At 48.5% G+C, this 141,140-nt stretch overlaps 5 protein-coding genes across 14 annotated transcripts in view; 4 read left to right on the forward strand and 1 right to left on the reverse strand.

Moving 5' to 3' along the window:
* The first annotated feature begins 487 nt into the window (after positions 1-487).
* Positions 488-18,112, forward strand: GTSF1 (gametocyte specific factor 1). Its single transcript, XM_036302121.1, has 9 exons — positions 488-546; positions 2,358-2,402; positions 6,847-6,947; positions 8,731-8,857; positions 9,266-9,349; positions 9,806-9,869; positions 10,966-11,060; positions 13,045-13,077; positions 14,985-18,112. Exons 2-8 carry the CDS (start codon positions 2,387-2,389, stop codon positions 13,059-13,061), a joined length of 504 nt encoding a protein of 167 aa, XP_036158014.1. The 5' UTR covers positions 488-546; positions 2,358-2,386; the 3' UTR covers positions 13,062-13,077; positions 14,985-18,112.
* Positions 18,113-59,601: 41,489 nt separating this feature from the next.
* Positions 59,602-83,789, forward strand: ITGA5 (integrin subunit alpha 5). Of its 2 annotated transcripts, XM_036299591.1 has the most exons (30): positions 59,605-60,017; positions 67,578-67,708; positions 69,009-69,121; positions 69,255-69,375; positions 69,775-69,836; positions 69,928-69,973; positions 70,232-70,357; positions 70,588-70,632; positions 70,758-70,801; positions 73,151-73,207; positions 73,384-73,436; positions 74,196-74,404; positions 74,642-74,833; positions 75,060-75,105; positions 75,279-75,380; positions 75,574-75,629; positions 75,760-75,914; positions 76,202-76,339; positions 76,476-76,543; positions 76,896-77,046; positions 77,133-77,225; positions 77,371-77,450; positions 77,579-77,659; positions 77,766-77,871; positions 79,301-79,453; positions 80,365-80,448; positions 80,549-80,662; positions 81,279-81,380; positions 81,947-82,069; positions 82,712-83,789. In XM_036299591.1, exons 1-30 carry the CDS (start codon positions 59,641-59,643, stop codon positions 82,793-82,795), a joined length of 3,312 nt encoding a protein of 1,103 aa, XP_036155484.1. In that variant the 5' UTR covers positions 59,605-59,640; the 3' UTR covers positions 82,796-83,789. The 2 variants fall into 2 exon arrangements, with proteins under 2 accessions (XP_036155485.1, XP_036155484.1); XM_036299592.1 differs by lacking the exon at positions 74,642-74,833 and having other exon boundaries at positions 59,602-60,017.
* A 4,765-nt stretch (positions 83,790-88,554) lies between these two features.
* Positions 88,555-109,218, forward strand: ZNF385A (zinc finger protein 385A). 9 transcript variants are annotated; one of them, XM_036300098.1, is made up of 8 exons: positions 88,556-88,680; positions 94,830-94,966; positions 102,939-103,049; positions 104,621-104,783; positions 106,650-106,892; positions 107,289-107,458; positions 107,680-107,775; positions 107,916-109,218. In XM_036300098.1, exons 1-8 carry the CDS (start codon positions 88,671-88,673, stop codon positions 108,144-108,146), a joined length of 1,161 nt encoding a protein of 386 aa, XP_036155991.1. In that variant the 5' UTR covers positions 88,556-88,670; the 3' UTR covers positions 108,147-109,218. The 9 variants fall into 9 exon arrangements, with proteins under 9 accessions (XP_036155997.1, XP_036155991.1, XP_036155998.1 ...); XM_036300105.1 differs by having other exon boundaries at positions 88,594-88,680; positions 94,834-94,966; XM_036300097.1 differs by having other exon boundaries at positions 88,618-88,728.
* Positions 109,219-116,822: 7,604 nt separating this feature from the next.
* On the forward strand, positions 116,823-119,429 carry GPR84 (G protein-coupled receptor 84). The gene is made up of 2 exons (XM_036299153.1): positions 116,823-117,502; positions 118,000-119,429. The coding sequence occupies exon 2, from the start codon at positions 118,008-118,010 to the stop codon at positions 119,214-119,216; it is 1,209 nt and encodes a 402-aa protein (XP_036155046.1). The 5' UTR covers positions 116,823-117,502; positions 118,000-118,007; the 3' UTR covers positions 119,217-119,429.
* Positions 119,430-130,365: 10,936 nt separating this feature from the next.
* The window catches only part of COPZ1 (COPI coat complex subunit zeta 1), a 19,610-nt gene continuing 8,835 nt past the window's right edge, over positions 130,366-141,140 (reverse strand). The window contains 8 exon segments of the mRNA XM_036299154.1: positions 130,366-130,555; positions 131,337-131,375; positions 132,564-132,615; positions 132,808-132,885; positions 134,233-134,288; positions 135,905-135,996; positions 136,607-136,688; positions 138,205-138,273. Of these exon segments, the coding sequence (XP_036155047.1) occupies positions 130,508-130,555; positions 131,337-131,375; positions 132,564-132,615; positions 132,808-132,885; positions 134,233-134,288; positions 135,905-135,996; positions 136,607-136,688; positions 138,205-138,273 (516 nt within the window). The 3' untranslated portion in view covers positions 130,366-130,507.

The following is a 141,140-nucleotide window of genomic DNA, read 5'->3' on the forward strand; positions in this document are numbered from 1 at the left end:
TGGGCCTCATCCTCCGGAAATTCTGTTTCTTTGTTTTGGGGTGGGGCCACAACATTAGTAACAAACAGAATTTCTGGAGGATGAGTCCCAGAAATCAGGATTTTAAAAAGATTCCCAGGTGATTCTAACGTGCAGCCAAAGTTGAGAACCACTGATCTAGACAATTTCCATAAACAGGGCTTCTTTCCAACCAGCGCCCCACTTCTAACGGGCCCCATTCCTCCTGGAAGGCCCATTTCTAAGGCCTCGTTCTCTTCCCTAAGATGGCACCGCAAAGCCGGGGAAGGAGCGCGTCCCACCCACGCAAGGCCGCCATCCTCCCGGGCCCAACAGGACGGACCTGAAGGGAGGGGCTGATCTGCAGACGGGGAAGGAAAGGCCAGAGGAGGGCGCACCAAGGAACGCAATGGCTGCACCCGCAGCCCCAGCCAGAGCGGAGACCGACGTCACCGGAAGTGGGCCCCACCCCTAACGTCGGGCGCCGGAAGGGAGCGTTGCTAGGGCACGGGGTGGAGGCGACTGTGTGGAGAGCGCGTCTTGACTCAGGTAGGGGCGACATCGCGGCCCTGACTCAGGGCCCCCAAACAACGCACCTTCGGGGGCCGGAGTGCCCTCGCCAACTGTTGTCCCCCCTTCACGCGCCTGGTGGGCCTCCGCGCAGCTGTTCGGCTGCAGGCGGTTCCCCGCTTCGTCCCCTCGAGGGCCTTCCGAGCTCCTTTGTCTACAAACAAGTTATCCGCCTTCCCCGCTTCCCCTGTTCAGTCCCATCGCTTAAATCTACTCGGAATGTTCTGTTTAAAGAAAGAAAAACGATGTTACCGAGCCCCAGCTCTGTTGAGTGTAACCGGTTACCTCCGGCTACATTCACCCCCAAACTGGAACTACGTGGTGTCATTGGCCCGTTTCAGCGCGGCTCGTCCTCGGGGAAAAGATAGAAGATCCCGTTAACAGTTTGCTGGGGACGACACCTGAATGGACAAGGCTGACGAGGAGCCATGGGTCCCAGTGCCCTTGACCTGCCCTAATTAGTCCTTTTGCCCCTGAAAGGTCAGGATGGCGTCCTACAGGTTGTTGACTCCCATGCCGGTCATTCATTTAAATGCCTTAAAATCCAGGAAGATAATACTTGGCTCTTCCTTCCAGACCTCTTTTATTTTGATTTTAAAAGCATAGAGTGACCGTGTACAAGTAAAACATGTCGAAAGAAAGGTCAGAATTTCTTAATCCAGACATAACAAGTGTTTTTACGACAGTTTCACTAATGGTTGTAATTAACAGATGGGCTCTGCGGCCAATTACTAAACTAGGGTTCCAGCTGGTCACTGGTATTTCTTTTCGTGGATTCCAAGGCTGCTTATGTCATAGAATGGGGGGGAAGGGGTGTGGAATTGTAGGAGAGGCCAAAGGAGAGCTGGCTCCAGAGACAGTAACTGTAAATCGAGCCAATTTGCAGAAGGTTCTTACGGGGCGGTTTTATATAAATTTGGGTTGTTTTCCCCCATAATGATAAGTGTATTTAATCACAGTGCTCAGTAGGAGGGATCTCTAGGAGAAGAGAATTCAAACTACAAAACCAATTCTTGTCTTTTCATCTCCCGCATTTCCGTTGCAGACCTGTTCTTTTATGGGTCTGTTATGCATAAAATGGGAAGTTCTTTAGTCCTAACATTCAGAAGTTTTATCTCAAAGCATAGGGGGAATGACTGTTAACTGGATAGGTTAAATAACCACGTCTGCTCGTTTTAGCATAGGAGATGGGGGGACCGAGGGGAGGCAAAGCATCCGTGGAAAGCCTGTGGCACTTCCTGACCACGTTTAAGGAAAGTCATAGAAACAGTAAGCGAGAACATCGCTGGGCATATGGGAGGGATTGAGTGTAGACTGTCTGACGGCTTCCAGCATTCCCAAGTGTCAGAGGGGAGCAAGACTGGCAGCCTTTCCATCCTTTATTTTTTTAAAACAACAGTATTCTTGTGGTCTTGATTTGCCCTCTCTAATGTTAAATAGCATCAGACCCTAACAGATGGTAAACAGTGATTGGCTACTGTAATGGCACTTAACATAGACTGACATCCCCTGAATACATTTTAAGTTAGTAGTCAGGTGTGATTTTTCTTAACTATTTGGGAGCCCTATAATTTACTCCAAGAGTGTGAATTAAGCCATGATATTGAAATGCTTTAAAGTAACAAAGAATGCTTTAAAGGGGGGAAAATATGTGAGGAAGGAGGGCACTATAGGTTTCTCATAATGAACTTGGGTAGCTTCAATCCCAGTTTGACTCTACCTCTTAGGGCCACCTTTACGTACGTTTCATTTCTGATTCACTGAACCACTGCTTTTCCCCCCCTCCCCAGCACTTGGATTCGGCTCCTTCATTTCCAACATGGAAGAAACTTACAGTATGTATTTCTTATTGCTTTTAGAAAATAAGTTAACTTGCATACAATTTTATGTCTGACAGGACTTCTAATGTGTGGCAAAGATTCATATTTCTCCTAAACTGTTGAAGAGAAACGGTCTGTGTGATAGTAATATAGAGAAGTGCCCAAATTTGAAATAAGATATTTAAAATTTAAATAGTTAAAGAGGTATGAGAAGTCATCAAGCTTTGAAAAGGCTGGGACTGGGACACCTGTGTTTTCTTTCTATTTTCAGGAGTAATATGGTATACATAATGTTAATGTAGATTGAGTTTTTAGGATTAAAGAAATCCTAGGGAATATTCTTATTTCTCAAGTGACCTAGGATTCTTAGATGGCCAAGGAAATCAAAAGGGAGCCAGCACTAGAATCACACAAGTGTAGAACCAAAAAAGACCTGAAAATGACTTTATTTAACACTCAAATTTTGCACTGAGAAAACAAAACCTAGAATAATTTATTTGCCCAGGCATATACATCAATATTGCACTCTTAGGTATCCGCCAAACACAAATACTCATACAATGCACAAAGAAGTATATACTAGATTGTTAGTCACAGCATCTATACTAATAAAAGGGTAATATGCTAATTAGACCTGACATCTTCTGGACATCCTTCCAGACAAAGCCATGGTGGTGGGGGCTGAGGCAGTTAGGGGGCGATCAGGCCGGCAGGGGAGGGCCGTTAGGGGGTGATCGGACTGGCAGGGGAGCAGTTAGGGGCATCAGGCCAGCAGGCAGAGGTGGTTAGGGGCATTCAGGCAGGCAGGCAGGTGAGCGGTTAGGAGCCAGCAGTCCCAGATTGCAAGAGGGATGTCTGATTGCTGGTGTGTGATCGGGTCTAAACCGGCAGTCGGACATCACCCGAGGGGTCCTGGATTGGAGAGGGCACAGGCCAGGCTGAGGGACCCCCCCCTCCACCCCCGTGCACAAATTCCATTACATGACTATTTGTATATAAAAGTAAAAACTGTCCCTGACCGGTTTGGCTCAGTGGATAGAGCGTCGGCCTGCAGACTGAAGGGTCCCGGGTTCGATTTCCAGTAGGGGGTGTGCAGGAGGCAGCTGATCAATGTTTCTCTCTCATCAATGTTTCTAACTCTCTATCCCTCTTCCTCTCTGTAAAAAATCAATAAATATATTTTTTAAAAAAATAAAAGTAAAAACTGGAAACAACCTAAATGTCCATCTGTAAGGGAAATTATTAATCTATGAGCCGCCCTAACCGGTTTGGCTCAGTGGATGGAGCATCAGCCTGCGGACTCAAGGGTCCCAGGTTCGATTCCGGTCAACGGCATGTACCTTGGTTGCCGGCATGTCCCCAGTGGGGAGTGTGCAGGAGGCAACTGATCAATATTTCTCTTTCATCAATGTTTCTAACTCTCTATCCCTCTCCCTTCCTCTCTGTGAAAAATCAATAAAATATATTTAAAATATATTTTAAAAAAAAATAATAATCTATGAGCCCAGTCAGTTTTACTCAGTGGTTAGAGTGTCAGCCCTCAGACTTAAGGGTATGGGTTCGATTCCTAGTCAAGGGCATGTACCTCGGTTTCGGGTTCACTCCTAGCCCCTCCCCTAGTTGGGGTGTGTGCGCGGAAGGCCACCAGTAATGAAATATATGGACTCACGTAGAAGGAGCACAAAGATATGTTAAGTAAAAAGAAAAAAGGCAGCCCTAGCTGGGTGGCCCAGTTGATTAGAGTGTTGTTCCGTACACCAAAAGGTTACAGATTCAATTCCAGGTCAGGACACATACCTAGGTTGGGGGTTCCTGTGGGAGACAGCCAATGGATGTTTCTCTGTCTCTCGCTGCCTCTCTCATCCTCCCTCCCTTCCTCTCTTCCCCTTTTTTTCTCTCTAAAATAAATAAACATATTCTCTGGTGAGGATTAATTTTTTTTAATTTTTTAAGCAAATAGCAAAAATGGGTATAGGAAATCCCATCACACACCACAATATGGAGGAAACTTGGACATTATACTAAGTGAAATTAGTCTGTCACAAAAAGACAAATACTATGATGAAGTATCTAGGCTAGTCAAACTCAGAAACAGAAAGAAGAGTGTTTGCCATGATTGGGTGGAAGAGGGAATGGGGAGTTTAATGGATATAGAGTTTCAGTCTTGAAAGATGAAAAAAATTCTGGAGATTGGTTGCACAACAACATGAATATACTTAACTCTATTGACCTGTATATTTAAAAATGGTTAAGATGGCAAATTTTGTGTTGTATATATTTTATAGCCATTTAAAATTTTTTAATTAAAAAGAAAATAAAAATTTTAAATCTAAAACAGGTTAGAGCTAACCTAAATTACTAGAGACCAAAAAGTAAAGCATTTATGGTAGAAAACTGTCATTATCAAGTCTGACGTATGCCACTGTGTGGGCAATAAAGTGTGTATGAATCATAAGGTATGTCCAGTTCTGTCAGCTGCAGACATGGCTTAACATTTGCTAGTGATGGAATGGACTAAATGAAAGGATTTAATATGAATTTCATCTGTGAACTCTCCCTGGGAGTCCTGAAGCTTCAGAGGAAAAGATTGCTGGTCAGGATACGCCTGGTTGGCATAATAAGCCTGCCTGTCCTCTAAGATTTTTCCTTCCTATTCATTCTGTCCTTCACGTCACCTTTCTGGCTCATTTACATCATGGTCATGGTTCGCAATTTATTCCATGTTTACCACTCTTCAGTGAAACTGTCTGTTTCAATTCCCCACTAGCTTCTGATTTTCATAGCAGTCTCCTGGTTTATAAGCCTTTTATCAAATGTGAATTGTTTATCCTATTTCACTTTTATCATTGCCTTCAGTGGGGGCCAAAGCATTTTATTAGGTTGCTTCTCATCCTCATAATATACTGAGAATGTGCTTAACCATTTAATTTCCCTTCTTTAACCAGCCTATTAAAATTTGGGGCTCAGCCGGGGCATCTTGTAAAGCCTAAGGGTAGTTACATGTTCAGAGGAACTTCTCTGAGAGATATGTTCAGAGAAATTTCCACAATTCCAAACTATGGAAATAATCCCTGAAAGTATAGCCTTCTAAGGATAGTTTTAACTAGCATGATATAAGTTAGGGGCTTTCTTTCACATAGCAGCTTCATATGTCTGCAAGTGTCTTAACTTCAGGAGGCTCTGTGTTTGCAGATTATTCTGTTTTTTTTAATATGGCAAATTCGATAATCACTAAATTAAAGAATTCTGATTTTTTTTCATGTATTAGAATACAAAAGGTAAAACTACTTATCTAATAAAGGTATTGGTTTCATTTGAGAGGTAACTTGAGTAACCAAGATCAGGAACTACTTATAGTAGTAATGAATTAAAGCAGACAGGTGAAAAAGAAGTCATCTATCAATGAAAATTTCCCAATCTTCCATAGAACATATCACTGATATAGAGCAGTGCTTTTTTCGCGTCATGGCATACTAGCAAATAGACAGGGATGCTTTTAAGCAGGAGTAACTATCCTCAACTTGCCCTGGGACTGTTAAGGTATGGGAACACATGTGTGTGGACCCCTGCCTTGAAATATTGGCACCCCATCCATTCCAACCTTCAGCATACTAGTTGGGAAGCTCTGGTTGGCTAGCTAGACTATAAATGACCCTGAATTAGCACTTTTAGAAAAGGAAAAGATAATGTCATGTAACTTTTTGTTTAATAGTAAGGATAACCAACAATGAAAACAATATTTTTTTTCTTTTTTTATATTTTTATTTATTTCAGAGGGAAAGAGAAATTGAAACATCAGTGAGAGAGAATCATTGATTGGCTGCCTCCTGCATGCCCCACACTGGGGATTGAGCCCACAATCTGGGCATGTGTCCTGACCGGAATCGAACGATGACCTCCTGGTTCATAGGTTGATGCTCAACCACTGAGCCATGCCAGCTGGGTGAAAACAGCAATATTTAAGTACAACCAAATATGAGCTAAGACCTTATCCCTTGATCACTGGTTTTGCTGGTCTTAACACAATTTTATCAGAGTTAAATCTTCATTTTCAAATGTTTAATTACACTTTTATTTAAATTTCAAGTTGTTTTCAGACTGTCTTATTCTATTGTTCCAGATTCTGTTGGAAAATACATTGTGCTTTAAAAATGAAAATACATTGTGCCTGCCCTAGCCGGTTCAGCCTGTGGTCTGAAGGGTCCCAGGTTTGATTCCGGCCAAGGGCACATGAATGGGTTGCTGGCTCCATCCCCAGTAGGGGTCGTGCAGGAGGCAGCCAATCAATGATTCTCATCATTGCTGTTTCTATCTCCCTTTCCCTTCCTCTCTGAAATCAATAAAAATATTTTTAAAATAAAATGCTTTAAAAGAAAGAAAATACATTGCGCCTGTAATCCTGTAGTTTTCCAAAGACCTATTAAGCTTTATACTTATCCTATTTCTTTCTCTCTCTCAGTCGATTCCCTGGACCCTGAAAAGCTATTACAATGTCCCTATGATAAAAACCACCAGATCAGAGCCTGCAGGTTTCCTTATCATCTTATCAAGTGCAGAAAGGTAGGGTATTATTTTCATAATTTGCCATGTGATACCCTCTGAGTTGTTTTTAAAAAAACAAATTCTGTAAATATCAGATAATTTGAATGTGTTAAATTGAATTTCCAGAATTGTTTTGGGACTCTACCTTTGTATTAAATACCAACATTTATAGAAAGGAGTTTGTTTACTTCTTGGGTACATCAGTTTTTTCCTATTTTGTTCCCCCCCCCCCCCCAAACTAGTGATAAGCACCCATAGTGATAAACAGCTTCTCTGGAGTCGTTACTCCCTTTGTAAAAAGAGGAAACACTAATTTTTGCTAGCAATGAGAAAATCCCTTCCGCCTTGTGAAATTAATGCTGATAAGGATTGAGTCAATAATACACTGATTTCCGATATTTTTTATTATAAATTTTAGAGAAGTTGAACAGTTAGAGGTTAGCCCAAGAAAAACTTATTCCTAAAATTAACTCTTTTTCCAAATTTCAACAGCATCTTTGAGGGGGAAAATAAAAAACAACTTATTAGTGTTTCTTCTCTGGTCATTCTTTTGTAGACTTAGCTGATGTAAACTACTTTAATGCTGGTATAGTAACTGAGGCACTTTGAAAAGATTGTTAGAATGCTGATGTCAGATACAGAGGCCAAAGTTCTGCCAGGACTGATGCTTGGGAAACAGTTTTGGTACTTAATCCAAACTGCATGCGATTTATATATGTATTAACATCCTTTCATGACTATTTCTCTTGTAGTCCTGGAGATATGATTATAATGCCAATTTTTAGTTCTCCAGCTCTTTTTAATCTTTTGAACAAAGATCCCTTAAAGTTGAACATGGACAGTATGGATCTGAATATACCACCACAACGTCCTCTCCTAATGCACTTAATCTTTGGCCACAAAACCGTTGCATTGGAATACCTGATATCCCTTACAAAAACATGGAGACAAATGCCCTCACAATTTTCTCCGCCCTCTATTTTTTTTTTTCCAGCCTTCTCCCCATTTCACATTATTTTTACCTTTTTTTTAGTATTGTATGATATGTTTTTCTTATCCTATTAAGTAAATTTCTTAATTGCTGGTATATTACCATAAGATTTGAGTAACATTAAATACTTTGTTTTGTTTTAATAAGAAACTTGGTCAGCAGAGTAGACTCTATCATTTGGGCTTTTCCTTAGTGAAATAACTGAAATAAAGGTCAAATTATTCAGAGCCTCATTTCAGGCATCATTACTTTAAATAAGTGTTCCCAAGTTAATCTGAAAAATCACTGGTTTGCTTCTTCTGCAGCTCCCTTCTAACAATTATTTTCCAGCCTTATTGTATTGCAATAACAGGGACACTACTGCAATGCAGACTGGGAGTGTGTTTTAGCATTACTGTGTATCCTCAATATCAGCTTTCAAAGACATCCAAAGAGCTCTACCATTACATGCTGTGCCACTTGAATCTCATGACTCTGAAGAACAGGGAGAGAAGATGTGGTTCAAATACCCAATTCTAAATTTGCTCTTTACCTCCACATAAATCGTTTTAACCCTAAAATCTGTGTTGTCAGTCTCTATAGTCATAACAAAGAGGCTTACGTTTTGATGATTTTGAGAAATTATATGGTCTGTATGAATGATAAAAAAAAATTCCTCTTAATTTTCTACTATGAATTTATCTATCATAGCTAAGCTACAAGTTTATTGAGAGATTTTAGGGGAGCCATTTATAGATAAAGCTGAGCCATGCCCCTTGGACTTTTAAGAGGTCCAGAGAATTGATAGACTCCTTAATTTTTGTTCCACAGAATCATCCTGATGTCGCAAACAAATTGGCTACTTGTCCCTTCAATGCTCGCCATCAGGTTCCTCGGACCGAAATCAGTCACCATATTTCAAGCTGTGATGACAAAAGTTGTATAGAGCAAGACATTGGTAAGACTGACTAGCTGAAATGTTTTGGTACTAGAGGCTAGCCCCTTTAAATTTGTGTTATGCTACATTGTCACCTTGATTTTTGTCTTTCCATATTGAAGAACACTTTCAGCAGGAAAAGGTTGTCAGGTTATGTTTGTTAGAATGCTTTCTCTTCTAAACAACCTTATTCACTTTACCAGTAATTCATCTAACTAAAAAAATCCTTTTCTTGCCACAGATATGATAAATATCTTTGTTTCTGCTATTTCTTTCATGTCCTCTGTCAGCAAGGGGATAAGACCACTCTGTTTATCTTTGAGAAACAAAGACCCATTGAGCTACCCTGCAACCTCTTTAGCCACTAACCCCTTTAAACATAACTTAGCAATGTCCCGTTCTCATGTCAAAATCTCTATTGTCTTACAGTCAACCAAACCAGGAACCTTGGACAAGAGACTCTGGTTGAGAGCACATGGCAGTGCCCTCCTTGTGATGAAGACTGGGATAAAGGTAAGTGCTTCTGCATCTTTTTCTGCACAATATCTAAATCTCAAGTCACTTGCTTTAGACAGAAGGAAGATTTTCCTGTTTTATGGACATGCCATGTTTTGCAGAATGCTTTGTTATTTTTATTGGGCCCCAAAATGAGCACATTTGTATGACTGTGCAGACACGTGGAGCAGCCTCCTCTTCTTGATTGGAAAAAGCACTTCTTTACATCTGTCTTCTTCCATAAATTGTGCTATGCCATCTGTGTTTAGCTGTTTCTGGGCACGTTTATTATTATTTATGTCGTTTGTGTTTATATTCTTCAATTAAATTCCTGCTACTATGTCACTTAGGCGGGGTACTTGATCAATTTTTACTTCCTTCTCTAAACTTAGGTGTATTATTTCCCATCTTACAAATTCAACTAGCATAAACTGGTGTCTTATACCACAAACTATGTTTTGCTTTCTTTGGCAGATTTGTGGGAACAAACTAGCACCCCATTTGTCTGGGGCACAGCCAACTACTGTGGCAAGAACAGGTAAATGAAATTGTCTCATTCCCAGTACTGGCTCCCAAAATCAGGGCTTTGTTACCCAAAAAAGCCACCAAAGCATGAATTGATCTCTTTCCTTGATGACGTTACTTGGTAGTAACTTAGTCTAGATATTGTTTTGGTGGATTATTTTTCTTATTTCTTCCTTGATTCATAAAAAGGTCACATGCTTTGTGTAAATCACTGTGGGAACACAAAAATACTAGCTTAGAGTCTAGCAAAGGAGACAGTGGAGCCAGATATTCTTATGTCTTAGTTGAGTTTTTCACTAGGTTCATATTATTTTAATGCTTTAAAAAAAAATCCCCAGCTATACTACATGGATCATTTTTACTCTTGGTAACTAGTGTTTAAGGAAAAAATAATCTTAAAAGTTGTTTGTTTAAGAGTAGGGAATCCAAAATACCTGTTGGGTAGGGGAAAAAATGCATCTCTTCTTCCCACTGATTTTGCATATAATTTTGAAGTCTGTAAGATTTCTCATTATTATTTTATTTTTAAACCTTAGAAGATCACATTTCAAATCCAAATGAGAATATTTCTGGATTAGAAAATAAAGGACTGAGATGTTAGACTTCATTTTTCCCCCAATTGAATACTTACCCATTTTTATTTCTTAGCTCCTGAGGTCAGCTAGTAATTGTAACTGTACCTTATTTTGTGTATGCATTAAGATAGAAAAACTTAAAAATGAATTTCACTAGTACAATTTTAATTTTGCCTCAGTTCTTTGAGATTTGTTGCCTTTAGTTTGATTGTCTTGGCATTTTATTTTATCTCATGTTTATTGAGTGAATTGATGTGTTTGTCATACAACTGAACAGTAGATGGCATTACTGTTTATATAAATTTCTAAGAAATGAAAATACTTAGACCCATCTTAATGCCTGTACAGAACAGTGAGCTTTCCAGAGAAATGGTAATCATTCTGATTGCGAGAATGTTTTGATGGAAATGTGTTTACATTTCATAATGTAGTCTGTTTTGTTTTCCCCCAAATTACAAAAAACACATTTTGATTGTCTTGTGTGTGCCTGCCTGAAGAATGCTGGCATAGTCAGATTTATCTTTCTTTTTGCAGCCCTGCAAGCAACATAGTTATGGAACATAAGAGTAACCTGGCTTCAGGCATGCGCGTTCCCAAGTCTCTGCCGTATGTTCTGCCATGGAAAAACAGTAAGTGTAATGAGACAGAATGCTTTTATTATTTTCTTTGTGCTAATAAATGTAGTTAGTCTTTATATTCAAAAACATGTTTAGTCTGAATACCTTGCACTCTCACAACCCTGAGAATGAGCAGCTCTTAAATTTTATACCCTAAGGCAGCGGTTCTCAACCTGTGGGTCGCGACCCCTTTGGCGGTCGAACAACCCTTTCACAGGGGTCGCCTAAGACCATCCTGCATATCAGATATTTACATTACAATTCATAACAGTAGCAACATTACAGTTATGAAGTAGCAACGAAAATAATTTTATGGTTGGGTCACAACATGAGGAACTGTATTTAAAGGGCCAGAAGGTGGAGAACCACTGCCCTAAGGGCTTCACTCAGTTCACCCTAGTCCTGGTTCTGGTTAGTATCGGGAAAGTACAAGATCACAGAAACCAAAAGAATATTTTCAAGATAGGGTGACCACTGACGTCAAATACCATGAGTAAATTTGGGGAGCAATAAAAAGACTATTGCCCTGCCTGGCTACTGTGGCACAGTGGTTGAGTGTCAACCCACGCACCAATTCCTGGTCAGGACCCATGCCCAGGTTGTAGGCTCAGTCCCCAGCAGGGGGTGTGCGAGAAGCAGCTGATCAATATTGATGTTTCTCTCTCATCAGTGTTTCTATCTCTCCCTCTCCCTTTCTCTCTCTCTCTAAAATCAATAAAAACATTTTAAAAAATAAAATAAGTAAGAACATATTTTTTAGAAGACTATTGCCCTGACCAGTGTGTCAGTGGTTAGAGTGTCAGCCCGAGCACCAAAGGGTTGCAAGTTCATTTCCTGGTCAAGGGCATGTACCTGGGTTGCAGGTTCAATCCCTGGTCGTGATTGGAGTGCATGCAGAAGGTAACCAGATGATGTCTCACATCGATGTGAGGTGTCCTTTCTCTCTCTCTCTCTCTTTCTCTCTCTCTCTCTCCCCTCTCCCTCTCTCCCTCTCCCCCTCTCCTCCTCTCCTCCTCTCCTCCACACCTCCTTCCCCTCACTTCCTCCCTTCCACTCTCTCTAAAAAAATCAATGGAAAAAATATTCCCAGGTGAGGATTAACAACAACAAAAAAGACTATTGATTTTGGTTAGGAGGAAGTCATCCTTGATTTTTAAGACATAAGATCAATAGGGAATTGGGATTAAAAATTGGATTTCAGGGACCTAAAAGGAAATGTGTAGAGAAAACATGAAAGTTATGAGTCATAAGAATCAGCATAAAAATAGTATTTGAATGTCTTTCCTAGACATCAGAGACCATGCTGAGCAAACATACTAAATTTGTATCATACCACCCTGGTAAAGAAATTCCCACATATGGAACACCCAAGATAACCATCATATTTAATATAAACTTTATTTTTCTAATGTTGCCTACCAATTCAGATTCCCTTGGTTTTGGTCTTTGCCACAGTTTGAGTTAATTTTTAGGTGGCTAAAGGATTTCCTTTAAAAAAAAACTTCCCTTTGGATACTTGCCCAAAAAATGAGATCACCAAATCATATGTCAGAAGGCTTGATAGGTAAAGAACTATCTTCTTTTTTCATGCACTTGAGTAGAATGCAATCACTAATTTTAAATTCTTCTACTTTTAGCCCTGACCGGTGTGGCTCAATTGGCACATATCCAGGTTATAGGTCCAATCCCCAGTTCAGGCGCATATGGGAGGCAACCAACTGATGTCTCTCTCCCTCCCTCTCCCACTCCTTCTCCCTCTCCTCCCTCTCCTCTTCTCTCCCATCCCCCTCTTCCTTCCTCTCTCTCTATAATCAATAAAAGCACATGTCCTTGGGTAAGAATTTAAAAATAAATGAATGAATGAATGCATTCTTCTACTTTTATATTGTGATTCAATATACTTCAGAATAAATTGTTTGTGTTTAGTTAAGAGTAGAGGATGGAGTGAATTTCAATTGACATGGTGTATTTATTTTGAAATATTTCTACTCTATAGATGGAAATGCACAGTAACTGAATATCTCATCAAGTAAGTGTTTCAGTTTTATTTCACTACCTTCTCCGATGGTAGCAAGATTTAACTGGACATAAAGCAATTTGGGTCCAATTGTCTTTCAGATTATGGTACCAAATTAAAGCTTTGTGTGTGCCTATATTTTTTAAGTATATAGCTTCTGTTATGGCTTTACACACTAATGAAAAGGCATTTACTGATTAAATTAGAATTCGGTTAACACGCCAAGTTGCTTTCCCTAGAGTTACTACACATTGCCTTTTTCTTTTTCTATCAGCGTTGCATTCTAGATCTCTCATACCCCTTTAATGGGCTGAGATTAATCAGACAGCTGTGCTTCACTACTCTGCAGTTCTTTCTCTGTGCAGTACAGTTTAACACATCAAAATATTCAGACTCTTTTTAATGAGCACTTAAAAGTTTCGGGTTTCTAAGAGTCTTGCACTGTTGATCTTATCTGAATATTTGATTGAACAAAACTTCAAAATATCTATATGAAGAGAGCAAAAAGTTTACTTTCCACAGATGAAGCCTTTCCTCGAGGTTACTATGCCCATAGCAGAGCCAAGTTTGGTGCTTCAAATGCTGTCCTGGCTGCGTTTGCCCCTGGCAAAAGAAATGTTAAAAAAGGCTAGGGATGGGATTATATCCCCCACTGTCTTGAGCTAGTAAGTCCTCAGTGAATATTTAGTGAATGAATGAGTGAGTGGCCTCTTGCCTTTGAGTTCATTCACTTCCTCTGGACAGTGAATCAGATGGATCTTCTGTGAGTTAGGTCTCATTTTATATGAAAGCTGATGTTTCTTCTGGTGAGAAGTAGAAAGGAGATTCTAAAAGTAAACACTCCTTAGCTATAGACTATAACTATCAGTTGCTTCCAGTATCAGCCATTTTTCTTGATAGGTTCTGACATTAAATTGTTAAATATATCAGGAAGGCATAAAATTACATCTGGCCCCTGAAGGAAAAGAGACACAATAGCACTAGGGTGCGCCAGGAAAGTGCACACAGATCTGGATAAATCATGAACTTTAAATCCTCTTACACACTGTACAAAATACTTGGTGCTCTAGTATGGATAGTTACCTAGTAAAAAATGGCTACTCTTAAGGCAAAAGCCTAGGAGAAACTTCTATTCTATCACTTAAGAAAAGACACACCTCTCATTTGGAACTAAATTTATTTTTCTGTGTAACCCCTGAGGAATCAGGAAAAAAAAAAATTATCCTATGTTAGTTCAGACTCTTTAAACAGCCGCAGACCTTCTTATCATTTTTTAAATGCCTGTTGTTGCAGAATTCTCTAGCTTCTATGGAAGGGTACAAAAGAAATAGAAGACATGACTTATTCCCTTAAGGAATTAATTATGGGTGGAAAGGTTTTTTGAATGCACAGAAGTGAAAAGGATTTGTTTACCTTATAGTCAGTATGCTTTATCCCATTTGTGTGTGTATCAACCACTCCATTTTTTAATAGATAGGTGCCTCAAAAGCAAGTAATACTAATTTTTGTTCACCTGATGTACATTATAATAGCTCAGACAATACTGGTAAATTAATTAGTAGTAGAGTGAATAAAAAGAAAAAAGATCAATATAAGTTAATTAGAATTAATCCAGAATTGTCTGCAGGAGTCAATTGCCTAGATAGTCAATTCTGATTTTCTCCTGAGTCAAAAAACTGTTGACACAGGAGTGTACATTGATCTCTGCGTAGATTGCTTTTAAGTCAAGTTTCTCTGTGCTTAGTGGTACTAAAGAGCTCAAGGTCAGAAGGTACTTGGTGCTCTGCCATAAACAGCAGATTCCTCCAGCGACCAAGAGATTTTAATTGTGTTGTAGTTGTGTGGCCCATTGTCATATGCACTTGTTGCCTTTGTCACTGAAAGGAACTAAAAAAATTTTTTTTCTCATTTCCTTACAGATGACTGAACCTAGAAGACTCTTGCTTCTTCCTGCTATCAGTGGGTTCTTCATTTTTCTCCTAATCTAATTATAGAAAGATAAACTGTCTGTGACTTTCAAACTGACAAATGCCTTTTTTTCTCTCCCCTCTTTTGAGTCCTCATTTGATGCAAGAAAGACTCCGCATAGTTTTAAAACTATTTCAAATAAACCATTGGTGTAGATAGCTTGATAGTTTGGTCAAGTCCCTGAGCCCCAAGATCAGAAAGCACATCCCATTCCACATTAATGAAACATAATTATTTAAAGAATCTTAAAGAAGCCATCAAATGCAGGCAAGAAACTTGGGTTGGAAAAAGTAACTGAGTATTTGTGTTCTCTGACATATGTGGACCAAATTCTTTTTCCCATTAGTATGAATGGACCCATTTGATCAGTGCATCTGTTTATCCAGGGTCACCAGATACTGATAGCATTTATAGGGCAAAATGCCCCATTCTTGTTAGAAACTTGAGGACATCGTCTGTCTAAATATTTCCAACCTAGGGGAGGTTTCTTGTATTTATCTCTCCTACATTCCAGCTAGACGTACTAGTTGTCAGACTAGATATAGATTATATAGGAGTGAAGATTGGAATGGAGGGGAGGAACAAGTGTACATGTGGAGAAGAGAGAGAGGCTTTCCACCTGTGTGTGAAGTTTAAGTTTCAAAGTTGAAATGTGTGAGGGCCCTGCTGACTACCTGGGATGTATGTGTAATAAGTTAGATTTTGAAACATCCAAAGCTCTGGATATCTTAGCATCTTGTTGGCCCTTCCAAGGAGACTTCAAAGTCTCCCCAGAGATTGTTTGGATTGTTTTTGTGTGGTTGTTTTCAAGTTTGACTTGGTTTGGTTTTAAAACTGTCTGGCATGGGAGGGGTTTGTGATCTGGTATAGATAGGGACTTGGATGAAGCATACTGACAATCCCAAAAGGGATCTCTCTAGCAGAGTAACAGATAAGGGGAAGCAGGCCTTCTCCCACCAGTTTTACTCAAAATTCTTCCCTGATGAAGCAGAGCTGTCTGTTTCTTTAGTTCCAAACTCTAAAAACAGGTTCAAGATAAGCCCCAGTACAGTAGTAGTTCTGCTTAGCTGCATGATCTTAAGTGAATAACTAGGCCCTTTCTCCTGAGAGGGTAGTGAATATACTGAGGAGCGGGGGAAACACCCTTTATGCCCCAGTCCTGGTCACTTATGTTTGTGTATCAATCAATACCTTACAAACACTTTATTTAAAAATAGTCTTATTACTGGAAAATGCAAAACCCTTTTGATTTCAACTGTTCAGGTGATGACAGAACAAAACTATCATCTGCTATACTTGTAACCCAGAACTCCCACCTAGTTTAGGAGAAATAAGCAGGGACATGAGTCTCATTGCAAAGAATTAAACAGAAAATAGTTACTTTGTGTTTTTATTTAATATTTAAAGAGGTGATAGGCTAACATCTAACATTTATGAAAAGCAAATGAAAACCCTGATTTTGTTATTTTAGGAAAACAGCTCTTTGCTCATGACTACTAGAATTTAATCACAATACATCTGACTCTTTGGAGTATAACACTCACATGGGAGAATCACTGGCTGCCTGTGTTATTAGCTCACAAAATAGACAATCCTGTTGTTTCTTTGGTAAACTAATGATTAAAGCAACCAATTTGTCTGATCCAGGACCTTTCAGGGACTGCCTGGGATTCTTATTGGGCCTACGATTCACTAGTCTGGACTTTGTTTCCTGGAGATTTTTAGAGATTCTCAAAAACTAGAACAAAAGTGACTATTTACCACTTCTGCCAGATATTGGGAGGAGACGTTTACCAATCTTTGAGACTCTCTTTTGGGGATGATACCCTCCCTTTGGGATGTGAACAGTGGAAGATAAAGAATTGAATACTCTGCCTTAATTTCAGTTACAGTCAGGTGTTATGGTTAAATACAGAGGTGTTTTGAAACCTTAGTCCAGAGCCTCTGAGTCCTACATTTTGATCTTATGTAGGGCTTCCAGATTCTACCCCAAAGAGACGATTTGCTTTTTGAAAAATTGCCTTTCTCTATAGGGGTTCTAGAAGTGCCATTGTGATTTGCAAATGTTATTACCAGGAATAAACAAATGTAAGTAATAAAGGACCTTTAGCTCTCCTGGTAGTTATACCTGAGCTAAATGAGGAAAGTATGCAGATTTAATTTCGAATAATGCATCGCAGTACCCTTTCATTGGTGAGGGAGAACAGTAGCTGCTTGTGTTAGTCTCTTAGACAAAATGTGTGTATCTATATTGGCATTCTTAGACTTCTTTACTTGTACTTTTCACAATTCACATTAAGCTCAAACGTAGGCAGAAACCAAGGAGATAACATTATACTTATTACCTTTTTTAAAGATGCAGGATATAAAAATCAAGTTGATTTGTATACTATAATTTAAATGATCGAAGCAGGACTGGCCTTGCGAAGAAAAGACCTCTGAGAAAACATGCATTTCTTGTATCAGTACAAGGGGTAGAATAAGGAAAACTACCTAAATTCCAGGAGAAAAATACTGTAGTGGTGGCTCATTCCTTTGATCACTATCTTCCTGGTACTGTTAAGCTTTGGAACATATTCGTATCCTACCTTACAGTCATGGCCTTTTCAGAGGCCACTAGAGACATTAACCTGTTATAACAACAGTCTCAGCTGACTTTGTTCCAGCTATGGCAGTCTGAAGAATGCACACCTGTGTGTGAACAGGGGATTAGCCCTATACATAGCCATTCTACTGCCTGGTGCAGCTCAGTTTTATAAACTTGGTAACTGGTGAGACATATAAAATCTAAGATTGTATATAAAAAGGAAGAACAGCATCCTAGGCGAACAGTAACCGTAATAACAACCATATGGTCAGAAGGTTTGCTTTTGTGTTTACCTTAATTAAAGACTGTTTTATATGAAACTAAAATAATGTAAGAACCTTTGAGGAAATGTGAAGATAAGTTTAGTATTTTACTTTGTTATGCACACACACACACACATAAAGAAAGGAAATAAGTCCAGTTTATATGAAAAGCTGAGTATGAATCCAACCATGCCTCTTAATTGTTATTAAAATACTGAAATAAAGTGTGCTTTCCTGGTTTGTCTGTTTGGATTTTATTTCCTGAGGCTTGGAGTTCAGATTTTCAGTGGATGGGGTTATTTAGGTCTTTGTGTTGGTTTTCTCTGGAGTGGAACTTTGCAGCAGAGGTGCAAATTGAAAGTGATGGGAAGTCTTGATCTGGAGCTTAGAAGCTCCACTGAGATATCCTTTTGTTGAATTGGCAGTTTCAACAGAAGAATCAGTGTTTTAACTTTACAAAACCTTGAAAAATAAGCATTGATATGGTTCCACTAGGTATGTAACTCTGACATCCACCTATCATATCTCATATATTCTTAAAACTGGAGGGAGCTTAGAGAACCCCGAACCCAAAATTTCATCTTACATATGAAGAAACAGGCCCTGAGAAAATGTGCAACATGTCATCCTATATAATAAAGAGCTAATATGCAAATGGTCATCACATCCTCACACCTTAATGGCTCAGACACTCAACACTGGGGAGAGAGGAATGGGGACCAGCCAGGCACAAATGAGCTTGTGAGAGAGGAACGGGGACCAGCCAGGCTGTGGCCCTGGAGGGGGACAAGCCACCTACCCCGCAGTCCCGGGCACCTGTGGCTGCAGCCCAGGCAAAGCCGCCTGCCCACAGTCCCCTGCGGCTGCGGCTGGCCCCAGGGGAAGCCTGCTCGGGTCCTGGGTGCCTGCGACTGGCCAGAGGAGAGAATCCTGGGTCCTGGGTGCAGGGCGAGGTAGAGACAGGGCAATCAGGGGAGCAGTTAGGGGAGATCAGGCAGGCAGGCAAGCGGTTAGGAGCCAGCGGTGCCAGATTGCAAGAGGCGGTCAGACATCCCCCGAGGGGTCCCGGATTAGAGAGGGTGCAGGCCAGGCTGAGGGACACCCCCCCACCCATGCATGAATTTTGTACACCAGGCCTCTAGTCTTTTAATAAAGGAATGAGAATGATAAACAAAATTCAAGATAGTGGTTATCTCTGGGGGAGAAGTAGGGGGATGGGATGAGGAAAGAATACAGTGTATTAGTAGTATTCTGTTTATTAAGTTGGGTGATGAATTTCTCAGTGTTTATCTTATGCTGCTTATGTATGTATCAAATAATGTATAATTTTAAAACAGTCGAGTAATTGCTACTAGTAAAATTGTTATACAGTGTTTACTGTGGGTAAGCCACTGTTCTTAGTGTTTTAGAGTAGGGGGGGAAACAAGCCCTGAAAATTTTATCACAGCTTGTCAGTAGTGAGCTGTGACCATGACGTGGGACTTCTGGTTTCTAATTTACTGCTTTTGGCTTCTATAACCATCCTGCTTCCCTAAATGTTGATTTTGGGAACCTCTTATTCTTTCAGGCTAGAGTTTCTAGACTCATTTTCATGTCTACCAGCTTGGACTCCATGGTCAGTCATTTCAGTAGCCTAAATTATCACCCAGGGTTCCCTTGACCCCACTGTTGTCCACTGTCTCGCTTCACAAATTCCAAAGTCAAGTGAAACCCACTACCTCTTACTCTGTTTATTTTAAGAGTATTGTGCGTAGTGATAGAAAATCACATAAATATGCCAACTGACTCTGCTGCAGATGTATGATTTCTTAACCCAGGCACTCATTCCTATTTGGCTTATTCAGATTTGCCTGGTTACCCTTGCACCCTTTTTATTGTTCTCAACTTTATAGTCTCTACTTCCCACCACCACTTTCAGCCAATGGCTTTGCCTATTACACTCGAGAGAAAATACTGGTCATCAAACTTAGCTCCTCCTTTTTTCCATTTCTAGATCTAACTCTTACAGCACCCATCTTTTTCTTTATTTCAGAGGTATACTTCTTCTCCAAGCTAACTCACCCTTCTACCTGTACTGTATCCCAGCATATTATCTACTGATATGTAACAAACAAATTGCCCAGCTGGTGTGACTCAATAGTTAAGCATTGATCTGTGATTTTTAGAGAAGAAGGGAGAGAGAGAGAGATAGAAACTTCAATAAGAGAGAAACATCACTTGGCTGCCTCCTGCACAACACCTACTGGGGATCAAACCCACAACCCGGGCATGTGCACTGACCAGGAATCAAACCAGCAACTCTTGGTGAATGGGTCAGCACTCAACCACTGGGCCACACCAGCCAGGCTACATTCTTTTCTTTTTTTTTTTTTTTCTTTTTTTTTTTTTTTTTTTTTAAAGAAACACATACCCTGTCCCCTGTATCAATCAGAGTTCAGTTGCAGAAAACAGAATCCATTTGAGCTTGTCTCAGCAGGAAGGGAAATGTTACAGGGCATTAAATGAATCACAGAACTGTTGGGAAGGCTTGAAGAAACAAATCCTAGACTGAATTTCCAAAAATAACTCCCAAAGACTGCTCAGGGAGCTGCTACTTCTACAGTTAGGAAGCTGCCACTGAAGCTGCCAGTTCAAGAAGCACATCTCTGCGGTTATCAGCAGCCCCATATGGATGCCCTGCACCCTCTGTCTTAACCCCTGCTGGCTTCAAAATCCAAGTGATACACTAGTGCATCTGACTGGCAAAACTTAAATCACATCTGAACCCCAGCTACAAGGGAATGTGGGAAATGTAGTTTTTAGCTTTCCAGCTTGTGTACACTAAAGGACTGCAGGTGTTCAGTAAACCAATACACAGCACCCTCTACACTCCTTCTTGAGCTATTGCTTGCGTCTTCCCTTTAGAGCTGGCACTTCTTGAAAAAATTGTCTATACTTGATCTCCGGTTCCTGCTTATTCCTTAATCCATTGCAGTCTGCCTACTCTGTTTTCACCATCTCCACTCAATCTCCTAATTTGCAAGACCAGTGGTCTGTTTTAGTCCCACTTCCTGAAGCATTCAAAAAGCAGTAGACTGTTTCTTACAATGCTTGTGGGAGGAGCCACATCAGTGTTATGCACAAAATAATTAAGACCACTTGCCTCAAACAGGCTTTGTACTTGGAGGCATTTAGAGCCTTCAACTCCAGCTACCACCTAGAACTGCTCTTCTTCACAATGTCACTGTTCACTCAGTCTTTTCAGAATTCCCTCACATTCAATTAGCCACAAATCTTGGCATTTCAATACCAGAGATGACTTCTGAAACCAACTGGTTCTTTGTATCTCCACTGCCACAGTCTTATTTCAGATCTTCATCCCAACCTGGCCTGTTAGAGCAACCATAAGTCTTTTAGCCATTAGGTTTTCCGCACTTCAGTTTATCCTCCATCTGCCTTAACATAGCATTCAAGATATTTAGTAATCTGTTCCCAGGTTACCTAATAATAATAGCAAAGGCTTTTTGAGCACTTGGCATGTGCCAAGTACTTTATATGCATTGTCAGTTTAATTCCACATAGCCCCATGAAGTAGATATTATTAGGTCTCCATTTGGTAGGTAAGAAACTGAGGATCATAAACTACTAGTATACAAGGTTTGACCAGAGTTACTCAGTTACAATGTGGCAGAACCAGAATTGTAGTCAGTTCAGCTACCCCCAAATGCAGTATTCATAGTCCCACTGCATTTTATAATTGCTCCAACTTCATCTTTCCCCATCCTGTTCATAGTCTAGACTTGGTGAACTCACCCATCTCTGTCTAACACATTGTACTCTTTAATGACCATACCTTGGCACTCTTGTTTCCTAAAATGTATGTGTTCCCTCCCCTTCCCAACACTTTTCTGCTTAGTATATTCCATCTTCAAGTTCCAACTCAAATATTACCTCCTTGTCTAACTTTTCCAAGCTCTGGGGTCTACTATCCTCTATACTATTTTTTAAACTTTCAATTATAGTTGACATTCAATATCTATATATATAAAAGACTAATATGCTAAGTGTCTGTTCGACTGGTAGCTATTATGTGCACTGACCACCAGGGGTCAGACGCTCAACACAGGAGCAGCTGAGCTGCAGTGACTTGACAGCAGTGGTTCTCAGGTGACACATCCCAAAACCAGAGAGGAAGGAGCCCAATTCCTCACAGGGCCACACCATTCCACCTTCAGCCATGGGTTGTTGTTGCTGGGGCACTGTCGGCCCCAAATCTGGTTTACTGCACACTTGCATTTGCGTTCCACACCCTATAGGACAGCAACTTTGCAGAGTGCCCTCTTGCACTCCGGGACCCCTCGGGGAATATTAGAGAGCTGGTTTCAGCCAGGCCCACAGGCCAAGCTGACAGACGCCACCTGCCAGAGGGACCCCACTCACTCTGCAGACACCCTTCAAACCAAAGCACCACCCAAGGTGTGACTGGCTGGGGAGGGACCACAGGAGGTTGGCTCCAGGGCATGTCCGGCCTGTCTAGCCTAGTCCCACCCCACCAACCACCTTCTAATTAATTTCCTTTCAATGTGCACGAATTTTATATTAGTTTCAGATGTACAGCATAGTGGGAAGATATACATAATTTACAAGTGATCTACCTAGCACCACACATAGTTATTACAATATTACTGACAATATTTTTATGCTGCACTTTACATCCCTGTGACTATTTTGTAGCTACCAATTTGAACTTCTTAATCCCATCACTTTTTCCCCCCAGCACCCAACACCCCCCAATCTGACAACATCACTTTGTTCTCTGTATCTATGAATATGTTTCTGTGTTGTTTTTTCATTTATTTTGTTCTTTCGATTCCACATATAAGAGAAATCATATGGTATTTGTCTTTCTCTGATTAACTGATTTCACTCAGCATAATATCGTCTAGGTCCATCCACATTGTCGCAAATGGTAAAATTTTATTCTTTTTATGGCAGAGTAATATTCTATTTTATATATGTACCACCTCTTCTTTATCCAATTGTCTATTAATGGACACTTGGGTTGCTTCCATTATCTTAGCTATTGTAAATAACACTGCAGTGAACATAGGGGTGCATATGTCTTTTCAAATTAGTGTTCGGATACATACCTAGAAGTGGAATTGCTGCATTATAAGGTAGTTCTATTTTTAATTTTTTGAGGAACCTCCATACTGTTTTCCATAGTGGCTGCACCAATTTGCATTTCCACCAACAGTACACAAGAGTTCCTTTTTCCCCATATCCTCACTAACACTAGTGTTTTTTTATTAATTGATGATAGCCATTCTGACAGGTGTGAATTGATCTCATTGTGGTTTTCATTTGCATTTCTCTGATGATTAGTAACATTGAGCATCTTTTCATATGTCTGTTGGCCATTTGTGTGTCCTCTTTGGAGAAGTGTCTACTCAGGTCCTCTGCCCATCTTTTAATTGGATTGTTTGTTTTTTGATGTTTAGTTGTATGAATTCTTTATAAATTTAGCAGTGGTTTTCATGACACCTGTGTTTTGGTGGAAAACCCATTGCAAAAAAGATTGTTCCTTATCTTAAAGAAAATACTTTTAGCTTTTCCCTGTCGAATACAGTGTTAGCTGTGGGTTTATCTTCTATGGCCTTTATTATGTTGAGGTATGATCTCTCTATTCCTACTTTGCTGAAAGTTCTTATTAAAATGCTGGATTTTGTCAAATGCTTTTTCTGCCTCTATTGATATAATATTATTATTTTTATTCTTCATTTTGTTTATGTGATGTGTCACATTGATTTGCAGATATTGGATCAACCTGCATCCTAGGAATAAATCCCACTTGATCATAGTGTATGATCTTTTTAATGTATTGCTGAATTTGGTTTGCTAATATTTAAGGGTTTTTGCATTTATGTTTATCAGAGATATTGGCCTATAGTTTTCTTTTTTTGTAATATTTTTGTCTGGTTTTAGAATCAAGATAATGCTGGCCTCATAAACAAATTTGGCAGGCTTCCTCCTCTTGAATTTTTTTAGAATAGTTGTATAATAGGTGGTAATTGTTCTTTGAATGTTTGGTAAAATTCACCTGTGAAGCTATCTGGTCCAGGACATTTGTTAGTTGGGAGTTTTTTGAGTACTGATTTGATTTCATTGGTAGTAATTTGTCCATTCAGATTTCCTGTTTCTTCTTGATTTATGTTAAGCCCAGATTTCAGGATCCCCAAAAGACCACCAGGGAGCGCCGTGTCTGATGCAAAAGCAGATAGAGTCTTTATTCGAGCTAGCTCGGCTCCCCGACCACACTCGCCACCGCAGCAGCAAGCGGCAGAGAGAGCGCGAGAGCCCTGTGGGAAGAGGGGTTTTATAGGGGGGTTGGAGTAAGGGGAGGAGAGAGGACTGTGGGCCCTGCTGATTGGCCAGGTGCAAGTCGGGGTCTTGTTACACAGGATGTGGTTGTGTTTATGGCACGCACTTCCCTTGATCGTCATAGGTTAGTTTAAAGAGCAGAGGCTTGGGCTTCCGGGAAGAAGCTCCTTGCCTAGCACATGGCTGATGGCTGCTGCCTAAATATGGAGGATCTGGGGTAAGATGGAGGGCGTAGCCCTCGCCCTCTCAATTTAGTCTTGGAAGATTGTATATTTTTGGAATTTAACCATTTCTTCCAGATTGCCCAATTGGTTGGCATATAATTGTTCATAGTATTTTCTTATAAGCCTTTGTATTTCTGTGGTATTGAAAACGAAAATGGGGGGCCTTGCAACCTAGTTCAGTATCTGGTTAAAACTGTAGTCTTACTTCCCCAGTCTGACTTGGGCAGAGCTGCAGAGCCTAACCCCTGGGACCCACCACAGCTGACTTGGGTGGAGCTGCGGAGCATGCCCCCAAGGCCCCGCCAAGACTGACTTGGGCAGAGCTGCAGGGGACCCTCAGGGGCCACCACAGGAGGAGATATAGAGGCCAGAGCCTCCTCCACGAATTCAGTTCAGGCTTTGGATCCCATGCTTTTTCTACCAGATCTGCAGAAAAAAAGGTTAAACTTTCCTCCCTCAGAGTGCTGGCTGATTGTTCTCCCATGCATTCTGCCACAACAGTATCAGTTGTTATTTCTCTTTCATTTCTGACTTCATTTATTTATGTACTCTTTTTTCCTTGGTGAATCTTGTTAAAGGTTTATCAGTCTTGATTATCTTTTCTTTTTTTAATTTCATCTTTATTGTTGAAAGTAATCTTATTTATCTTTTCAAAGAACCAGCTCTTATATATCACTGATCTTTCGTATTATTTTTTACTTTTTCATTTTTTAACTTTTATTTATTTATTTTTCAATTACAGTTTACATTCAATACTATTTTGTACCAGTTTCAGGTGTACAGCTTAGTGATCAGACAATTCTATACCCTACAAAGTGCTTCCTCTGTTGTCACAAGCACCATACATAGTCACCACAATATCATTGACTATGTTCCCTATGCTGTATTTGTATTTTTTTTAATTAAATCTTTATTGTTCAGATTATTACATTTGTTCCTCTTTTTCCCCCCCATAACTCCCCTCCTCCCAGTTCCTGCCCCACCCTCCGCCCTCACTCCCCACCCACTGTCCTCATCCATAGGTGCACGATTTTTGTCCAGTCTCTTCCCGAATATCCCACACCCCTTTCCCCCCCAACAATAGTCAGTCCATTCCCTTTCTATGTCCCTGATTCTATTATAATCACCAGTTCATTCTGTTCATCAGATTATTTATTCACTTGATTCTTAGATTCACTTGTTGATAGATGCATATTTGTTGTTCATAATTTGTATCTTTACCTTTTTCTTCCTCTTCCTCTTCTTAAAGGATACCTTTCAGCATTTCATATAATCCTGGTTTGGTGGTGATAAACTCCTTTAGCTTTTCCTTATCTGTGAAGCTCTTTATCTGACCTTCAATTCTGAATGATAGCTTTGCTGGATAAAGTAATCTTGGTTGTAGGTTCTTGGTATTCATCACTTTGAATATTTCTTGCCACTCCCTTCTGGCCTGCAAAGTTTCTGTTGAGAAATCAGCTGACAGTCGTATGGGTATTCCCTTGTAGGTAACTGACTTTCTTTCTCTTGCTGTTTTTAAGATTCTCTCTTTATCTTTTGCTCTTGGCATTTTAATTATGATGTGTCTTGGTGTGGTCCTCTTTGAATTCCTTTTGTTTGGGGTTCTCCGCGCTTCTTGGACCTGTAAGTCCATTTCTTTCACCAGGTGGGGGAAGTTTTCTGTCATTATTTCTTCAAATAGGTTTTCAATATCTTGCTCTCTCTCATCTTCTGGCACCCCTATAATTCTGATGTTGGTACGCTTGAAGCTGTCCCAGAGGCTCCTTACACTATCCTCGCATTTTTGGATTCTTTTTTCATTTTGCTTTTCCGGTTGGGTGTTTTTTGCTTCCTCGCATTTCAAATCATTGACTTGATTCTTGCGCTCCTCTGGTCTGCTGTCGGGAGTCTGTATAATATTCGTTATTTCAGTCCATGTATGCTTAATTTCTAGTTGGTTCCCCAATATAACATCGAGGGTCTCATTAGTTTTCTTGTAGATCTCATTAAGTTTATCGGCGGCTTCTAAACAGTTCTTGAGAGACCTTAAAAGTGTGGTTCTGAACTCTATATCTTCCATTGACAATTTTGTCCTGTTTCTTTGTCTCCGCATTTTGTTATGCTTCCTTGGTGCACCCCCTAGTGGTCTTTGTTCGAAGTCTTATAGTTAAACCTTGATTGTTGTAGCTAATACCAGGGAGGGTTTGACCTCCAGGCCAAGTGGCTATGAGAATCAGCTGTGTCAGCAGTGAGAGAACTTCTGTCCTCTAGGGAGGTGCTAATCTAGCCTTTGCCTGAGGCTATCCGGCAAATGCCTCTGTGCAGGGCTTGGGCAGGGCGGGTTGCACAGGATCAACAGGGTGGGCCAGAGAGAGCAGTTATGGTGGCTCTCAGTCCTGTCCCCAGGGGCTCTGCCTCTCTGAGTCCCAGCACCCGCTGCAAAGCTCGGAGAGAAAGCTGCACTCGCTCTGACCAAAGCCAGACAGTCCCGCTTCTCCCGTTTGAGTCTGGGTCCCTAAAGACTCGCCTGTATCTGGAGCTCAGAGTCTGCGACTCCCTCCCGATTGAAAACGTCAACCGCGCCCTCCGCCACCAGCCCGCTCCACGAACTCCGCACCTCAGAATTTGACTTCAGCTCTGCGCCTCCTCTGAGTGTCCGTATACGTTTCTCTTTCTTCCTAGTTGTAGGACTTCCACTCAGCCAGAGTTTCTGTGGTTCTGGGTGATATCCGTTCCGTCTTTTAGTTTCACTTTTGAAGTAGTTGTTCAAAGCAGCAAACTCCGGCGTTAACCTATGCCGCCATCTTGGTTCTGTATTTTTTTTTTTTAGACTCTATGTCATTTGTTTCCACTCTGATCTTTATTATATTCTACCTTCTACTCACTTTGGGCTTTGTTTGTTGTTCTTTTTCTAGTTCCTTTAGGTGTAAGTTTAGATTGTTTATTTGAGGTTTTTTTTTTGTTTCTTGAAGTAGTCAGCTTATGTTGCTATGAATTTCTCTTTTAGGACTGCTTTCACTGTGTCCCATAGATTTGGGGTTGTTGTGTTTTCATTTTCATTTGTCTCAAGGTACCTTTTATTTATTCCTTGATCTTATTGTTAAACCCACTAATTGTTTAGTAACATTATTTAGCTCCCATGTATTTGTGTGTATTTCCATGTGTGTGTTTTTTCTTTTTATTTTTGGTAATTGATTTCTAGTTTTATACCATAGTGGTTGAGAAGATACTTGATATGATTTCAAGCTTCTTAAATTTGTTGAGACTTGTTTTGTGACCTATCATGTCATCTATCCTAGAAAATGTTCCTTGTGCACTTGAAAAGAATGTATATTCTTGCCCTAACCGGTTTGGCTCAGTGGATAGAGCGTCGGCCTGCGGACTGAAGGGTCCCAGGTTCGATTCCAGTCAAGGGCATGTACCTTGGTTGAGGGCATATCCCCAGTAGGAGGTGTGCAGGAGGCATGTGATCAATGTTTCTCTCTCATCGATGTTTCTAACTCTCTATCCTTCTCCCTTCCTCTCTATAAAAAATCAATAAAATATATTTTTTAAAAAAAAGAATGTATAGTCTTCTGCTTTGAGGTGAAATGCTCTGAAAATATCAATTAAATCCATCTGGTCTAATGTTCACTTATGACTGCTATTTCTGCCCCAACCGGTTTGGCTCAGTGGATAGAGCGTTGGCCTGTGGACTGAAAGGTCCCAGGTTCCATTCCGGTTAAGGGCATGTACCTTGGTTGCAGGCGCATCCCCAGTAGGAGGTGTGCAGTAGGCAGCTGATCGATGTTTCTAACTCTCTATCCTACTCCCTTCCTCTCTGTAAAATATCAATAAAATATATATTTTTTAAAAAGACTGTTATTTCCTTGTTTATTTTCTGTCTGAAAGATTGCTCCATTGGTGTCAATGGGATGTTTAAGTCTCCTACTATGACTATATTACTGTCAGTCTCTCTCTTTATGTTTATCAATATTTGCTTTATATATTTAGATGCTCCTATGCTGGTACATAAATGTTTACAAGAGTTATATCACCTTATTGGATTGATCCCTTTATCATTATGAAATGTTCTTTATCTCTTATTATTCTTTGTTTTAAAGTCTATTCTGTCTGATGTAAGTATTGCTACCCCAGCTTTTTTAAATTTTCATTTGCATGAAATATATCTTTTCATTCCTTTACTTTTAGTATATGTGTCTTTTTTTGTTGTTCACCCAAGGATTTTTTAAAATTGATTTTTAGAGAGAGTGGGAGAGAGGGAGGGGGGAGAAAGAGAGAAAGAAACATCAATGTGAGAGAGACACTTCTATTGGTTGTCTCCCACAATGTACCCCAACCAGGACCAGGGATCAAACCTGAAACCCAGCCCTGGCTGGGGCCTGGATAGAGCGTCGGCCTGCGGACTGAAGGGTCTCAGGTTCGATTCCGGCCAAGGGCACATGCCTGGGTTGCGGGCTTGGTCCCCGGTGGGGGGCATGCAGGAGGCAACCAATCAATGATTCTCTCTCATCATTGATGTTTCTAACTCTCCTTCTCCCTTGCTCTCTGAAATGAATAAAAATATATTTTAAAAAAAATTGAAACCCAGATACGTGCCCTTGACTAGAAATCAAACTCGCAACCCTTCAGTGCACAGGCCAGTGCTCTAACCACTGGGAAATACTGGCCAGGGCTGTGTGTGTCATTCTATCTGAAGTGTGTCTCTTATAAACAGCAATATATATGGGTCTTGCTTTCGTAGAAGGTCTTTATCTCTCCTTCAATTTTAACTAATAGCCTTGCTGGGCAAAGTAGTCTTGGTTGTAGGTACTTGCTTTTCCATCACTTTGAATATTTTGTGCCAGTCTCTTCTGGCCTGAGAAGTTTCTGTTGAGAAATCAGCTGGAAATTTTATGAGTGCTCTCTTGTAGGTAACTAACTTTCTTTCTTGTGATGCTTTTAAAATTCTCTCTTTGGCCCTAGCCGATTTGGCTCAGTGAATAGAGCATTGGCCTGTGGACTAAAAGGTCCTGGTTCTATTCTGGTCAGGCTCAATCCCCAGGAGACAGCCGATCAATGATTCTCTTTCATCATTGATGTTTCTATCTCTCCCTCTCCCTTCCTCTCTGAAATCAATAAAAAAAATTTTTTCAATCTATCTTTAAAAAAAATTCTTTGTCTTTAACCTTTTGCATTTTAATTATGATGTGTCTTGGTGTGGGCCTCTTTAGGTTCATCTTGTTTAGGACTCTGTGTGCTTCTTTTTTTATTTTCCTGTGTGCTTCTTGCATTTGTATCTTTTCCTTTGCCAGATTAGGGAAGTTTTCAGTCATTATATTTTTCAAATAGGTTTGCAATCCCTTGCTCTAGCTTTTCTCTTTCTGGTACCCTTATGATGTGAATGCTATGCTTGATGTTTTCCCAGAGGTCCCTTACATTATGCTCTTTTTTTGTTTGTTTGTTTGTTTTTGCTTGCTTGTTTAAGTTTTTTATGCTCATTTTTTTATTTTCTTTTTTTATTTTTGCTGTTCTGATTAGGTGTTTTCTGTTACTTGGTCTTCCAAATCACTGATTCTATCCTCTGTTCATCTAACCTGTTATTGATATCTTCTAGTGTATTCTTCCTTTCAGATATTGTATTCTCAGTTTTTGACTTGTTTTTGGGTTTTGGGGTTTTTTTTTTTATTAAATCTTTATTGTTCAGATTATTACAGTTGTTCCTCTTTTTTCCCCCATAGCTCCCCTCCATCCGGTTCCCACCCCACCCTCTGCCCTTACCCCCACCACTGTCCTCATCCATAGGTGCACGATTTTTGTCCAGTCTCTTCCCGCATTCCCCACACCCCTTTCCCCCGCAAGAATAGTCAGTCCACTTCCTTTCTATGCCCCTGATTCTATTATAATCACCAGTTCATTCTGTTCATCAGATTATTTATTCACTTGATTTTTAGATTCACTTGTTGATAGATGTGTATTTGTTGTTCATAATTTGTATCTTTACCTTTTTCTTCTTCTTCCTCTTCTTAAAGGATACCTTTCAGCATTTCATAGAATACTGGTTTAGTGGTGATGAACCCCTTTAGCTTTTCCTTATCTGTGAAGCTCTTTATCTGACCTTCAATTCTGAATGATAGCTTTGCTGGATAAAGTAATCTTGGTTGTAGGTTCTTGGCATTCATCACTTTGAATATTTCTTGCCACTCCCTTCTGGCCTGCAAAGTTTCTGTTGAGAAATCAGCTGACAGTCGTATGGGTATTCCCTTGTAGGTAACTGACTTTCTTTCTCTTGCTGCTTTTAAGATTCTCTCTTTATCTTTTGCTCTTGGCATTTTAATTATGATGTGTCTTGGTGTGGTCCTCTTTGAATTCCTTTTGTGTGGGGTTCTCTGCGCTTCCTGACTTGTAAGTCTATTTCTTTCACCAGGTAGGGGAAGTTTTCTGTCATTATTTCTTCAAATAGGTTTTCAATATCTTGCTCTCTCTCTCCTTCTGGCACCCCTATAATTAGGATGTTGGTACGCTTGAAGCTGTCCCAGAGGCTCCTTACACTGTCTTCGTATTTTTGGATTCTTTTTTCATTTGCTTTTCCAGTTGGGTGTTTTTTGCTTCTTTGTATTTCAAATCTTTGGCTTGATTCTTGCTATCGTCTGGTCTGCTGTTGGGATTCTGTATAATTTTCTTTATTTCAGTCAGTGTATACTTAATTTCTAGTTGGTCCTTTATCACAACATCGAGGGTCTCACTAGATTTCTTGAGGGTCTCATTAAGTTTATTGGCGGTTTCTAGAAAATTCTTGAAAAACCTTAAAAGTGTGGTTTTGAACTCTATATCCAGTAGTTTGCTTTCCTCCATTTCTGTCATTTGTGTCCTGTTTCTTTGTCTCGGCATTTTTTTATGCTTCGCTGTGTCGATAGAGTGACTTTCTGTGCTAAGTGTCCTATAGGGCCCAGTGGCTCAGCCTCCCCGATTACCTGAGGTAGACACTCTTGGTGCACCCCCTTGTGGGCTTTGTGCACGGTCTTGTTGTAGTTAAGCCTTGATTGTTGTAAGTATCACTGGGAGGAATTGACCTCTAGGCCAATTGGCTGTGAGAATCAGCTGTGTCTACGGTGGGAGAACTTCTGTGCTGAAGACACCCTTATGGGGCAAGACTTGCTTTAGTGGGGCTTTGGTGCTCACTGAGTCTGCCCCCTGAGTGTGTCCCTTATGGATCTGAGGAGTTGTAATCTGGATGGTCCCACTCTGACCACTGGGTACACTGGCTCTTGGATCTAAGGAGGTGCTAATCTAGCCTCTGCCTGAGGCTCCCCAGCAGAAGCCAGCTGTGATGCAATGCAAGTTGCCCTGGGGCCTTGGGGCAGCTGCAGTTTGTTAAGTAATTTTCAGATTACAAAGGGCCGGGCCTTTCATATGCAAAAGCCTCTGTGCACGTCTTGGGTGGGGCGGGGTCCCAGGGGATCAACAGGGCCGGTGGAGAGCAGTATGGCTGCTCTCAGTCCTGCCCTCAGACACCAGCAATTGCTGCAAGCGCCTCCGAAAGAAAGCTGCCCTCGAGTTCCAACTGATGCCAGACAGTCCAGTTTCTCCCTGTATGAGTCTGGGTCCCCAGAGACTTGCCCGGAACTGGAGCTCAGAGCTTGAGACTCCCTCCCTATTGAAAAAGACAGTCGTGCCCTAACCAGTTTGGCTCAGTGGATAGAGCGTTGGCCTGCAGACTGAAGGGTCCCAGGTTCGATTCCAGTCAAGGGCATGTACCTTGTGATGTTTCTCTCTCATTGATGTTTCTATCTCTCTATCCCTCTCCCTTCCTCTCTGTAAAAAAATCAATAAAATATATTTAAAAAAAAAAAAGACAGTCGTGTCCTCAGCCGCCAGCCCTCTCCGCATGCACCTCCACACCTTTGTATTTTACTTCGGCACCGCACCTCCTCTGAGTCTCGGTATGTTTTTCTCTTTCCTTCTAGTTGTAGAATTTCCACTCAGCCAGCCTTCCTGTGGTTCTGGATGATGTCCGTTCTGTCTTTTAGTTGTATTTTTGAAGTGGTTGTGTGAGGCAGCAATCTCCAGTGTTTACCTATGCCGCCATCTTGGTTTCTCCCCCTCAATAAATAAATCGACTTGTTCTTTTTTTTTAAATATATTTTCGCCGAAACCGGTTTGGCTCAGTGGATAGAGCATCGGCCTGCGGACTGAAAGGTCCCAGGTTCGATTCCGGTCAAGGGCATGTACCGGGGTTGCGGGCACATCCCCAGTAGGAGATGTGCAGGAAGCAGCTGATCGATGTTTCTCTCTCATCGATGTTTCTAACTCTCTATCTCTCTCCCTTCCTCTCTGTAAAAAGTCAAAATATATTTTAAAAAAATAAATAAATAAATAAATAAATAAATATATTTTCTTGATTTCAGAGAGGAAAGGAGAGGGAGAAAGAGATAGAAACATCAATGATGAGAGAATCATTGATTGGCTGCCTCCTGCACACCCCCTACTGGGGATCAAGCCTGCAACCCAGGCATGTGCCCTTGGCCAGAATCAAACTTGGGACCCTTCAGTCCAAAGGCTGACACTCTATCCATTGAGCCAAACCAGCTAGGACCTGACTTGTTCTTTTTTATGGTTTCTGTGTCCTTTTTATGCTTACTCTTTGTTGAAGTTCTCACTCATTTTATCTACTCTTCCTCCTAAGTTCTTTAAGCATCTTTATAATCAGTGTTTTGAACTCTGTTTCTGATAGATTGCATACCTCTATTTCATTTAGTTCTTTTTCTGGAGCTTTCTCCTGTTCTTTCATTTGGGATATGTTTGTCTCCCTATTTTGGCTGCCTTTCTGTGTTTTTACTCAGTAGATCTGCTACGTCTCCCAGTCTTGGCACGGTTGCCTTAATGTACTAGGTGTCGTACAGGGCCCAGTGGTGGAGTCTCCATGATCACCTGAGCCTGGTGCTCCAGCAGTATCCCTTGTTTGGGTTGTGTGTATTCTCCTATTGTAGTTGAGCCTTGATTGCTGTTAGCATGTCAGTGGATGGGATTGCTCCACAGGCTGGCTGGCTGGCTGGCTGTGAGGATTGGCCATGATCACAGTGTATAAGCTACTTTGTGGGAGCTGACCACATGGAATGGGATTCAACCCAGCAGGGTCTGATGCCTGCCAAAACCTCCCTTTGGGTGTGCCACTTGTGGAGCTAATCGGGTGGGGCTCTATTGTGGTCTGAAGCCAACTACCAGGTGTGTTGGTTTTGGGCCCACAGAAGTCAGACCAGCCCAGGGCTACCTATTTGGAGCTACAAAGTGATCCGTGGTTGGTAGTTGCCTGTCTTGCACTTGGATGCACATGGGAGGGCCCACACTATGAACCAAAGCCAGCTGGCACCAGTCTTGGGCTTGGGGGAGGTCATCAAGAGGCCCAAGGGAGCCTGAGACCTGCTGCCACTGAAAGAGCATCAGTCAGTTCAGTATGGGAGCTGAGTGAGGCGGGTCTCAGGGAGTCACAAGGGTGGGCAAGTGCTGTTTGCCAGGTTAATACAGATTCAAATTTTGCACCAGTGCTTGGCCCTGAGACCACTCAGCAAAAGTCTCAGGGTACACCAAGGCCAGCTGACACTGCCTGGGGCCTGCAGACCTTTGTGGTGGGGCAGGGTTTTAGAGAGTCATCAGGGTGGAGCTAGTGGAGCCAGGCTAAGGCAGATTCAGATTTGGTCATGTGGTGGGAGGGCTCACAGGGACAATGCAGCTGACCCTCCAGCCCTTGCCCTAAAGCCACACAACTCAGTCTCTCCTTGCATATCTCTTGCACACCCCCAACCTGAACCTGACCAAAATTGCTCAATGGTTTTTTAAAAAGTATTTTGATACAGACCCAGGCTGGTGGCCACCAAAAGAGCCTCAGGCCATGCACTTGGGATAAGACTGGGTCTCAGAATCATCAGGATGGAGCTAGTGGAGTTCACCAGGCTAATGTAGATTCAAATTTAGTCTTGTGGACAGAGGGCTCACCCACAGGGACAATGGCAGCCATCCCTCACCCTGGAGCCACACAACTCAGTTTCTCTCTGTATTTTTACGATGGCCCCTAAGCCACTGTCACTCCACCCAAGGTGAGTGCCTACAAGTGCAAGTTTGTGTGTTGATCCTTTAAGAGGACTCCTGGGTTTCCAGCAGCCTTCCATCTTACCTGGACAGACAGAATCCCCACTGGTTATCACAGCCAGATGTTATATGAGCTCCTCTTCCCAGCACTGGTGTTCTGGGCTGGAGAGCCTGGCCTGGGGCCGAGACCCCTTGCCCCTCAGAGGGGACCACTGCAGCTGCAATATCCCTCCAGATTCTCAACTGCTACACGTGGATGCAGGGCCATTCCATTTTGCATCTTCACTTCACATCTCCATATGGCTGCTTCTTCATATCCTTAGTTACAGGACTTCTGTTTAGCTAGTCTTCAGATGGTTATCCAGGTTGATTCTTCTATAATCTGGTTGTAATTTTGATGTAATCATGGGAGGAGGTGAGTTCAGCATCCATCTTCCCCACCATCTTGACTGGAACTGTTCATGAGTTATGTTGTAATTATTTTCTAAATGCCTGTATAGCAAGCTTGTCAAACTCTCGGTCCCACAATGAGTATTTTTGCGGCCCAGCCAATATAACAGTATGTAAGAAACATTTTAATAAAAATTTTGTAACTTAATTTTTACAATATCCTGTTATACATAATTATTAATAACGAATTATAACTTTTGCTAATGACTGATTACTATAATTTTGTCGTATTCATTTCCCTTACAAGGCTTACGTGCAGGCGCCCCATTTCTCTCCACTAATACTAGCAGCGAATATTTTAGCAGCTGATTGCCACATCATTAGTCTTAAACTGACTTGTTTGGTGTGCGCAACAGGAAATATTTCACTTTAGGAAAACAAGAAAAATAGGTTTATTTGCATTACGCTTATTAATCTGTGCAGTTTTGAGTGTCTGGTAAGTTAATGTTCAAAAAATATATTAATTATTATTAAAATGTTCTATTATTTTATGTTAACGATTACTCATTTATTTCAGCCCTTTGTATTCAGCATGTCTCTATCGAAATAAACCTACGTTTCTATGAAAATGGAAGCTTTTGTTTTTTTGCGGCCCACAGAACCTTAAACCTTGTTTATTTGGCCCATGTTAGCCTTTGAGTTTGACATGCTTGCTGTATAGGATTTAGAATAGGAAACAGAAGCCACTCTCAAAATCTCAATATTTTTAAGCATAAAGGCAATTTAAGACAGAATTATTAAGTGCTTACAAAACCATTTGAGTAGCTGGAGGAGCAGGTATATAGGAATGACTCTCTAGTACACTACCGAATGAATCCACCAAGGGAGCGCCAGCCTCTGGAACACTGAGTTTAACATGGCGCCATAGCTACAGTCAGAGATCAGGAAGCTGCCACAAACAATCCCACAACATATATTATATCAGACTTTTTGCAGAGCTACTGCATGGTCTGCAGAGAAAGGGAAAAGGAAACTGGATAATCAGTACCTGGAGCATTGAGAGTTTGCTCTAGTGTGTTGTGGTTTTTGAATATTTGTTTTTGTGACAAGATTGAGGTCAGCCTTTTTTTTTAAGGAAATAAGTTGCTTTCAAAGTTCACAGAAAAAGGTACCATTGCCAACCACCCCACGTGCCTCCCAAAAAGCCAAAAATGTGTTGCTATAGTACCTGCGTACTAAGTAGTCATGGGCAGGCAAAAACTACTTGAGAAAAGTGGTTATGAAAGCAGTTAAGAGAGGTAACATTAACTAGGAGTTTGACAGGCTTATCTTGATTCTAAGAACAGTCCTGTGACATTGGGTACGTCAGTTAAGCTTTCTGTACTTCATTCCTCTCTTCTATAAAGTGAGATTGAACTAGATGGCCTCCGTGGTTTGGTCCAACTGGAAAATTTTGTTTTTCTAGTTATTCAATTGAAAAAAAAATGCATTTTTAAAGAGGATGAGGATTATGCAATCATTTCTAGGGCTTGCTTTGCTTTTGATCATTCTGTAAAATTTTCCTATCAGCCTGAAACTATTCTCAGAGACCATCCAGCTGAGGTGAGAGAAGCAGTGGGGGAAGAAAGTAACCTAGAAAGGAAAGGGGTTTTAGCCTTCACCATATTGAATCGAATACAGTCTTTTAAAACACAGAGAGCAACTTTGGAAGCTTCCTAGTTTCCCATTTTGGGGTTTTGGTTAATTTGTCCCCAGGAGTTAAGGGAGAAGAAAAATTTTCAAAGAACCATCACTGATTCTAGGAGCTAGAAGGCTCTTCACAACCTCAGAAGCCAGGCTTGTTATAAAAAGTGCATTAAAGGCGCCTCTAGGCTGTTAGCAAGGCCGGGGATTAAATAGTTTTCCACCGGGTCCCTGCAGCCTCCTTCGGGCTATTTGAGGTGCTTGCTGTATTTTTTGGCCCAATTTTTTTTTCCTTTCTTAAGATTTCTCCTTCATTGTCTTCTCTGATGTAAACTGCTTTTCAAAACATCAATTCCAAACAAACCCAGGGTCGCTTTGCCAATACTGTTTTTTGTTATTTCCTTCAGAATAGGAAACAGCCAGCAGTGACTGGTGCTGTCTTCAGAGAATGCTGTGGTGCAGGAGCTGCATGCAGCCATTCATTTCTCCCCACGAAAATGCTCTCTTCGTTTGCTTCCAAGCTTGTTTACCAACTCTAGCTTAGCCCCTGACTCTCCTCCCTTTACCCTGCCCCCTGCATTGTGCATGTCAAAAGGCAGAGAAAAATAATATTATTTTCTGCCCTCTTCAGTGAAGACTGAAGAATCACTAAAGCCAACATGTGAAAACTGTACAGCCTTCATCAAATCTTTACACAGAGATAATTCAAATTTTAAAAAAACCACTTATAACATATAACATAGCCTCTTTTCTAAGGGCCTCTAATAGATAGGGCTGCCTCTCCTGGGTGAAAAATATATCAGAGTGACTGAGCAGTGTTTAGTTCTTAGCCAAGGATGATACAAACCCCAGTGTTACATCTATTGCTACATGCAGCCAAGTTAAATGGGATGTACACATGAAGATTTGTTATAGTTATAGTCCTACTTTCAGGCCATTTATATTCAAAGACAGTGTTTTTCAAAACATAATCTATGAAACGGCCCCGGTGAGGTTGGGACGGCCCCGGTGAGGTTGAAACGACCCCGGTGAGGTTGGGACGGCCCCGGTGAGGTTGGGACGGCCCCGGTGAGGTTGGGACGGCTCCAGTGAGGTTGGGACAGATAATGGGGACCAGTATAGACTGATGAACAGGGGTAGATGCAGAGGCAGAGCAGCATTGAACAGACTGTCAAACTACAGTGGGAAGCCTGAGGAGGGTTTGGCGGGGGGGGGGGGGGGGGGGCGTATTAAGAGATCAACCAAAGGACTTATATGCATGCATATAAGAATAACCAATGGACACAAGACACTAGGGGGTAGGGGCTGGGGGAATGTCAAAGGGGGGAAAAAAGGAGACATATGTAATACTCTTTGTAATACTTCAAGCAATAAAAATTATTTTAAAAGAATATTTAAAAAAAAAACATAATCCAAATATCACCTACATCACAATTACTTAGGGGCTTTTTTTTATGACTTATTTACAAAAGTTTACCACATAGCTATCTTTAAGAAGGGAAGGGAAGGGGAAGGGAGGGGAGGGGAGGGGAGGGGAGGGAGGGAGGGGAGGGAAAAAGAAGGAAGGAAGGAAGGAAGGAAGGAAGGAAGGAAGGAAGGAAGGAAGGAAGGGAGGAAGGAAGGGAGGAAGGAAGGAAGGGAAAAAATAAAAGAAAAAAGAAAAAAGACAAGACAGCATTGGACCTATAAAAGGCCATTAGGATAAACTGTTAAGCTTACAAAAGTTGCCTTAGTACCGCTGTTCTCGGGCATATTATTGTTAAAGAAAATCTAATTCCAAAGCCCACATGTAGTTTCTAATTCTGATTATACGCAGTCATTTTGAAGCACAACCAAATTAGATTAACAGGGGACAGTGGAGGGCCCACACAGTCCTATCAACCTCTATAAGAGGTACTTGGGTGCTAATTTTAAAATGCAGATTCCTGGGCTTTGGTCCAGATTTCCTGAATCGGATTATCTACAAGTAGCACATTGGAATCTATTTTTAGCAATACACCTTATATAATTCTGATGCATCAAGTTTCTACAATCACATATCACTTTGAATAAAGGCTTTTTTAAAGGCATTTACAAGGAAGATAATTACACTGAGTTTTTAAAGACCCAAATAGGTCCTTTAAAAATCTACACACTAATCACAAAGCAAAGGGTATAGCATAGTAGTGATTAAGAGCAGGAGGATAATAAAGGTACAGTACCTCAATCATACGATGATTTAAAGGTATAAGTGGGGGAAATGCGTTAAAATTTTTAAGAGGATTAACACTAAGCACTCAATACACATCAGCTCTAATGAATAAACTGAGGGTACCTAACACCGAAATGACATGAAATACATGCAGCATAAGATTACCCCCGTATACTGTCTTAACTCCTTGACATCTTCCTTTTAAGACAAAACTTGAGACATTTAAAGGGTATTTTCAATCAAGGTTAGGCATCCAAAAAAATTTTTTAAATGACTGCTTTTTACTCAACGTGGATAAGTCAGAATGGAGAGTAAATTTCTGGATCTGATTTGTTTTCCTAGCCCTGTAACCTCCATGGATTGATGTTGGACATCCTGATCAATTTTAAGGGTGTTCATTGACATTGTCCCATTTCACCAAAAAAAAAAAAAAAAAAAAAAAAAAAGTATTAATTTGAGAGCTTTCCCTGCCAAAGATGACCTTCACTTCTGAAGCTGTAGCCCCAGGGAGTCTCAGGATTCCTGGCCCATGGTTTCAGCATGGACTGAACTACTGCTAATGGTTCTAAAGGAATGGGAAGAGGAGAAGCGTAAGTATGAAAAAAATGTAGGCTCTCCCATATCGGAAACAGATAGAGACAGAGATAATAAAAGTAATTGCTTCTCCTTCCCATAAGGCTAACAAGAATCCTGTGATCTATGTCCAAGTAAAACATCACTACCTGCTGCTTCTCTCTGTGGGCGTAGTTAACCAGGATGTGGAGGGGCATAGATTTCAACCCCCCTACACCTAAAGCAACGGAAGCAAGGAGGTGAAGCGCTAGCCTCAGAGATGTTTTGAAAGGGAAAGGACCCCTGGAAGTTATAGCCAGGTCTCCCTACATTCAGTCCCCTGAAAGGCAGTTTCCCAAAAGAGAAAACTGTAACCTCAACAGATTCTGAGAAGGAAGAATTTAACCTTGAAATGAAGGTGGAGTAGTTTTTTCGTCTGTTAAAGAAAGAGCTGAGACAGAGCTGTTGGTCTCTTGGTGACCAGCAGGTGGAGTTATAGTCTAAGGCTGCCTGGGACTGCAGTGGAAATGGCTACTTTCTTTTTTTTTTTTTCTTTTTTTTTTTTTATTAGTTAAGGTATTACAAATGTGTCCTCATCCCCCCCATTAACCCCCAACCTCCCCCCGGAAATGGCTACTCCCGTAGTCTACTGAAGCCTGTGGGAGAGTAAGCAGGGTACTTGGCTGCTTCCTAGTCCCCATGCATCCTAACCCACGTATGCCCATTTCTCTTCCTTCACTTTCTTAGAAACTTTGGCCTGAGACTGTCACCTGTCAGCTTCTGGTTTCAGGCTAGGAAGGGGGATACAAAGAACTCTATGGTGGAGGAAAGATGAGAAGAGGAGGGGCACTGCTGAGACATTTGAAGCACTTCCCTGAAGTCCAGGGGGTCCTGTGCTGTTTATCAGAGATTCTAGGTTGGCAGTGCCAATCAAGAAATGCCAGTGTCTCAAATCCATGGAGGGACCACCCTCCTAAACACAAACAAATCTAAAAGTGACACAAACCAGGCCCAGCCAACCGGGCAAAATGCAGCATAGGTATCCAGCCAGTCAGCCGTCTGGCACCCACAGATGCCAGGCATCAAGTTAAAGCATGGATGGGAATCCGCCCTGCCAATGGGCACTAGGCCATGACCACCAGTTGGGTACAATAAGCCTGCCAACATGGAGGGCATCCCAAGGCATTGTGCCCATCAGCTTCTCCGCCACAACTGAATGGAGCCCAGAACTTCTGAGAATCCTCCTGTGTATGGAGAAATAGACTCAGTTCCTCATTGAGAACAACAGGAGAAAGGGAGACAGGGAAAAGGAGTAATACTCTACTTTACCTAAAAACAAAACAGAAGCTCTTTACCCTTCCAATGGGGGGGTGGGGGGTAGTCTGGAAATGGACCTTCCTGAATGTGACCCAGAATAAAGTTGGTAGTTAATGGGATAAAATGGAATATATAATGAAAGTAAAGTGAAGGTAGCCCTGGCCGGTTTGGCTCAGTGGATAGGGCATCAGCCTGCAGACTGAGGGGTCCCAGGTTCGATTCCAGCCAAGGGCACATGCCTGGGTTGCGCGCTTGATCCCCAGTGGGGGGGCATGCGGGAGGCAGCCAATCAATGATTCTCATCATTGATGTTTCTATCTCTCTATCCCTCTCCCTTCCTCTCTAAAATAAATAAAAATATTTTTTTAAAAAAAGCAAGTAAAGTGAAGGTAAATGTGGATGGTGGAAAGAGCTAACTGGGAATAAGGACACCTGGATTATATCCCACATTAGCTGTATGACCTTGGGCAAGGCATTTCTTTCCCCTGAGCCTCAGTTTCCTTGTCTATAAGATAAGGACATTGGGCTATCCATAATATCTTCCTTCTCTAACATCTGCTATTCAATTTTAAGAAGTGACTGACTTTCTCTTGTTGAGGGTTACCAGTATAGCACTCATAGAACCCCCTGTGACCCAGTCATAAGCTATGTCCCAGATAAGGGAACCATGTACTAGAGGAGGGGGGAAGTGAAAGGTTCTGAGTTCACAATGTCCCTACTCCCACTGTCTCCATTCCCACACGAGGCACCCACCACCACCGGGATTTGAAGGTCAGAGGTCCAAATCTCTTAATCTTCTATACACTGAAAGGCTGGAGGCTCTAGTCAACCTTGTAACTAAAAGAATCTAAAGCTACCATGTCAGAAAGGAAATGATGCTCATTTGGGTAACATCCATTTATTGCCCAGTAGAGTTTGGGTTTAACGTGGTTCTGCCTCTCATCTCCTCTTCATTGTCCCCAGAGCTGTCCTTCCTTACTCAGGTCCCTTCCTGCACATTCATATCCACAGTGGATGACTCTGTTGGTTCGGGGTGCCAGAGCGGTGTTTACCTGATCCCTAAGAAAGGACTGGTGCCTGAATTATCCTGTGAAGAGAGACATCCCTTTACTTTCCCTCCAGGCATTGTCGCACTCCCTTTGCCTAGGTGAGTTTCCGTAGGCTATTGAAGGTTCCCCATTTACCAAAGCTTCCCTATACCCAGGCTTAAGAGAATATTCCACTTAATAACAGAACAGAGAGTTTTAGGAAACTCCAAAATGACAAATAACAATACTCACCTGAGTTCTATTCCCTTTTCCTCACCTCCACCCTGGGGGATCTTAAAAACCCTCAGGGAAGAAAACAATGGTCAGAATATTCTGACTGATTAACATCTTCTGTTTTTTCATTCTAGTTGTATTACGCTGAATTTCAAGGGCAATGTCATTTCACCTCTCATATTCCACCAGATGTTTAAATATGCTTTAATCTCCAATACAGGGCCAGGGAGATGGTTGATGCAATAACTTGAAGTAAAGTAAGTATAAAACAAATGCTATTTTCAAGGAATTTATAGTCTATATTAGTTATCTATTGACGCATAACCAATTATTCCCAAAATTTAGTGACTTAAAACAACAATAAATTTATTCTCTCACAGTTTCTGTGGGTCAGGAATTCAGAAGCAGCTTAGGTAGGTGGCTCTGGCTTGATGTCTCTCATGAGGTTGTGGTCAAGGTATCATCTTGGGCTACACTTATCTGAAACTTGATGGGTTGGCCACCTTGTCCTGCAAGATGACTCATATAAGTGAACTCAAATTTGGCAAGTTGGTATGGCTTTTGGTGAAAGAAAAGGCCTCAGTTCCTCTCCACTCAGGCCACTCCATAGGGCTACTTCAGTGCCATGGCATGGCAGCTGCCTCCCTCAGAGCAAGTGAACCAAGGGAAAGACCAAGATGGAAACAGCAGTATCTTTTCTGACTTAGCCTGGGATGTTACCCTGATGAGCATCGTTTCCTTTTTGTCGTGGGAGCTTTAGATTCTCTTCCACAGTATTGTGTTGCTCACACAGGCCAGCCATGATTCAAGGTAGTAAGGGAACATAGAAAAGGCATGAATACCAGGAGATGAAAATCACTGGGCCGTCTTGGAGATTGGATACTACATCATCCATCTTGGATTTCAAAGTTATCATATATAAAAGATTAGGCTAGCCGAAACCGGTTTGGCTCAGTGGATAGAGCATCGGCCTGCGGACTGAAAGGTCCCAGGTTCGATTCCGGTCAAGGGCATGTACCTGGGTTGCGGGCATATCCCCAGTAGGAGATGTGCAGGAGGCAGCTAATCAATGTTTCTCTCTCATCGATGTTTCTAACTCTCTATCTCTCTCCCTTCCTCTCTGTAAAAAATCAATAAAATATATTAAAAAATAAATAAATAAATAAATAAAAGATTAGGCTAAATAGAAGAGATAGGATGTTTGTGAACCTCAAGAAATTTGAATATGCTCATGCTAGAACAAATTTCAGTTTTCACTAGACTTTAGCAGATTCTATTTTCATTGAAACTTGGTTCGGTGTTGTTTTTGTAAGACTTTTCTTTGATTTTTAGAGAGGAAGGGAGAGAGAGAGGGAGAGAGGGAGAGAGAGAGAAACATCAATGTGAGCAAAACATTGATCAGCTGCCTCCTGCACACTGCCCTCCCCCCCACCCCCCACCTTACTGGAGATGGAGCCCACAACCCAGGCATGTGCCCTGACCAGGAATCGAACTGGCAATCTTTTGGTGCACAGAACGATGCCCAGCCAACTGAGCCATACCCGCCAGGGCTCATTTTATTTTTGAGCTCCTTGAAAACATTCTTCAGAGTAGGCTAACAGATACATGGTGATCTTAATCTTTATTCAAAGAATGTAGTCCATATCGCTATAACAAAGAGCTCCACAAATAGAGGGTGGTTCAAATAAAGTGATAGTTCAGAAGTAGATGGTCCTTGGCTAAGAGAGAAGGCTTGCATCTCTTGGTTTAAGGTGGTTTGCTTAATTTGTCATTGTGCCCAGCAAGCAAAAGGAAGAAAGAGGAAGTAGGGGCAATCAACTTTCCCTTTTAAGAACTTGACCCAGAAGTTACACACACAACTTCACTCACATCCCATTGACCAGAACTTAGTTATTTGGCCACCCCGTACTGCAAGAGAGGCTGCGCAGACTAGTATCTAGCTGGCAGCCATATATCCTAGTAAAACTCAGTGTGTGGGAGATAGGGTGAAGGGGTCATATTTACTAAACAGAAGAAGAGGAGACGATGCTGGAACATGGGTCTCTGCCACACCTATAAAATATAGTTCTATAGGGACTGGTCAGGTTAACAAGTAATTGGATCACATTTCCAGATACATTTCAAGCATTGCATGGACATTAAAAGCATGATAGCAAGAGATGCTATCTTGCTAGAAGACTCTCTTGCTAAATAAAAAACTAAAATTCTTCGTCATACACTTCAGAAATCACTGTGCTATGTTTACATTTCTTTTTTAAGGCTCAATTTATTCAAATAATATTTACTGATGTAGGCAATGTGCTAGGCAATGGAAAAACAGGAGGAAACAAGATCCTTAGCTCACAGAACTTAGTCTAGTCGAGAGATACATTAAACAAGGAGATACAATGCAGTGGGATAAATGCTATGACTAGTGAAATCTGGGTACTGGGAGGAGATTAGGAAGGCTTTTAATGTCTGTGCTCAGAACTGACCTATAAAATACATTCCATTCCATTTGAATAGATTTCAGATTTATCAGACAGATTGAATGAGGCTGTAGTATTTGCAATCAAGCACTGTGGTAGGTAATTGTACATTTAGTACATTAGTTTAATTCTCCCAACAAATCTGTGAGGAAGGTATTATCTCCATTTTACAGATTAAAATACTGAGACCCAGGGAGGTTAAGTAACTTGCCAAGGTCACATACCTATCAAATGAGAGAGGCAGCATTCAAGCCCAGGTCTTTCCAGTATAACACATACTCTTCCTGTGCAAGTTAAAAGCACATTAACAAAAAGCAAACGTTAGCATTAAAAATTTTATGGGCTATGCTTTCATAAAATATTTATAGTTGCTCCTATCATATGCACATCCAAATGTATTCAGTTTCTAAGTTGCACAAGGACTTTATAAATACCCTGTTATAATTAAGTGTTAGACTGTCTAGTCCAGACTATGAATGCAGGAATTTAGAAGAGTGGGACATTACGGAGAGTTAGAATGAGCTGGAGAAACGTATACAGGGCTTGGGTGGGCCTTGATGAATGAAGACAGTGCATTCTGGATGCTGGATTCTCAGGAACCAAGTGAGACTGGGCATATCAGTGAGACAGTACTCAAACACTGAGACTCAAGTGACTGCAATAGAGGGTGTATTTAAAAGAAGCCTTTTCTGGTTTGGCTCAGTGGATAAAGCATCAGCCCGCGGACTAAAGGGTCCCAGGTTCAATTCTGGTCAAGGGCACACACCTCTGTTGCAGGCTTAATCCCCCAGTGGATATGTCTCTGTCACATTGGTGTTTCTCTCTGTCTCTCCCCCTCCCTTCCACTCTCTCTAAAATTCAATGGAAAAAGATCCTCAGATGAGGATTATTAACCAAAAAGAAGAAGAAGCTTTTTCAGGTTCTCAGAGGTGGGAGAGCAGGGAGGCCTTGGTGTCAGTTTACCTCCATTTCAGTGGCCCACCCCCTCCCCCCTCCCCTTTTCTTGGAAAAAATATTTGAGCATTCCCAAGATCTTTCCTCCTCCAGTATTATTACATTGTCTCTTTGCATATCAAGAAACGTGTACAGCCCTAGCTGGTTTGGCTCAGTAGCTAGAGCATCCACCTGTGGACTGAAGAGTCTCGGGTTCGATTCTAGTCAAGGGCACATGCCTGGGTTGCAGGTTCGATCCCCAGTAGGGGGCGTACAGGAGGCAGCTGATCAATGATTCTCATCATTGATGTTTCTATCTCTCCCTCTTCCTTCCTCTCTGAAATAAAAAATATATATATATTTTTTAAAAAGTGTATAAGTGAGGCAAAAGTAGGTTTACAGTTGTGACTATAGGAGACAGTTTATTCCTGTATTATTATTTATTAACTAGAGGCCCAGTGCCTGAATTCGTGCACAGGTGGGGTCCAGCCAGCCCCAATCAGTGGATCAAGCTGGGCCTGTTGGGAGGAGGGCTGATTAGGGCCAGCCTGCTGGGGGAAGGGGCCGCGGGTGATTGGCCAGCCGCCCTGCCCCTGAATTGGTGTGGGGGGGTGCCGATGGGGGGCAGAACTGGCTTGGGGGAGGGGCCTCAGGCCGATCAGGGTGGTGAGGGCTGATCTGGGGTGGGGCCAGCCATGGGGAGGGGCTGTGGGTAGTGGGCCAGCTGACCTTGCCCCCAAATGGGGTGGGGGCTCTGATCAGGGACCAGCAGCCTGGAGGAGGGACCATCCATGGGTGGTTGGCCAGCAGGCCCTGCCCTTGATCAGAGTGGGGGAGCCAATTGGGGGCGGAGCTGACTGGGGGGAGCGTCTGCAGGAAGTTGGCCAGCAAACCCCGCTCCCTATTGGGGTGGGGGGCGGGGGGGACGATCAGGGGCGTGGCGGGCCAAGAGGAAGGGCTTCGGGCTGATGGGGTAGGGTGGCTAATTGGGCCATTCGCTGGCCACTGTGGGCATCATAGTGACTGGTCGTTAAGGTCGCTGGCTTTTTATATAGAGAGATTATTGTATTATTTTCCATAGGAACAACTGTAAACCTACTTTTGCCCCTCCCTGTATTACTTTCCTAATGCTAGTCTGGGGCTGGGCCAACTGACACACACACACAATTCTTGTTCCACTAAAGCTTCCAGTCTGATGGGGATGTAAGCAGACAATTCAGAGAACAGAATGGGTCAAACTTAGCCAAAATAAAAGCATCATGGTTCCTATTAGATGTCAAATGCTTATAGTTATACCATGATGGGGCCATGACAAACTCCCTTCCATGGAAGAGAACACTAGGCCTGGGCGGATGGTCCCAGGCTGGATGAAGTTACTCAGGCCCGCAAGTCCCTGTAGTCAATCCAGAACCGTCACCTGGAAAAGTGCTGACAGAAAGGGTGCCTTCCCTCCAGAGGAACCCTTTCTCTCCTGTCTTACCCCCAAAATGAGCACTGAGTGTGAAGCTGACCAAAGAAGGAAGTAGGAGGGACTATTAGGGTCAGACAAGACCCAGCAGCCTGGACCCAAGCCAATGGAAAATATCATGGAGTAGCTTTTTCAACTTTCTGCCCTCAGTGCCCCACCCAACATGCATATTCCATCTCAAGCCTCCTGCTCCTCCTCCTCCATCCCTGTGGTTCAGATGTACTGCACACCAGGAGGACAATAGACCGCTTTCTCCTGAAGTGCAAGGGAAGGTCATCCAGACCTGTCCCCAGGGGGGAAGGGCAAAAGAGATGATATAGTACAGGCCGATTAGATCACTAGAGCAGTATGTTTCTGGTTTTGTTTGTTTGTTTGTTTGTTTTTGTTAATCTTCAACCAAGAATATTTTTCCATTGATTTTTAGAGAGAGTGGCAGGTAGGAGGAGAGAGACAGAGAGAAACATCCATGTGAGAGAGACACATTGATTGGTTGCCTCCCACTTGCAACCTGCAACCAAGGTATATGCCCTTTACCTGGATCAAATCCAGGACCTGTCCACTGAGCCAACCTGGCTAGGAGGAGGAGGAGGATGTTTCTTAATGAAAATCCAGGATACCTATCCCTTTCAACTCCCACTCCTTTTTCCTAGTGCAGATTGCTACTCCAGAAGATATGGGGGTTTCTGGCAAAAGTGAGCAGCAGTTGGATGAGGGAAGAGTAGGAAGTGTGTCTATGTAGTTGTGCCTCTAGGCATGTCTCAGCGGTTTTGTTTGTAGGAGAGAATTCAGCAGACTGGGTGTGGCTGTGGGTGTGTCCCAAGGGGATGAGGAGCCTACAACCAGGCTCCTCGTCCTACCAGCCCTGGCCCTGAGCCCATTTCATGACACCAATGAGACCAGATTTGTAGTCCCAGCTAATTCCTACTAATTCTAGTTTCCAACCACCGGCTTCCAGCATCTTGGTCCCTCCCCCATATCCACACACTCCTCTGGCAGGATAGCTGGGCTTTTGGCTGGGAACTGAGCTCAAAGAGGAAATGGGCAGTTGGGAGGCATGATTTATGTCTCTGACTTCACCCCTGGCTGGAGCCCAAACACATGGACCCTCCCCCCAAGTGCCCTTTTGGCAAATTTCCTCAGAAATCTCAGGCTCTTCTAACTGGTCAGAGGTCAACCAGGGAAACCATCTCCACTACCATCCCCTTCTCCACCATCACTAGCACTCACACCTCCACCTCCCGCTGAAGAATGCCTTTACTTGACAATCACTGAAGGACTCAAAATCCTCCCATCAGCCCCAAACAATAGGGAAGCCCCACTACGTATTTAATTTCCTTATCTCCTTTGTTGGTGGAAACAAAGGTAGCTAGTTGAATCAGAATTCTGCCTCTGGCCTTTCAAGATCCTTTTGCTGATTTAAGGTTCCTATCCAAGGACTTCTCAGAAACAATCTCAAAGATATCAGATTGCCATTTTCTTCTGACTTGAAGCAGTCAGTGACGTTAGTCTACATCTTCATCTCCCAGCTGTCAAGAGCTGGAAAACCAGCACACCAACCCTCCCTTCAGCTCAGCCGATTCTGAACCCAGAGTCAGAAAAGATCTTCCCCTTATTAACTTTAGAGGGTTGTTGTGAAGACCAAATAGGTAAATTGGTGTGAAAGATATGTAAAATGCTGCCTCATAGGATTATTTCAAGGTTAAATGAGGTAATATATGTAAAATGCTTAGATCTGTAACTGGTACTTGTCAGGTGACATTGGTGCATATCTTTACATGCTAATTTTTCTCATAAAACTTCAAAAATTAGAGAAGGGACCTGAGAGTTTGCCTTTCCTAGACATCTAGAGCTCATACTCTCATTAGTCCCTGAATGGGAAGTTCAGGTTCCTAGATTTTAATTTCTGGAGGAAGAGTTGAATGAATGAAAGAGTTTTGTCCATTTACTTTTCTGGGGTTGGCCCTGCCTGGCCTGGCTTCTTTCCCATCACCCCCTTCAGAGCCTTTCCCCAGGAGCCCTGAGCTCATCCTAGTTACCAAGTGTTTGTTTAGTCCTGGCCCCACACAAGGACTCCAGCCCCCACTTGGTTTTCCCCACGGTGATCCTATGTAGGAAGCTAAATGTGTTGGAGATGGAACCTCAGGGGTCGTCTAGTTCAATTCCTTCAGTTTAGGAAAGACAAAATTGAGGGTCAGAAAAGGGCAGAGTCTTGCTTAAGCTGGAACTTCCAAGTCAAGTACCTAGATCCACCCCAGGGAGTCCCTGTCTGCCTCAGGACTAGGAGAATTCTCAACCCCTTCTTCCTTTCTCCCCCTCGCTGGGAAGAATAAATCACCATTTTTAACCGCCTGGAACATAAGAAAGGCTGGAAAAGGGCCCACGAAACTCCCTCCACACACTCCTGTAGTTTTTTCTTCATTCTCCCAGCTCGTCCCTAACTCTTATTTTGGCCTCTTCTTGCATCCCTCCCACCCGGCTCACTTATTTGGCTTCTGTGTTAGCCTGCATATCGTTTGCATGTCACTCAACAACAGATTTGTTTTTGTTTTTTTAAACATGGGTCAATGGCTCTCTGGGAGTGTTTAGTCTAAATCCATGCAAACACCCAAGGGTCCATAGTGGGTCACATTTGAATGGCAGCTTCTGTGAGCATCACCACCTTATAAGCCACTTGGGCATTCCTTATGCCTCCAACAGTGAGGATCAAGTACTCCATAGACAAAGCATGTGGGTTGATTTCTCCTAAAGTGAAGCCAAATTGCTTGGATTTGAATCCAGCTTTTCCACCTGTCCTGAGCAAGTTTCTTAACTGAATCGCTGTGCCTCAGTTTCCTCATCTTACCAGATAGGTCAATAGCACCTCCCACATAGAGTGGCAGTGCCAATTAAATGAGTTAATACACATGTAAAGCTCTTAGAATACATAGCATGTATTATAATCTGTGTAATAACATGTATATCCTATATAATAAAGAGGTAATATGCAAATTGACCATCACACCCTGGCACAAGATGGCCGCCCCCATGTGGTCACAAGATGCCTGCCACTAGATGCCCGGCAGGGGAGGGCAGTTGGGGGCAATTGGGCTGGCAGGGGAGCAGTTAGGCGTCGATCAGGCTGGCAGGGGAGCAGTTAGGCGTCGATCAGGCTGGCAGGGGAGCAGTTAGGCGTCGATCAGGCTGGCAGGGGAGCAGTTAGGGGGTGATCAGGCAGACAGGCGAGCGGTTGGGAACCAGCAGTCCCAGATTGTGAGAGGGATGTTCAATTCCCTGTGAGATCGAGCCTAAACCAGCAGTGAGACATCCCCCGAGGGGTCCCAGATTGGAGAGGGTGCAGGCTGGACTGAGGGACACCGCCCCCCCCTTCCCGCACAAATTTTGTGCACCGGGCCTCTAGTGTATAATATGTATAATAGTGTATATATATATATATATATATATATATATATATATCATATATCATATAGTATGTATAATAATAGCATAAGCTATTATTATTATTATTCAAAAAATCATAACTCCAAGAAGCTGTGTCTCCATCCCCACCCCTATATACCTACATGTGGCCTTATTCCCCTCTCTTCCTGAGATCCCATTACCCTTCTCTAAGCCTTCCCATATGGCCCCTGTGTAGTCTTACCCTCACCCAGCCCCTTCTCTCCCCTGGGGCCCAAACCTAGGTGTGGGGGATGAAAGAAGAAAGGGAAGAAGGAAAATGTGGCCATTTTAGGGCAGAGGAGCCGTTACAGGGGAGAGGGAGTGGGGGCAGCAGGGGACTAGACCCAGAGTTGGGAGGCTCCTTATTGGGAAAGGCCCCTGTCTGACTCTGTGAGACAGAGGCCAGGCCTGGGCACTCAGCCAAGTCCAAAGAGCAGGCCCTAGGCCCTCATTCTGGCCCCAGAGCCAGCACCGGTGAAGAGACTAGATGCTCCGTTGTTTTGGGTCCTTCTCCACACACTCCTCTACTTCAACCCCAGCCCTTTTGCCTAAACCTCTGTGGCCATTCAAGTAGCTACAGCCAGGAGTATGACCTCCTTGTGCATGTGTATTGGGGAGCGGGAAGGGCTGCTGCTTTGGCTCTCTCTAAGACACTGTCCACCACCCACACCCCCCACTACTCCCACCCACGTCCAACTCTGTGAGCTCCTCCTACAGGAATTCAGCCAGTTCTGGGGAGACGACTGCTGGTGAGGGGGGGGCCCAAGGGTGAGTAACGGTTCCCTTGGGGATCGGGGTGCCCATGACTAATCAATGAGAGAGTGAGAGAGGAAACTTACATTCCTTGACTTGTAGGGCAGTGGATGGAGGTGGGAGGTGGGGCAGGGGCAGACTGAGGCAAGGACAGCCAAGTAGGGACACAGAGAGGGGAGTGAGGCCAGGGTGAGAGAGGGTGTCTCCCCAGCCTGTTCTCTCTACATCCAGGCTGAAGGAGAGGAGTCCCCAGGTGACCAAACACCTGGGTCCCTGCGTTGCTCAGAGCACCTCCCATCAGCTGAGCCACTCCATAGCTCGTTCAGGCCTGGGCTGCTGACCTTGAATGGGATGGGAGGGCAGACTGGCCTCTCATTTGCTTCCTCAGCCCCTATTCCCACTCATCCAGGGCTCTCCTTTCCCAGAAGAGCCAGCTTGGAAAAACTCCTCCATGCCAGACTAGGAGCTGTGCTAAGGGGCAAAGAGTGGAAATGAGCTGGGAGCCAAGGTACCACAGGGAGGAAGGAAGCCAGTCTGCCGCCACAAAGGAGTCAGGAAAGAGAGGGAACAAACAGCCAACGCTTCCTGCCCACCCCTCCCCTGCCTCCCGCCTAACACTCCTTACCAAGCTCCTCCTCTGTCCCAAGATCTCAGGGTCTGGGGGAGAGGGGAAAAGGGGTGCAGAGACCCATGCTGGACACCCTCTAATGCTTCCAGTTCAGTGGCCTTCGTGACAGGGGCCACAGGCTACTCTCACCGCAGCCCCTGCATCCATTCCTGAGGGTGAGGGGGACTCCTCTCATCTCAGCTGGTCCAACTAGCCCCTTGCCCCAATTTCTTCTGGAGAGGATAGAGACCCCTTCCTCTCTGTTCTGTGGCATTTTCTCTGGCCCTCCTGTTATCTGTGGTTGAGAGAAGGCCATGGGTTAAAGAAGTGATGGAGTGGTGGGGAGAGCAGGCAGCTGTCTCACCTCCCCTGCACTGGGAAGAGAGCAAGGCAATCACACACACACACACACATACACACACACACACACACACACACACAACTTTGACCTATTGACCACTCTGAACATAGATGCCCCCACCCATGCATGCATGCACACCGTCAGAAGCATGTTCAGATGTTCGGACCACACACAAACACATGTGTTTTTACCTTACATAAACATTCACATCACACAGTATCTTTTCCCAGCCCAGCCAGCACAATGTTGAACATTCATGTGCAGGGATAGAGAAACCTGTGCCAACTGGGGCCCAAAAGCCATCCCAGCTTTGGCTCTTCTCCAGCCCTGAGTCTCCTCTGTGCAGGCCTTCCCTGCAGAGCACAGCAGAGGTGCGTGACAGCACCTGAGGGCTCCTTCCCGAGCCTCAGACTCCTTGTGAAACTGGTCAGCTCTGTCTGAGTTCCTGGAGCCCAGCCCTCCCTGAGGTGATCACATGGAAAATGTCCAGCTGTGGTTGCTTGGAGAGATGAGCTCAGCCAGTCTGACAGGGGCTGGGGGCCTGGACTCAGCGTCAGACTTTCCACCTCGGACCTTACCCCTCCTCCCACCCTCAAATACCACCCCAGGGATTCAGGAGCAGGAAAGAGGCCAAAGGGACTTCAGACACAAACATCTCAGCCCTGGACCAGTGTGGTGGAGGAAGAGGGACTCTGAGTTGAGAGCAAACCAGAGCTGGAAACACCTCCACTCTGTTTCATCCCCAAGCTCCCAATACAGGGAAAGAAACCTAGAGAAGAGGGACAAGGGAGACTGGCCTGCAATGTGATGAGCGAGGAGGAAGTTGCCTTCAGAAATCTGTACATAAGAGGTAAAGCCAGGGAGGGCAGGGAACCAGAGAAGGAAGAGAGGCAATTCAAGGACCCAAAAATGGCAAAGGGCACAGAAAGCTGGATCCTAAATGGGAAGGGGGTGGGGAGCAGAACCAGTGGCCTGCAGGCTTCCTGCCCACTTCAAACTGCCTCTCACTGGCCAGCAAAGAGTTTCCAACCCAGCAGGATGAAAGGATTGCTCCCCCCCAAATTCCTATCCATCTCCCACACTCCATGACCCCATACTCCATGACCTCACACCCCTGCCTGCCTCTCTCTCTCCACACCCCCGCCTCTATCCCCCACTGAATTGGGTCAATGGCACTGCTATGTGCCTTGGTGCCGTTCTGGGCACTTAGGAGTAGACAGAACTTTATTGGTTAAAAAGGATGGAGCCATGGAAGGTTTTGAGCTGAGAACATCATCAGAGCCTTGGTTTAAGATTAATTTGCCTGCACTGAGTAGGTGAATTACAGAGAAAACAAACCCTCTTTTTTATTTCTTCTTGCCCTCTCCAACTGTGTGGGGTTTCTAAAAAAAAATACATTTTTTATTGATTTCAGAGAGAGGAAGGGAGAGGGAGAGGGAGATAGAAATATCAACGATGAGAGAGAATCATTGATCAGCTGCCTCCTGCACGCCCTGTACTGGGGATTGAGTCCAAAACTTGGGCATGTGACCTGACCGAGAATGGAACCATGACTTCCTGATTCATAGGTCCACGCTCCTCAGCTGGGCCACACCAGCTGGGCATTCCTCTCCAACTGTTTATCTCCCACTCTTCATCTTCACAGACTTGCCAACCTGACCACCCTTCCATGAATCTCCCCCTCCTTCCTTCAGGTTTTCTTCCCTGTACCCCCTATCTTCCCTTTCTCCTTTCAAACCCCACCCCTTTCCTCAGAACATCTGTAAACAATCGGCCTGGGGGATAGGGTTGAGAGCTCTTCCCAATGCAGGCTGGGTGTGAGGATGTGGTCTAAAGAAAGCGCTGAGCTGGTAGTAAGGGTTTAGAGCTCCATCCTACCTTTCCCTCCCCCAGCCACTCAGCTCTCTACCCAAACCCCAAACTTCCCAGGCCAATCTCTATCACACATTTCTCCTCTATCTTAGAGACCTGAAGGCCCCAGCCCTACAATTGTGTCAACTGGGACCCTCTAGCCAAACCTATATCAGAGACTGGGACAGAGAGGCCTCTGGCCTCTGAGCTGCTGGACAGCTATTGAAAAGGCTCTAAGCCAAAAGGTCAGAAATCTCCTCCCCTTGGTTTCACTCCTTGGGGTTTTTGAAGTCCAATCAAGGATTGAGGCCAGATATGATAAGAGATGGAGGCTCAAAAGGCATAGCCATTCAACTTTCGCTGCAGGTAAGGCAGGAAACCCAATTTTGGTAAATTAGACCCAGAAATAAAACACTTGTGCCCACCCGGTGTGGCTCAGTGGTTGAGCATCTACCTATGAACCAGGAGGTCACAGTTCGATTTGGGATCAGGGCACATTCCTGGGTTGCAGGCTCGATTCTCAGTAGGGGGCATGCAGGAGGCAACCAATTGATAATTCTTTCTCATCGTTGATGTTTCTGTCTCTCTTTCCCTCTCCCTTCCTCTCTGAAATCAATGAATATATATATATATATATATATATATATATATATATATATATACACACACATATTTTTTTAAGACTCTTTTAAGGCTTGGTTCCCCCCTCCTCAAGCTGTAGCTGTGGAAGAAAGAGAGAGAGAGAGCTTTGCTCCTCAAGAGTGCTCCATAGCACTGAGCCTGAATCTCAGCCCCAGAGACTTTCCATCTTACCCTGAGGGGGTGACTGCAGGGGATCCCTGGATCCCTTGCAGAGGTCACTGTACACCCATTTACCTCCTAATTCTGCACTCCAAATGGTTAGATCTCCCTGAGGGAAAGGGCAAGAGGATGGACCTATTCTTAGCCCTGGGTATGATCCCTGGAAAACGAAGTGCTCATTACAAGGTGATGATGGACAGGGAGGAATTTGCAGCTGAGGAAGGAGTATGTGTATTTGTTTGTGGGTAGAAGGGTGAGAAGTGCCAGAGGTCCAGAGAACTCATGGGAACTCATCAGGAGGACTTAGGCCTTCTCATGAAAAGCAAGGGGGGGATGTGCTGGTTCCCATCCCCAACCTGATGCCATAGCAAATATATTATTGTGTTAAGGACAAATGGCACACTTAAGCTGTACACACACACACACACACACACACACACACACACACACCCTGGTCCCTATCTGATCAGAGATGCCGTCACTTCTGTAGAGTCAGAAAGAGATGAAGCTAGTGAAAAAGTATGTCTGGATTTGGGTCAATCCCTGGCCCTCTTGCCCTCCTCCTGGCCCTTTCCAATGCCCTAACTTCCTGTCTAGGATTGGTAATCCTTCCTATGAGAGGACTAGAAATGGCAGGCAAATTTGTGGGATTGAGTGGGAATGCCTGTCTCATCCTCAGAGCCTCACAGCCTCGATCAGATGTGTATTGAGAATCCTGATGCTCCAGGTCCCTCCCTGATGGGCTCCAGATGTGCTTACATCTGTGAAGACCATCCCAGGAAACTGATGCTCTGGCCCACAGCTCCCACCCCGGAAGATCTCTCCTCCAGTTTCCAGGCCCTTGAGCCCAGAAGCTTCAGGCACTCGTTTCCTCTCCAAAGGTAGGTACATGGCCGCCAAGCGGAGAAAAAGAACAGAAAGCAATGGGGGTGGGTGGATGAGCAAATCAAATGATGTCAGCGTTAGGACACCCCAGAGAATCCTATTTCCCTTTTAACTTCCTATCTGGGGTTGTTACATTCTATTGCCGAATTCTATTGCCAAAAAAGAAAAATAGAAAAACTGAAGAGGGTTTGGAAGAGCAGGCACTAGCTGGAGTAGGGGAAATTCCTTCTCATTGATCTGCTTGTTTTGGACCCCTGGGTCTTATATTTTTTTACCCCAGCGTTCCCTTAGCCCTGCCCCGCTCCAGTCAGTGCCCTTCCCCCAATCCCTGTCCTCCCGTCCCTCCCTAGCCTAGCCCAGCCTGGAAATACTCCCCATTTGGTCCTTAGAGAGATGTCAGAGTCCTGGAGCACCAAGTGAACCCAAGCATCTCATCCCCCAGGCCTGATCTTGTCACCCTGCAAGATCCTTCATCCATCCCTCCAGTGCTCTGAGCAAAGTGGGGGTGGGAAGGGGAGGGAGTTCGGGGTTATTTTAAGTCTGGGACATGGGGTCAGACAGGAAGTTTAAGTGCTGGGTGGTGACTCACATATGATGGAGCCATCAGTTTCCCTAGACTGAGACCTTGAGTCAGGGCAGCAACAGAGCCCCAGGGTTCAAATGACCCACTCCTGTACTTTCCAATTTCTCTCTCTTAGACACACTCACACACTCACACACACACACACAGCACTGCCCCAGCTTTAGCTGGCTCTGGACCCAGACTCCCGGGATAACCAGGCTCTTGTTCTCCTTCCAGGAATCCCCTTGCAGCTCTATAATCTTCCATTAGTATCCCTCCCTCCTTCCCTCTTCCCATTCATCACCCCACCACAGGGCAGGAGTGGGACCCCAGGCCCAACGCCAGGAGCCACAAGCCAACAAGCCCCTCTGGCCCCTTTGTCCAGCGAACTCTTCCCAGTCATTTTTGCATCATATCATATTGACGTCATATTTGTACCGTCCTCTGGAATGAGCAAGAGAGGTCGCTCTGGCCAGAAGCCACCAGCCCCGGGGGCTTTGGCCAACTTCAGGGACTGAGGGGATTGGCGTGATCTCAGCGCACCTACACCCTATTTGCGTAGCTACCACACACCCGTTGGGAAGTTTAATTTCGTGAAGATTTCACTCAGCTAACGCCACCAGCCAGGCTTTTTACAGGCTCAACAAGGCTCAAGCCTATTCCTGAGGTCAGGACATCCAGCCTCCGAATTTCCAGGCATTTGAGAATCTAAGAGAGGCAATCGAGTCTCACTCCAGAGAAATCACGGTACATACACACACAAATTTCCATCCAGTTCCAGAGGCTGAGTGGAGGGTGCACCCAATCTTCCCACCACCCCACACTGGGAATAATGGACCTGGGTAAAAAATCTCTGCTCCACAATCTTCCCCCTGTAGAAACCCAGCCTAATTTAGAGGACTAAAGTAACAGTGCATGGGGACAAGCAACAGGCTTTGGAATCAACTGGGAATGAATTTGGATTCCACCTCTGCCCCTTTATTTCTGTTGATCTTGGCTCGGTCACTTCCTTCTCTGGGACTCAGTTTCCTCACGGTAAAATGAAGATCCTAACATTTTTAGTGCTAGATAGTTGGGAAGATTAAATGAGATAAAGGCAGGTTACATGTCAAGGCCAGAGCCAGGCATATGGCATATGCTAAATAACATTAATACTCCCACCCTGTTGAAACTCAGCATGGCTCCTGGCTTTAGAATTTGCACCTCTTTGGAAATCTCTATGGAAATTCACTCTTCTGGTTCTAAAGCTCCAGCCTTCTGGGCAGGCAGGCTGGTGACAGCAGGAGCCTGGTGAGTGTCCCGCCCTTGCCCTTCACCCCTTCTGCTCCTCTGTTAAGCAGACCATGATTAATAATAGTCTGTCATCACAGCAAATCATTCCTACTGAGAGATGAAGAGACAGAGGGTACCAGAGAGGTCATGTCCTAGAAAGAAAACAGAGACACTTGGAGACACACAGGCTGGATCAGAGACAAGCTGAGAGATACACAAGACAGAAAACACTGAGAGAAGATGGAGCATTTCGAGGGCAGTGAGCTGAGAGGAGAAGGCATTGGGCTGAGAGTCAAAACACTCAGGTTCTAGACTCACCCCTAACTGGCTAGCCATGGGACCTTGGACAAGTCACTTAAACTTTCTACACCCATTTCCTCCTTCTGAAGCTGGGCTGATGACCTCTAGGGGCCCTCCTGGCTGATGTTTCTCAGCCAGCTTCCAGACCCGGAGGGCTATGCCGAAGCAGCTCCAACTAGGAGGAAACCCCAAGTTCAGGCCTGGCCTGGAGCAGGCATGGGGAGAGGGAAGGCAAGAGGTGTTGGGGCAACTGGGAGAGGACTTATAAGGGCAGAGAGAGCCAAGAGAGGAGGGATATTGGAGAGGGTGGAAAAGCCAGCCAGAGAATGACTAAGGGGCTACCCGTGTAAACAGGAGCAAGGAATGGACAGGGAGGGGGCCTGTTTGAGTTGGCCAAGGCTGGGGGGCGGTGGAGTTGGGAAGAGGACTGGAGTAGGACGCTATGTCCCCTGTCCCCTACCAAGGCTCCTGGGAGGGGCTGAGTCACACACCTCCCTCCTTGTACCCCTCCTTCCTCTGCCCCAAGCTCCTAAATCCTGGGAAAATCTAAAGAGCTTGTGCCTAGGCTGAAAAAAGGAGAGAGCTGGGTTCACACTGGACTATACAGCAGTCAGGCCTCAGCTCCTCTCCTCCCCAAGGGGGTTCTCACCCCTTGGCTTGAGTAGTTTTTGCCTAGAGGTTACCTTTGTGGTAGGGCTGTGCTTAAGATCCTGACCCAGAGATTGCTGGGGTTCCTCACCTAAGAAAACATCAGGACCTGCAGATGTGAGAGTGGGCTGGGGGCCAGCATCATCCCACAGTCTAACCAGCTGGCTTCTCCCTTGGGCTGCAGCTGGCTCTAGAGATGGGCTTTTAAAAAGGGGGGGTTGGGGGGAAGCTGGATGATTTGGGACGGAAAGTAGAGTAGCAGAAGGAAACTCAAAGCGAAAGAAAAAGCATTGATTATGGGCACTTTTATTCTGAGTCCCTGCGGCAGAGTGGGGCAGGGGCCTGGGGAACAGAGGGAGCAGGGCTTGATTCAGAGAATGATTGTTCTGGAGGGAAAGAAGTCCTGGAGGGAAAAGGCCAGACGGGGGCTGGAAAGGAGAAGAGGTTAGGAGAGAATCTAGGCCCCTAGGTCCCCCTCCCCCAGACTAAGATAAAGACTAGAATCCTGAAAGGTGATCTCATTACACCGAGCCGGGGTTGGAGGAAGGGGTGGGCAGGGGGTTACTGCCTTCCCTTGCTATGGAGTTCCTTCCTCAACATCCGCAGGGGGTCTGGGAAGAATGGGGTGGCCCCTTTGCAAGATAACACCCCCATCCCCCCACCCCACGCTACAGTTCTCCAGGTTTATAGGAGTCACGTGGGTTTTATCAAGAAGACACTGAGGGGCCATAACACCACCCTCCCTATCACTCCCAGGCTCTTGGTCAACTGCCAGATTCTAGGACGGAGCTCAACAGAGGTGTCCATGCCCTACAACCGAGAAGGCTGAGACCGGGCGCAGAACCCTCCCGGTGAGTGACCCCAAACTCCTTGGGGTGAGGGGCAGCAGAACTCGAGGAGCCTGTGGAGGCCCTCTATCAGATCGGGACCACTCTGTCCCTCAACTCCCGAGTCCCAAATCCAGCTGGCAGGCACCCAGGCACCCGGTGGCCCCGGAAAGCAAGGGGGAATCCCAGCTGGCCAGACGCCAGAGGTGTCTCCTGTCTCTTTCGACCCAAAAGTCTCCTCCCTGGAGAAGTGAGGGCGACCCCACACACACGCGCAGGCTCCCTCCGCCCTCCAGAGGTGATTCTTTTCCTCATTAGGAAATTCTCGGCTCCCTTTTTCCGACTCCTTTTCCGAGCGTTTACGTTGTACATCTGGAAAGGAGGGGGGAGGAGGGAGGGGGAAGCCGAGGGAGGAGGGCGAAGAGCCCAATCCCGCCCAGTCTGACCCAGTACAAACTACCGGCCTCCAGCTGGGGCTGGGAGAGGGGAGTGGAGAGGTGCAGCCCCCCCACGCCCCTCCGGGGTGGGGGGCTCGGGTTCAGCGTTCCAAGGACCCAGGAATGCCCCCCCGCCCACCCCCCTGGCGGGCGGGGGGAGGGCTCAGCCGGGAGTTTGGCAAACTCCTCCCCGCGTTGAGTCATTCGCCTCTGGGAGGTTTAGGAAGCGGCTCCGGGTCGGTGGCCCCAGGACAGGGGAGAGCGGGCGCTATGGGGAGCCGGACGCCAGGGTCCCCTCTCCACGCCGTGCAGCCACGCTGGGGCCCCAGGCACCGATCCGCGCCGCTGCCGCTGCTGCTGCCCCTGCTGCTGCTGCTGCTGCCGCCGACACCCAGGGTCGGGGGCTTCAACTTAGACTCGGAGGCCCCAGCTGTGCTCTCGGGGCCCCCCGGGTCCTTCTTCGGCTTCTCCGTGGAGTTTTACCGGCCGGGGACAGACGGGTGAGTAAGGAGGGTTGGCGGCTGGATGGAGGGGGTGGGGGGGACGCCTGGAAAGTGGGGGCGCGGCTGAAGTCTGGAGGGGACCAAGGCTTGAGTTGGAGAGGCGGAGTTTGGAAGGACTGGGGCTGGAGTTGGGGGCCCACGCTGAAGTTGGGGGCCTGCGCAGGACTAGGGAGGAGACAGGGGCCGGCGTGGAGGGGGCCTGGAGTTAGAGATCAGTGGAGAGACATGTGTGGGGTGGGGAGAGGGCACGGAGCTGGAACCTGGAGAAGTCTGGGCAGGGGACTCGGGGCCAAGGGAGAGGCGGGCGCGTGGACGGGGGCAGAGGGTCTCCGGTTGAGACCTGTGAGCCATCGGGACCCGGGCGGATGCGGGCGCAAAGGGGGCGCGGAGGCCGGGAAGGGCTTTTCCGAGGACTGGAGGACCTCAGGTCCGCAAGGGCCATTGTGCGGAGAGAAAACTGGTCGAAGCAGCATGAACTCTGTGTAGTGAGAGGGGAGTCGGAGCCTGAGAGGGCCCAGAGGTTACACGGGGGCCAGCCTCATCTTCCCCTCCCCCCTCAACTCGGGCTGGGAAAGACCAGGGAGCGGACGGCGGCTCTCTTCCCTTTCTCCTTGGTCTCCTACTCGCCTCCACCCCCATCTCTGTTCTGATGAGGGGATCGTGGAACTTGGGGAGAGTGCCGGAACCCTGGCACTGGGGGCGCCGGGGCTGGGGGTGGGCTCCGCCAAGGGCGGTGCTCGGATGTGTCGGGAGGGGTGTGTGTGCGCGCCTGAGGGGGGTGGGCGGTTTCCCTCTTCCTCTGGCTCTGGGGAGGAAGAGAAAAGCTGGTTTCCTGTAGCTTGTGGGCTGGAACTGAACTGAGACCGGAATTCTGGGGCTGGGGTCGGAAGCTGGGGAGGCGCGGGCTCGCTGGGCCCAGGAGCAACAGACACAGGGCATCAGAGATGGGGGGAGGCTCAGAGGAGGACCCCCATTCCCAGCTCGGCAGGGCGACCCTCAGACCGGACCCTGCGCGCCTGGAAAATGGAGAGGCATGGGAGAACCGAAGCTGGAGCTGAGGCAACATTGGAACTAGGGCTTTTATTTAAATGTCCGGGGTTGGGAAGAGGGAATGGTAGCTGTGCCTGGGCAGCATCAGGGACTCCCAGATGCCGGACTCCTGATCCTCCACAATGAGCCTCTCTGGGCTCTGAGCTTCCCACGGCCCCCCACCACCACATTCAGGGTTTGATAGGACCTCTGCCGGAGGTGAGCTGTTTTTACACCTGATACAGTTAACTGATCTCTACTCATTTTCTTTAATGTTTGGAGAAAAGGATTAAATTCAGTTGTGGCAGGAGGCGGAGACAGGGGTAAGTTTCTCTATTGTCTAGAGGACGTGGAGATGGAAAAAAGGTAGTTAGGCCCTAGCTGTTGGTTCTGGGCTATTCAAGGTCCCCACCCAGCTCCCACCCCACACCCCTGGCCTCTTGCCCAAACCCCATTGCATCACCCCGGTCTGGAACTTCTGCCAGATCTGGCCTCCCCCAAGGCCCCCTTAAACCGCTGCTTACCACATCCCTAATGGAGTCAAGAAGAGGAAGGGAAGGAGAGGTGGGGATCCTCCCCCATATCTGGGTAACCTTCTTCTTACCCTGCCCCACACCTAGCAAGTGTCATCTCCCTTTTCAAAGACTCCTCTCAAACATCTGGGCTTTCACATACTTCCGGTTCCCTAGGTGTCTGCCTGGCCCCTGGCCTGATGCCGCAGTCCCTAAAGCCCTCTTCTACAACAGGACCCAGCATTTTCATCCCTCCCCCCTCCCCCTTCTTGTCATCTTTCCTTCCAAGAGAGCCAGGTGTCTCATTCGCACTCCTCCCCCTCTCACTTTCTCTTTACAATACCCTTTTAGAGTGGGACTCTGCACATTCCACCTCCCCGTGACCTCCCTTCCACTGCAGCTGGACCTTCAACCCCCTCCTACACCCAGGGACCAACATAACCCTCGCCTGGGGCCATCGCTGGAGAGGGAGGGCCTCTGTGTTCTTGGTCCCTCTGCATCACCTCTCACCCTGGACACCAAAACAGCATCAAAGGGCAGGGTGAACACAAGAGAGTCTGCAAGGTAGGCAAGGGCCAAGCCTTAAGTCAGGCAGAACTGGGTGTGCACCTGGCCCCACCACTTGCTCTCTGTGTGACCTGGGGCCTGTTCCTTAAGGTCTTAGAGCAGTGGTTCTCAACCTTCTTAATGCCACGACCCTTTAATACAGTTCCTCATGTTGTGGTGACCCCCAACCATAAAATTATTTTCGTTGCTACTTCATAACTGTAATTTTGCTACTGTTATGAATCGTAATGTAAATATCTGATATGCAGGATGTATTTAGGCGACCCCTGTAAAAGGGTCGTTCGACCCTCAAAGGGGTCACGACCCACATGTTGAGAACCGCTGCCTTAGAGCTTGGTGTTCTTATGAAAGTCAGACACCTAACTTATGAGGCTGTTCTGAGGACTAAATGAGACGATACAGATAAAAGGCACCTGGTCCATGGAGGGTGATCGATACCTGGCAGGCATGATTTGTATGAGGTAACTGTTTTTCTGTCTCTGCTTCTCTCCTAACCTAGATACCGTCTAGTCCTTTTTCCAAGTTCTCCCCCATTTCTTACTTGCTTTTAATATTTGCTTATAGCAGTTTTAGTAATAATAGTCCCTCACATTCCTTAGCACTTTCATATCTGTTTTTTCATTGGATCATTACAAAATCTTTGCATTAGGCAGAGGAGGCATTATTGCTCCATTTTATTTTATATATATACTGAAGCTTCAGGAGGTACAGAAGTTTAGAACTAGAGTTTGTTTCAGGGACTATTCAAGGGCAACCCGTGACTTTATGGGTAGAGAATCCAAGGCTTGGGAGGGAAAGTGACTTGGCCTAGGACACAGACTTAAAAGGTGCACTAGCCTTGGCCCAGCTCTTTATTCCTTTCGGACACTTAGTTGGCATAGGTAGAGGCAACTCTCCCTCCCCCACCAGCCAGGCATTGTCTTTGAGAATACACTGTAGGACCAGAACTAGGTGTCCTCCTCTGGCCTGGCCAGGGCTGCTGTCAGACCTGCAGGGTCTGGGCCCTGGTCCACTTGCTTCTCTCTGCCCCCGACCTTGTCAGGCCAACAGAGTCAAACAGTAACCATATATTGAACAGGATCCTGGTTAATCAGAAGCCTGGCTGGGGGGATAGTGGAGAGGAGAGGAGATAAATTGGCAACGGGGTAAGCCAGAACACTGGCCTAGGAATCAGGATTCCTGGCTTCTGGTTTTGTGGAGAAGGATTCAGAGTGACCTTAGACATGTTACTTCACTTTTGTGGGGCTTAATAATTTTCCCATCTGTAAAATAAGGTCATGGGACTCAGTCAGCAGGTATTTTTAATTAAAGTTTTTTTCTTTGTTTCCTTTTTAAAAAATTCAAATAATATCTTAATAGGACATTCTATATAAAAAGGGAAAAGAGGTTGCTCTAAAGCAGCGGTTCTCAACCTGTGGGTCGCAAACAATGAAAATACATCCTGCATATCAGATATTTACATTACGATTCATAACAGTAGCAAAGTTACAGTTATGAAGTAGCAACGAAAAGAATTTTATGGTTGGGGGTCACCACAACATGAGGAACTGTATTAAAGGGTCGCGGCATTAGGAAGGTTGAGACCACTGTGGAAGATGAGGAGTGTCAAGACCAAACTAGCTCCTGACTCCACGTGGCAGCCCTGAGGCTTCTACAAGAAAGTCTTCACACCAGAGGGTGCCCTCTGCGGTGCCTTCCAGCGGTGGCAGCCATGTCTCCAAGAACCAACGCTAGAGTTTCAGAGTCCTAAGTCTTCAAAATAAATGATGGCAATTATTTCTTCCCTTGAACTCTATATTTTAGAAGGGTTTATCTGCCCAACTGCATTTAGTAAGAAATAATTCTTTTTTCTCATTTTTTATCAGCTAGATGTGAGAACAAGAAGACATCTATAGCTGCCAATCAGAGCTTGTGACCAATATGAGATAGTCAGGCTCTCTACATGAGTTGATATAATTCCAGCAAAAGTAAATATACTTGAGGTTTTAATTAGCCTGGGCTGCCTTATCAAGTAAACGAATGTTTCCATTAGGCTTTCTGAAAAATTGAAAATAACCCAGAGTTTCTGGCCGGTGTGGATCCCTGGTTACAGAGCACTGGCCCACACACCGAAGGGTCTAGGGTTCGATTCCCGGTCAAGGGCACATGCCTGGGTTGCAGGTTTGATCCCTGGTCCTGGTTGGGGTGCATGCTAGAGGCAACCAATTGATGTGTCTCTCTCACATCAATGTTGCTCTGTCTCCCTCTTCTCCTCCCTCGCTTCCACTCTTTCTGAAAAGCAATGGGAAAGATATCCTTTGGTGAGGATTTTATTTTTTATTTATTTTTAAAATATATTTTATTGATTTTTTACAGAGAGGAAGGGAGAGGGATAGAGAGTTGGAAACATCGATGAGAGAGAAACATCGATCAGCTGCCTCCTGCACACTCCCCACTGGGGATGTGCCCGCAACCAAGGTACATGCCCTTGACCGGAATCGAACCTGGGACCCTTGAGTCCGCAGGCCGACACTCTATCTGTCACTCTATCTGCTGAGCCAAACCGGTTAGGGCTTGGTGAGGATTTTAAAAGATAAAGGAAATAGCCCAAGGACCTTCCATTGTTACCTTCTTGAACCCCTAAGTGGCCCCAACTGCTCCAGGATTTAGGAAGCAGGAACTAAAAATGGGAGAATAGGATTAGCTATGTGAAGTGCCATCCCTGACACCAGGTGCCTCCCTCGGCACATAGGCAGGGGCACTAGTTATTAGACTGACTTGGAGGAACTAGATTAGAAGGGCCACTGAACCCTTGGGTACAAGCCATGGGTGGTGGAGGCAGGTCTGGATCGGAGTCTGTGGGCTTACCTGCAAGAACGGGTCTGCTGAACCTTCATACAGCCACGCACATGCCCTTGGCCCATGAGCTTGTGGGCTTTACAATCTTCGTAAGGTCTCTCTCTCACCTTCCAACCCTGTCCGACAAACTCCAGGCTTCTTCCTCGGGCCGTCCCAGGAGAACTCAAGCTCAGCTCCTCCTCAAGAGCTGGGGGTGCTGTAAAATTGGGAGTGGACCCTAGCCGGTTTGGCTCAATGGATAGAGCATTAGCCTGTGGACTGAAGGGTCCCAGGTTCGATTCTGGTCAAAGGCACATGCCCGGGTTGCAGGTTCGATCCCCAGTGGGGGGCGTGCAGGAGGCAGCCAATCAATGATTTTCTCTCATCATTGATGTTCCTATCTCTCTCCCTGTTCTTTCCTCTTTGAAATCAATAAAAATATATTTTTTTAAAAAATGGGGAATGAGAACTGGGTCCCTTAGCCATAGCCTTGTGTTCTCCTGGAAATAGACTATCTGAGCTCCCTGAGACTTTGACATAACCTCTGCTCCCAGAGAGAGGGAAAAAGTATGGCCCAAGTCCACACTGAGCCAGTGCCTGCCCCTCATCCAGGGCTGACTCCTGGTCCAGTGCTCTTTTTTAAAAAAAAATTTTTTTTTATTGATTTCAGAGAGGAAGGCAGAGGGAGAAAGAAAGAGATAGAAACATCAATGATGAGAGAGACTCATTGATCTCCTGCCTCCTGAATACCTCACCCAGGATGGAGCCTGTAACCCCGGGCATGTGCCCTGAGCAGGAATCAAACTGTGGCCTCCTGGTTCATAGATCAATGCTCAACCGCTAAACCACATCAGCCAAGCTGGTCAAGTGCTCTTTTCACTGCTTCCTGCACCACAACTTTTCTGGGGCTGCCCCAGCTAGGGAAGGGTGGTACCCCTCCCTCCTCACCCAGCCCTAGGACAACGCAGCCTCTCCCCATGACCAGCCTTACCTCCTGGGCCTGGTAACTGACCAGGTCACCGCCCATGGCCCACCCCCCAGCTGTATGTAGTGCCTGAGTGAAAAGGGTGGGGCCCGGCTGGTGGGAGACAAACGGAGAAGTGAGAGGTTGGAAAAAGACAGGAAGCCACAGGCAGTAAACATTTCCTGTCCCCACAGTAACTAAGGCTGGCACCCCACCCCCCATCACTCCAGGAACTCTCGCACTCTCAGCACCCCCCCATCTCCCTGGACCCTGGCCTCTCCCTCCATTCTCATCCTCTGGACTGCTCACTCCCCACTGCAGTCCCTTGGAGCTGTTTCCTCTGTGGTTGCCATCCCCTATTTCTCTTGGACCCCACCCCTTTCACTCCTTCCCCACCCGGTCCTCTTGGAAGGCAGACCCAGCATTTGTCACCTCCAACATAATCTCCCACTTGGATGCTCTTTCCTGGTAAGAAAGGCTGAAGAAGGTATCCTAATGACAGGAAGGAGTGGGTACGGGAATGCTGAAGCCGAATGGGGACAGGAATCAACAGATATGGAGAAGCCTAAGATCTGAGATCAAGAGAGAGAAAACTCAAACATTGAAACCAAGAGAGCAAACAGTCATAGGGGCAGAGGATCAGAGGTTGAGAAGCCGGAACAGAGGCAGGTATGGGAGGAGAGCAGAGGCCAAAGCCTGCAGGGACACTGGCCCAGGGCCAGGGCCAGCCCTGGTTGTCAGATGCAGTCCTCCTGGGAGACCCTGGAGGAGAACGCCAAGACGGCTGACCGCTGTGCAGAAGCCTCAGAGGCAAGGGACCAAGAAATGGAGGAGACAGAGCCAAAGACAGGAAGATTATCCAGGACCTTAACTATGATCACCCCATTACATGGGCCCCCCAATAAAGGCAACCCTCTCCTCGTGGTTTCAGCGGGGACTGAGGGACGGTGTCTGGAACTAAGACTCCAGTACAGCAGGATCTGAATGCAGACTCCTAGAGATGGTGTGTGGAAAAGGGTTCCGGGGCTGAGATAAAGGCCCAGCCCCAGCGGGGAAGTTCACACCAGAGCCCAAGGAGAAGGCAGGCCCAAGCCCAGGGGAACGGTCTGTTTTCACCACCATCCAGCTCTTCTCTCCACTTCTGCCTGATTTCCAAGACTCACATTTTCCTCCTACACGCCCCAGGGCTGGGCGGCTGGACAGCAGGGCAGCCGGATGCCTGGGTCTTGGCCCAGAGAAAGGCTCTGGCTTGGGACAAGAGGGTACGGGCTAGGTGAGAGGACCCTGGCTTCCAGAGGCTGCACATCCAACCTTGGCAGGTCCATAGAGGGATGGAGACGCTGAGGCCAGAACCTCTGGCCCCCTTTCCCTTCCCAGAACTGACTCTGGCTCCTTCTCTCTCTAATAGCAGGGGAAGAAGGTAGGAGAGGAAAGAGAGTGATGGGAGGGGGGGGAGGGGTTGTGTTAGTGACAGCGGCACATGGGGACCGCCTGACTCCAGCCTGTGCCTCTGGCATCTGTGGCATCTTCTGAGATATAAATACAACTCAGGGGGCATCCACCCCACCCCCAGCCAGCCCCTGGCCCAGAGGCCTGGGTCCTTCCTGCCTTGGGAAACTGAAGAAGGGCTAGGAGCCTCCCTGAACTGCTTCTCCATTCCCCTCACAGGGTCAGCGTGCTGGTGGGAGCACCCAAGGCTAACACCAGCCAGCCAGGCGTGCTGCAGGGTGGTGCTGTCTACCTCTGCCCCTGGGGCACCAGCCTGGCACCGTGCACCCCTATTGAGTTTGACAGCAAAGGTAACCAACCTCCTCGGCAGGCCTGGGAAGTTCAAGGAGGGACTGGGGGTGGGGCCGGGGTGGGGCCTGGCGTGAAGGGCAGAGCCTGCCCAGTTCCCTGGCCACGTGCCCTCCCAGCTCTGATGGTGGTGCTCCAGTTCTGTGCAGCGAGCAGCGGCTCCCCGTGGCACTCACACCACGTTCCCAGTCCAGCCCAGCCCAAGGAGGGCGGGCATGATTCAGAAACATGTGGCTCTCATTTCCCCTGAATCACCCACAACTCGGGGAGGCCAGGCCAGTAACACAGACAAAGACAGGGAGAGTCACACAGGCTATTTGATTCATTTAACTAAGCACTGACTAAGTGATAGTGCATGCCAGGCCCTGTGCTCGGGCTGCGGGGGGTCGAAGCATGATTTAGCCACTGCCCTCAGAGAGCTCAGGGCCCAGGGTAGATGCAGGGATAGAGAGGGGGGGAGACAGACAGAGACCAGAGATAAACAGTAATAACAGCTCACACTTCAAGAGCACTTGCTCTGCACCCAGCACTGCTATAAGCACTTTATAAATATTAACTCACTTAATCCTTTCAACAACTGTATGAGATATTATTATCCCCATTTTATAGCTGAGGAAATAGAGGTTAAGTAACTTGCTCAAGGTCACACAACTAGTAAATGGTGGAGTAAGGATATGAACTGCTGAGCTATATCTGGCTTCAGAGATAAAGACGGGTGAGGGGACAACAAGAGGAGTGCATAAACAGATGGAGACAGTGGGGGGTGGGAGATAAGATCATGAAACAGATGGGTGTTTTTTTCTTTATGCCTGAAAGACAGGTAAGAATCAGAGGAATAAAAAAGGATGTCCTGTATGATGTATAGATCCATACCCCATGGACACAGACAGTGGTGTGGGGAAGGCGGTGGCTAGAAGGGGTCCATGGGCAGCAATGCAGAGATGTGAGAAAGATCGAGAAAAGAGCAAGGTGCTTAGAGATACGGCCCAGGTACAGACAGAGGGGTGCCATTCTTCCCCCACCACCTCCTGCCCCCACCTCACTGCAAGCATCCTTGGTCGCTGGACCAGAGCGACAGAGCGAGGCAACTCCAGAAACCCCAGGTGTGTGCGCAGGAGGGGGGGGGGGGCGGGGGGTGAGTCAGGCTACACCGAATAGTGCCTGAAGACCCTTTGTCATTCCCCTCCCAGTAAGTCCTGGCTTCAGGCTTGCAAGTGCTTGGGCGCCCCCAAGCTGAGGGTAGGGGTTGTGCTGGGCTCGGTGGCCCACTACCTGCATGACTCCCTTTCTCCCTTCCCCAAGGCTCTCGGATCCTGGAGTCCTCCCTCTCCAACCCCGAGAGGGAGGAGCCTGTGGAGTTCAAGTCCTTTCAGTGGTTTGGAGCAACCGTTCGCGCCCATGGCTCCTCCATCTTGGTGAGGGGCCAGCCGGCTGGGGTGGTGGGGGCCCGGGTAGGGCGTGGTCGGGCACAATGGAACACAGGCCTGGAGGGAGGAGAGGGCTTCTGTCCGTCTAAACCTAAGGCTCCCTCCTCCGGGGCCTTCCCAGGCCTGCGCTCCGCTGTACAGTTGGCGCACAGAGAAGGAGCCGCTGAGCGATCCCGTGGGCACCTGCTACCTCTCCACAGACAACTTCACCCGGATTCTGGAGTACGCACCTTGCCGCTCAGGTAGGGCAAGAGTGGGCCCGCGCCTTGTCTGCCTTCTCTCTAGGACAGGGGTCCTCAAACTACGGCCCGCGGGCCACATGCGGCCCGCCGAAAACATTTATCCAGCCCGCCAGGTGTTTTTGCCGCCGCTGTGTGCATAGGAATTTGTTCATAGTTTTTTTTTAAACTATAGTCCAGCCCTCCAACAGTCTGAGGGACAGTGAACTGGCCCCCTGTTTAAAAAATTTGAGGACCTCTGCCCTAGAAGGTGCTAAACCTGCCCCTTGTTCACCTCGTGCTTACTGTCTGGTTCAGGGCGGCCCTTCCCCAGGGTCCTCTCCCACCTCCTTCCCCAATCTCTCTTCTTTCCTGCTCGGCCCATCTGCATGGGCCTCCTGCCCACCACCTTCTCCCCCACAGATTTCAGCTGGGCAGCAGGCCAGGGTTACTGCCAAGGTGGCTTCAGTGCTGAGTTCACCAAGGTGAGAGGGTGACCTGGGAGGGACGTGGCTGTGAGTGGTGGACACAGGGGGGTCAGGACCTTACGTAGACTCGCCTCCTTCCCCCCCACAGACTGGGCGTGTGGTGCTGGGTGGACCAGGGAGCTATTTCTGGCAAGGTAAGTCCTGCTGTGCTGACTCCTAGGGCCCTGGCACAGGCCTCTCATCCCGCTCCCGGCCTGAGGTCGCCATCTCCCCTCCTGTTGGCCATCCCAGTTCTCCTCTTCCTTTGTTGAGACTTATGTGTCCTCCTCCACCACCCTGCACAAGCTTGCCTTCCTTGAACCAGACTTCCAAAATCCTACCCAGTCACCCCCACCCCCAGTTCTCTCCTCCCTGCTCCTCCTCCTCCATCCATCTCCTCATCCTCTTCCCAGGCCAGATCCTGTCGGCCACCCAGGAGCAGATTGCAGGGTCCTATTACCCTGAGTACCTCATCAACCTGGTTCAGGGGCAGCTGCAGACGCGCCAGGCCAGTTCCTTCTACGACGACAGCTATCTGGGTGAGTGAGCAGGTGGGAGGAGAGGAGGGGGCAACCTCAGGCGCCCCTGTCCTGTCCTCACACTCCCCTGCCTCCTCTTTCCCACTCGGGCATCACCAGCCCCGCTGTCAGACTTGTCATGTACAGGCTGACTGTGAAGGCCTGCAGGGGTGGGGGACGGGGTGGAGATGGGCCTGGGCAGATGGGTCCCCGAAGCAAGAATATTAATACCCACCCACCCCGTCCCCCAGGTTACTCTGTGGCTGTGGGTGAATTCAGTGGTGATGACACAGAAGGTGAGTGTGTCCCCAGACTAAGGCCAAGGGAGGGGGTGGATGGAGACCCAGGAACTGAGACACTTACCATTCTTGTGACTCCTTGTTTCCCACCCTTAGTCCAGAACTTTCTCTTCTCTTTGCAGACTTTGTTGCTGGCGTGCCAAAAGGGAACCTCACCTACGGTTATGTAAGACCCTGCCTGACCCCCTCTTCCTTCCCTCCCCCCACCCCCCGCCCCCGGCTGCTGGCTGATGACAAAAAAACATGTGCTCTAGATGGTTTGGCTCAGTGTAAAGAGGCCCCATACTAAAGGGTCCCGGGTTTGATTCTGGCACTGATCCGGGAGCATGCAGGAGGCAAGCAATCAATGTGTCTCACATCGAAGTTTCTCTCTCTCTGTTTCTCCCCCTCCCTTCCACTCTCTCTAAAAATCAATGGGAAGTATCCTCTGGTGAAGATTTTTAAAAAACAACAAAAAACATGCAGGGCAGTTTGTGAGAATTCTAAAAGTGGATCAGAACACGGGCTCTGGGGTCAGACCTGGGTTCAAGTTCTTGGTCTTACTCTAGATGCATCCTTCTGTAATTTTTATGTATTCATATTCTACCTCACTCTGTAAACCCTTGAGCCTGCTTACCCTCTCTGAGCCTCATCCTTCCCTGTAGAATGGGATAATAATAGTTCTGACTTCACAGGGCTCTTGTAAGGATGAGATGAGGTAACGCATGTGAAAGTGCTTAGTGAACTGTTGAGCAGTGTACAACTGGTAGCTGTTATTATTAGACCATGACAAGTGCTTTAAAAAGGTTACAGATAAGAGTGCCGTAGGAGTTTGTTCAATTAACATTTATTAAAGCAAGGTAAGAGATAAGAAGATGAATAAGACATCGCCCCTCATCTCATAAGGTGCCTCTGATCAACTATGGAAGATAAGACACATATAATTACAACCTAAGGGACAGCTCCTGTTCAGGAGCCCCTCAGTGTGTCGGGCACGGTCCACTCATGATTTCTATTCAAGCCGGTGCGGGTAGATGTTACCATAAGTTGTTTAAGGTCACACTGTTAGGAAGTGGCTGGATAGCGATCCAAAAGCAGGTCTGTCTTGTTCCAAGGCCGGCCTTCTCTCTGCACTACGGTCAGTTTCAGGAAGTGGGCACGATGGTTATCAGTTCACGGAGAGGAATAACCTCCTTTCTGGGCCAGGGTGGATCAGAGACGGGCCTGTGAAGGATCAGTGGCGATGAGGGCAGAGCATCCTATGCAGGAGCATGAAAAAAGGCGTGGGGGGGGAGGAAAAACATCAGGCCTATTTAGCAGACTCTGGGCTGACTGAGGAGGAGGAGGAGGAGGAGGAGGAGGAGGAGGAGGAGGAAGGGTTGAGCAGAAGCAGGCAGGCTGGGGCCAGTTATCCAGAGCCTCACAGAACCAGCCAAGAAGTCCAGGCTTGGGTAGTGGCTGCAGGGACCCATTGTGGGTTGGTTTTTTTGTGTGTGTTTTAACCCTCGCCCAAGGATATGTGTTTATTGATTTTTAAAGAGAGAGGAAGGGCCCTGACTGGTTTGGCTCAGTGGATAGAGCGTCGGCCTGCGGACTGAAAGGTCCCGGGTTCGATTCCAATCAAGGGCATGTACCTTGGTTGTGGGCACATCCCCAGAGGGCGTGTGCAGGAGGCAGCTGAATTGATGCTTCTCTCTCATCGATGTTTCTAACTCTCTGTCCCTTTCCCTCTCCCTTCCTCTCTGTGAAAAATCAATAAAATATATTTTTAAAAAAAGAGAGAGAGGAAGGGGTGGAGAGAGAGAGAGAGAGAGAAACATCAGTGGGTTGCCTGGACTGGGGATCGAACCCACTACCTTTCGCTGCATGGGATGATGCTCCAACCAACTGAGCCACCGGCCAGAACACTCCTGTGGGCTTTCAAGCCAGGGGGCGTCCCTCCTAGGCCCTGCTGCAGTGGGGAGAGGGTGCTGAGGGGAAGAGAGAGCCTGAGGCAGGGAGGCGGACAGGAGGCTCTCCAGCAGTCCTGTGAGAGGACTCTCACCAGACAGCGGGGAGGAGAGCAAGGAGTCAAAAGACTTGGTGACTGATAGGGCCAGCCACTCAGAAGGGACGTCGGGAAGATGTGAGTGTTGTGGTTTGGGAGGGCTGGAGGATAAAGAATGAGTGCAGCCTCAGAGTGCATTCAGTCATTCAGTTAATAATTATTGAGCGTCTACTACTTTACTAGTAGGCTCTGGGGAGAAAGCAAAGAACAAGACCAAGCTCCTGCCTGCATTGATCTCCCACTCTAGTGGGTAGGCATGGGCAATAGGTAAATATTCGATCTGACAGTCGTTGATAAGTGATATGGAGAAGAAAAATGTTGCTGTGGGACTGAGCTGCTGGCATAGAAATAGGGATGTGAGGGCAAAGCTCAGGAGGGAATTAGGGGACAAGTAATCTGTGTCTCCACGGAATGCCTGCCTTTGGGTAGTTAGCCCTCCGTCCAGGGGCTGGGAGTCCGGGGCCAATGTGCATCTCTCCTCATTCCTAGGTCACCATCCTTAATGGCTCAGACATTCGATCCCTCTACAACTTCTCAGGGGAACAGGTGAGGACACCCCCAACCCCAACCCACTTGGGCCCTCTGCCCACCAAGCCCCAGCTCTGACCCAATAAGCTCAGCCCCCTTCTCCCTGGAGTCTCTGACCTCCCTCCATAGCCCCTGTTGATTCTGTTGATTGAGCCTCTAGTTCTGACCCAGAGCTGCTCCTCTGTCCTCCCCAGATGGCCTCCTACTATGGCTATGCAGTGGCTGCAACAGACCTCAATGGGGACGGGTGAGTAGTGGGAAGAGGCACACCACGATGGAAGGAAGGAAGGAAGAATGGGGACAGGAAAACTCAGGGAGTGTTTTTTCTCCAGGCTTCTCCCCTGAATTCTCCTCACTGTGCCTACATCCCTTTGCCTAGGGCAGGGGTCCTCAAACTACGGCCCGCGGGCCACATGCAAATACAAATATTGTATTTGTTCCCGTTTTGTTTGTTTTTTCTAAATACTTTATTTTTTTTTAATATATTTTATTGATTTTTCACAGAGAGGAAGGGAGAGAGATAGAGAGAGTTAGAAACATCAATGAGAGAGAAACATCGATCAGCTGCCTCTTGCACATCCCCCACCGGGGATGTGCCCGCAACCCAGGTACATGCCCTTGACCGGAATCGAACCCGGGACCTCTCAGTCCGCAGGCCGATGCTCTATCCACTGAGCCAAACCGGTTTCGGCCCATTTTGTTTTTTTACTTCAAAATAAGATATGTGCAGTGTGCATAGGAATTTGTTCATAGTTTTTTTTAAAACTATAGTCCAGCCCTCCAACGGTCTGAGGGACAGTGAACTGGCCCCCTGTTTAAAAAGTTTGAGGACCCCTGGCCTAGGGCAAGGAGAGAGCTGAGCACTAAGACCAGAAGACCTCAGCTCTTCTTGCTCGGGTGGGAGGGAGCCTGGGACCAGGATGCCTGGAAGTTCCTGGCACTGGACTGGGGAGGGGAGGCGGCCAGGCAGGGTGACAGGATGCCTAGATTGTTGCCCTGCCCCCAGGCTGGATGACTTGCTGGTGGGAGCACCCCTGCTCATGGAGCGGACAGCCGATGGGCGGCTCCAGGAGGTAGGCAGGGTCTACATCTACCTGCAGCAGCCAGCCGGCATGGAGCCCACACCCACCCTCACCCTTACTGGCCATGATGAGTTTGGCCGATTTGGAAGCTCCTTGACCCCCCTGGGGGACCTGGACCAAGATGGCTACAATGGTAAGTACAAAGAGCTGAGGAGGAGTCCAGAGTCAGAAGGGATTTAGAAAGAGAGTGGCTACGATACCCAGACCCCCAGTGTCTTCCCAAGATGTGTAGGTCTGGAGGCTTTGAAGGAATTAGAATATGGGGGATGACAGCTGGGAAAAATAGGATCCTGGGTCCTGGGTTTTGGTGGTAAAGATTTGAACTCTTGGATCTGGGCCTGCTGACTGGTGTGTGTTGTGTGTCTTGCAGATGTGGCCATTGGGGCTCCCTTTGGTGGGGAGACCCAGCAGGGAGTGGTGTTTGTATTCCCTGGGGGCCCGGTGGGGCTGGGCTCTAAGCCTTCCCAGGTGCTGTTGCCCCTCTGGGCAACCGGCCACACTCCAGACTTCTTTGGCTCTGCCCTTCGAGGAGGCCGAGACCTGGATGGCAACGGATACCCTGGTGAGTTGTTCCCTAGGCCCTGTTCCACTTAGAATTCCCTGGTCACTGGCCCCCTTAACCCCTCTCTGGACTTTCCTGAGGTCCTTGGGTGCAGCTCTGGGATGCTGCCACCAGGTGGCGATGTTCCCTCACTTCGGCCTCCTTGAGCTATGAAACTAGAAGGGTTAGAAAGGAAGGATCCTACTTTGAGGCTTGCTGTAAAGGGTAGTTTCTTGACTTCTTGCAGATCTGATTGTGGGGTCGTTTGGTGTGGACAAGGCTGTGGTATACAGGTATGAACTCCCGGATGGGCAGTCTGGGAGAAGTGGGAACTGGGGAGTTCCTCAATGGGGCTGAGGTTGGGAACGTGGACAAAGGACAGGGGGATTCTGGGGCTTGAGCATCAGCTTCTTGCCCAGGTTCCACAGGGTCTGAGTTCTATTGTCCCCCAATCCACTCTTGGCAGGGGTCGCCCCATCGTGTCTGCCAGTGCCTCCCTCACCATCTTCCCTGCCATGTTCAACCCAGAGGAGCGCAGCTGCAGTTTGGAGGGGAACCCTGTGGCCTGGTGAGCTGGGGCCCAGGAGATTACAGGGACCAGTCTGGGTGACCTCGGTCTGTGCCTTGGAGAAGGCAGGGAGACCAGGTCTGCAGCAGGGAACAAGGGGGTTGTCCTAGTCTGGGTCTGTCTGGGAGATAGGCAGAGGACATAGGATCCCTGTCCAGTGGGTGCATCAGCTCTCCCCTTGGTCTTCCTCCAGCATCAACCTTAGCTTCTGCCTCAACGCCTCTGGAAAGCATGTTCCTGATTCCATCGGTAAAGGAGACTCCCTGAATCTCTCGGTCCCTGGGAGGGGATGGAGGGACTGGGGACGTGGACACTGCCCTTCTCCCTGAATAGATGAAGCGGGAGAGGCAGAATCTCCTAACACACACCCCCGCTGCAGGCTTCACGGTGGAGCTCCAGTTGGACTGGCAGAAGCAGAAGGGAGGAGTACGGCGTGCGTTGTTCCTGGCCTCCAGGCAGGCGACCCTCACCCAGACCCTGCTCATCCAGAATGGGGCCCGGGAGGACTGCAGAGAGATGAAGATCTACCTCAGGGTATGGCCTCCAGGGCAGGGTCTAGATGGGCCTGGGGAGGCTGGCCACAGAGCACTGGGGCCTTTCCTGAAGGGAGGGAGATTGGGAGGTTCCAGGCAAAGGCTCGGGACTTTGGTGGAGCTGAGGAGGGGGACCCTCTGTCAGAGCTGGGAGCCAGGCTGTCAGGGCCTCTCAAGCAATGAAGACGGTCACGTTTGGACCCCTGAATTCTTGAAGGCCCTGAGTGGACAGAAGGAAACATGAGAAGCACTGTCCCCTGACTTTGTGAACCCTCTCCCCTGCCCCAGAACGAGTCAGAGTTCCGAGACAAACTCTCCCCGATTCACATTGCCCTCAACTTCTCCCTGGACCCGCAAGCCCCCGTGGACAGCCACGGCCTCCGGCCAGTCTTACATTACCAGAGCAAGAGCCGCATCGAGGACAAGGTGAGGACAGGATGGGGGGGGGGGGGGGGGGAGGAGAGGGGCCTGGGCACCTTCGGCAGGACCCTGCGTGGGGGAGCCTACCTACAGCCCAGGAGAGGCTCTAAACTCCCTCTCTCATGGCCCCCCTGCTTCCCAGGCTCAGATCTTACTGGACTGTGGAGAAGACAACATCTGTGTGCCAGACCTGCAGCTGGAAGTGTTTGGGTAAGTAAGACGAACATCAGGCGGGGGTTTCAGATGCCACGGTCTGGAAGCAGGACACAGGAAACATGGAAGGACCTGAAAAAGTACAACAGCGACGTACTAGCTAGCTGTGTGACCTTGGGAAGCCACTCAAATTCTCTGAGTGTTTGCTTCTTCATCCGTGTAGGGGGAATAATAGCCTCTATTTCCCTAGCCTTTTGGAAGAAGTAAATGAAACAATTTACAAAAAGCAGCTAGCCTAGCGCCTGCCATAGAGTTGGAACTGAGTAAATGGTGTCTGTTATTATATCATTATCGCTGTCCTGGTTTGGAGATTAATTCCAGTGTCCCTTACTTTGTGTGCCCCCTCCAGGGAGCAGAACCACGTGTACCTGGGTGACAAGAATGCTCTGAACCTAACCTTCCACGCCCAGAATGTGGGTGAGGGTGGTGCCTATGAGGCTGAGCTTCGGGTCACGGCTCCTCCGGAGGCCGAGTACTCAGGACTCGTCAGACACCCAGGGGTATGAACGGGACTCTCAGGGGGTCTGGAGAGCAGCCCTGCCAGAGGGGCACCAAAACCTTACCTGCACACCCGCCCCACCTGCAGAACTTCTCCAGCCTGAGCTGTGACTACTTTGCCGTGAACCAGAGCCGCCTACTGGTGTGTGACCTGGGCAACCCCATGAAGGCAGGAGCCAGTGTAAGTCTGGGGCAGGAGAGAGGACCTAAGGGGGCAGTGGCCAGCCCGCTCAGAGCAGTGCTGTGGGACAGGGAAGGAGGGCTGGGGTTGGGATAAGGCAAAGGCCCCATCTAACAGCCTCCCTGTCCTCCTGCCCGCCCCGCAGCTCTGGAGTGGCCTTCGGTTCACAGTTCCTCACCTCCGGGACACGAAGAAAACGATCCAGTTTGACTTCCAGATCCTCAGGTAGGTGCTGGATGGGGCAGGGGCGGGGGCGGGCGCCGCGCAGGCTGCAGCCGTGTTGGGAGCGGGGCCTGTGCCAGCGGACTCCTCTCTGGCTGGGCTCCAGCACCAACTCAGTCTCCATCCCACAGCAAGAACCTCAACAACTCACAGAGCGAAGTGGTTTCCTTCCGGCTATCGGTGGAGGCTCAAGCCCAGGTCTCCCTGAACGGGTCAGTGTCCAGGGGAAAGGGGGCCTCGCTGGGGGTGGGGAGACTTCTAGGAAAGTGCGCATATAGCGTCCCTTCCACTGTCCTCTAAAACCACCCTCCTTCTTAGTGTCTCCAAACCTGAAGCAGTGCTATTCCCAGTGAGCGCCTGGCACCCCCCAGACCAGCCTCAGAAGGAGGGGGACCTGGGCCCTGCTGTCCACCATGTTTATGAGGTGAGGACGGATAGAGGCAGGGAAGACTAGGACCAGGAGGGGTGGGGCCACAGTGAACGATAGGGAAGGAGGAGCTGGGATGAGTGGCAGATGGCTGGGAGCAGAATGAGGGACGGAAAGGATGCATGGAGGGAGGAGGAGTGCTGTCGGGCCTGGGCAGGGTCAGTTGGGGAGACAGAGAGGAGGGACAGGCCAGCTGAGTGACTTGGAAGGGATTATGGAGCTACCTCAAAGGGTATTGGTTGGAGAGGATTTCATCACTGCCCGCTGATTTCCTCTTTAACTCTTTTTTTTTTTTTTTTTAACTTTCTCACTAACTTTTTAAAAATATATATTTCATTGATTTTTTTACAGAGAGGAAGGGAGAGGGATAGAGAGGTAGAAACATGGATGAGAGAGAAACATCGATCAGCTGCCTCCTGCACACCCCCTACTGGGGATGTGCCCGCAGCCAAGGTACATGCCCTTGACCAGAATCAAACCCGGGACCCTTCAGTCCGCAGGCCGATGCTCTATCCACTGAGCCAAACTGGTCAGGGCTGCTCTTTAACTCTTGAGACAGTGCCGGGGTCCAACCCCAGCAGGTCCAGGGGTTCCCCAAAGGTGTGGACGGAGTCGGCGAAGAAGGAATGACACGGAGACAGCGTTCAGTTGATCAGCAGCCTAGCCAGGATCTCCAGCCAGGATCTCCAGCCAGGTTCTGGTCTGGATCTCCAGAGAGGTTCTGCTTCAGATCTCCAGCCAGGTTCTGTGTCCATGTTCTCTTGCTAGGTTCTCCAGCCAAGTTCAGTCCAGGTTCTCCAGCCAGATTCAGTCACCAGGTTCTAGTCAGGTTCTCTTGCCCATTTCTGTAGTCAGGTTCAGTCCAGGATCTTTTGCCATGTTCTCTCCAGCGAAGTTCTTCTGTCTCTAGTTCTGTGTTCTAAGCTCTGTATTCTAAGTTCTGTGTTCTAAGTTCTGAGTTCTAAGTTCTGGCTCTTGCTGTCTTGTTGCATCTGTATTTATACCAGTTGATTCAAATCCTATCAATCTCTATTTCAAAGGTTAGGGCGTTTCTTATCTCCATTCCAGGGAGTAAAGATTATGTAGCTTAAGCATGATTGTTCGTAGTTAAAGTGATTAATTACCCACCTGGCACTTAGTTAAGAGGTTTTATTCCCTCCCTAACTTCAGGGGAAAATCCCTACCTGGGGAAACAACCTTTCTCAGAGACCTTGGTTAAAACACATAGTGCCAAGAAGGTGAGCAAACATGTTAAGAACAGTATGCCATATATGCCAGGTCCCTTGAAACAGCAAGCATGGACCGGCTCCCGGCAAGACAGGAGACTCGCAGCAGAGTGTAAGGGCCATGGTGAGCCAGTGTCTCAATGGAGCAAGATTGTTCCCTTCCTTCTCGTGATGACTGTGCTCTCCTCTCCTCTCCTCAGCTCATCAACTGGGGCCCCAGCTCCATTAGCCGGGGCGTGCTGGAGCTCAGCTGTCCTCAGAGCCTGGAAGGGCAGCAGCTCCTCTACATGACCAGGTTTACAGGACTCAGCAACTGTACCTCCAGCCACCCCCCCAACTCAGAGCACCTGGAGGTGAGAGGCCTGGAGTCGGGTGGGGGGCGGGGAACCAAGGCTGAGAGGTTTGGGGAAGGTCGGGGGGGGGGGCCTGGAAGAGCGGGATGGCTGACGATGTGCCTGAAGCTCGGACTTAGGCCATGGGAAGGGCGTGAAAAGGCCAGATACCTCGAGGCCCTAGGCAGGAAAAAGACTGTTATGCACTGCACTTCCATCATTCTGCCTAAAATCTCCCCCCTTATTTCAGCCCTGGCACACTCTGGGAGGCCAGCTCCATGCCACCTCCTCTGGGAAGCCTTCCAGTTCTGTTTCTCTGGGCCCCAGGGGAACAGCTTCCCTGTCCTCCTGGATCAGAACCTGAACCAGATCATGGGGAGCCTTATGTTTACTCATTAATAATATTTAATTAATTGAGTGCCTTCACTGAACCCTATTATAGGCTCAGGAAATATCGCACTGAACAAAATTAACAAGGTCTCCACTCCTATGGAGCTTATATTTTAGTGGAGGGCACTAAACAATAAAAATTAAAGAGAGAGGCTAACAGGTATAAACAGTGATAAAAGCGCAGTGCTAACATTCTGAGTGGGAAGGGAACTGGAGGCTGACCCATCAGGGAAAAAACCTGGAAGCCTGAAAGAAAAGAAAGACTTTGGAGAAGAGCATTCCAGGAAGGAACAGCCAATGCAAAGGCCCTAAGGCCGCAACAGGGGCCCAAGTATTTATTTACACATCTTTTCCCTGTAAACCAAGGACCCAGCCTTGTTCATTTCCATGTTTCACACTGGGCTTGGTGATGTGCCACCGGAGGTGGTCAGCTGAATGGATGAAAGAACAAGTTGAAGCTGCTCTGGGCCCAGGTGCAGGCTGACTTAGATGCTGTAATGAGGGGACGAGGCAGCTAACAGTCTCTCTCTTTCCCCTTCCAGCTGGATCCCGAGGGTTCCCAGAACCACAGGCTGCAAAGACGGGAAGCTCCAGGCCAGAGCCCAGCCTCTGGGCCTCAGGTCCTGGTAAGTCGCCCTGGGAATGAGGTCTGGGCCCAAGCGCTGAGCGCCTGTTTGAGTTCTCAAGGGGCAGAATTCCAGATTCAGGCTTTCTCGTTCTCCCCAGAAATGCCCAGAGGCCGAGTGTTTCAGGCTGCGCTGTGAGCTTGGGCCACTCCACCGGCAAGAAAGCCGAAGTCTGCAACTGCATTTCCGGGTCCGGGCCAAGACCTTCCTGCAGGTAAGGGAGCTTTACCTCAGCCCTGACCCCACCTTTGGGCCTGCCTGGTCTGACCCTCCCTTCCCCCACTGTCCTAGCTACATCGTTTGGGAAAGGGGCCTCGGGCATTCCCCTCCCCTCCTGCCCTTGTTTAAACAGAGCTGTGTCCTTGGCGCCACCTAGTGGCCACACTGAGAAGAGTAACAGCTTCCCTTTCCTGGCCCATTCAAAGAAGGTGGTAGGGCTGGAGGGTGATCCGTGTGCAGAGAACGTGGAAAAAGAGATGGAAGATGAATCTCTAGTGGAGAGACAAGCAGCTGTAAGAGTAGTAAATAAAGAGCAGTCATTTATGAAGTGCACACTACGGGCCAGGTATTGTCCTAGGTGCTTAACCCACATTAATAATGATTTTTAAAATTCTTTTTTACATGCAGCCATCTAAATATGTATTATTTAGTTATAACTATTCAATTACACATTTATTATCTCAGGTAAGGGACACAGAGATTCAGGAGAGAATGAGCCCAAAATAGAGAAAGATCAGAACCTGAACCAGACCATGGGGAGCCGTTATGTCCTCTAGATCCCAAGGACAGGGGTGGGGGGACTGCCCTGAACACCTTTCCTCCACCCACAGCGAGAGCACCAGCCATTTAGCCTGCAGTGTGAAGCTGTGTACGAAGCTCTGAAGATGCCCTACCGGATCCTGCCTCGGCAGCTTCCCCGAAAGGAACTTCTGGTGGGTCCAGGGCCAGAGGTCTGGGCCAAGGAAGATGAGGCTCAGAGTGCTGGGCCTGGTGCTAGGACGGGGACATCGATGGGGGGTGGCCTCATGATTGTAACAAATATTTATTGAGCATCTACTATGTCCTGTTCCAGGGATATAATGATAAGCCTGATGGACAGGGCATCTTTACTCCTGAGTCCACGGCCTCGCAGGCAATAAGGATACAGTGTGCGGAGGGCGAGAATACTTACGGGATCACATCACAGGGACACTTGAACACAGTCTTGCAGGGTCAGGAAAGGCTTCCTGAAAGAAGTGATGTTTAAGCTGAGGCCTGAACTACCAGGCTAAACACTCAGGGAAGGAATATTCTCTGGAGAGAGGAAACCAGCAAGTGTGAAGGCCCAAAAGTCAGTGACAATAACGCACTTTTTAAGAATTTAAATTTTTAAGTTCAGAATTCTGTTAGCCCAAGATGCGAGGTGAGAGGTGGGTCTCGGTCCAGTGGCAAGTGGGAACCAAGTGTAGGTGGGAAGGACTAATGGCTTCTCAGTGACCTCTCCTGCCTTGCTCCCTAGGTGGCCACAGCTGTGCAGTGGACCAAGGCAGAAGGCGGCCACGGTGTCCCACTGTGGATTATTATCCTCGCCATCCTCATTGGCCTCCTGCTCCTCGGTCTGCTCATCTACATCCTCTACAAGGTCCGACACATCCTACCCTCTCATCAGGTTCTGCCCTTGACCCAGCACAATCCCAAGCATCTTCCTCCAAACCAATTCTCTAGCCACATGCCCCCACCTGTGCGCCGGCCACACGCATCCCATCCTGACCCTGCCTATAGGATCTTCCCCTTCATTCTTCAGCCCCTATCTTAGAGTCTCTTGACTCAACCTGATAAGTTTGCCTCTACTTACAAAATCAGTGTTCTTTGCAGGTGGCAAATTTGGCATTTGTGCTGTCACTTCCTCCAAAGACCCATGGCAGGTGTCACTAATTGGTCAGACCCTAGCAGTGGCCTCCGAATCCTCCTCCAGAGGCAGCCAATACTAGGCAGTCCAATACGTGGAACTTGAATTCAAACCTGTTTGCTATTCCTGGCTCACCCAGGGGCACTTTTATGGCACTGATGAAAGATCCCTTTATACCAAAGCACCCCCAGCTTTAGCCCTTCTGGCCCATTGGGCCTCTTGGAGAGGTAGACATGACAGCCTGAATTTAGGCCACTTTTGCAAGATAGGGAGATTGGAAGCACTAGAGAGCCCTCTTCCTTCCCCCTTGGCATAAGATCTGGGGAGAAATGGGAGCCACAGTATCTAAACTCTCCCTCCTTTCCCCATCATTAGCTCGGATTCTTCAAACGCTCCCTCCCTTATGGCACCGCCATGGAAAAAGCTCAGCTCAAGCCTCCAGCCACCTCAGATGCCTGACGCCTATTCCCAGACTCCAATCCTGAAGGCTCAGTCCCCCCACCCTCAGTCTACTGACGGGGAGGGGGCTGGGTGCTTCCTGAAGGTGCTGAGGGCCAGGGAGACGCTCCTCTCCCAGCCCAGAGACATACTTGAAGGGCCAGAGCCGGGAGGTGAGGAGCTGCGGATCCCCACCCCCCATGCACTGTGAAGGACCCTCGTTTACACATGCCCTCCCCACAGACGGGGGAACTGAGATCCAGGGACAGAGGCCTAGCCTCCCCACAGCCTTTGCATTTTGGAGAGAGTTTCCTGAAAACAACTTGGAACCAGAACTGGGGAATCCAATCCCAGTTCTCTGGGCCAGACTTGCCACCAGCTCCAACCTGCAGAGATCTGTCCACAGCCTTGCCAGAGTTCCACTGGGGGCCCCGGCTAAGAACCTGGAACCTGGGGAGTGAGCCCTGGGAGCTCTGGACAGCCCCCACCTTGGTGGGCAAATAAGGAACACTAACTGTGGATGGTGCCCAGGACCAGCTCAGGACAGATTCCAAACAAGGATCGATGCTGGCCCAGAACCAGCTCCAAGGAGAATCCGAACTCAAATGGGGCCAGATTGAACCTGGGGCCTGGGGTTGATCTGGGACCCAGACTCAGCCATTGATAACCTATCCAGGCAGATTCAGGACAACGTTTGAACCTGCATCGGACACCTGGGCCTGGAGGCCCAATCCACCTCTGACTCGGGAGAAGTCAGGAATTGCCCAGGACTCTGAAGGGGCCATGATGGCAACAGATCTGGAACCTCAGCCTGGCCAAAGGCAGGCCCTCCCAGTCCCCCAGAGAAAGGGGAGCCCACTCTCTCGGGCCTGCAGGATTTGGGTTCTGCCCGCCAGCTGCACTGACGCTGCCCTTCCTCTCTTTGCCCACCCCTCCCACCCCCTCGGCTCGGGACACCCGGGACTTATTTAAACTCTGTTGCAGTGCAATAAACCCGGCCCGGTGCCCCCACTGACCAGAGCTGGAATCTCTTTTATACGTTTTCCAAACCCATCCTGGTACCAGACAGCTTGGTGGGTAGGAAAAGCCTGTGTTTCTCACAACTTCTTTCCACCGGGGGCCAGGATTATAAACCCCAGGAATTGGGGAACTTGTTTTGGGGTTCCCTTCTCTTAGGTGAAAGAAACGATGGGAGGAGTGGAAGAAAGACTTGACCCCTGCCCATCTCTCAGCCCCACTGGCCTGGTCCCTCAAACCTCCCAGAGAGAAGGAGAGAAACCCCTTCTCCTTGAGGGTTAGGGAAGAGGGCAGAGGGGGAGGTCCAGGTTGAAGTTGGGAGAAGATGGTCCAGAAGACTCACTTGGGCTTCCCTAAATCAGGTAATGAAATGGGTTGAGAGAAAAGGCCACAAAACTAAGAAGAAATCAGCTAGGGTTTTGTTTTGGTTTTTTATTACTTACTAGAGGCCCGGTGCACAAAAATTTGTGCATTGGGGGGGGGGGGGGCTCCCTCAGCCCGGCCTGTGCCCTCTCGCAGTCTGGGACCCCTCGGGGAGATAATGACCTGCAGGCTTAGGCCTGCTCCCGGGTGGCAGAGGGCAGGCCCAATCCCTAGGTGCAGCCCCTGGTCGGGCTCAGAGCAGGGCTGATTGGGGAGTTGGGGCACCGCCCCCTGTCATGCACAGAGCAGGGCGGATTGGGAGGTTGCGATGCCATCCTCGGTCACGCTCAGGGTAGGGCTGATTGGGGGGGTTGGGGCGCCGCCACTCTCACACTTAGGGCAGGGCCGATGGGGAGGTTATGGCTCTACCCCATCACACACAGAGCAGGGCCCATGGGGGGGGGGGGGGTTGGGGAGCTCCCCTCTATCAGGCACAGAGCAGGGCTGCTCAGGGGGTTGGGGCCCTGCCTCCTGTCACACACAGAGCCGCAGGGCGATCAGGGGGTTTGGGCGCTGCCCCCTGTCACGCTGATCCCAGTGCTGGGAGGCATATTACCCTTTTACTATATAGGGTAGAGGCCTGGTGCATGGGTGGGGCCAGCTGGTTTGCCCTGAAGGGTGTCCTGGATCAGGGTGGGGGTCCCCACTGGGGTGCCTGGCCAGTTTGGGTGAGGGGCTGAGGGCTGTTTTCAGGCTGGGAGTGACTGAAGTTCCCAACCACTCCTTTTTTTCTTTTTTTTATTCTGGGCTAGCTTTACCTTGAGGCTTGGCTCCAGCTCTTAGGCCTCCGCGGCTGAAAGTAGGTTTCTGGCCTTTGCTTACAATGTTGCGAATCTGCTGGCTGAAGTCCGGCGGTATTTGTTACAATGTTTCTTAAACTGCCCGCTCAGAGGCCTGCAGCCGCAGGAGGGGAACGTTGGTTTCCTCCAATGATCCTCCGTCGCTGAGGCAAGCAAGCCTCATGTTAGTTTCAAGCTGCCTGGCTGCCAGCTGCCATCTTGGCTGACAGTTAATTTGCATATCTCGATGATTAGCCAATGAAAAGGGTAGCGGTCGTACGCCAATTACCATGTTTCTCTTTTATTAGTGTAGCTTATATGGTGGTGGGTAGAGGGGGGGATGTTAAATATTCTACATTATCCCTTTAATTTCTACAAATAATCCTGTGAAGTAGGTACAATTAACCTCATTTACACAAGAGGAAATTGAGGTCCAGAGAGGTTACGTAACTTGCCCAACTCACACAGGAGTGCCAGAGCAGAGTCGAATTCAGCCTTGTCTGACTGTGAAAGCCCTCCTCCTTAACCAACATGCCATAAGGTTCAGGCCTTTTGAAGAGAAATGAAAGTGAGGGAGCCCCTCAAGGTCCTCTGCCTCCTTAAGGCCCGTGCTAACATGCAGCAAGAGAAAGGAGAGGGGTGCTCAAATCTAATAGGATTGTCCATGTCATGCTAGACCAGAATTCAGCCACCAGAGGGCAGCAAAGCTACAAATTTATGGAAATTTGGGGAAGGGAGGCTATGAGGTCCATCTCACCCTCTTCCCACACCACCAAGACTCTTCTTTTTAAGGGAGAGAGACATCGATTTGTTGTTCCATTAATTTATGCATTCGTTGGCTTGTATGTGCCCTGACCGGAAATCTAGCCCGTAACCTTGGTGTACTGGGACAACGCTCTAAACAGAGCTACCCGGCCAGGGCCAGGACTAGTCTTACTCCCTTGGGCTCCTGCCTAGCAATGACTGCATCACCTCATAATCTCCCTCCTGAAAGACCAAGGTTGCTCCACACTCCAATCTGTGACTTCTTGGTAATTCTGTCCCTCAGGACCTTCTTCCCAGAACCTATAAATGAAGAGGGACTAGTGGGGAAGAAGAGACCTGAAGAAGTAAAGAGCCACCCAGCATTTCCAAGAATAGCAGCTGTGGCATAGCAAGGCACTGGGAATTCTCAAGGAAAGAAATTCCGTACTCCCCCCTCCTGGGGGAGGGGTGGGAGTGGCATCAGCGAAACCTCATGGGCTAGATCTGAGACTTCTTACACTATCTGAGAAGGAAATGAGGAGGGGAAACGGGCTTTGAGTTTTGGGTTGGTGTCATGGGTCTGTGTCGGGCCTGTAGCTTCGAGTCTCAGAGAATGACAAGGTCTCTCACAATATAAGAAAGCAATTCCTTAGGCTCAGAAACGCTGCAGATGTAATCTAGCACCAGCCGCTCTGTCCCTGGACTGTCATTCTCAGGCTCTGGTCTGCTTCCCCTTCCCAATCTCCCAGCCCCTCCAGCTCTGTCTGCCTCCCACCATAGAGACTTGAGTGATCCAGAGGGACTAGGGTGGGGGGACTGGGAGGCCTGGGCCCTTTCCTTGTCTGTTGGTAGAGATGGAAAGGAGGCCCTGGGAAGGGAACAGAGCAGCTGGGGGTGCAGGGAGGGGGAGGAGGCCCAGGAGAGGCAGCTGGCAGGCGGGAAGCTGATCTGGGGGTCTCAAGTTTCTTGACATCAATTAGAGCAGCCGGCCTGGGCTCATTAGTAGCCGGGGGTGCAGGGCTCATCAATAATGAATTCACCCCACACACTACACGCCCCCCCCCCCCAGCTGCCTGCAAGGTCACCCCGCCCTTTACCAGCTGCCTGCCCTTGGTAAGCTAAGCCACCCCTGCAGAGACCTCCCTAACTCAGAGTCTCTAGGGCAGTGTGGGAAAGTGGACAAGGCAAAGGGGTCTTTATCACCAATCAGCCATGCCTGCTTCTAGGAGTCCACCCAGGAGGAGAAGAGTGGGAAGAGACAAGGAGGGATAGATGTGGGGAGTGAGAAGCAGGCTTTGTGATGCTAGGGTTGGATGGCATAGTGGGAGGTCAGATCCAGAGCAAGAGGACCTCCTCTGATGGGCTCAGAGACCCCACATTCTCCCCCAAGGCCAGACTTGAACAGCGGGGACACAGTACCCTGAGATCTCTGGCCTCTAGATCAGAACAAGCTCAAGGCATTGGCAACCCCAGTATTCTCGTGCCCTTGAGTTGGAGCATCTTGGCAGGTGCAGAAACAGCTTTCCTTCAAACCAACCAGATCAGTGCAGTGAGGGCAAGAGACTGCTAAGGCTCAGAAACAGGAACTTGAACTTCCTGTACTTTAATTAGCCATCTAGTCCCAGCTTCCCTGCAGAACCCAGGAATGCTGGTCTCCATTCTCCTTCCCTTGCCAGAGTCTTCTAAGATTCCAGTCCCACCACCTTTCCACCGACCTATTCCTTCCTGCTGCCATCCTCCCTAAATCTTACGTGTTCTGATTCCCAGTCACACCTCCTTTCCCTCCGCCTGGGGTTGGCCTGATGCTGGCTGCTTGGCATTGTGGGAGGCCTCCCGCCACCCTCCTACTTGGGACAGGTACAGACAGGTCCAGGCTGCGGCAGCTGCATCTTCCCCAGACACCTCACAGACTCACAGACTCCAGGCTTATGATGGCGTCCCAGTTGTCTGCCTTCAGCCAAGTCCCTTTGTTGGTCTTTAGGGTACACCCAGTGTCCCGTACTCCGCCCCGCCTCTGCGGACATTGTCCCCAGCCCATACATTCTGTCCTATCCTCCATCCTCCCCTCCACCTCACCAAACACCTCCCACCAGTCCTCTTCAACCCAATTCACCTCAGTGGGGCGGGCCCTGAGTTCAGGCCCTGGATAGATACTCCTACCCCCACCCCACCCCATGTCATTCCTACAAGGTTGAGCCTCAGTTCTGGATCTTCTGGTTCCCCAATGATCCCAGTTGCCAGCTTCTATTTCCACCTTTTTGGATCCATTGATTACAGTCTGTTCACTGGAACCTTCCCTAAGGACCTAGGCATTTGGATTCCAGTCATAGATCAACTTGGCAACCATCTTCAACCCCACAGTTCACCTGAGAGCCAGCCCCCAGGCACCCTGCTCTGAAGTGAGAGAAACAAGTAGGACCCCAACATTCTCTGTGCCCCACCCCCACCCCCACCGCCCAACCCATCACTTTGGAGAGGATCAAGGTGACCCACCCAGCTCAGGGCCCATGCCTCCCCAGAGCACTTAGCCATCCTCCACCCCATGTCAGCCCCACGACCAGACTTCCCGCCCTCAGACTCAGCCCTTCCCAAGAACTCGGGCATCTTAGTTCCAGCTTCCTCCATCACCTCACTCCGTCTTCCAGATGTCTGTTCCCCAGCCCTGGCTGCAGTGACACCGCAAATCCAGGAGACCCCGGGCAGCCAATAGGAAAGAAAGCGGGAGGAAGAGAGGAGCCACCAGGGCGCCCCCTCACGGAGCCCTGGGCGCCGGTATCCCCCCTCCTCCCGTCTTCACCTGCTGCGGGCTCCGCCCCCGCTCCGCCTAGACCGGCCTCTGCTCCTCCCCCGACTCCTCCCCCCGTACCCCCAGCCCGGCCAGAGCGGCCCCCGGGACAGAGCGACGCGGAACCCCGGGCGCCTGGGTCCCCAGCATGATCCTCGGTGAGTGGGCTCCGCAGCTCCAGGCTCCAGGCTCCTGGGTCCCTCTCAGTAGGTCACCCCCCCCCCCAACCTCCCGGCACCGCGGTGACTGCGGCCGCCCGTCAGCGACCGGTTCCCCCTCCCCCTTCTTCGGGCTCCATAGCTGGGGTCCCCTCTTCCCCTCTTCCTGAAGCTGCTGCTTCTCCCGGTAATCTAGGGAATGCTAGAGGAGCAGACAGCTAGGTGAGACCCCCTCCCCAGAATGAAACATTGCGTATTCATGAGGCTCATGAATATTATATGACCGTCTACAGGAGGCTGGGGGAGGGGGCTGGGCCCCGCTGGGGGAGTTGAGGGGAAGGCTCTGACCGGGCCCCCCCACCCTGAGCTCTGGCCCTCCGACCTCCTTCTGGGCCCAGGGTTAGAGGAAAAGGAGGAAGTAGGGGGCGGGCGAGGGGAGAAGATGGTGGGTGTAGCTTCGAGGTGTGAGTGGTGGGGGGTGGCGATTAGGGGGCTGGGGAGAAGACGGGGTGGGAAACTGTCCATCCCAGGGCCCCTGCGGTTCAGATCCTGCCTCCGCAACCATCCTGCCCCAACACGCCAGGACCTGCCCCCTCTCTCCTGCGCTGGCTGCCTGGGCCCTTCCTTCCCGGCTCCCTTCTTCCCTCGTCCCCTACCCCACCCCCACCTGCCTGGGGGGCCGGGGAGGCCCCGAGAGGAAGGGGCAACGGAAGGGTACGGGTGGGGGAGGGGAGCTCCCGCGGGGCTCTGACAGCCCTCAGCCACAGCCACCCCATCCTCATGACCTACATCGGAGGGAACCCCGAGGGGAGGGGGGGAGAGAGGGGCAGAGGAGCTAGCTGTGTGCTGGGCTCCAGGCCCCTGCCTCCAAACCGTCTGCAGGCCTGCTCTGTCCTCTGCCCTCTGCCCTCCGCCCAGGCTAAGGCAGCTCCTGGGCCTGCTTAGGTGGGAGCCCAACCATCCAGGCCCAGACACCTGTGGTCTCCCCACCCGCCGCTGGGGACACCTGGCTCCAAGCTGGTGCCCCAGGCTCCGCCTCAGCCTCTGCTGTGTGTGTCCTTGGCTCTTCGGCTTTTCTTCGTTCATTTGACCCCTGTTGACTTCCCACTACCTGTCTTTGTTTCCTTCTTTGCATCTTCCTCCATCTCTTTCTCTCCCCCTCCTGAATCTCCTCACTCTCACCACTTAATGTCTGACCGTCTCCACCTGGCCCTCCATCTCAGCTATGAAATGAATGAGGGGAAGAAGGCATGGCGGGCTGGTTGCCTGCCTCCTTCCCAAGGGTGTCCCCGGCAGGGAGAGAGTCCCACCCATCTGTGAAGATGACCTAGAGGGACCCTCACCACCACAACTTGGACTCAGGTCCCCAGAGCACAGGCTCCACATTCCTCCGTCCTGTGCAATCCCTGTGCCCTGGCCCCACCCTGGGAACAGCCCCACCCTAGGTGTGAGGCCCGGGGGTAGCATCGTGTTTGTCCAGAACAGTGTTTGTCCAGAACAGGCCGGTGTGAGCCATACTCTCCCTGATCAAGAGTTCCTAAAGAGGGCTCCCGGGACCTGCCCAAACCGGACAAGAGCCCACCACAGGGAGCATGCCTGGAGCCACCAAGGGGACCCCACCACATCTCCCTGGAGGGCACTAATGAACTCCCTCCTGTGCCCACCCCACGGGGTGTGGGGGATGGGGCGGGAAGCCTGGTGGCCTGGGCCCGTGCAGCTTAGCCCTCTTCGAGGGAAGAAGGGGTTGGGCGCAGGGCCCGCACTAAGGTTTTCAGGTTCTGCATGCTGAGATCTGTGGAGTCAATGTGCAGCAGGTAAGGCCCAGGCTGCTGGGCCCAGGTTTAAGGCAGTGGTTCTGGGCTCAGGTTCCCTGGTTCAGGTCCCTCTTACTGCCCTCTCTAGCTGTGCCCCTCGTGCGGTAGAGGGGGAGCCATTGAAAGAGGCCCTTTCCTGTCAGATTGGGAAGATGGCCAGGTTGTTTTTCTCTCTTCCCTTCCTGGCTACCTTCTCCCTTTGGCCCTGCCCCCACCCACATCTACCCCAGGGTTATTAGGGCTGATGTTTTGAGTTATTGTTCATAACCATCCCCTTGTTGCTTTCATCTTCGACTTCAAAGCCTTTCCAGCCCTCAGCCTGCCTCTTGCCAAGATGGGGGAAATTGAGGCAGAAGGGGACACTTCCATGGGACTTGCTCAATTAGGCAAGACCCAGGGTTTCAAGGCTCTCCTCTCAATGCCCAATATTAGGCATTTCTGGGGAGGGAGAAGAGGCCAAAAGGCCTGAAGAGAAAACGAGATGAATTAGAGAGAAAAAAATCCTAATTCAGACTCGAATACAATTTCTTCTTGTCCCCAGAGTCTAATTCCTCTGCTTTTCACGACCGTGGGCCCTAGCACAACCTGCAACCGTAACGCAGATACCTCTGACTAACCTGCATCTCCTCCTGGCCCATTCTCCAGACCAGCACTAACCAAGCCCTAGCACCTTCCTGGCCGCTCTTCCCACGCAGCCACTCCCCGAGCCAGCTCACAGCGGACACTCCCACTCTTTACCACAAGGGCTTGAAGCCCCAGACCCAACCTAAGCTAGCCACGGCGCTGGGACTCGGACCAGGCCAGAACTTCTGGGGAGCAGAGGAAGGAAAAGACGAGATCTCAGTGGGATGGAAGGAGTCAGCTGTGGCTTGCTGCTGGAGGGGAAACCTGAGCAGCATCCAAGTGCCTGGGGCAAGGTAGGGCACAGAGATGGACAGATGGACATCCACCCAAGGGTCTGAGAGTTCACCCTCTAGAGTTCATTGGGAACTGTCTTTAATAGAGCATTTGGCAGTTCCCCACAGAGATGGGTGAGGCTCTATCCGCAGGAGGTAATTATGTGCTCTAATGAGCTAGGCTCCGGAGTGGCCTGCCCCAGCCAGGCCCCAGTTCTTCCTGCCCTGCCTGAGGTGTGTGACACACACGTGCGCGCGCGCGCACACACACACACACACACACACACACTCCAATTTGCTCTCCACCCCCTTCCCCAAACCTGCCTGAAGCTCTCACCTAGCCAAATAGCAGAAGACCTAAATTTCCTACCTCATTTCCTGCTTCCCCAGTCCTTACTTCATTCCTGCCTTTCCGCCCCCCCCCCCCCCATCCCTAGTCTACCCAGACATGTGTAGTGCTTGAAAGCCAGACACACAGATTCAAATCCTCACTAGTTGTGTGAACTTAGTCAAGTAACTCCCCTTCTCGGAGCTGTTTGTCATCATCTACAAAATAAGGGTTCATTTATTTAGCAAACATTTATGCACTGAGCTCCCTGGTGGCATGCCAGTACTGTACATGAATTTGTTCAATCCTCTCAACAACTCCATGAGGCAGGTTCTGTTGTTCTCATTTGATAAATGAGAAATGAATCCAAGAGAGTCCGAGAAACTAGCTAGTCACCCGCTGGTGAGCAGTGGCTCCATCACAGAGAGACTATGGACGTACAGTGTCTGGCATATAGGGGCAACTCTATCCCTCCAAAAGTAGCAACTGTTCTTATTCCCCAGAAAGGGGTGGGGGAGGAACTGAGTATTGGGCCACCTGAAACCAAGAGCCCTGCTCCTGCCCATTCGTCCTATCGGCTGCCATCTGCCCCTGTGGCCTTGCGTCCCTTCCTCTCTCCATCCTCATTTCACCCCTTCCTCCCACTTCCCCTTCCCTCTCTCCCCGCTACCCCTGGGGCTCCTGTCAGTGGGAAAGATGAGTTGCTGGCTGTAGGTAGCTGAGTGACTGCAACCTGTTTTCTTCCAATCCCAGCAAGTGCTTGGAACTTGCTCTCCCCTTCCTCTCCTTGAACAAGACGGAAGGCAGTGCTCAGATCTCTGCTTCAGAGTCAGACCGAAGTCCTTTGGGGTTATGTAGCAGAGAAAGACTTTACAGAGTGCGACAGATCCTGATTTAAATCCCAGCTCTGATACTGATACGCTGTGTGACATCAGTCAAGTTTTCAACTTCTCTGATCCTCTGTTTCCTCCTATGAAAAATGGGGAAAATGGGATCAACTACCTCCATAGAACTGTCACTGCCTCGGAGACTCAATGTGATAATACTCAACCGGAGAGAGGGTCAAGGAGCTGAGCTGCTGCCTCTGGTGCTCTGGGGCGGGCAAGTGCCAGCCCCAAACCAGCTGCTAAGGTGGCTGCTGGGTGCTGGGACTCTGGGAGTGCTCAGGTTTCTCTCACCATTCCTGATGCCACCCGGGGCTCGTTAAGGCTGCCCTGGCCTTGTGTGCCAGGCAGGAGGGTGGGGTATAGAGAAGAGAAGCTATGAGAAGGGGAGATGGTTGAATTACCCCATCAGTCCGTCTGTCCCTGTCTGTCTCTCCCTGTCTTGCTGTGCGTTCTGTCCTTTGGTCTCTCTCTCCTAGTCTCTAGCTTTGTATCCAGCTTTTCAGCGGTGGCCCTGTTTTTCTCTCTCATTTCACTCTCTTCCATCTCTCCGTTGTTCTCGGTCCTTTTCTATCTGTGTCTATGTTCCATTTCTCAGTCACTTATTCCTGCTTCTGTGTCTTTTCCATTCCCTCTTACTCATTCGTGTCTGTCTGCCTCTCTCCCTCCCTCCTCTCCTCCTACCCTATCCCAACTCCAAGGGAATGGACACAGGGTGTACAGAAAAAGAGGAAATGGACTCGGGGTATACAGACCCCTAGATGTCCGAGGGCCAAAGCCAAGCATCCTGCCCTTTCCTGCAACCTTTAGACACTGGAGTCCAAGCTTCCCGCAGTCTTGACCCCCCTCTGCCTCAGGCACCATGGCTACCCAGTCCTAGCTGTGGGTGGAAGAGACAGACCCCTCCAGCCCTTTCTGGACCAGCTCCCTGCCCCCAGCTGTGCCTGAGCCCTCCCCACCCCCTCCCTCTCTTCCTCCTGATTCCCCTAATCCCTGCTCCCCCGCCCTCCCCTCTGCCCCACTTTTGCAGGACTCTGATTGGCTGATTCTACTGACTGGACTGGGGGGGGTGCTGGCAAGGGAGAGGGCAGGGGGCAGAACCAAGTGAAGGGGACGCTGTCAGGCCCAGGCCCCTGGGGGGCCAGGGGCAGGCCACTGCCTGGGGGCAGCGGGCACCAGAAACTGAAGGTATGAAAAGGGGCCGTCTCTATGGAGGGAGCAAGAAAGGATCTGAGGGACCCTGTGCCCCGTAGGTCAGGGGAGGACAGGGCCAAGCTTGCAGCCTCCTGGGTGTGCCTTTGTTGCTGGGAACCCCTGTTGCTGACGGGGGGCTTGCTCAAGCACTGAGGAGCAGCCAGAGTTTCCCAACTGGTGGACCGGGAGGTCGGTCGAAGAAGGGAGCTGGGCCAGCGGGAGCCCAGAGGGTCCTGAGGGCCTTGGGGCCACCCCTTCGGAGCCTGGCGGGGCTCCTCCCATGGCTCTGGAGGGAGGAGAAGGAGGTTTGAGTGGGGGCGGGGGCCGGTGGAGTGGCTGGCCTGGACTTTCATTTCCCATTTGGGTTAGACCAAGGCATTCCCCTCCCAGAGGCCTGGTTGTAGTTCCTCCTGCAGAGCGGGAGCTGATCACTCCAGGTTAGACAGAGGCCATGGGAAGGCAGGCAGGGAGGCCACCTCCCAGAGCCAATGCTGCGCACCTATTACCCACCCCCAGAGGTGTTGACGGTTCATTAAGAATTTCAAAAAAATCATAACTGTTGGGGTAGCCTGAAAGATTACTTAGCCCTCCTCCAAATCTAGGCCTCAGTCTCCCCCTCTGGGCAGTGGGATGAATCACCCACAGGACTGCTCTCCCTGAGGTGAAACCTGGCTTTTGGGATTCCCTGGGGAAAAGCAAACCCAGAAGAAGGGAGTGGGGCTCAGGGTTCCCAAGTCCTGTGGGTCCCGCAGGCAGTCTGCAGAGGTCTGTACTCTTCCTGGTCTGTTTAATGCCGAATGGTCTTGGAGGAGGGAGGCTAGAGAAAGGGGAAGTGAAACCACCCAGAAGGGAAGGACTGGCCTGCACCCTCCCCCAGACCCACAGGGACCGCGCTCCATTGCTCTGGAGCCAGCAAGCAGGGGAAGTGTGTGTGCATGGGGGTCGCACTTCTGAGTGTGGGGGCCCCCGCTGGGGAGTGGGACTGACAGGCTTCAATCTTCCTGCCTCACACAATGTTTTCTCTGCCCTTCAGGCAGCCTGAGCCGGGCAGGGCCCCTCCCTCTGCTTCGGCAGACCCCCATCATGCAGCCCCCGCTGGACCTCAAGCAAATCCTGCCTTTCCCACTGGAGCCGGCCCCCACCCTGGGCCTCTTTGGCAACTACAGCACTGTGAGTAGCAGCAGCCTGTCTCCCAACCCTCCTTTGACCTCCGCTCTCCCTGGACCCACCCTTGCTCTTTTCTCTTCTTCCCCTTGTATCTAATTCCTTGTCTCTTTTTAGAATCCCATCTCCCTTGTCCTAGCTGGTTTAGCTCAGTGGATAGAGTGTTGGCCTGTGGACCAAAGGGTCCCGGGTTTGATTCCGGTTTCAATTCTGGTCAAGGGCAGATACCTTGGTTGCAGGCTCCTCCCCGGGCCAGGCAACCAATTGATGTGTTTCTCATATCAATGTTTCCCTCCGTCTTTCCCTCTCTCTTCCACTCTCTCTAAAAAGCAATAGAAAAGAATATCCTTGGGTGAGGATTAGGATCGCATCTCCCTTACTTCTAGTCTATTACAAATATTGTTGGTTATATGGTATATTATTTATACCAATAGCTAATATTTGCTGAGGTCTTGCTATGGGCTAGATACTGTGCTGGGTGTTTTATACGACTCATCTCATCTAGTCTATCATCTAGAGAAGTATCAATACTTAGATTAGTGGTAGTGATTACAAGGAGGTGGGAGGGGTGATAGGCTATCCATAAAGACAGAAATATCCAGAAAGAGGAAATAAGCAGGGACATAGCGTGCCTGTTTGTAAGTTCCAGCTCTCTGGAGTCCACAGTTGGGTGGGTATGGTCAGTGGGGTAGGTCTTGGAGGGCTGGCAAAGTTGTCTAGATTTAATACCCTATGAAATAGCCATTATCCACTCTTGAGCAGGAGAGTGATTTGGCAAGAGCAATGATTAAGGCCCCAGCCATCCTGATACACCAAGATTGCGGGTTTGAAACCCCGTCAGGGCACATACAAGAATCAATCAATGAATGCATAAATAAGTGAAACAACGAATCACTTTCTTCTCCTTCTTCTTCTCCTTCTCCTTCTCCTTCTCCTCCTCCTCCTCCTCCTCCTCCTCCTCCTCCTCCTCCTCCTCCTTCTTCTCCTCTCTCTCCCTCTCTCTCTCTCAAATTAGTCAATAAAGAACAGTGTTTAGGAAGGTGAGTGGAACAGCTGGATGGAAGGGAGCAAGGCTAGAGGAGGGCAGCCAATGAGGAGGCTGTCCCAGCAATGTGGGCCTAAGGGAAGCCTAGAGCACCAGACTAGTGGGCGTTTAATGACAGTGGCAGCGTGAGGAGAGCGGAAGGGAGATGGGCAAGGTACTTCCAAGGAAATATTGACAGACCATGGTAACCAACTGGTATTTGGGGATTGGGGAGAAGAGAGAGGATGAGTCAACGATGACTCCAGTGTTCGGGATGCTGTGATTTGGAGGAAGAACTCACCTTGACAGGGGCAGGGAGTTGAAGGAGGAAGCTGACCCCTCATGGTGCTGCTGAACCCTCTTGAGGACATGGAGCCCAAAATTTGAACATTTAGAATTTGGGGCCTGGAGACTGGGCTAGAGCTAAAGGTTTAGGGGAAGTCAGCTTTATTCAATTCAAATAACCACCATCAAACCATATTCAGCTATAAATATCTATTGAGCATCAACTATGCACCAGGCACTATGGTAGATGTTTCTATACATGCTCTCATTTAATCTTCACCACAACCCAACAAAGTAGACATTATTTTTCCTGTTAGACATATGAAAGACAGAAACTAAGGCTCAGAGGGTTTAGTAATTTATCTAAATTGACACAGTATGTGCCTAAGGTATGATTTGAACCCATAGCCTGTGACTCCAAATAGAGTTCTCTTAATACCAGCTGCTTCCTCCGAACTTCTCCCAAAGAATCCAAACCAACATTTGTATTGCACTTTGAAGTTTACAAAATGTTTTTCATTTCTCAATCTTGATAGTAACCCTAAGGAGTAGCTGTGATTTTATTCTCATTTTACAGGTGAGAAAACTGAGTAATTACTATAAGCAAGGTACTGTTCTAGATATGATGGAGACATGAGAATGAAATGAGATGGCCCAATCTTGAAAGAGCCATTCAGGGGAGATACATTGACATGACTGTAGCAATCTGCAATGCAAACTAGAGGAAGAGTTAATAAATATTGTGAAACAGACACTAACAATCCAAGTCTACAAAAAATAAATTTATTTTGAGCATCTACTATGTGCCAGGCACTGTGCCTGGTGTCAAGGACACAAGACTCAGTTCACACCCTTGTGGAATTCACAGTTTAGTAGGAAAGATAACAAGTTAACAGTTACCCTATAGTGTGAGGAGAGCTGTGTCAGAGTCATTTAGCTTGCATGGGAGCCCAAGAGGGTGTCAAGAAAAACTTGCTGGCTGTGGTGGTCCCCATGGGACCAACGTGAGCTAAGCAGGAGAAAAAGAGAGAAGAAAAATTTGCAGCAGGTGACATTATTTGAACTTTGAAGAATTCGTAGTAGGATTTTCAAAGGAGTCTTAGAGAACATTTCAGACAGAAGCAAATAGCATGAACAAGGTCTAGAAAAGAGCACTTGAGAAAGCGCAACCGGTTGTTTGTAATTAGAGCAGAAAGTGCTGGGAATACCTTCTCCCACGTAAATACCTGATTTTCACTTACCCTCGGATCACCCATCATTTCCCCCATTTTATTTTTTTTAATATATTTTTGTTTATTTCAGAGAGGAATGGAGAGGAAGAGAGAGACAGACACATCGATGATGAGAGAGAATCATTGAACCGCTGCCTCCTGCACATCCCCCACTGGGGGTCAAGCCTGCAACTGTGGCCTGTGCCCTGACTGGGAATCGAACCGTGACCTCCTGGTTTATAGGTCAACACACTCAACCACTGAACCACACCAGCTGGGCTCTCCCATTTTATAGATATGGAAATAATGACCAAGAGATGTTAAATGACTTGTCCAAGATCACAGAGCTCCTTAGTGATTCCCATGAATAATCCAGAGTTTCTGACTTCCCAGGGTGCATGGTTCCATTTCCTCTAGTGGGGGTTGAGGAATAGCAATATAAAGCCAGGAGCAGAGCTTGGAGAGTGCAGCAGGGTATTTTGTATCTGACTGGCAGGATTTGAATTGATGTTATAAAAGCACTGGCTGTGTGCCCTTAGGCAAATTACTTAACCACTCTGAACCTCAGTTTTACCAGCTGCAAAATAAGATAGTAATAGTACCAGCTCACAAGGTTGTGAGAATCACATTATATAATCATAATGCCCAGCACAAAGTAAATATTCAATTAGTATTAGCTGCTATGATTATTATGTTATTGCTATTATTTTTATTTAAGGGAGGATCAGAGAGAGAACGATAGTATGGCCAAGGCCTCAGCCTTGGGGAATAAGCAGAAATAGGTAGTGGGAACCGGAGGGGGCCACAGCAAAAGAAATGGAGGAGCCACTGAAGGGGGTGGAGTGGAGAGAGAACCAGGTTCCTGTAGGGTTGGAGAAGCCAAGAGAGTGAGTGTGGTGGGCTGCATCAATAGTGTCGGCTTCTGCAGCAGGGGAACGAGGACTGCAGAAAAGCTGCAGACAGGCCTTTGGCAGCTCTGTGCAGCAGTTAAGAACATGGCTTTGCAGTCAGGCTGCCCAGGTTTAAATTCAAATCTCAGTTCAGCCACTTCCTAGTTTACGACCTTGAGCAAATTATTTAACCTCAGGTCCCTCATCTATAAAATAAAGATAATAATTGTACTTATAATAGTGGTTGTGAAGATTAAATTAGATAATCCATGCAAAGAGTTCACAGTACAGAGGCTGGCACATTCCAAGGGCTCAGCCAACATTAGATGGTGGTGCTAGTGGAATTATTATTATTTATGTCAGAGTCTCTCCCTCCCTGGACTAATACCTCCAGATCCATCTCCTAATTGGACAGTTCCTATCCCTTAGACTCCTCCCTGTATTATGTGTCCCTCTGCCCTTGGACATCCCTCATGTCTCCCAAAGACAGTCCTCCTCTGCTCCATTAATCTCCCTGCCCTAGGTGGAATGGGAGGTGATGAGATCCAGAAGTGAGAGAGGGAATCCTAGAACCTGTCCAGAGAGGATGAGGTGTCTAGGGGAGTGGGCTGCTTTCTCCTGCCACCCTCCACCCCCACCCCCATCACCCAGTGCTGCCCCACCGGACCGCCAGAGGGCAGCAAGTGCATGAAACATAAAGTCTTAGGGAACCTGGTTCTCCAGCAGGTGGCGGGCGAGGGAAGGAGGTAGGAAGAGGTAAGGACGGAGGTCCCAGCCTGAGGTCGGTTCTGCCCTGGGCGCCCGCAGCTCCTGCCGTCCAGGGTCGCTGAGAGAGCAGGGCCTGACGCCTGGCTACCTGGGCTCGTTTCCCATCCCTAGCAGAGAAAGTGGCATGTAAAAGGGCACAGGGCCCGTGTGCAGAGGGAGCAAGGAAGGATCGTCTGGGAACTCGGAAGAGAGCCTGTCAGCAGGGGAGAGAGGGTCAGGGAGGACAGGATGAAAAAAAGGAGAAATGTCCGAGCTAGAGAAACAGGGTCTCCATAGGATTGGTGGGAACACTAGACCCAGCAAGGGTCCCCAGTGGAGGAAAGCCAAGGCCATCTGGTCAATGCCCCATGCCAGGCCGAGTGGCCCCTCACACCACGACTAGGTCTTCCCTGGAATTAGCGTCAGCCCAGGGACTCTCCCTCCTCTTTCCGCCCGAGCCCCTCTTCTTGCCTCTTACACTCCCGATTCCCGCCCCCGCCCTCGGCCCGCCCTCGGCCCCGCCCCCGGGGCGGGCCCGGTCCCTACCGGCGCCGCCTCCCCTCCTCCCGGCCCGCCCGGCCGCACAGCCCCGAACCACCCGGGCAACGAGAGCCGCTTCCCTGGGCTGCCCCTCCCGGCCCGGCCCAAGGCCCCCGCCCGGGTCCGCCACCCCGGGCCATGGAGCCGCGGCCCCCAGGGTCCCGCAGGGTAAGCCACCCGTCCCCTCCTCTCTCCCTGGCTCCCGCCGCTGCCGCAGCGCCCCCCACCCCCACCCCATCCCCGCCCGCCCGCCCCTGCGGGGCTGGCTCCTCTCCCTCCGCCGGGTCCTCGGGTTATCCGGCCCATCCCCCACCACCGGCGGCGCGGCCCCAACCAATCTCTGGGTCCCAGCTAGTGCCCGCAGGCTGCTGCCACCATACTGGATACCCCAGACTCAGCTTTTCAGGTCCTCGGAGTCCCCCAGATCTTCAAACATCCCATCAGGTCCTACACCCACCCTAAAATTACCATGCCGCTCAGATCCCTCACCCAGCCTGACCCCATCCCAGGCTCTCCTTCCCAGCATCCCTCCCCCACCCGCTTCCACCTGCTCTTCAGATACCCCCTAGCTCCTTCTCCTTCCTATTTCTATCTGTCCTGTCCCTCAGGTCTTCCCATCGCTAAGATTCCACCCCCATCCCTTTTCACCTTTATTTGGGGGGATGGGGAAGTAGGGTGGTCAGACAAGGGGCAGCAGTTACCAGCAGATAAAGGGCAATGGAAGGAAATATAATCATAGCCCCCCCCCCCCCCTCGTGTTCCTGATCTGGTTTCCCCCTCCCCTCCCCTTTGCCTTTCCCAACTCATTGTGCCCCAGCTTCAGGGAGCAATTCCCCTTCACGTCTGCTGGTGGAGGGCAGGTGGGAAGGGACCATTTTGTGGACTTTCCTAGGCAGTTCCTAGGCCAAAATCCCAGGGAAGGGGCTGTCGAGTGGAATGGGCTCTGGGAGACGTTGGCCTCCTCCCCTCCCCAGAGAGCCCTCATCTAGGTCACCAGGGCCTCTTGACCTTGGCCTGAAGCAGCACTTCAGTGGCTCACATTCCACCTGCACAGGGATTGGGCCCAGCAGCCCTCATCTTCAGCCTGGTGTCTCCTCAGTTCTTGGAGGAGAGGGTGGAAAGGACACACCTGACTGGGTTGATGCCCTCTTCCCTGCCCGTGCCCACCCCTAGTGGGTATTTATGGACTTGTACCTGGGGAGTGGGTTATGCAAGAGAAAAGGCTCTGACCCTGGAAGAAGGACTCAAGGAAGGCAGGGACCAGTCTCAGGGGGTGGATGCTGGGGTAATCAGCCCGCAAGTCATCCTCAGGGCGCTGGGTCCTCAGCCACTCAGGGGAGCAGGCTGGGGTGATGGGGTGGGGCGTAGACAAAATCAGGGGCCTCCCCTCTCCCCTCTCCATCCTGCTCCTCTCTCCCTATTATTTTAATCTACTTAAGTTTCCTAGCCCAGGTTGGGTTTCTGTTTGGGCTGACTTCCATTCCCCACCCAGCATGTGAGGAAGCCCAGGGACTGAGAACCTGGGGCAGAGTTGGGGAGGGGGTGTCTCTGGATAGGAAGGACCGAAGACTGGAGACTGGGAGCTGAGAGCAGTCATCCGTCTCCTTTTTCTGATTAAAGTCCGTCTCCAGTTTGGTCTGTCTTTCTTTCTGCCAAACACATCATCCATTCACACAGATAAACACCCCGCTGAAGATTACACAACCTGGCCACTCATGGCGTCAGCAGAACCCCCGACACAGAAATGTTGATACATAAATGATAGACACACAGCACACGATACTCTTCCACACTCCACCCATGCACAGATTGATCACAGCCTGCCGAGACACACACACACAGACACACCCATTCTTCCCATTTGGCTATTCCTGGGCTTTCAGGAGGTGAAAGGGAGCCACTAGAAAGGCTGCTTCCAGCCAATGGCAGGCAGGCCAAACACTTGTCAGTAAGACCCGTGACCTGAACCTGGTCATGGTCCTGCCTCTACCACTACCACCTGGGCAGCACATTTCCCAGGGATGCTAGAGCCCCTTTCCTGACATTCCCCACCCAGCCGGGGAGACTCCTGGGAGAGCGAGGGAAGACAGGATGTGTGGGCTTTCTGACTTGAACCACCTTCCTCCCGCTGCTTCACATTCCTGCCTCTGGTGTCTTACTTGGAACCATGAAGTCCTAGGCCCAAGGAGGGGCTCAGCTGAGGAGCTGAGGACCTTCCAAGTCCCCAGCAACTGTTTTTTACTTGAGCCTTCCACCTGGAAGATAAGGTTTCAGCTCTAATTTGGTTCCATTTTTATGAGAAGTGCAGAGGATCACCCAGCCCTCCTCAGCCTCAGCTGCATTCCAGTCTCCCCTTTCCCTGGCTGCCAGGGGCCAGAAGGGAGGAGGACTGTGCAGAGAGGCAGTGTTGTTGTTTTTTTGCCTCCAGGCCCCTGGCTTTATCCCCTGATAGCGGAAAGCCTCAGAGAGAAACTCCCCTCCTCATGTGAACTCTTGGCAGGAGACTGCAAAGACATCTGCTGACCCAGGGTGGGGGCAGAGCCTGCTTCTAATCCCGCCCAGCCCCACAGCCCTGCCCCAGAAGCCTTGTGGTCAGGGAAGGTTCAGGCCAACCCAGCTTCTTAGGTTCCCCACTTATTCCCCATTATCTGCTAGAGCCCCCTACTCTCTCCTGAGTATTGACTCCTTCTAGAAACTGTTGCCTTAAAGAGGTCCAGGGAGTGAGTATGTTAAGGTAACTTGGAGCCCAGAGATGGACTCTGGGATCATCTGTCTCCTGGGACCAGAAGCTTAGCTTAGTAGACAGTCTTGCCCCAGAGAGGAGGTAAAAAAAACACACACACAAAAACAAAAAGGCCTTAACTGAAGGCTCTAGGATCTGGGGTGCTTTGAGACTTCCTGTCAGTGTGCCTCTGGTGGATCAGCCGAGCTGTAGGAGATAGGTCAGGGTGTCAGAGTGGGTCTTCAGCGTATGAGGAACCAAGACAGGAGTCCAGGTTCAAGTTCCAGCTCTCCTATTAACTCATGGTGTGACCGTAGGCAAACTGCTCCCACTTTTTGTCAAATGGGAGTCCTGGGTCAGTCTATCCCTCAGGTCCCTTCCAGTACTGTGAAGATTGGGCTGGGAGGAAATCAGAGGATGGAGACTCAGAGCCCCCAGGATACTGAAGGATAAGGAAGAGGCCCTGGCGATTTTGGTTCAACCCAGCTCCTGCCACTGGGGGGATGATGGACATGAGCTTGTGCTGGGGCTCCTGGCTCACCCCAGCCTGCCTCCACAGATGGACCCTGTACAGAAGGCTGTGCTTTCCCACACTTTTGGGGGACCCTTGCTCAAGACTAAGAGGCCCATCATTTCCTGTAATGTCTGTCAGATCCGCTTCAATTCTCAGGTAAGAAGCCCAGCCACCCACCCACTCAATGGGTGGAGCAGAAGCAGCCAGGGGATCTTGGGAGAGGACATAGGCTGGGAACTCTGGGTAAGGGGCAGGGATTGAGGGACTATCAGGGACAGAGCAGGGAATGGGGTACTGTAGGAGGGCATGAAATGACAGAAGGCACTTGAGAAGTCTGCTAAGGCGGAGCCCTCCTCCCTGAGGACTGCTGTATCTCTGGCTCAGAGCTTCTTGGAACACAGGTGGCCATCGGTGTCCGGGTGGGAATGTGGCCTCTGGCCCACTGGTCCTTGGGTGCAGAACTGAGTTAGGTTATTGGCTCCCCTGCCGAGCCAGTGCCCTCCTTGGCCTCTGCTGAACTCTTTCCCTGGCCCATCCACTTCCCTTTAACCTCCTGGCTTCCTCCTTTCTCCCCCTCCTCCCTCCAAATCACACACAAAGCCTGACCCCCACTCCCTCCCATGGGACTTTCCCATGGGGAGAAGCCACCAAGAACTCAGAACCCGGTGTCTGGCCTCCCAGATTTCCTCCCTCCAAGGCTCCCTTGGGACTTCTGTGTGGGTTTAGAGGGGGCTTTGTGAGGTGCAGGTTCCAAGAGCTTTTGGAGAAAAACAGCAGAGCCTCATTCTGCTGAGTATGGGAAAATAAAGCATATTCTGTTTGTCTACCCAGCCCACACATGTACACACCATGCTGCCAGGCTCTGAACACCACTGCCCCACCCCTAGGCTGTCGGTCTTTTTTTCTGCCTATCCACGCCTTTTATTTCTACTCTATTCCTGTCTGGGTGACCTTGTAGCTCCAGGATTGTGTGCTCTTAGCAGGGGGTACACATGGGGGTAGGGGGAGCCAGGACCAACCCAGCTTTAGGCCTCCCCTTCACCTCAACTCCAGGCATCCCCTCTCCCAACCCAGGCTCCACTCATTGGTGGAAGGTGGAAGACCAGAGGGGTGGGGGCCAATGGCAGGCAGCCCTCCCTTCTGTTTGCCCTCCCTATCCTTCCCCAACCAAGAGGCTCTGTTTTGACAGCTGTCTCTGCTGCTTTTCTGTCTCCAGAGCTGGGCTTGGGGCCAGGGTCCTCCAGGGTGTCTGCAGAGGCTACAGGGAAAATGAGACCCAGGGGACAGTAGCCAGTGTAGCGCCCAGGCCCCAGAGCTTCTGGGGTTCCCAGGCTGAGGGTAGAAGCAGCACAGGCTGGATCCTGGGACCAGGGGACACAGGCCCGGAGTCTAAGAGGATGCTAACTGGCCTGATTGCTAGGCCCCTCCCACTTAGGATTCTGTAGGTGTGATGCCCTCCCCTCTCACCTCAGGACTAGGTGGGAAGCCTGAATCAGCAACCAGGCCCTGGGTGTGGTAGTGGGTGGAGTCTGGGCTCAAACTTGAGAAGCTAGTCGGAGCCCCAGGAGTAAGCAGGTCTCCTTGGCATGGGGCTTTATATCTCACTGGTGCAGGGAGAGATTCCCTGCATCCTGCTGAGACCACCCCAGGACCTGAAAGAGCTCTGTGCGCAGAATTGTCAGATGAAAGGTGATCTCAGTTTCCATTTTCTTTCTCCACCCCTACAGAGCCAGGCTGAGGCACACTACAAGGGTAATCGCCACGCCCGAAGAGTCAAAGGCATTGAGGCTGCCAAGACCCGAGGCAGGGAGCCTGGCATCCGGGAACCTGGAGACACAGCTCCCACAGGCAGCACCCCCGCAAATGGAGAGGGAGTAGCCCCCCACCCAGGTATGTCTGACTCTCCTACATTCTTCAACTGATCTTGTCTCCCCTGTCCTTTCCCCACTTCCCAGAACTCTCCTCTGCTTTCATCTCTCTCTTCCTCAGCCCCCACCTCACCCCCACCCCCACCCAAGGTGAGTCCTGGAGCCAAGTACAGTGATGCAAAATTTCCATTCTGTCACCCCACCCGCACCCAAGGTCCTCTCAACAGAGTTCCCACTGTCTATCCTCCCCACTGCCCAGTGACTCAGAGAGGGGCTAGGGTGAGGCCACCTGGCAAACTTCCTCAAGAAAAAGGGAACCATCAGATCCAGGGAGAGGCCCCTCATCTTGGGAAGAGGGGCAGGGGAGGGAGTCAGGATGTCTGAGGACCTGCACATGACGGCTGCCCTCAGGAAAGACTGCACGCCCAGGACCCCCAGGCAATTTTATGGATAATCTTGGGTAGATCTTTTGACCTCTCTGGGCCAGAGTTTTCTCTCCTGGGAAATAGGGGAGGGAAACATTAAGATCTTTGAGGTCTTTTCCGGGTTTACAGAAGGCAACTCTGAGATTCTTTCTCCCTCATGGCTAGTGGCCATCTTCAACCATATTCCCAGCCAAGAAACTGGGAAGAAGGAATATCATGACTGGAAGATATGAGCCACCCCCATCCTAGGATTACCACATCAGATGTCAGTCATGGCCAACTCCAGAGAGACCCAGCAGCCTAGTTCCTCCTTATCCTTGCCTGTCCTTCCTGCCCCACTAAGCAGAATGAGAAACAAGCATCTGTACCACCAGCTTGGGAACCAGGCACACCCCTCGGGGACGCACAGATAGGGTGGGCAGGTGAGCTGAGTTTTAACTGTGCTCTGGCTGCTTCTTAGCCTAATCATCTTGGGTTAATTTGATAACATCTCAGTAAAGAGGGGATGATGGTGACATTTCCTCAGTAGCACTGTTCTAGGTGCTTTATGCATGTTACCTCACTCAGTTCCTATGGTACTCTCTCTAAAGAGATCAGGACACCTGCCCCGCTTTTGTAAGCCATTAAGTCCTATCCAGCCTGAGATGTGCTGTCTGGATCGAGACTGAGATAAAGGATGTCAGAAACGAATAAGTGAAATAAAGGGAAACGCCACACTGCACTAGCAAGCGGACACCTGCAGGGGTCAGGAGGTCCCCTCCCATCAGCTTCCCACCCCCACCGCCAGCCTCCTCAGGAGCCAGCCTCCCCATGACCCGGAAACTGGATCAGCTACTGGAGCAAGAATGGGAGCGCTAGAGTTTCCCCTGTACAGAGGCCAGAACCCAGAGCTGAGGCCTAGGCCTGTGCATCTTTAATCGAGTCATGAATTATAGAGCAGCCCGCATCCTTGTCTCTGTCCTCTCCGGTTCTGCTGTCTCTGTTTCCCTTTACGATGTCTGTGTCTGTCTCTCCCAACCTCTCCTTGCTCATCCCGCCTCTGTGCCTTCCTAGAGTTCTTGGGCATATGCCTCCCTGGGTACGAGGCAGGACTCTGGGAAGGGGGCTGGCCAGGCAGGAAGCCCAGGCTGGCTGGCAGGCCATTGAGGGGTGAATCCTTGTTCCATGCCTCTCCCCCTGGCGAGGCTGGCCTCTCCCCCCTGGCGAGGCTGGCTACCAGCTTCACCCTGAAGGGGACACCAGTGGAGCTTATGGAGAGTGAGCCAGGCCTCACAGTCTCACTCCCAGCCTGCAGCAGCTGGACCACATCTGGCTCTGGCCCAGGGCATGAGAGCATGCATGTTGTCACAGGGTGGGGACTCCTGGGCTCTTGCCCTCCAGGAAATGGGGTGGGTCTCCTCCACATAAAGAGTCTTCTCCAAAAGCCACCTGGAGTGATCCCTATGTCTCTCCCCCAACAACAGTTTCCATGGAGAATGGACAGGGTCCAGCCCCAGGATCCCCAGAGAAACAGCCTGGCTCCCCATCCCCTCCCAGCGTTCCGGAGACTGGTCAGGGTGCAAGCAAAGGTGAAGCGGGGACTCCAGCTTCAGCTTCTCTGCCTGGGGGTAGCAAGGAAGAGGAGGAAAAGGCCAAGCGGCTGCTCTACTGTGCTCTGTGCAAGGTGGCAGTGAACTCCCTGTCCCAGCTTGAGGCACATAACAAAGGTATGGACCCCCTGCCCCCACCCAGGTCCCCTGTCTCAGCCCACTCCTGCTCCCTACATCCTGACTCTCCTAGCTTTGAATACCCATGTACCCTGTAAGATCTCCCTCCCTCCCTCCCTAATCACCTCCACCATTCCTTAGTCCCTTACTGCCTCAGTCCTCCTCCCCACCTTACTTCTTTCACTTACGACTCTTCTCCGGACCCACCCTTTGCTTACTTGGGTAGGAGGATCCCAAGGGACTTGGAACCACCCTACCCCCTCCTACCCTCCCCCCCACACACACACTCACACTTGATGCTTCCCATATTGTAACTGGGAATGTGGGTATTTGAGGCCTAATAGGCCTGGAGAGCTTTTCCTTCGCTCCTTACCTTCTGCTCTCTGTGGGTTTCAGGTACTAAGCACAAGACAATTCTGGAGGCCCGAAGTGGTCTGGGCCCCATCAAAGCTTACCCTCGGCTGGGGCCTACCACTCCTGGGGAACCAGAGGCCCCTGCCCAGGACCGAACCTTCCACTGTGAGATCTGCAATGTCAAGGTCAACTCGGAGGTCCAACTGAAACAGGTGGGTCCAAGGCCCTTCCCAGGAATTCTGGGGAGTTCCCCCCTCTAAGAGGGAAGGGAGAATAGGGAATTTGAGTGAGGACTCTTGTATAGGGCTGCCCTTGGTGCTGCAGAAGGGGCAGGGCCAGGCACTTGGGCTGTGATTACCCGTCTTATGGCCCTGCCTCCCGGTAGTTGCTCCTTTCCTGGGGGCTCACAGTCCCTTACCCACTCACCCCGCAGCACATTTCCAGCCGCCGGCACCGAGATGGTGTGGCCGGGAAGCCCAACCCGCTACTGAGCCGTCACAAGAAGCCTAGGGGCGCCGCGGAGCTGGCGGTAAGGCACTGGGGGCTGCAACATTCGGAACTGGGAAACCGGTGCAGGGAGAAGAAGGGGCACCCGGGGAAAGGTGGGGTTTACTGGGCCAAACAATGACTTCTCCCTCTCTCTTCCCGTCTCCTCCCCCACCCCTGCAGAGCACATTGACTTTCTCCAAGGAGCTGCCCAAGTCCCTGGCCGGCGGCCTGCTCCCCAGCCCCCTGGCGGTGGCTGCGGTAATGGCAGCGGCAGCAGGCTCCCCGCTGTCCCTGCGCCCAGCTCCAGCAGCTCCTCTTCTCCAGGGACCGCCCATCACCCACCCCTTGCTCCACCCGGCCCCCGGGCCCATCCGAACGGCGCATGGACCCATCCTGTTCTCCCCCTACTGACCGGAACCCTGAACCCCCTCCCGCTCAATGCTCCCATCTACAGCCGGGACCCAGGCTTCCTCCTGGCACTCCCTGAATGATCTCTCTCCTCCCCACCCCCCACCCCGAGGTACGGGGTTCCAGGAAAGGGGAGGGGTGATGGGGGAGGGGGGCTTTAGAAGGGGGGGAACACCCCAGATCTCAGGGAACCCCGCCCCCTGCCCTTTCCTCTCCCCTAGAAAAGGGGGGGCCGTCTCACCCGGAGCCCCCTTGGAGACACCCCCCCTCCCAAAAGCCATGTCCATCCAGCCCTTCCCCCCAAACCTAGCACAAAACGGGGTTCACAAGCCATGGTCGGGGTCCGGGGGGCAGAAATGGATTTTCTTGGCAATAAGCGGACTCTGGGACTCCGGCCCCCTACCCCAAAATTGAAGCGCTTCCGTGAACACCCCCGTCCTCCACAGGGGGAGGGGAATAGGCGGGATCCCTCATAAGCACTTTGGTTTTACCGCCTGCAACCTCACTGTGCCCGCCCTGCACCATGCTCCTGCCCCAGGTCTAGCTGGGCCCATCGCAGGTGCAGCACTTGGAGGCATCTCTGGCACTTGGGTGGGACCAAGTAGATGCCCCTATAGACCCTTCCCTCACCTTCCTCCCCAGTCCGGGTTCCATTCTTTTCACCAGCACCCATCGCCCAAGGGGTACCGAGGGGGGCAAGGGGTGTCCAGTCCAAGCCCACCCCCGCCTCGCCTTCCGCAAAACTGTGAGCAAAAAGCAATAGAAGCCTCGCCCCCGCCCCCCGCCCCTTTCCGCAGGATTTGCAGTCTGTAGCCTCCCCCATCCCAGTCCCTAGACCTAATAGCTGTCCCCTCCCACCAGACACCACAGTACGACTTGGGCGGGGGCATGACCTCCCCCCACCCCCTGTGATTTCCGTATTGTCAGCCCTTCCAAACACTGACCCGGGAGGGGGGACGGCCCCCCACTGGCCTTCAACTCTTTCTGCTTGATAATGTAGCAACCCTGACCTCCACTCATGTCTTTCCCTTTTCCCTCTCCCTGACAATAAAGTCTGGATTCGTTGCCCTCTGTTCTCCAGGCTCAGACTTTCAATCTTTGCCCGCTGTTTTGGGGAGCAAGGACACCGGGATATGTATCTGTATGGTGAGGGAGACTGACACAGGAAATGGGATCAGAAGGACGGGGTTAGGGAAATGGGGGTGGGAGGAGGCAAGATCTGAGGCTTGTGCAAAGCGAGCAGGGGTTCCCCATCCCACTCACCCCCCCTTGGGCCCAGCTCAAGTGTAAACTTGGCCTTAGGGAATCATTCTGAGCCCAGGTCTCGGATTGCAGCCACGGCTGTTGCGAATTCTCTGCAACTCCACCAGGCGGCGCCAACCACATGAAAAAGGAGTCTCCCCTAGTCTAAGACACCTGCAGTGTGTCTCACGAATCTAGGGAGACAGAGCTAGACGCAGTCTCAGACAAAGGAAAGAATCAAGATTTTGTGCTTCTGGACTGTCAAACTACAGTAGGAAGGCTGGGGAGGGTTGGGGCCGGGGGTGGGGCGTGGTAAGAGATCAACCAAAGGACTTGTATGCATGCATATAAGCATAACCAATGGACACAAGACACTGGGGGGTAGGGGAAGCTGGGGGAAGGTCAAGGGGGGAAAAAAAGGAGAGAAATGTACTACTCGTTGTAATATTTTAAGCAATAAAAAATAAATAAATGATAATACAAGAACAAAAAAAAAGATTTTGTGCCTCTGGTGGGAAACCCATGCCAGAGACACGCGAGGCATGAGAAGTGGGGGCAGGGAATGGGAATCTGAGCTCTATGCTCTGCTTGGCCTCATATAAATAGTATCCTGGGGTTAGTCCTTCCCCTCTCTGGACCCCAATTTCCCCATCTGCAAAATAAGCAGCCTTGGGTCTCTTAAAAATTTATTGAGACTTCATGTATCCAAGACCAAAAAACTGGGACCATGCTATTTAAGATATGCTAGAATGAATACCTTCTCATCTGGTCCCCTAAATGGTCTGTGGGACAGGAGAGCACACTCCTCTCTCACATAACGGGGTGAGGGGACGTAGGTGTCCTATTCCCAGAATCTCCAGAATTCAGTTCAACCACACACTCCCAAGAGTAGCTAGTGACTCTCTCTAGGCCTGCTGGGTGACAAAAAAAAAAGAAACAAAAAAAGACCAGGCCAGCCATGGCTGGTGTGGCTCAGTTGGTTTGAGTGTCCTCCGGTACACTGAAAGGTCATGGGCTTGATTCCTGGTTAGGGCACATACCCAGGCTCAGGTTCGATCCTTGGTCTAGGGCAGTGATGGCGAACCTTTTGAGCTCGGCGTGTCAGCATTTTGAAAAACCCTAACTTAACTCTGGTCCCGTGTCACATATAGAAACTTTTTGATATTTGCAACCATAGTAAAACAAAGATTTATATTTTTGATATTTATTTTATATATTTAAATGCCATTTAACAAAGAAAAATCAACCAAAACAATGAGTTCGCGTGTCACCTCTGACACGCGTGTCGTAGGTTCGCCATCACTGGTCTAGGTGCCACGAAAGGAAGGCAGCGTGTCCTTGCCTCTGTCTCCGTCTCTCCCTCTCCCTTCCTCTCTCTCTGAAATCAGCAAGACCATCTCCTCAGGTGAGGACTTAAAAAAAGTCCATGGGAGGGGTGGGTACAGGGTGGAGGGGGTCAATAGGAAAAAAATGGGAGACATCCGTAATACTTTCAACAATAAAGATAAGGCTTTAAAAAAAAAAAAAAAAGGCCAGACTAGCCCTAGCTGGTTTGGCTCAGTGGATAGAGCGTTGGCCTGCGGACTGAAGGTCCTGGGTTCGATTCCAGTCACAGAGCACATGCCTGGGTTGTGGGCTGGATCCTCAGTGTGCGGCGTAAGGGGGCAGCCAATCAATGATTTTCTGTCATCATTGATATTTCCATCTCTCTCTCTCCCCCTTCCTTTCTGAAATCAACAAAAAAAATTTTTAATTTTTTTTTAAAAAGCCAGACCAGAACTCAGAATGGCCATGGGTCCTCCTGAGTGTCATCTTTGCTCATTTCTCTCTTTACCCCCTTTTCAGTCTTAGAGAAGAAAGGGAGGGCGGGTGATGGCTCTGAAAGAGGAAGGAAAGGGGAATAGGGGCTTCCTGGACTCGTCAACTGTGAAGTCAGGTTGGAGCTTACTGTGGGTTCATGGGACCCAACAATGACTTTTGGGTTTGCTTGTTTGTGTGAGGTCTTTCTAGCTAAAAATAATCTATATAATAAAAGCCCAAGCAACCATCTTGGCAGAATGACCAGAACAACAGGTCGCTATGATGCGCACTGACCACCAGGGGGCAGATGCTCAATGCAGGAGCTTCCCCCTGGTGGTCAGTGTGCTCCCACAGGGGGAGCACAGCTCAGCCAGAAGCCAGGCTCACGGCTGGAGAGTGCAGCAGCGGTGGCAGGAGTCTCTCCTGCCTCGGCGGCAGCACTAAGGAGCAGCAAACCGAGTGGTAAAGAGCCTTCTGCTAAGGATCAGTGAACTGAGCATAAGGAGCGAGGGATCCCGGATTGTGAGAAGGATGTCCGCCAAGGGGTCCCAGACTGCGAGAGGGCGCAGGCCGGGCTGACGGACCCCCACCTCTGCCGCAGTGCACAAATTTCATGCACCAGGCCTCTAGTAATGATAATAATAATAATAATAGTAATAGTAATAATAATAATTACAGGCAGAGACTGTATATGCAGATGTCTTGCCCTGTATATCCAGAAAGGCAGGGTCAGGGTCACATGTGGGGAGAGATAGGGGTGCTGGAAGAAATTGGGGTTAGAGAAGCTGGGATACTAGCATCGTCCACAACCACCTCAAACCTAGTCTAAAACTGACTTCATGATTTAATTCTTCCCTAAACCTGTCACGCTCCCCACATTCCCTACCTTATTAAGAGCACCACCACCCACCTGGAAAACTGGGATTCATCCTAGTCTTCCTTCTTTCCAACCCTTCATCAAAGGAGTCACTAAATAAGTCCTGTTTGACTTCTTAACAACCTGCAGGTCTTGATCACTGTTCTCTATCCCCACACCCACTGCCCTAACCAGGACTGGCCACATACTTTGTGGGGTCCAGTGCAAAATAAAAAAAGCAGGACCCTGTGTTCAAAAAAGTTCTCAAGACAGTGACTGCAGAACATTAAACCAAGCACTGGACGTTGGCCCAGTGCAATGAACAGGTAGCGTGCTCATGAAGTTGACTCTGGCCCTAGCTCAGGCCCTGTCGTGCCTGTCTCTTGTCTGAACTGTAGTGCCTCTACCGCTCTCTCTCATTTCTGATCTGCAAACTTTCACTTCTTCTTTTTTTTTTTTTTTTTAGGCTTTTAAAATAACATTTATTTATTTTTTTAAAATATATTTTATTGATTTTTTACAGAGAGGAAGGGAGAGGGATAGTTAGAAACATCGATGAGAGAGAAACATCAATCAACTGCCTCCTGCACACCTCCTACTGGGGATGTGCCTGCAACCAAGGTACATACCATTGACCGGGATTGAACCTGGAACCTTTCAGTCCGCAGGCCGACACTCTATCCACTGAGCCAAACCGGTTACAGCTAACATTTATTTTTTTAAAGTTAACGTGCATATATAGGAAACTGAAAAACACAAGCAAAGAACTAAGCCATCCATAATCACAAGCAGTTTAGTCTGACGTGTCCTTCTAAGTCCTGTGTATCTATACAACTAAGCTTTCATTTTTATGTATTAAGATGGTACAGTTATGTATCATGCTTTCTCACACATCATGAATATTTACCATTTCAAAGTCCCAAAGCTATGAGTATTTTGATAACCAAGAATACCCAACATCAACTCAATCTGGAAGAAAATATAATCCTGCCTTACTTGGTGATAAAAATTTCATAAAGGACAAAAATAGCAACAAACCTTTAGATAAAAGATATTCACAAAGTTACAATTAAAATAATGCATTCCCTTCATGTTCCATTAAAAATGAGACCCAAAGCAAGAGTACACAAAGTATAATGCTTCTAATAGGATTATTATTTATACTTTAAAATATTAGCAAGGTGGCAAGTTTTGACGGAAGTACTTAACAACATATTCCTATAGCAGTCTAAAGAGATGCATGCACATCAGTGGTTATCACCACAATGTGAATATGAACACATCCACACACACCCCTTGGTATGAACAAGTCCTGATGTCCATTTCTGAGATGGTTCAACAACTCCATGTCCAAGATGCCTCTTTTCTAACAATTATAACAAAAAGATATTTACAAATTGGTTAATTCACTAGCTCTACTTTTTATCAGACATTGTCACCTCAGGACATCTAAAAAGCTCCAATGTTGCAAAATAAAAGAACCTTGTCCACAATAAACACAGGAACTTTACAGAAATGCATATAGACCTATAGTTATAACCTAAAACTTTCTCCTAGGTATGGAGATATTAGCAAAGAGCCTTCCCTTCACCCTTCCTCTTCTCCCTCCTCCACCACACCAGTGACTAAATACAGAACACCTGCCTCCAAGGGGCGGCTTAACAAAGGCATTCCCAGACGACAGTCCTTCCTAAAAACTAACAAGAGGGCTTTTATAAAGGGATTATTTTACTACCTCTACTTTTTATATACTTCGGGCTTTATCCTTGAATACACAGCAATATTAACTAATATGCACATATGTAACAATGGTTAGATAATTTTAATTTCTCTAAAGACTCGTGGGCACAGAACCCTTTTTTCTGTACTTCCTTCCCTCCCCCTTCCCATGTGAACAGTCAGAATACTCTCCAAGACATCAAGTTTAACAATTCCATTCCTCAAATACCACCATTCCTATAAATTAACAGAAAAAATACTTAAAGGGTGTTACTTTAACTCTTTTAACGTATGTTGTGCACTTTCAAACATCTAGAAAGACTAGCCATCTCAAATAAGGATTTGTTTGATTAAACTGCACGTAGAGGCTATAATCTGAAAGTGTCTTCTGAATAGGAAGGAACTTTCTGGCCTAAAACCCTTCCCCTTTTCATCTCTATCAACACAGTGGACAGCACAATAAGCATCTGTAATGCTTAGAGAGGATTTTAACAATTTTACTTCTCATGTTTTCAGAACAGTTCTTCTTAGGAATCTAACACAAGCTGTACAGCATGTATTTGTTTACTAACTACTTCTGTCATACACTGGCAACCTCTGTAACACCTAGAAAGGCTAGATGATGTCAATTAGAACAGTTTGTCCTTCACATACAATATATGCACAGCTAAGTAAAACGCAGTGCACAGGCACAGGGAAGACGGTTAATCTTGCCTAACTATGAACATGCTGGTATAAAGCCCTTTGCACTTTCTTCCCCTTCCTCCCTGAACCAGTACCAATATAATAATGTGTACTGCTCAGAGAGGTGGTTTGATCATCCCATTTCCAAAACATAGTATTTGAAATGAATTTTAACAAAAGGATATATACAAAATGTGTCCTTTTACTACCTCTACTTTTAACATACTTTGTGCACTTCTAAACATCTAGAAAGACTAGATGTTTCAAATAAGGACTTAAGTTTGTCCACTATCTGCACAGTAGTGTTGAAAAAACTACACACATGTAACAATGGCTATATCTGAAAGTGTCTTCCTTATGGGAACATCCTAGTCTGGAACCTTCATTTCCTCCTGACCACCATCAACTCAATGGGCTGAGTAGGCACATGTGTCACTTACAGGTAGATTTCACAATCTGATTTCCAAAGTCCTTTTCAGAAGACAGCCTTTCTTTTTTAAAAAATATATTTTATTGATTTTTTTAAAGAGAGGAAGGGAGAGGGATAGAGAGTTAGAAATATCGATGAGAGCGAGACATCGATCAGCTGCCTCCTGCACACTCCCTACTGGGGATGTGCCCGCAACCAAGGTACATACCCTTGACGGGAATCGAACCTGGGACCCTTGAGTCCGCAGGCCGACGCTCTATCCACTGAGCCAAATCGGTTAGGGCAGAAGACAGCCTTTCTATGAATTTTAACACAGAGTGTTCAAAATGTGTTCGTTTACTAACTCTACTTTTGTCATACATTGGCAACCTCTTTAATATCTAGAGACTAGATATTATAAAATTAGGATCTATTTGTCCAGTATATTCACAATATATACAGTAGAGGTAAATGAAATGCATGTAACATATAGAGCGGCAAAGGATAAGCTAAAATTTTCTATTACACACTAGCAAAACATCTTTTTGCAATTTCTTCCCTCCCACCTCCCTCAACCTAGTAGTGAACAAGTATATAGAGTACACTGTTCAAAGAGGTGATTTAACAATTCCATTTCTAAAGACAATATTTTTTATCAGGTTTTAAAAGCTATTTACAAGAAGCATTATTCTGCTACTTCTACTTTTAAGTACATCAAGCACTTCTAAAGGTCTAGAAAGACTAGATATTTCATATAGTTCTTACTTGCCCACTATGTGCACAGCACTGTTAAAACTGCACATAATAACAATGGTTATAATCCGAGGAATCTACTAAATATGACCACGTTGGCCTGAACCATTCCCTCACTTCCTTCTCTTCACCACCAAGCCAGAGGACAAGTACAGGTGTGTGTAATATTTAGAGGTGGTTCAACAAATTCATATCCAAAAGTCATTTACACAAGACAAGCTTTCCTATGAATTTCAACACAAAGTGGACAAAATATGTTAATTTTACTACTTTGTCATATACTGGCAACCTCTTTAACATCTAAAGACTAGCTATTGCAATTTTAGGACTTATTTGTCCACTATATACACAGCAAAACAAAATGCACATAACATATAAAAATGGCTTTATCTGAAAATATCCAAATATGAACACACTAGCATATTACCTTTTGCAATTCTTTTCCTCCCACCTCCTCCAAACTACTGAACAAATATCGACAATAGTATATTGCTCACAGAGGTGGTTTAACAATTCCATTCCCAAAAGATAGTATTTCCTATGAATTTTAGTAAAAAGATATTTACAAAAGTGATATTTTACTACCTCTACATTTAACATACGTTGGGCACTTCTAAACATCTAGATGGACTAGATGTTTCAAAAAAGGACTTAATTTGTCCACTATATGCACAGCAGTTTTGAATAAACTGCACACATTTAACAGTTATAATCGGAAAGTGTCTTTGAAAGATGAACATTGTAGCCTAAGCCCATCTTTCCCTTCCTGCCCTCCTCCACCTGCCATGTGGGCTACAGTGCTCAGCTATTCAGAAGACAATCTTCCCTAGAAATTTCAGCACAAATGTACTAAATGCATTAGTTAACTAACTCTACTTTTGTCATACACTGGCATCTAGAAAGACTAGCTGTTGTAAATTAGAACTCATTTGTCCATTATAGCTGAAACCGGTTTGGCTCAGTGGATAGAGCGTCGGCCTGCGGACTGAAGGGTCCCGGGTTCGATTCCGGTCAAGGGCATGTGCCTGGGTTGCGGGCATATCCCCGGTGGGGGATGTGCAGGAGGCAGCTGATCGATGTTTCTCTCTCATCGATGTTTCTGACTCTCTTTCTCTCTCCCTTCCTCTCTGTGAAAAATCAATAAAATATATTTAAAAAACAACAACAACCAAAAGAAAAAAAAACAACGCCCAGCTCCTCAGCAGGATGCACAAGGCCTTTCTTAATCTCAGCCTTGCTCACCTCTCCAGGATCTTCTCTGTTGCTTCTTACCTCACACTTTTTGTTCACCTCCACTAAAGCCTCTATGACTCTATGCACCCTGTGCCCTTTGTCTCAAATGTCCTACATGTGTTAGGATATCACATGGGATTCTGACTTGAACCATCACCAAGTCCTGGAGAGAGGGAAGGTAGTATTCCACCAAAACAAAGTCAAGGCCTCTGGGGTACCCAGAATTGCTCCTGGAACTTGGTCTTGTCTGTTGGCCCCGTGAGAAGTGACCCAGATGTCCTGGTACTCTGTCTCCATGCCTCAACAATTCTTGGCAATGACCTTACGGGTGTGCTGCTATGCAAAGAGAGGAAGGAAACATAGCGTGGGCCTCCGAAAAGAGAAAGGAAGGAATTGATATGGCATTGGGGTAAGTAGCAGGGGAATTTCAACAGAGAAGCCCAGATTTCACTAGCCAAAGCAGAACAAGTAGAACCAGCGACGAGGAAGGAAGTGGCTCACGTTGGGTAAGTGAGGAGTTTCTTATTCTTTCAGCCTAGTATAAAGAGACCTGAGCAGGGTTCCTCCTGTGTGAAGCCTGACTGCCCATTAGAAGGGACTGCCCTTTGAGTGAGTTTGATTTCTTCTCCCATTGAAGAGAGAATTGAAGGCTGGGAGACTCAGGTGAGTAATTTTGTGGTGTGGGTGTACTTTTCTTTCTCTGTCTCTGCATCTCAGAGGTGGTAAAAACAGAAACACACACACACACAAAACAAAACACTGAGGCTAGCATGTGTGTGTAGCAAAGCACAGCAGAGAGGAGTATGACAGTATCCTGGGTACAGACAGGGGACTCCTGGGTGGTCTTAGAGGACAGGGGAGGAATTAAAAATGTTGGAGGGCACTGGGGTTACTACGAGAACGTGGATAGATATTGAATAAGGCCTGGAGTTTGAAGTGTACAGAGACTAAGGTATTTAGATAAGAATTTGGGAGAATCATTGAGAATGGGAAAGGACTAAGAGGGTTGGGAATCTTGAGATGAAGCGGTCCGGGAATGGCTTGGGAGGCGGGTGAGCTCCCAGAGCAGTTCAGGTGTCCAGGGGAGCAGAGTAGTTCAAGAGATCCAAATTCAAAGTCAAGCTCTGACTCCCTCTTCCTCTTCTACTCTCTCCCTTCAGCCTCCATTATGTGGAACACCTCTGATGCCAACTTTTCCTGCTACCACGAGTCTGTGGTGGGCTATCGTTATGTGGCAGTTATCTGGGGGGTGGTGGTGGCTGTGACGGGCACCGTGGGCAACGTGCTCACCCTGCTGGCCTTGGCCATCCAGCCCAAGCTCCGTACCCACTTCAACCTGCTCATCGCCAACCTCACGGTAGCTGATCTGCTCTACTGCACCCTTCTCCAGCCCTTCTCCGTGGACACCTACCTCCACCTGCACTGGAGAACTGGCGCCACTTTCTGCAGGGTGTTTGGGTTCCTCCTCTTTACGTCCAACTCTGTCTCCATCCTCACCCTCTGCCTCATCGCCCTGGGACGCTACCTCCTCATTGCCCACCCTAACCTCTTTCCCCAAGTGTTCAGTGCCAAGGGGATAGTGCTGGCTCTGGTGGGCACCTGGGTGATAGGTGTGGCCAGCTTTGCCCCGCTCTGGAATGTCTATATCTTGGTGCCCGTAGTCTGCACCTGCAGCTTTGACCGCATCCGAGGCCGACCCTACACCACCATCCTCTTGGGCATCTACTTTGTGCTTGGGCTCAGCAGTGTCGGCGTCTTCTATTGCCTCATCCACCGCCAGGTGAAGCGAGCAGCACAGGCGCTGGTTCAGTACAAGCTGCACCAGACAGATGTCCGCTCCCACAATGTGGCTGGGACAGATGAAGCCGTGCCGGGTCATTTCCAGGAGCTGGACAGTGGGGTGGCATCAAGAAGGCCCAGTGAGGGGATTTCATCTGAGCCAGCCAGTGCTGTCACCACCCAGACCTTGGAAGGGGACTCGTCAGAAGTGGGGGACCAGAGCAGCAGCGAGGTCGCTCAGCAGATGGCAGGGAAAAGCCCTCCGGAGGCACCTGCCAAGACCAGGCCAACTAAAGGAGCCCAAAAAGCTCAGGACTCTCCATCAGAGTCTGGGAAGGTGACTCGGATGTGTTTTGCTGTGTTCATCTGCTTTACCGTGAGCTACATCCCTTTCTTGCTGCTCAACATCCTGGATGCCAAGGTCCGGGCTCCCCGGGTTGTCCACATGCTTGCTGCCAACTTCACCTGGCTCAATGCTTGCATTAACCCTGTGCTCTATGCAGCCATGAACCGCCAGTTCCGCCAAGCGTATGTCTCCCTCCTACAACGAGGACCCCAGAGTTTCCGCAGGCTCCGGAGTTTCCGTAAGCTCCCTTAGAACTGTGTTCGGCACCAGAATCTGAGACTGTTTCATCCAGAACTAGAGTGGCCAGCTGGTATGGAGTAGATGAGAGTAAAACCTGTGGGCATTTTCACGGACAACCTCCCCCTGACCCCCAAACCAGACATCTCTATCCCTTGCTCAGTGTTGCAGCCCCAGGCTGCCCAAGGTGCATTATTAATTATTAATAAATGAATTCCATTCTTTTAATGTTCAGGTGTGGTCTTTGGAGAAGAAGGAAATAAGCCAGTGTTGGTTTGCAGCTGGAACTTAATAGTGGAGGGTTGGGGGGGGGGGGCAGGTCAGAGCAGGAGCAGGAAGCAGTGGGCCTAGGTCAGGACATTGCCTTCAGCTGAGGAGTTTCCAGGTTAAAAAAACATGTGAGTTTGGTTTAAGAGGATTAGCCTGCCTTTTTTTAACTTCTCAGAAATGGCTCCTACCTACTACTATTCCTAACTACTGCTGCCAGGATCCCCCTCATCCCTGCAAACAGATGTTTTTCAGTTTAAAAAAATATTTTTTTAAATTCAGCATTGATAACCACTTCAAGTGAGGCTAGCCCCCTGACTCTTGACTTATCCAAAGAGAATGGTCCTGGGAGAGGACTCTCGCTCTGTGGAAATAAAACTGAGCTTAGCACAGTGGTTCTCAACCTGGGCTGCACATTAGAATCACCTGGGGATCTTTTTAAAATCCTGGTTTCTGGGCCTCATCCTCCGGAAATTCTGTTTCTTTGTTATGGGGTGGGGCCACAACATTAGTAACAACGAAACAGAATTTCCGGAGGATGAGGCCCAGAAATCAGGATTTTAAAAAGATCCCCAGGTGATTCTAATGTGCAGCCCAGGTTGAGAACCACTGGCTTAGCAGAAGCAATGACAGACAGTTCTAGTTGCCCTAGCAGGGCCACACTGGTTGGAGCTAATTCACCTGACCCCGCACTCCCCCCAGACTTGCTCTTGTCTGCCTGGGTTATGAAAGCAGAACAGAGACTCTAGTTAAGAAGGCTCAGGGGCCAGGCTGAGGGGAAATCCTACCATTCCCTTCCTCCAGACTGCCCAGCGTCCTGTCAACCTTCTGCAGGCTCACTCTCGAATTTAAAGCACCTGTCACCACCAGGTGACGCTGGTTCTCTGTGTTTTCTTTCTGGCTTCCCTGTGGAGGACACACGGTGTCAGAGGGACGGGGAGTCCAGAGATACCCGCTCCCCTCTCAGCCCGCAGGGGTGGAGACCCAGGTATCTGCATCCCTCGCTCTTCCTTAAACTTAGGGAGGAAAGTAAGGAATTAATTATACATGTATTATTCATGAGATGTTTACTGTGCACAGTGCTTGGTTAGGGTGGCGATCAGGGCACTGGGGATGGAAGGTGAGTCATGCTGACAGCAACACTGCTCTGGCTGCGTGCTGTTCCCCCCCTGCCCCCCAGTCCATGGACTGAGAGAACAAAGTCAAGTCCAGAGAGACTCAGAGAGTCGGGTGGACAGAGCTAGACTCTCACATTTAACACTCCAAGGGCCCAGGAATGCTGCCTCCTGATCTGGAACATGTGCTTCTGAAGTATCCTCTTCCACAAAAATCACAGCAGCCTGAACGGAATCAAGTTCAGGCGTTCAAGCTACTGAGGCAGGGGCCCAGGCAGGCGGAGTGAACAATAACAAGGACCAAAAACAACACGTGCCCAGGAGCGTAGAGACCAGGTTCCAGTCCAGGTTCTCTGATAATTAGCTCTGTGAACCCGGGCAGGACCCTTGACTATTCTGGGCCTCAGGCTTTATTATTTGTACAAAAATGAGGGAGGAGTGCCCTCTTTTATGTGCCCCGGGACTGTCCTAAATCCTGTAAATGTATTTTGTGTAATCCCCACAAAATTGACCATAAGGTATCTATTATAATATCTTTTTTACAAATGAAAAATAGACAATTTGGGTTAAGCAATTTGTCCAAAGTCAAAAGGCTATTAAGTGGTATGACCATGAGTTGAGGGCAGAGAGTCTGACCTCAGTCAGTACCAGCCCAGGTGTCGAACAGCAGCCTTTCTGAAACTAGAATCACCTTAGCCAGTTTGGCTCAGTGGATAGAACGTCAGCCCTCGGACTGAAGGGTCCCAGGTTCCATTCAGGTCAAGGGCATGCACTTCAGTTGCAGGCTGGATCCTTGGCCCTGGTTGGGGGTGTGGGAGAGGTAACCAATCACTGTGTCTCTTTCACATCAATGTTTCTCTCTGTCTCTCCCCCTCCCTTCCACTCTCTCTAAAATATCAATGGAAAAATATCCTCAGGTGAGGATTAAAAAACAACAGTCCTAGCTGGTTTGGCTCAGTGGATAGAGCGTCAGCCTGCGGACTGAAGGACTGAAGGGTCCCAGGTTCGATTCCGGTCAAGGGCATGTACCTTGGTTGCGGGCACATCCCCAGTGGGAGGAGTGCAGGAGGCAGCTGATCCATGTTTCTCTCTCATCGATGTTTCTAACTCTCTATCCCTCTCCCTTCCTCTCTGTAAAAAAATCAATAAAATATATTTAAAAAATAAAAACAACAAAACAATAAAACTAAAATCAAGTGACCAATTGATCCCTAAATGTCCTTCCTGTTCAGACCTTCTAAGATTCTGAAAGTTGACAGTTCTCTGAAGGTTTGTAAAGTGTTCCGTTTTCATATTCCATGAAAACAATTTAAAAGTGTTAGTAGAAATGAACAGCAATAGGGATTGAGGTTAGACCTCAGGAGGGACTTCCCAATTATCAGTCGCTGGAAAATGACTCAAAGGGACACAGAAAGGCACCCTGGAGCCTGAGACCGAGAGGACAGATCTTAGCAAGAAGCAAGCCCCTCGTCCCTACCCTCCACAGTTCACACATCCACCCCTCCTAATCTCCATTAGGGCTGAGGGGGAAGAGGCAGAAGATGCCCTCTCAGGCTTTCTCTCTCCCGCGGGTGCACACTGTGCGCGAGTCCAGCCTCAAGTCCCTCACGATGCGGAGCCCACGCGTGTCTGGGGGAGTATGTGCACTGGGGGGCCTCCTGAGTGTGCGTCAGTGTCCGTCTCCCGCCCGAGCCCGCGCTCAGTCCCGGACTTTCTGACGCTGTCTCTCAAGGCTTCTCTTTGTCTCTCTCCATCTGTCCGTCTGTCCTGCGGCTGTCTTCGCCTCTTAGTACCTGTGTTATCGCCTTCTTGCGCATAGGCTCCTCTCTCCCCCCTCCCGCTCCCCGCCTTCCCCGCACTCAGCTCCCCCGCCCCCGCCCCCGCCCCCGCCGCTCTCGCTCGCCCGCACACTCTCTCTCCTTCGCTGTCTCCTTCAGGCAGATTTATGGTCAACCCAGGGCCTTTCATTGGCCGAGCGCTGACAGGACTTGATTTAACGCCACCTCTCATTGGCTGAGCTTGACAGGCCGATTTACGAGTCGCTCTACCATTGGCCAAACTGCCTCGGCCCTGATTTACGGCTCAGTGACTGCGGGGAAGGGGGGCGCCGCCGGGGAGTGAGATGCCCCTCCCCTCGCCCCCGCTTCCGCCCGCGCTCCCCCTTTTCTCCTTTCTCTCCCTCCCTCCAGGCCCCGCGCTCCCTCTACCTGAGCCTCAAGCCCCCTCCCCCTTCCCTTTCACCCGGCGGGAGGGGAACTTGGGGGTCGGAGGGGGAAGACGCGGGCGGAGGAGTCTGAGGGGGGGGAGTGGGGGGAGAGGATACTGCGCTGAAGCGCTGAGGGGAAACTGAGGAGGCCAAAGGGGTGATTTAAAAAAAAAAAAAAAGGAAGACTGAGGAGCACAGACTGAGGGAGGGAAAAGGGAGGGGAGGGGAGGGGAGGAAGGAGGTTGGAAAGGAAGGGCACTGAAGGCGGCAAATGGCTGAAGCGGGGACTGAGAGGGACTTTTCAAGCAGCACTGCCCAGATTGAATAAGACGGAAAATGTGCTCTTCAGACAATGAAAGGGCGAGGATGAGAGGAGCAGAGACGTAGAGACAAGCTCAGTAGAGAGGCGAGAGAGGAGCAGGACAGGACTAGGAGGCAATCGCCAAGAGAGGGAGGGAGGATGAGCACTGATGGAGAAGACGGCGCCAAGGGTTTTATTTGTTGGGGGGGGGCGTAGTGAGAAAAGCCTCCCCCCAGGGTGACTACTGAGGGAGACACCATCCCTCCCCTCGGAGCCCCGGGCGCTGGCCGGGACGGCGGCGCCTCCTGCCCGAGACGGTCCGCTTCCCCAGGGTCGCAGTGGGCTCCCCGTTCCCGCGCACCGCGCCCCTCCCCCGTGCCCATCTCCCCAGTCAAATTTATGAGCTCGGGGCTGGCCTTCAGGATTAGGAATGCGTATTTATGCTTCTTTGAGAGAGGGGTTTGGAAGGCGATAAATAAGGGGCTGGGGGTGCCGTTGGGAGCCCCTATTTTTAGCGTGGCCACCTTCCCCAGGCACCCACCCAGCATCTCCCTCTCGCTCCTGAGCCAGAGCAGGGGGCCCTGAGGGCGGTGGAGAATGAGTTTCACAGATCGGGCAGGGGGTTGACTCCTGGAGAGCCCCTCGGAGGACCACAGATCTTTGCAGCAGAAAGGATGGAAGGCAGATGGGAGAGGAACTTTCCAAGCATCCGGCATTCACATAGCCCCTGGAGTGCAGTTACAGCATTTCTGCAGAAGATAGAGAGAAATCGGGAGAAGCCAGTTTCCCCTCTGCTGCCCTGAGCTCCGTTGCTGAGGAATAGAAAAATGGCCAGGAAATGCAGAGGCAGGTTTCTTTGGCAAGTCACCTCCCGCACAGGGAGAAAGATTTGAAATCTACACCCCCCCCCCCCACACACACACACACATCGCAGCCTGGGTCCCTGGGAAAGGAGGCTGGGAATGGGGGGCTGGGGCATCTCCTAGGAGCCTCAACCCCCAACCGATCCACCCCCACCGCTGGCGGGGAATGAAAACACCCGGCCCCAGGGCCTCCAGGAAATGAGGGAGGAAAGAGCATCTGCCCAGGGATCCACGTGCCTTCTCCAGCACTCGGCTCCAACAGCCATGTGCTGTGACCCCCAGCCCAGGCAGAGGGCTTGCTCTGGGCTTGGGTAGGTAGTGCACAAAAATGGGGTCCCTGATATAAGGGGAGGGGGGCCTAAAGAGAACAAAGAGAGCTAGGGAGGAGCTCTCCCCCCAAAGCACACATAAGCGCCAGGCTGTGCTGCTTCGAGCGGGAGAAGGGAAGGAGAGAAGGGTCTAGACTGGCCCTTTAAGAGCCACTTAGGGTCAGAAAGCCTGGGCTACAGAAAGGGGAAGGAGCTGATGTCAGAAGACGGATGGGCAGCAAGATGGGGATTGATGCTAATGGGGGAGTTAAAGCTAAGTACCCAGACACTCAGAGGGCAGAACTGCAGATCTGTCTTCCTTATGCTCGCCACCCCCTCCCCAAACCATGGCTGTAAATCTGCCTTCTCAATTGGGGGGAGGGGGAGTAGGGAAAAAATGAGAATCTTTTCTTTTTTCCTATTTTATCCTTACCCTGCGCCACCCCTCCCCCCACTTCTTTTGTGCTCTCTCAGTCTCTTCCCCCCAATTTATAACCCCTTCCCACTAAAATTTCCAAATTTTGGCTTTCCATCAGGACCGGAAGGAATGGTCCCAGCTTGGGAAGCATTTAGAAGGAAACCACAGAAGTCTCCCTTACCAGGCCCGGATGGGAACGGGTTGGTGGGATTGTGGTGAGACTGGTAGGCTGGAAGCTCTCGGTCACCTCAGTTTCTCTTCCCTCCACCCCCTTCTCCGTTGGAGGGAACTCTGGCAGCTTCCTCCCAGGACAGGAGGGTGAAGGCAAGAAGCAGGGCATTGGGTGCTAGGAGCTGAGAGGGGTGTGAGAGCTTCAGAGTTGGGTTTGTGGAGGCTTCTGATACACGGAGCTGTTGGAGGGGCTGGTGGGCCTCCAAGGACAGCTAGGAGAGCTACAGGAGCTGTCCGCCAGAAGATAGATGGTCTGGTTTCTCGGAAACTCCTGGATCATACCGTTCCTTCCCTCTCTGCGCACACGCCCTGCCTGCTGAGTAGAGAAAATTTCAGGCCAATCGTCTATTTACTGTACAGGCAGGTCCAGCAACTCCTCATACCTCTCAGGAGGCAGGTGGGGGATCTCAGGAAGGAAGGCTGCCTCAGAGGGACTGGAGCTAGTCACCCTTTTCTTCCAGGTGAGACCCTATCGCCCATCTTTCTGGACCGAGAATCGCCTTTCTCTCTCTCTACTGGTAATCAGGGCCTGTTCGTGAAAGAAGTTCCTCTATTTTAGAGGAAGTCTCTCTCCATCTCATCTGTTGCAGTGCTAAACCTGAACTCTTCTAGTCTTGGAAATAATCGTTCTCTGATTGCTCCCTGGTTTCCAAATCCTCCTCAGGATCCGTAAGAGAATAACCCTAAGACATCGATCTCCTCCCAGGTTTTCCTTCAGAGGCCTAAAATCATCTGGAGGCCATCCTCTCTCTGTTTCCTAAGTTTCCAGGGACAGGGAAGAGAACAAGGTTGGAATGGGAAAAGGTGGGGGTTGTTAGCAAGAGCCATTGGAACCCAGGCTTCCAGCCTCCCGGCATCTGGTGAAGCACTCCCTCCCACCCCAGGAGGTCAGCCACTGCCCTCGCCCTGGTCTCTGGCTGCTTCTCTATCCCGGTGATAAATCCTGTCTTTGTCTCCCCTCCAACCTGGGCCCCAGCCAGCTAGGGGTAAGAGGCTGGGGGGAGGGTCACTGAGGAGGAGGGAGAGCTACAAGGAGTGGGAGGAGAAGATGGACAGGAGCAGCTGGTGAGCAGGCATGGGGGTGGGCAGTGAGGGGATGGGGCCTCTTGATTCTATAGATTCTGACTGCACATTCCAGCAGGTCTGCATTCCAAGTGAGAAAGCCAGGATTCCTGAGATGTGGAAATACCTTGGGAATGGCCCCTGGAGCATCAGGAATGCTGGGAAATGAGGGGTTGGTGTGGGGTGCCTCAAGGAGGGAGACTCCTGAAACAAATGAGAATGAGGATATTGTGGGAATCATCCCTCTGCCCACCACCAACCCCTGTACACACGTGCAGTGCGTGCATGCACATAGATGGACAGACAGACACCAGTGTGCGCACACACAGATTTATGGCCCATCAGAAGGAGGGAGCGAGCCCAGGAGAGCCAGCCTGACCCATGCCAGCCCTCCCCAGCTGCCTTCTCTAGCTGTGACTTTCCTGTCCTCCTCTCTCCATTCTTTTTCTTTTTCTCTGCTCCCAGTCTCGCTGCTCTCTTTGTTTCTCTCACTCTCCCAGCTTGTTATGCTGGCTTTCTGCTAACTCTTAGCCTCTGCCCCTCTGTCTCCCAGTCACTTTTTCACCCTCACTGTGTTTCTCTTTTGATCTTCCTGTCCTCCTCCTACTTCACTGGACTCTCCATCTGTCCTGTGTCTGCCCTCTTAGGCCCAGCCATTCCCCTACCTCAGTGCCACCCCAGAGACCTCTGGCCCAGGGGGACAGTCGGATTTCAAGGAGGGACGGGGAAGAGAAAAGAGGCTCTGAATGAGTCCCTGCCTTGGTGGGCAGTCTGGGATCATATTGTGTTATGATATGGGATGAAAGTGGGAGCGGGGGAGCAGGTGACCAAGATAGCTCAACTAAGGGAGAAGGGGTGAAATGAGAGGGAAGAGAGATTTATAAAGACACAAAAGAGAGAGGAAAAGGACTAAGAGTCCCCTTTAAGTGTGTGTTTTAGGTCTAGAGAGGAGGAGCTGAGGGGCATCTACTGAGTCATATTGAGACACAGGTCCAGAAACAAGATCTGGAAACCAGCCAGAGAAACAAAGATATGATGTCTACCAGGCAGTCACAATTCTGAGCTCCCTTGCCTACCTGGGTAGATCTGAGACCTCTTTCTCCTCTGCAGTGTTGGAGTGCTGGTTCCCTCCCCACTCACCTCCTCCTCCCTGACCGCCTCCCCTCCCCACCAGTGAGAATGACATCAGCTCTGGCTGCCACTGTCCTCAGCCCTGCTGATGTACTCTCCCATGGGTGAAACAGAGGCCAGTCACCTCCGCCCCACCCATTCGTTCTCCAGTCCAGGAGCTGGGGCTTACACAGCCGGGTCCTCAGAGTGGGAGTGGGAGGAGGCAGTACCAGAAAAGCCTCTGCAGGACTTGGTGGAAAAGAGGGGGAGGGGCCTGGGCACCAGGGGGAGGAAGAGGAACTGGAGGGGGCACTTGAGGAAGAGGGGCTGTGGCACTAAATCACCCTGTGGGGGGGCTCTCTCTGCCTGAGCTCAGTGGGGTGGGGAAAGGATAGACACTTGGGGAGGGGGGAGAGAAGAATGAGGAATCGCCACATCTGGCAGGCAGGTGTCTGGCACTGTTCAGGCTGCAGTCACTTTCCCAGCCAAAGAGGAGGAAGGGGGCGAGGGGAGGAGGGGCTTCCCAGGATCCCCTGGGGAAGAGGGAGAGGCTCATAAACACAGACAAGAGGCCCCAAATCAGACAGAAAGGGACCAAAGGAGGGAGATAATCAGACCCTGCTCCCCAGTCTCTGCTTAGTCAGTGCTGGGGATGACTTGCTCATAGTCTTGAAAGAAAATTGTTGGCCAGAGGACTGGGTAGGTCAGGGAACCAGAGTTCCATTCCTAGTGGGAAACAGAAAGCAGGAAAAGTTCAAACCAGGCCAGGCTGGGAAAACAAGCTCTGAAAAATTTCCAATTTGAGAACTGGATAGAACTCCATTCTCCACACTATCAGTGATCAGCACCTACCGATTCTCACACTGACATGCCCCCTGCCAGGGGCAATGCTGAGTGAGGAGCAGGAAGAACAGGAGGGTGATGCTCTTCCCCACTGCGGACAGGCAGACACGTACCTAGCCCTCATCCAGCCCCTATATCCCAATTTTCAATGCAGGACTGCAGGGATGGCATTTCCAAGCATTTTTCTATCTGCTGAGGGGGACCCCAAGCATAGGTGCCCCATAGCTGCTCAGCTTAATCGCCAGGTTCTCACGGAAGAGCAGGCAAGACTGGACAACGCTAGGTTTCATGTCTTGACGCTGGAGAGGCTCTTCCACTCGTTACCTTCTTTCCCTCACACTTTCCTATCTGAGGTCCTAAATGCAGTTTCTCCTGCTGAATTCTGGAATTGCAGGCCCATTTTATGAGCAGTAGAGGTGACCGAGAAGGAGACCCTGCAAACAGCAGTGCAGAGGAGACTTCCCCACACTTTCCCCTCCTTAAAATCCTGCAGAGGAAGGGGGAAAGAAAACCAAAGCATTCTCTTGTCGCCGCGGCAACCATAAAACCCCCAGCTAAATCCATCTTGTGAGCTCACTGCCCCATTAAGATGCAGGGCCAGGCTCTGCGCCAGCCCAGCCACATTCATTTGTGAGAATAAAGGTGGAGGAGGGGGAGGGGAGCAGGCTCTGGAGGGACGGGGAAATGGCGAGAAGAGGTTATTTACACCACCGTCCTGACCTTCTGGAGCAGCACTGGCTCCGATAAATAACCCGCTCAGCGCCATTTCAGAGCAGGAGTGGGAGGTGCAGGAAGGGAGCAGGGTCTGGAGGAGAGCCCCCACGCAGGTGCGCGTCTCTGGGTTACTAATGGCTGAGGCGGGAGCAGGCAGCTGGCTTTGGGGGGTGGGGGGGTGGGGGTGGAGGAGAACTGTTCCCTGGGACTCCCACTGAGAAAATACCATCTCACCCCACCCCTGGCGCCAATTTCCAGGCAAGGGGACTGAGAGATGCCAAGGAGGCAAACAGGCCAGTAAATTAGGGATGGCAGCGATGGTGGGGGAGAATGCTGGGGAGTCTCTGAGGTAAGAGGGAAGAAATATTATAAGATGGGGAGTGAGGGGGAATGCTAGAGGAATAGGAGCAGCTGCCAAAAAGAGAGGAAGAGGAACAGAAACATCACACAAAGGCAGTTTGGAAAAAGAAATCTGTTTTATTCCACTTCGCACAGAGCAGTATATGAAGGTGGCTATCCCCTGACTCCAGACATCTCTTACACAAAAATGCCCCCTCAAATATGCCCAGTTGTGCACCCACTTCAGTCTTGGAGAAATAGCAGTTAGTGGGTGAGGCAGAACCCTAAGTCTCAGGAAGAAGGTTTTTTGAGACATTTTCCTGGGAAGTTTTGGGTCAAGAGGAAAGATTAGACTCAAGAGTGGGTATTCCATCCTCCATCTCCATGGGGAAATCCACATCCTGAAGGTTTTCTGAAGAAAGGTATCTCTCTCGCAGCGACCTAGAGAGGGAAAGCCCAGACCTACTGCCTGGATATAAGGCTGAGGCGGAGAGAGGATAGGGTTAAGCGGCAGAGACTGCAGGCCCAAGGCAGGGGAGTGAAAAGCATGTGGGGGAGCAAACAGGACTGAGAGCCCAGAGGCCCAAGTCATAAATTCCACCCCCTCCCTAGTTCTGAGCAGAAACTCTTCCTCCCAAGACTAGAATAGAGTTTTAGTTCAGGGACTGGCTTTCCTCCAGGGTACAGAGAGGACAAGCCAGGCAAACATCCCAGGGGAGTGAAGGTAGAGTTAAGGTATGGGACCAAGAAATGGACACTCCCACAATGAACACACAGACCACAGCAGTTTTGAAGCTATAAGCCAGAATCAGGGTAAAGAATGCAGCTGTGACTGAAATACAGAATTTTATAAGCCCTATCCAGTAAAATTTAAATAACTTCTTCCACTCTGTCCCCTGCCTTTGAGCTGTTCCAATCTTTTTCCAAGACTGGAGGATGGGGCAGTAAGAAGGAATGGGAGAAAATGCTGAGGCTAGAAGGGGGGCGGTGGCTGAGACTAGATATACCTATCCCCACCCCACCCCCACTCATTCTATAGAAAAGAATTCTCCCTCTCCCTCCCCTTGCTGGACATAGGGACTGTTGGGATGAAGGCTGGATAAAACTAAAGGGAGATAAACACTCAGCACATTCTTTCTCCTGCTTTGATCTGACGTGTAGCTGCAGCAAAGAGCACAGAAGTGAAGAAGAAAATAAGTGGGATAGGAGGACATGGGAGCATAATCCAGTCTAGAAAGGAAGAGGTGCTTCCCCTGCCCTGCATCCACATCTCCTGGGAGCTTAATACCCAGAACTGCAGAGAGAGAGAGAGAGAGAGAGAGAGAGAGAGAGAGAGAGAGAGAGAGAGAGAGAGAGAGAGAGAGAAGCGCCTAGGGTTTGGGGGCAGCAACCACAGACAGGATGGTGATTTAAGGATCCCTTGTGATCCCCGAGATGATCCTGAGAGCATCAGTTGGGGGACTGGATGAGAAGTCACGGCAGACATGTGGATTTTTTGAGGGGGTGAGGAGCCAGGAACAGTGGGGTCTTCACCGAAGAAGTGACCACTTGATCTGTTCTTTGGCTGACTGCAGCACCTGCAGGGACAAGGGCAGCATTGAGGGGCTTGCTGGGGGAGAGGGTGGGGATGGGGACGGGGGCTTTCTTTGCCCTCACTTGCCTTCCCTGTCCTTAGAAGAATGGCAAGTAGAAAATCCCCAAAGGTAGAAGAATGGGAAGAAGCTCTCTAAGACCCTAGAAGATTGTCAGTTTGGGAAATGGCAAAAAATTTCAAATCCATTAGGAGGATGAAGAGAGAAGAGGTATACCTGGGAGGAAAGAAAAAAACTGGGGGTTACTGGGCATATGTTCAAAGGGTTGTATGTGTGTTACCACACCCAGATGGACTTCTTAGTGAGAATTCCAAATGGCTAGAAAACTGAATCTCTTCCTTGCTCCCCCCATCAGGTAGACAAATCTATTTGCAAAGTAGTAGGATGGATCTGTAAAACCTGCATATTCTAGAATATGCATTTCCAACTTAGCCCTCATTTGCATAGTAAGAGAGAGAGATTGTGTGTGTGTACACACACCGACCATCTGCTTAAGGCAAGCCTCTGCTGAGGAATCAATCACTGAATGAAGCATCCGGCAGGGAGGGTTTGAAGGGTACACGCCAAGGCTGATAGCCACTGCTCATAGGAAACAGGTGGAAGTTGGGGTGGGGGAGGAGAATTTGGCTTTTTGAATCCCAATTCTCTAGAATAAGAGGGAGTCCAGGAAGATGCACCTTCAATCTTTACTTTCATTCAGACTTTGTGGAATGCTATGCTAGCCTCTTTAGTGATCCAGTCCAGTGGAAGAAAGGAAAAGTCATACCTGAGACACGGTCTGCTCTGTGAGGGGGACATCTTCACCCTACAACACAGAGGAAACAGCACTGAGTGTGAGAGAAAGCTGGAGCAAGACCCGACTGACGTTTGGTAGTGGGCAAGGAAGAGATGGTCCTTTAAACTGAAGCAAAGGGCAGGTACCTTAAATTTCTCAGTCCTTCCTAGGGACTAGTACAGTCACGATTTTACTTGGCCAGAGGGCCTGTGAGCAAAAAATGGTCATTTCCTCCATCCTCTATTTTAAGGCAGGAGGACTTCTTAAAAGATTTATTCAATTCCAAGTAATCAGCAGGTTATGTGATCCACAACTTAGGAGGACCTGATTCCCTAGTCAGAGAAGACCTTCCCTGAATATCAATATCACTAGGGAAAGGATGAGGGGGAGCCAGGGATAGTTTAATGGATCCTGCAAGGCCCGATGGGTAACGACAGCATGTTAATTTGAAGAAATAAACTGCTGCAACAGCAGCCTGAGAAGGGGAAGGAGGGAGTTGGTAGGGGCCCTCTCTCTTGCCACACAGAGACATATGTTAGAGGAGAAGATTAAACTATGCAAATGGAGCCCTCGGCAGTTAAGGGAGAAGATTTCCCATTACCCAGCACGTCAGCCTTCACTCTGTGGAGGTCAGAGATGGGACAGTCTGTGAATGGGGAGATTTGCTTTGCTCAGACATCTCTGCACCCCCACAATTTGCTGGCGGACTCTCTCAGCACCCATCATTATCTCCCCAGCAGACCTGGAGCCTTCTATGGTTAACTCAGACACCCCTTTCTGCTATCACTAGCACCAAAGGGGACTGACGTTCTAGCAAATAAGTACTTCCTGATGAAGAGATGTTATCCTCATTTTATAAGACCTTAAAAGACAAGGAAGACTCTCTTCAAATGACTGTGAACCATCCCCAAAGGAAGAATAAACCACCTTCAGGTTCCTTTATAGTTTCAGGACCAGCAATATTAAAAATCTCTTTATTTCATCATTGAGTCAATGAGTATGTATTAAATGTGCGCTCTATGCAAAGACCATATGAGATGCTAGATACTAGGTTAGGGGCAGAAATAACATTCCTCTGCTTCCCTTCTTTGGGACAGTGAGAATTTGAAAAAGCAGAAGACTGTATATATTCTACAAGCCCAGACCCTTAGATACACTCAGCAAATCTGGCCCTGGAAAGTGAGTAGAGGAGGAATATAGAGGAACACTCCTGCTTACCCTTAATGCCACCCGGTGTACCACTTGCTGGGGATCGCTCTCTAGGATCACCCTACAAAGACAGAGAGACCATCATTCACTCTCTCCTGAAGGACCAACTCATTGTGGAGATACTTTGGCCACTCAGCCCACTTGCCTTAGGATAGGGCAGTTACCCCCCGCCCCCTACACACACACACACACACACACACACACACACACACACCCTAGATCCAGGGAGGTCCAGGCAAGTCAGAGAACTCACCCTCCATCTACGATTTCATCCACTGCCAAGAAGAGCCCCTCCATGTTCTCCAGCAGAGCTCGCTTCTCTACATTTTTCCTGAGTCCCCAAGAAAACAGAACAGCGAGCCCATGTGTGAAAGGAAATCCTAGGACATTGTCCTAGTGGGGACCCTACACTAGACCAATAAATGTCTCCACCAGCCACACAAAGAAATAAGGTAAATAAGAACCTTTTAGCTAATCCACTCTAAACCCCTTCCTACTCTTGTTTGCGGAGAAAGGATCACTAATGTCAGGAAAGAGATTCAAAAAATACAGTTAATTTCTGACTATTCAAGGGTTGATTATCCAGAGCTATTGTTTCTTTCCTACCTGCCATGATGCTGCTCATGACATAGCTCATAAATGCTGACATCGGTGGGTGGAAAAAAGGAAATAAAGAGCTAAAACTCAATCTAGTGGTGGCAGGAGGTGGGGAGGGGTTGAGTGCAAACTCTATTTGCACTCAAGCTCTGACAAACCTTCTAAGCCTCTCTCTGCTGCTTTTCCTCCCCCCCCCCCACCGCCGCCCCCCTCTGCTCCCCCCAACAGCTCTGCTCAGGTCTTGAAAAGAAGCCCAACAAGGGGGTTGGGAACAGTCAGGGCCCACAGCATCCACCAGCCTCAGATCCGGTGGTTAGTGCTTGTGGCCAGTCACATCCGTCAGTTTGACTCTTTCACTAGATTACCCGAAATGAAGTCTTTCATTCATCTGGCTAAGAAATAAGTCATCCCCTTCCTGAGGAAATCTGAGCCATTCACCCTGCTGATTTTGTGAGGCTGAGAATGCCTGCTGTTCTGCTCCGGATGGCTGTCTGTGCTGAGTTCACTTGGGAGCCGCTGGGGGAATGAAATTCAGAGCCCTTATATTTTCAGGAAGAGTATCTTACATCTACTGCCCATCTCCATGGGGAACAGAGGACTGGTGGAGTGATGGAAGGGAGGAGAGGGTAACTGGCACATTCTTCCTGTTCTACAGAAGGGAAAAAACTAAGGGCTAAAGTGAAAAATTGGGAGTGCTGACTCCATTCCCAAGGTACTGAGATGTTTTATCTGAGACATTTCCCTATGCTTGCCCCTTTCCGATCTCTAATGTAAAGAATGAAGTCCAGGAGAGCATTTTGAGGGTGCTTAGAACTCTGGCAGAGCCACTGGAGAACAGAGTAGTCACAGAGGGGAAGACTCTGCTCCCTTCCAATCCCCTTTTTCTTAGGAGAATTATTCCAGAGGGACATACTCTCCATTCATCCAGTCTTCCCCATCAGTGTGAGTCACTCTGAAATAATAAGCCCATCTTCTGAAGGTAAATCAGCTCTCTGGAGCCTCTGCTGATTCCCCACAAATCCCTGGGCCTGAAGAATAGTTACTTTCTCTCCCAAACACAAGTCAAGAATGGACTGCTCACCTCAGCATCTGGCTCAATGAGTCAAAGAGGCAGTTCAGAACAGCCATGAGCATCAGCTGTTGGAGACAGAAGAAGCAGAAGGATAAGGTTTGAGACTGAAAGCTGCTACTTGAAAATAAAACCCTCAAATTGGTTAAGCATCAAAGGACACAGGCTTTCACAAGGATCAAAAGCATAAGGTGGAAGTGAGAGCAAAACAGAAAGAGGACCTGTGGTTTCTCCCAGAAATAAATTCTGCCACATGATCTTACAATTTGATGTCTCTCTTTGACCAGACTGTTTAAATAGAACTTTCCTGTCATAATCCTCTACATCAAGCATGTCAAACTCGAAACCCACTGGCCATGAGTTTGACATGCTTGCTCTGCATGTATTTACCAACTATATATGTTATCTGATATCTTAGATAGAGAAATCATTAACCAAGCAATATCTGAGATCAGAAAGTTGGTCAAAAGAGCATGGGCTTTGAAGTCAGACAGATCTGGGATTAAATTCCAGCTGAGCCATTTTCTAGATGTGTAACCTGGGAAAATTAGGTTGAACCACATGAAACTGCCACTTTTGTAGTTCAACAGTAGTTAAATATTAGTAATTTCATATGGTTCTTCATGTACAAAACAAGGGCACCAATGCCTACAACTCAAAGAAGTGCTGTAAGGTTTCAGTAACAATGTACTTTACACAGTACTTATAGCACCAAGAGCTCAGTAAGAGTTGGTTCTCTCAAACTTCTAATTTTGCCTCAAATTATGTGCTTATTTTTACTTATCTGTTCTCCTTCCTAGAACTTGTTACCTGAGGTAGTTTTTCCTGAGCAGAGGAAGCAGGTTAGGACTACACCCAATCTTCTCAAGTGTACAAGTCTCAAGGACTACACCCATTCAGAATGTATAGCTTCAACATGACCCAAAATGTTGGCTAACTGATCCAAAATCAAGTCAGGTATGGAATCTTTATAGGAGGAGCAAGCATCCCCCCAACCTTGACCATATCTCAGAAATCCATCTTAAAAGACATTATCCATTCAGCCCAGCTGGTTTGGCTCAGTGGTTGAGCATCAAACCATGAAACAAAAGGTTACTGGTTTGATTCCCGGGTTGCAGGCTTACTCCCCAGTAAGGGGTGTGCGGGAGGCAGCCAATGGTTCTCTCTCATCATTGATGTTTCTATCTCTCCCTCCCTCTCCCTTCCTCTCTGAAATCAATTTTTAAAAATTATTTTAGCCCTAGCCAGTTTGGCTCAGTGGATAGAGCGTCGACCTGCGAACTGAAAGGTCCCAGGTTCGACTCGGTCAAGGGCACATGCCAGGGTTGTGGGCTCGATCCCCAATGGGGGGCTTGCAGGAGGCAGCCGATCAATGATTCTCTCTCATCACTGATGTTTCTATCTCTCTCCCCCTCTTCCTTCCTCTCTGAAATCAATAAAAATATATTTAAAAAATTATTTTAAAAAACCAACACATCTCCTACATGTGTTGGGAAAAAGATCTGGGAAAACTCCTATTCTAGGTTGATTCATTTGCGAAGCCAGCAGGAATCTCTAAAAACTTCATTATCCCAGTCAGAAGCCAGAGGGATGTGGTACTCCTTAAAGCCCAGAAGCAGTAACTATGTCCTGCCTGTGGTTTAGGAAGTAGGATCAGAGATAGCAAAGGGGTGGGGATTCTCACCTCATTTTCATAGGAGCTGCCAATCACATAGAAATAGAGATCAATACTGCTTTTGTAGACTACTGTTAGGCCTTCCAAGAGGGCGATTTCACCTGGGGGGAAAAGATGGAAACAGTAGGTGGCCTGAGACAAGAAAGTGGGACAGAAGGAATTACCATGAACTCCTGGTATCCAATTGTTTTGGGCTGAGATAATGCAGGTCGAATGACCCCCAAAGTTGATCTGCTTTTTATTTATAGGTGGTAGCAGAAGGGAAGTATAAATTTGGGGAAGTCTACCAGTAAATGTATCTTCTCCTCTAACCCCTCCCCCACTACTCTCATTTCCCTCCTTGTATAAGAGACAGGATACTAGTCGATCCTTCGGAGGTGAAAATGCAGAGCGGTCACCTTTACAGACTTCCATTTACCTGCCCTAATGGATGCGGTACAATAAGCAGAGCTGCAGTTAAATTTGTCAAGTGAGGCTCATAAATCCAGAGACTAGACAGGTAGCTAACAGCCAACCTTCCAGCACGGTATTCCCGCGTGAGGTACACTCACCTCCCCATTACATTTCTGAAGAGTTTATTATATGAGGGGAGGAGGAAAAAAGAGAAAAAGGAGGCAGAGTCATTTTATCCTTTTTCCGCAGTCCTGCTGCCACCCCCTTCCCACCATGGTTCCCCCAACACAGGGAGTAGTGAAAAGGAAAATGACCTACTGTCAGTCCGATGAGTCTTGTTGAAAATGTTCTTCTCAAAGGCCTTCTGCTCCTTGACACTGGGGTAGGTGTCGTCATAGTACTGGCCAGAGGGAAAGGAGAAGGGTTGGGTCATTAGAGCTGAGCCCAGAATGATTAGTGATTGTGTTTTGCCCTGGATCTTGGATTTCTCTCTTTTAAGGCATGGGGTAAAGGAGAAATACTGACATAAAAAAGGAAGAACTGCTCTAGCCGGTGGTGCTCAGTGGATAGAGCTTGTGGACTGAAGGGTCCCAGCTCGATCCCCAGCGGGGGTGTGTAGGAGGCAGCTGATCAATGATTCTCTCTCATCATTGATGTTTCTATCTCTTTCTCCCTCTCCCTTCCTCTCTGAAAGCAATAAAAATATATATTAAAAAAAGAAGAAGAAGGAAGAACTAATGGGCAGCAAGTAATCAGATACAAAAATAATTTTTTAAGGACCCTGCTCTAAATAACCTCACCTTACATTTCTAAGACTGTAAGGGCAGAGGCCTACCAGTCCTATGATGAGGTTCTGCCCCTCTCTGTTTTCTAGAAGAACAATCCTGAGGCCACTCTCTTCAAGTGCTTCCCAGAAGCTACCCCAGGTCAGGGAGCAGCGCTAGAGAACAAAAACGGCCCTAAAAGCAAAGAACACTTCTTGCAGACCCTCATTCACTGTATGAAGTTGAGGAACAGGGAAAGGCTACAAAAATCTCCTCTAAAGAAAGGCAACCCCTACCCTATGTGCTCTCATATCTTAGCTTTCTTGTCTGCAAACTGAAAGAAGCAGGAGGCAATCTAGCACATTGCTGAGCCCACTCCCAAGCTCTCCCTGGCAAGGAGGCGGAGATGCGGGCTGCTAAATCGCTCTGCTCTTTAGGGGCTAATCCGTCGCAGTCAGCTGAAGACCTATGACAGGTCTGGCATTTAGTAACTGGATAACTGTTTCAAAAGGTGTCCTGCATAGTTACATCCAATTACAGGGAGGAACAGCTGGTGAATTCTAAACTAATCTCTACCTGCTGATTGATTTATGCTATGCTTGCCCGGAGTTAATACACCAGGGACAGAAAAAATGTCTACAGGAGGGGGGAGAACATAGAGGAGAGCAGAGGGGTGTCCTTTCTCTTCTTTTTAATAGATCCAAAGTTAGAAACATCACAATGGGAAAGCCAGGAGGCAACAAGCTTGGTGGTAACTGTAGGCCTAGGGCTGGAACGCTAGAACTACAAGAAATTTCCCTGGAAAAATCCAGGCAGGTGAAAAGTAGAAGGGAAAGGGACTGGAGTGATGGGCATGGGCAGGCTACTTCTCACATCTAGACACTGCTTTGTTCAGAAACCAAGGTTGCAAAGTTCTTCACCGCTCAGATGCTGATAACAACGGAGGTCAAAGTCTGAGGCTAGCAAGCAGAGAAACAGGGCAACTAAGGGACAGGAGCAGTTTAGGTTTTATCTGGAGTAGACATGGAAAAGATGGAAGAATTTTTAAAATTACAGTATCAAGGGATATCAGTTAAAAGGGACAGTCCCAAGATTCAAATCTCAGAGTAAGTCTTTGTCTTGCTCCTAAACTAATTTGAAAGGGAATCTTACCTTGGCAAACAGTCGATCTCCATCATTGTCCAGAATCAGGATGGCTTTGACAGTATACAGGGAGGGTTCCTGAAGAGATAGGAACATACCTTCAGTCCTGAAGGCTCCTGACACCACTGGCAAACCAGATACCTTCTCCTAGTCCCACTGGGTACCTCTGTGTGTCTCCTATCCCAACCTGATTAGATATTGACATTTCCCACTGAGCATGACAAAGTGGTGAATGAAGTGAATTGAGAGAGGGGGCATTTTAACAAAGGACTCCAAAGCAGCATCAGATAAAGTTTCTCTGAGCCAGACCTACAGAGTGCTTAATCAAGGTAGGTCATGCTGTTATTTCCAAATATTATGCTACACTTGTTTCCAAATGACCCTCCCTCACAGGTGAGTATGGAATGTGACCAGATTAATTAATAGGCACTGCACAAGGCTATCTGAAAACAGGGCTGAATGCCCTGATGTACTTGGAAGTTTCCGCAGTCCCAATGCAGTAGCAATGCAGAGGCATAAAGCAAGCCTTCCCTAAACACCCACACACCGAACAGAGGGAAATGTCAGCGCACGAACACACACACACACACACACAACTCTGAATGCAGCCCAGTGAGTCATCCATCTCCTATGATCCCAATTCTTCTGCTATACTCAGACCACCACCACTTAACTTGCCAGGACAAAAACTAATCTGAATTCTGGGGAAGTTAAGAAGCAATGAGAAGAGGATCCGTCTAAGAAACACTCTGGGGACTGGAGATAAAGAGCAGGAGGGGGTGTTTCTTCACTACCAAGAATCAAACTTGGAGTATACTGGCTCTCATAAAGAAATCACAGCCTCAACCTCAATGGTCTCACCAAAACTCAACTGCAAAGCGTGTCACTTTGCAAAAGGTCCTCTACTCTTGCAACTTCTAAAGAACCTGCTAACCAGGAGAGGAAGAAAGAGAATGGAGGGAAGGCAGTGATATGTGTATAGGTGTTTACAGGCTCACACTCCTTGACTTTCTAATCAATATTACTTAACCACTGATATCTGTCCCCTGTGCAGTAAGACAAGGCTGTTGCTTTGCTATCTCCCTTTCCTGGCTTACTTAGGAAAACCACAGTCCTCAAAGGGACCAAATATACTCCCCAAGCATGTGTTTAACAAAGACCCAAGAGAGAGGAGGAAAGAATCACTGCCAAGGACCCAGAAACTGTGTCTATAAAGGTAAACTGTCCCATGAGGCTCCAGGAGGTTTATGGTTCTGTGCAATGAACCGCCCCTGGCTCAGGGAGTTAAGAATGAGAGGAAAGGCAACCCAGTCTTTTAACAGCAAGGTGAAGAGTATAAGCTTTCCCCACTTCAATTTTTGAGGATAGGAATTTTTGTGTTTTGTTCAAGTGTCCAAAACAATGCCTGACCCATACTAAACTCTCAATATTTTTTGAATGATTATGAGACTAAAGTTTCAGAATAAAGTAAAAAATTTTTGATGTAGTATACATCTAGGGGATCCTCTTATAATTATACTTCCAGATATAGGTAGCTTATCTAGTGTGGCCATTTTGGGAGATATTACTACCAACTTATTTCTCTTCTGATAAGTACTCCTTAAAGATGCCCACCTATATAGATTACTCTGGAAAAGAGGCACGAAGAACTCCTCTGTCAACCAAAGGAACTCTGTGTTTAGCAGAGGGAAGACTCTAGATTCTCATTTAATAGGTCAGAAATAAAAGCAGTTTCCTAATTCCCCACAGAAAGATCTTCCCAAAAAGCAGGCTCAGTTCTATAGCAATGTGGATCCTCAATTCACCAAAAGAGACACCATTGGGAATCGGTTTCCTTAAGAGAGGAAAAAAAGTCCACAAGGAGGGAAATTTAGAAGAAATATTTTCCCCTACAATCTTTTCCCTGGAACTGTTTGGCTCTGTTCCTCCATCTGCATTCACAGCAACCCTAGAGAGCTTCCTAATGGTCTAAACTGGGCATTGAGCTGGCATAGGTAACCAGTTCTTGCAGCCATAGCGTCTGGCATCCCTAGAAAGAATGGGATCCCAAAGAAAAGAAAAACCCTTATGGCCCTAACCGGTTTGGCTCAGTGGCTAGAGCATCGACCTGCAGACTCAAGGGTCCCAGGTTCGATTCCAGTCAAGGGCATGTACCTTGGTGCGGGCACATCTCCAGTAGGGGGTGTGCTGGAGGCAGCTGATAGATGTTTCTCTCTCATCAATGTTTCTAACTCTCTATCCCTCTCCCTTCCTCCTGTAAAAATCAATAAAATATCTTTAAAAAATAAATAAATAAATATCTTTAAAAAAAAAAGAAAAGAAAAAGAAAAACCCTTATGGCCACCTGCCAACTAGGAGAGTCAGACAATGTCCTTTGTGGCCAACCAAGTGTGAGCACCTAAAACAGCCTGCAGAAAAAGAGAAACAGATTTCTGGCTCTTTTCATGAGTTTTTTTAGAAGATGCTATCAAGGAAAGCCCCAAATAAAAATACTGGATCTTCCTGGGAAAGATAAAAGACAGGCAAAGGAAGTCAAGGAGAAGACCAGATAGGACTTATTTTACAGCTCTGAAAGGGGTAAGAAGGCACGAGAGAAGAGGCTGGTCATTTCAAACTTCCAAAGGACTAACAACACGAAATCAGGCTGAGAATTTAGGCAAGAGCTTAAATGCTGCTTTAATTCTCTATTCTGCTACAGCTGGAGCCAGCAGCTTCTCCTTTACTTCTCCTGCCACCTCCTGACTGCAGCTGGTTACACTTCAGCCCGGGACCTTTACATCTCAGGAGTAGGGAGGGCCAGGAATTCCTCTCACACCATAAAACCAGCCAGTTTAAAGGCCCCAAAAGCCATTACTGATAATGTAATTTCACTTTTAAGTTTTAGCAAAGGGCAAGTTTATAAATAACACCCAGCTACTGAGAAATGGGCTTCCTCAACAATGGAC

The sequence above is a fragment of the Myotis myotis genome, unplaced genomic scaffold (genome assembly GCF_014108235.1).
Source record: "Myotis myotis isolate mMyoMyo1 unplaced genomic scaffold, mMyoMyo1.p scaffold_m19_p_3, whole genome shotgun sequence".
In the NCBI taxonomy this organism is placed as follows: Eukaryota; Metazoa; Chordata; class Mammalia; order Chiroptera; family Vespertilionidae; genus Myotis; species Myotis myotis.

Bases quoted from the DNA above. Each gene is read 5' to 3' on its own strand.
- GTSF1 (XM_036302121.1), top strand. The intron at 6,948-8,730 runs GTAGGGTATTAT...TTTGTTCCACAG, and splicing joins ATCTTATCAAGTGCAGAAAG to AATCATCCTGATGTCGCAAA. The intron at 9,870-10,965 runs GTAAATGAAATT...TTCTTTTTGCAG, and splicing joins AACTACTGTGGCAAGAACAG to CCCTGCAAGCAACATAGTTA.
- ITGA5 (XM_036299591.1), top strand. From the start codon at position 59,641: ATGCCCCCCCGCCCACCCCCCTGGCGGGCGGGGGGAGGGCTCAGCCGG. The intron at 75,106-75,278 runs GTATGAACTCCC...CACTCTTGGCAG, and splicing joins GACAAGGCTGTGGTATACAG to GGGTCGCCCCATCGTGTCTG. The intron at 75,630-75,759 runs GTAAAGGAGACT...CCCCCGCTGCAG, and splicing joins GCATGTTCCTGATTCCATCG to GCTTCACGGTGGAGCTCCAG.
- ZNF385A (XM_036300097.1), top strand. From the start codon at position 88,671: ATGATCCTCGGTGAGTGGGCTCCGCAGCTCCAGGCTCCAGGCTCCTGG. The intron at 103,050-104,620 runs GTAAGAAGCCCA...CCACCCCTACAG, and splicing joins AGATCCGCTTCAATTCTCAG to AGCCAGGCTGAGGCACACTA. The intron at 107,776-107,915 runs GTAAGGCACTGG...CCACCCCTGCAG, and splicing joins GGGGCGCCGCGGAGCTGGCG to AGCACATTGACTTTCTCCAA.
- GPR84 (XM_036299153.1), top strand. From the start codon at position 118,008: ATGTGGAACACCTCTGATGCCAACTTTTCCTGCTACCACGAGTCTGTG.